The following is a 139357-nucleotide window of genomic DNA, read 5'->3' as shown; positions in this document are numbered from 1 at the left end:
GGTCCTCTTTCCTAGTCTTACCTATGTTATTTGTCCCGACGTGGACCACAACAACTGGATCCTCCCCCTCCCTCTCCAATATCCTTTCAAGCCGGTCAGAGATGTCCCTCACCTGGCACCGGGCAGGCAACATACCATGCGGGACTTTCGATCCTGCTTACAAAGGATGCTATCAATTCCCCTAATTATAGAATCCCCTACAACTACCGCTTGTCTTTTTGCTCCCCCCTCTTGAATGGCCTCCTATGCCATGGTGCCGTGGTCAGCTGGCTCATCCTCCCTACAGCCCTGTTCCTCATCCACACAGGGAGCAAGTACCTCGTACCTGTTGGACAAGGTCAAGAGCTGAGGCTCCTCTGTTCCTGAATACAGGATCCCTCTACCTGCCTCACTCGCAGTCACACCCTGCTGACCCTGACCACTAACCGAATTTGAGGTACTTAATCTACCGGGTGTGACCGTCTCCTGAAACAAAGCGTCCAGGTAACTCTCCCCCTCCTGGATGTGCTGCAGCGTCCGGAGCTCGGACTCCAGCTCATCAATTCTGAGCCGGAGTTCCTCCAGCAACCAACACTTGCTGCAGATGTGGTCACTGCGGCTCGCAATGGGATCTGCCAGCTCCCACATCATACAGCTACAGCACATCACCTGCCCAGCCATCTCTACTTTGTTAATTAATTCATTAATTAGCTTTGCAGTCGTTTTTTTTTCAAATTTGGTGCAGATTTCCTACCAACCAATCAGGTCACAGCTTTCCTGTAACGTCACTTTTTCAGTTTTGGCTTCAGTTACTCTGTGCTCTGAGGTCACCGCTCCGGTGTTCCTCCCTCTGAGTCTGCTCCCTGGAGACAAGGCCACGAATCCCCGAGGTAAGCTAGATTTATACTCACCGCTCCGGTGCTCCTCCCTCTGAGGAAGGAGATAATGTTAACCATTGATCAAAAAGCATTAGATTTTAAGCGTTTTTGTGCAAAATTTTGTACCTGATCGCTGGCCATTTATTCACTTCTGCCTTCCATCTATGGCATCTTTCAGCAGGAAATTTACTGCCCATTATCTCCCCCCCGCCTCCCCCCCTCCCCCCCCCCCTCCCTCCCTCCCCCCCTCCCCCCCCCTCCCTCCCTCCCCCCCCCTCCCTCCCTACCCCCCCCCTCCCCCCTCCCCCCCCCCCCCCCTCCCTCCCTCCCCCCCCCCTCCCTCCCTCCCCCCCCCCTCCCTCCCCCCCCCCCCCTCCCTCCCTCCCTCCCTCCCCCTCCCCTCCCTCCCCCTCCCCCCCCCTCCCTCCCTCCCTCCCTCCCCCCTCCCTCCCTCCCTCCCCCCTCCCTCCCTCCCTCCCCCCTCCCTCCCTCCCCCCCTCCCTCCCTCCCTCCCTCCCTCCCCCCTCCCTCCCTCCCCCCCCTCCCCCCCTCCCTCCCTCCCCCCCCTCCCCCCCCTCCCTCCCCCCCCTCCCTCCCCCCCCCTCCCTCCCTCCCTCCCACCCCCCCCCCCTCCCTCCCTCCCACCCCCCCCCCTCCCTCCCTCCCTCCCACCCCCCCCCCTCCCTCCCTCCCCCCCCTCCCTCCCCACCCCCCCTCCCCCCCTCCCCTCCCCCCCCCCCCCCTCCCCCTCCCTCCCCCCCCCCTCCCCCCCCCCTCTCCCCCCCCTCTCCCCCCCCCTCCCCTCCCCCCCCTCCCCTCCCCCCCCCTCCCCCCCCCCTCCCCTCCCCCTCCCCCCTCCCCCCCTCCCCCTCCCCCCTCCCTCCCCCCTCCCCCCCCTCCCCCCTCCCCCCTCCCTCCCCCCCCCTCCCCCCCCCTCCCCCCTCCCCCCCCTCCCCCCTCCCCCCCCCTCCCCCCTCCCCCCCCTCCCCCCTCCCCCCCCTCCCCCCCCCTCCCCCCCTCCCCCCCCCTCCCCCCCCCTCCCCCCCCCTCTCCCTCCCCCCCCCTCTCCCTCCCCCCCCCTCTCCCCCCCCTCCCTCCCCCCCCTCCCTCCCCCCCTCCCTCCCCCCCCCTCTCCCCCCCCTCCCTCCCCCTCCCTCCCCCTCTCCCCCCCTCTCCCCCCCCTCCCTCTCCCCCCCCCTCTCCCCCCCTCCCCCTCCCCCCCTCCCCCTCCCCCTCCCCCTCCCCCCCTCCCCCTCCCCCCCTCCCCCTCCCCCCTCCTTATCTTCCTTTCTCCTATCTCCACTTTATTTCCTCTCTTATGTTGGAAACATGGGACTAGCTAGACAGGGTTGATGTGATTTACCTTCCAATCTGTTTCCCCAATTGCCTCAATTAGCTTGTTCCCCTGTGCCTGAAGTCTGAAACTTGAATGTATGCATGGGCAAAAATCTGGCAGATGGAGTATAATGTGGGAAAAAGGGAAGTTGTTCACTTTGGCAGGAAGAATAAAAAAAGTAGTGTCACTTAAACAGAGAATGACTGCAAAATTTCAAGGTGCGGAGGGATCTGGGTGTTCTAGTGCATGAGGCACAAAAAGTTAGTATGCAGATACAGCAAGTAATCAAGAAAGCTAATGGATTACTATCCTTTATTACCAACATAAAGGTAAGGATGCTACACTACAGTTGTACAGGACATTGGTGAGACCACATCTTGAATATTGTGTGCAGTTTTGGTCTCCTTATTTAAGGATGGATGTAAATGCATTGGAGGTGGTTCAGAGGAGGTTTACTAGATTGATATCTGGAATGAGCAGGTTGTCTTAATGTGGATAGGCTGGGCTTGTTTCCACTGGAGTTTAGAAGAGTGAGGGTTGACTTGATTGAAGTATATAAGATCCTAAATAGTCTTGCCAAGGTGGACATGGAAAGGATGTTTCCTCTTGTGGGTGACTCTAGAACTAGGGGGTGCTGTTTTGAAATTAGGGGTCACCCTCTTAGGACAGAGATGAGGAGAAATTTTTTGAGGGTTGTGAGACTTTGGAACTCACTGCCTCAGGAGGCAGTGTAAGTGGGGTCATTGAATATGTTTAAGGTAGAGGTAAATAGGTTCTTGTTAAACAAGTCATTCAAAGGCTATCGGGAGTAGATAGGAATGTGGAACTTGAAACATAAACCAATCAGCCATGATCTTATTGAATGGTGGAGCAAGCTCGAGGTGCCGAAGGGCCTACTTCTCCTCCTATTTCGTATGTTCACATTGGGCACTGGCTCAGGTTGTGTCAGTGAGTGAAGCTGTTCTATTTTTAACAGCCATTCAGACTGTGTACATATTAAAGCTGGAATTGGATTTCAACCTGTTAAACAAACCCACTTACAATATGAAGCACAACTGCAACTCAGATTTTGATAAAAGTAAATAAACAAAGCTATCAATCTCAGGCACAAAGTTGAATTAATTGCTGAATGTGCACAGCAGTTACATGTACAGAGTAAAGTTCAGAAAGTATATGGGTGTGTTTAAACTAAAGATACTCACAAATACAGTTAAATAATAGGAACATTGGAATTACTGGGTGATGAAAGACCAAAGTCGATTTAGTTCACCTTCTGCCATCCTGGTAGTGACATGATACAACAACAGTGGCATTGTTAACTAATAACAATGATCAATCTGTATCAATGAGTCTACAACGGAGCCAGACATGAGGTGAAGAAAACCCCAAATGGTGAAGAGTTTTGGGAAACTGGGGTCCAATTTTGCCTGTTCTTTCTAAGCCACACCACACTGACTGCACATCATTGCTCAGATTAATCATATACTGTATCCCAAACTCTTTTTAAACTGCATTTGAATGGATCAATATTAATTCCTTCCATTGTCTTCCCAGGCAGCCTGTTCCATAGACTGACCACTGACTCGTTGAAATGTTGTTTCCATTGTTTTGTATATTACACCGCACCCCCCCCCCCCCCCGCCATCCCCAACCCCTTCATGGCACAGACCATGTCCTCTGGTTCTACTGTAATAAAAACTGTCTGGCAGCATCTGTGGTAATAGAAGCAGTTAACATTTCGAGTCTGTATGATTCTGGGGAACTGAGGAGAGTTAGAAATGTGATGGGTTTTATGCTGATGAGAAAGTGGGGGTGGGGGTGGGGGCAAAGGGGCAGAGGGGGGAGGGGGGGCAGATGGAGCGAAAGTGAAGGTTAGGTATAGGTTAGAGGGTGGGGAGATTAAATGACAAAGATGTCAGGGAACCAAAGGGAAAGGGAGTGTTAATGATGGATTTAAAGGAACAAAGGATTGGTCCAAAGTTAGAAGCAGTTCAGAAAAGGTTTATGAGACTAATGCCAGGAATGGGTGGGTTGTTTTATGGGGAAAGCTTGGACAGGTTAGGCTTGTATCCACTGGAGTTTAGAAGGGTAAGAGGTGACTTGATCAAAACCTTTAAGATCTGAGGGGCCTTGACTGAGTGAATGTGGAGAGGATGTTTCCTCTTGTGGGAGAATCTAGAACTAGGGGTCACTGTTTAAAAATAAGGGGTGGCTCATTTAAGACAGAAAGTAGAAGTTTTTTCTGAGGGCCGTGAGTCTTTGGAACTCCCTTCCTCAAAAGCAGGGTCTTTGAATATTTTTAAGGCAGAGCTAGATAAATATTTGATTAACAAGGGGGTGAAAGGTGGGAGGTTACAATCAGATCAGCCATGATCTTACTGAATGGCGGAGCAGGCTTGAAGGGCCTACTCCTCCTCCCAGTTTGTATGTTTGTAGTAGGTGTGAATAGCAGAATAAAGGTCAGCGCTGCCTGGAAGCAAAAACATGAGAACAAGATACAGACAGGCACTCTGCTTTTACTGTTCTGTACAAGATGAAACAGACTGTTGTGGTTGACATTACTTGGCCTTTCTTAGAATCCTAATAACAGTAATGTTCCACCTGTCAGTCATCTCTTCCTGCAAGAACATGCCCAGTTCAAATGATCATTCAAAGATCTGCTGATAGACAAAAAGCAAGTTAATTCATGCAGTAAAAACAAGCTGCCCTCTGATAGGAATGAATCCTGGCACCTTGCAGTGTTGTACTCGAACACCCAGCCAAGAAACTACCAGGTGTGGCTCCTGCTTTGTGTCAATGATGGACTTTAGCAAGAGTAGCAACCATCAGCCTCAGCGCTTCTGGATAAGGGAGGGGAAGGGTTGGATTATTTTCCACTCTTTATTGCTGCCCGCTGTTCTAAAGGAACAATAATGCAATTGAGCTCGATTGGAATGCACTACAGGGTCCAGTAGCAGGTAAACCCTCTCTACCCAGATGATGAATCAGCACCTGAATGAGGTACTGTGAAAAGCCAAGGGGCAGTGCCCCAAACTGAGTCAGTAGCTTAAAGAGAGTTGGGAACAGGGTTGAGAAAAGGCAATTGGAGTATGTTGTATAAGCCTGTCGAAATCTCTGAACTAAAGATCATCGATACTTCAATGCTGAACTAGGCTGTGTGCCCTTTGAGTCATGTATGATGCTATATAGAAATACTACTCGAAAAATAATTTGTCAAAAAGGTTTTATAATTTTTAGGAGAAAACGAACTTGCATTAGGTCTTAGCATGTCCTTAGGGCATTTGTGAGAGAGGATAGGAGTGATTCAGTAACAGGGAATGATGGCACAAGGCAAAAGGAGCTGATATTGGGAGAAGTAAAGAAACAAAAGAGAGTGCAGAGGAGGTGTGAATGGTTGCACAATGCCCAAATAAAGTTGAAGCATTGAGTAAAATCTAAAGTTGTTGAACTCAGTGTTGAGCCTGGAAGGCTATAAAGTGTCCATTAGCATGATGAGGTGCTGTTCCTTGGGCTTCTTTGGAACAATGTAGAAGGCTGAAGGCCGAGAACTCAGAACAGGAGTGTGATAGAATTACGCTGAAACTGAACAGAAACTCAGGTCATGCTTGCAATCATCCAACCTGTGCACGTGAACCCACTCTTGGCAGTTATTAAAGAAGGAATTCAAACAACAAAATACCGAACAAACAATTGTTTATTAATCTTAGGATCATGGCGAGCAGCACTTAAAACAAATACAACTCATCCTGTGGAGTGATTGTGATTTCTGAACTAACTGCCTTAAATCTCACCCTTAGTCTCATAAAAGCTTGTACAGTGGCACTTGGATTTCCCTAATTTATGAAATGCTCTCTCTCTCTTTGTCAGAGACACACTCTCTGCTTTTGTTAGAAAGATCCTTTTGCAGTTCTTGTTTAATTGATATTAAAAAGCACAGCACCGAAGAAAGAGCTAAAAGCCGAAGATTGAACTTCAGTATCAAAAACAGTCTTATAAATTCTTAATTTTCAAAGAAGGCTCCTCATTCCGTTGATTATCACATGCGTTAGAAGAGTTGAGTCCTTGACGTACCAGCCACCCCCCTCAACCATGTTGCCCTCCACATCAAACCAGTCATGCTCGTTCAGTTTATTTACTCCCATAGCTTCAGTCTGTCATCAAAGGGCCTCACACAAGTCTAGACAAGGCAGGGCATTACTTAGTAAGCCTGTGATCTTTGAGAACTAGCTTTCTGTTCTTGGCAAGCAATTTTTAGTTTGTAAAAGCCTTCAAGATTTAATTAGTACCAATTCTTTCCTCTCTTTCAGTCTGTTGATATTTTGAGGCTATACTTAAGGCAGTCATCTCAGTTCTGGAACTTAAAGATGGCAGTGCTTGTGTGGGGAGGATGGACTTTATCTAGTGCACATTAGGTCCCCCTTTGTCTTTGGCTGTTAAGTAAGTTCAAAAATTAGCAGCTCAGTTAGTCTCCCATCTTGCACCCTCCATAAATTTAAATTTGTTGTACATATCTTTACGCATGCCAAGTCCCATACCCATCACTCCTGTGTTCACTGCCCTACATTGATTAACCAATACCTTGATTTTAAAATTCTCACCTTGTTTTCAAATCCCAAATGGCTTTGCCCCTCCTGTCTCTGTAATCTCCTCCAGCCCCACAACCCTCCAAGATACCTGCACTCCTCTAATTCTGGCCTCCTCTACATCCCCAATTTTATTCACCCCACCAGTGGTGACCATGCCTTCAGCTGCCTGGGGGTATGCCATCTGATTTAAAAAAATACTTCCCTGGTGCTGACCTGAGCTCTAACTTGGTCCTCAGTCACTCACACCACTCAAGATGACAAATGAATTTAAACTGTATTGCCTAATGACCTGTGAGAGCCTGCAATGCAGAAAAATAACTTCCAAGAATAATGTAAGAAGACTCAAACTTCCTGAGCGAGTATCCTGTTTGCCTATTCTGATGATTGCATAGACCCAAGTGAGACAGGGGAATATTGTTTCTCTAATAAAATTTGACTACCGCGAGCTGCCCTCTGAGCGTCACTGGTGAATGTTGGTGATGGTAATGTATGTCATGAAACCACTTGTATTATCTTCTCTGTGCCCCATGTAAGGTCAACTGTTGCATCGTTATGGTTTCAAGTTCTACTTTGTTTGAACTTCTAAGAAACAAAGTTGTTGAATATTTAATTGTGGTTGTGCGATGCACCATCGCAGCAAAGCATTGTTTCTGGAAGATTTTGGAGTTTTTCGGTTTTCTTATTTTCTCCTGAGAACGCTGCTTCATGCAGAAATGTGACACCTCATCGCTCAGTACCTTGCTGCTCTATCTCGATTTGCGAGCCTTAGAAGCCAGCCAATCAGCTAGAGATCGTCATATTGAATCCCATCTTATCTGCACTTTTCCCCCAGGGATTCCTGGATCGTGACAGAAAGAAGCATTTATATAGCGCTTTTCACAACTCGGGATGCTCCATAGCGCTCTGAAGCCAGCAGATGGAATCCCAGCAAATTCTATTAAGATTTGTTGATGACCTGTGTTGATGCTATCATTTGAGTCTGTCTTGTACTTAATTACTCACAGGGACCCTTATCTTGTATATAGTATTGTATGTTCTTGTATCTCTTTCAGGTGATTTGGGGGTTCTGTACGTGGGTCCCTTGCTGTGCCAGAATGCAGTGTTTGAAGCATCTACCCACCAGATCAAAATGCACTTTGATAAAACACCAGACATTGAACACTGTTGTGCGTCCTTTCACTGGTAATTGATGAATCACTGACAAAATTGTGCACTATCCAACGATGATAGTGTTCCTTTACTGCCTTAGAGCAAACTGGAGTCTTTACGTATGGTTGAACAGAAAATCTTGTGCTGCACGTGCTAAAATGTTTAACAAATGTCTTTTCAAGGAATTGGATTGTATTGTCTGGCGTCATTCCTATCACTGAGGGCTGAAACTCTCATCCCACCTCCACCATCTTCGAGTTCAATTCTCCAACACATGCCTTCCTGAGCTGCACCCAATGCCGACAATAGTTTGTTCAAACCTCCATAATCCACATCCTATTGTTCGCTAACCTCATCCTGTATCACAAATTCCTCCCCACTGCCCATCCCAGTTGACCTCCAGGGGCTTTCCAACTCTCCATCTGCCCCATTATTTACAAATTCCTCCATGGCTCTGCTTTGCAATCTCCCTCAGTCCTGTGTCCCACCCCAACTCTTTCACTCTCTAACTCTGACCTACTGTGCTACCAGTTACCAAATCCACATGGGATTCCAGAATTCTGTCTCAGTGCCTCCAACTATGTCTGTCCATCTTCAAAAACTCCTAAAATCTTCCTCTGTGACCATGCTTCAGTCACATCACCTAACTCCTCTAGTGTTGATCAGTAGCCTTGAGGACATAGAGATACGTTTTAAAGGTTCTTTGTATGTCACTTGGTGACACTGTCCCTTCACCTGTGGGACCCTGATCCATACCTGGCACAGCTAAAGTGGTTAAAATCTCTACTTTGTCAGATATAAAGGCCCTAAGTGTTGGGAGAAAATCTCATCCAGTTGTCAATGGACAGAAAAGGAACTACTCAGGATTCACAAGAACAGAAAATTCTGGAAATGCTCAGCAGGCTAGGCAGCAGCTGTGTAGAGAGAAATGGGGTTAGAGTTTTTGGTTGATGATGACCCTTCATCAAAACTGAGGAATTATATAAATGTAATAGGTTTTGAGCAATTGGAAAAAGGAGAACAGAAAGGAAAAACACAATAGCAGGTCTGTTATAGGGTGGAGGGCGGGGGAGGTTAAATGACAAAAGGTAATGGGTAAAGAAATGAAAGATGTGTCTAGAGGAGGTGTGAATGGCTGGATAACAGCTCTCTGAACACAAAGTGAACCAATAAAGGCTAAAATGAAGGCAGAGATTATGATTTAAAATTGTTGAACTCGATGTTGGGTCCAGAAGAGTGCCAAGTTGAAAGATGGGACATTGTTCCTCGAGCTTGCATTGACTCTGCATTAACTCTGTTTCTCTCCACAGGTTCTGCCAGATGTGCTGAGAATTTCCAGTATTTTCTGTTTTTATTTCCGATTTCCATCATCTGCAGTATTTTTGCCTTTTTTCTGCTCCGAATTCATCCCAGTTAACACCATTGGTATCTCAGTCAAAGATTTTGTAACTTTCATATTGTTCCATGGGATTTTACAGGATAGACATGGAGAAAGCGTTTCTGCTTGTGGGGAATCTAAAACTCGAAGCCATGACAATAAACTAATCACTAACAAAATCCAATAGGAAATTCAGGAGAAACTTCTTTCGCAGACAGTGGTTAGAATGTGGAACTGAATACCACAAGGAGTAGTTGAGGTGAATAGCATAGAAAGACTTGAGGGGAAGCTAGATAAACCCATGAGGGAGAAAGAAATAGACAGATATGCTGATGGGGTAGGATGAGGCTCATGTAGAGCATTGACACTGTGCAGTGAAACCGGCAGCTTTATTGTGGAGCCTTAAGTATTCACTGAAGGCAGGAGAGGCAGTGGAGGGGGGAAGCACAGATGGACTGGTAGTGAAGTAGAGGATTATCATGGGGCTGGAAGGAGCGTTCATGGAGCTCCCTGCTATCGCAGAAATCATTTTAAAAACTTGCTGGCAAGGTTTTCATTGTAGTCTTTACATTCAACTTTCCAATTTGTTTTCAACCTCCTGTTTTTGATATCCAGGTGATGGAAGGTGAAAGGTTCCCTTTTATTTAATTTGGTCTTTCTCCAGGTGCTGCTACAATGGCATCTGCCGGGATTCAGTGTCTCCAGCTCCAGAGCTCGAAGTGGCTGGTCATTGCAATGATCAGGAACATGTGAGTACAAATTTAGTTTTGACTCTAACTAGACACCTGCCCTCTTCCAATCATCTTTAAGTTAGGCAACAGTAGCACTGAGAAAAGGTTCTGAAAGTGTCTCCGTTTGGGATGGGGTAGATTTTAGTACCTGGAGGTGGAAAGCAATTCTCAGTTTCAAAGTAGCCTGTATTGGAAGTTTCAGCCAGGATCAATGATAGGTTTAATGGCTTTTTCTTTGGGTCACTCTCATTCAGCATAAGCTCAATGATGAACTCCCAGATGTTGAGCTCTGTGCCCCTCTCACAGCAGAGTGCAGTCAGTAATTTGCCGAGGGAGATGATTCCTTCTGCATGCTCAGTATAATTAAGCCTGTTTATAAAGAACTCTGTTATAATTTCACTATGGCTGTGGAAAAAGAGAAGAAAGACTTGTATTTCTATAGCATCTTTCGTGACCTCAGGACTTCCCAAAGCACTTTACAGTCAATAAAATACTATTGAAGTGTGGTGTCATAAGTCATAATTACAGCCAAATAACTTCCCTGATCCTGAAAATTTAACTTTACAAGTGTGGAATCTCAGTCCTTAAGAATTTAGTTGGAGATTTACCTTTTCTTTCTGTTGCTTATATCTCTCTTAATCCCATCTATCTTTTCCTGTCTTGGTTGAAAAGACATGATATTCCTTGTCCTGCTCTCTCATGCCACAGATCTCCTATGGAGGGCATCATGCTGGATTAGAAGCCTGATTACAGCAGGTTGCTACTCAAAAGCTCTCAAACGCTGTAGGCAGCTTTCAGCGAGCCCACAGACTGCAAAATACAGGCAAATCTGTTTTTACTGTTGTTCATTGAGAGATGAATATTAGCCAAGGCACTGGGAGAAACCTCCCCTGCTCTTCAAAATTGTTCTTTAACATCCACCTGAGAAGGCAGGCATAGGAATAGGAGTAGGCCATTCAGCCCCTTGAACCTGCTCTGCCATTCAAGTAAATCATGAAGGGCCCTTGGTTTGACATCTTATCTGAAAGATGACAACTCTGACAGTGCAGCACTCCCTCAGTAATGCATATTGTGCTAAACTCTTAGAGTGGGACTTGAACTAACAACCTCTTGATTTAGAGGCAAGTGTGCTATCCACTGAAACATGGCTGACAAATGGGGCACATTAGGGAGAAGCTCCCACTGTAGCACACTTAGGCATGTCAGCCAGTATGTTCTGCTCCCAAGCACTTTACTCGGGACCTGCTTGCTGTTTTGTATTGAAGCAGCTATTTAACAATAGCATAATTTGCTGAAGAGAAAAAATCATCTTTTCACTTCCATTTTCTTTCAGAAGTCTGACTCGCTTTGGGAGGTCTGAATTCTTATGGTGTCCTCAGTACCTGGTCCACCAGTGCAAGTCACTGAGCACTAGCTCTAGTCAAGGTAAGTAAATGCTTTTCAATGTCTATACTGGTAATTTTTCCCCTTTTTGACAGGGGTTTTCAGAGAAAGCAGGTTACAGAGATGAGAGGAATAGCCAGCTAGGTACTATGGCAGAATTACTGGAATCTTACAAACACAGGAGAGAGAGGTTTTAGGTCTTCCTCTTTGCAGGCTAGGAGCTGTACTGCCAGCATTGTTAGCACTCTCAACCCTGGTCACCTGGTCAGGAGCCAATTAAAATGCTGTTGTCAGACAGTTCCCCTTAGTCCAGGATACCTTTCCGGCACCATCTGGTTCTTTTATGGCATACTCTGTTCCAGGATAGTAACATTGTAGATATTCCTCATCCTATTCCTGTGAACATGTCTTTCAGCTGCAGCCATGGTAGTGTTTAAAGCCACAGTCCAAGAAAAATAAAAATAGGTTCTTTACAATGTGCATTTGAGGACTTGGTGATAAATTATAACCTGTAGGATTGCTGGAATTCCTCCTGTGCTGAGGCAATTGTAAAAGACACTTGAACCCCTACAACAACAACTTGTATTTACCTTTACATTATTTGCCTTTAATGTAGTAAAACATCCCCCAGTGTTTCATAGGAGTATAATTAGATGAAAATTAATACTCTGCCACATAAGGAGACATTGAGACAGGTGGCCAAAAGCTTTCTCAAAGAATTAGGTTTTAAGGTGCGACTTAAAGAAGGAGAGAGAAGTGGAGCGGTTTAGGGAGGGAATTACAGAACTTAAGGCTGAGACAGGCACGGCTGTCAATAGTGGTAGCAAAAGAACAAGAAGCTGGAGTTGGCCATTTGGTCCTTCAAACCTGCTCCACCATTCAATACGATTGTAGCTGATCTTCTCCCTCAACTCCACCTTCCCAGACTATCCACATATCCCTTAGTTCCATTAGTACTAAAAACCCATCGACCTCTGCCTTGAATATCTTCAATGGCTGAGCATCTAAGTGCTCAGGAAGAGAACTTAATTCTTCTGGTGAAAAATGTTCAGCTTACCTCCAGTCCTAAATAGCCAACCCCTTATTCTGGAACTGTGACCTTGTGTTCCAGATTCCCCAGCCAGGGGGAATAACCTCCCAGCACCTAGCCTCCAAGCCCCTTGAAAATTTCATGTTTCAATGAGATCCCCTCCCATTCTTCTAAATTCTAGGGAATATCAATCGAGACTAATTCATCTCTCCTCGAAGGGGTGAGGGAGTGGGCAAGGGGTTAGTGTTGGAGGAGCACCGAGTGCTCAGTAGGTTGAAGGACTTGAGATCACAGATAGCGAGGGACAAAGATACAGTTAAACTGCAGTTAGAGCATTATGTACAATCTTAGGAATCCATTATAAGAAGAGAGCAGAAACAGATGTTATCAGGGCCAGGAGCTTACAATTATAAAACAGACCTGAAAAGTTAGTGGTGTCCTCACCAATAATTATCCTTTGAGCAACATCACTAAAATGGATTGTCAGGTATTTTCACATTGCTGTTTGTGGGAACTGGCAATGCATAAATTGGCTGCCAAGTTTCCCACATTACCACAATGGCTAAACTTAAAATTAGCTCCAAAGCACCATGGGACATCCCAAGGTTGTAAAAGGCGCCACAGAAATGCAAGTTTTTTTTACTCCATCCTTCTGCTAACGTGTTGCGTCACACGCTAATTTCATCATAGGCAAAAAGTAGTGATGGATCCTAGTACAGTGTAACCATTTCTTTCTATATTGTAGCAGATCCCATTGAGCAACACAGGAAGAGACTGAGATACTGGTTCAGTCACATGCCTAATGAGGAGATGCAGTTTGGCTCGTTCTCATTGGAAAACTGGCATATCGATCCAGTGATTGCTGAAAGCTCCCCCAATGAGAATAGGGAACTCACTGCAAGATTGGGAGTCTACAGTCACATCAAACCTAACAAATCCAAAATAATAACGATTGACAAAGTGTTCACGAATGTTTGCGATGAGTCCCCTGTGAAGAACGTGGTTTTGTATGGGATGGTGGGAATGGGGAAGAGTACGGTTATTAATAAACTTGTCTTGGATTGGTGTGATGGGAAGTTCAATCAATTTGATATAATCCTGCCCTTCTCCTGTGAAGATTTATCCTCGCAGAACCAACCCACATCTCTGAATAAATTAATCACTCGAAAGTATACCCAGCTGAAAACCATTGTGCCTCAGATTGGGTCGGGAAAACAAGGAAATGTCCTCTTCGTTTTCACTGGCCTGGAGCAACTTAAGCTTGACTTTCGCCTCTCGAAGACCGAGCTGTGCAGTGATCCAAATGAGCCTCTGCCACCCAACAGCCTGTTGGTCAACCTGCTCCGAAAATACCTGCTCCCAGACGCCAACATCCTGGTCACCACCCGGCCTTCAGCTGTGGATTCAATCCCGTCCAGGTATGTTGACAGGTATGCCCGTATCTGTGGCTTTACTGATCTGGAGCTGCAGTACCTATATTTCAAGAATCGACTGAACATGTCTGGGGATGATCAAGCCAACAAGAATTTGATGAAGATGCTGTTCAGGAACTTGCAGAGACAAAGCCAACTTACAGTTGACTGTTTCCTGCCATCTTATTGTTGGATCATCTGTGCAACGTTGCACTTCCTCCATTTTACCACTGCGAACATGCCCATTCAGACACTGACCGGCCTCTATACCAGCTTCCTGAGATTAAATTTTGGTGGTCAAATCCTACACACCAGCAGCCAGCAAAACATCTCAATCGTGCGTTACATTGCCAAAACAGTTGGCAAATTAGCCTGCGAGGGGATAGCAAAGAAGAAAATGCACTTTAGTGAAGAGGACTTGCAGCAATGCTTTGAATTGGACAATAAAACAGAGGAAGAGTTGAACCAGTTAACTGCCTTTCAGATTGACATGTTAGGGTTCTTTATGTCTCCCGTTGCTCAACATAACTCCGACCCACTTCTCAGATTTACTATACCTGCAATGCAAGAGTACTTGGCCGCCCTGTATGTTGTTTTGGGGGAGAAAAAAAGCATCTTGGAGAGAGTGGGAATTGTGGTGTCTGACACCATCGGAAAAGCCAGTGAAGACGTGGCAGCTATTTTGGCCATTGTATCGAAACTTGTGCCGTTCAGAATTCTGACGTTGGTGAGACTTGTAAACGTTTTCCCACGGATCTTCAGAAAGATTAACACCAAGAGCAAGAAGGGCATCGCAAACACCATGATCTTTGAAATGTTCAAACAAGATGATGAGTTCAACAGTGACGTATTAGAGCAAATAAATGTGAGTATCCTTGGTGAAGAGGTGGAGGTTAGCAGCACAGCAAGCAGTGAAAGAACAAGCACTCAGTCCTTTGAACTCTTCCCAACGTTCATGGCTGGATTGTTGGCACAGAATAATCGCCTCCTACTGGAGCAGCTTGGCTGTACCATAAAGAACATAACTGTGCGTGAAATAGCAAACAATTTGAAGGAACCTCTCAGCAACATCACTAACAAGCAGTTGCCTCCGTCCGAGTTCATGGACCTCCTGTTCTTCCTGTATGAGTTGCAGAATGATGCCTTTGCTGGGGAGATCTGCAAGTCTTTCCAAAGCTTGAATTTGTCCAAAGTTAAGATGACCCCTTTGAAGTGTTTTGTGATTGCTTCAATAATGAACACATCCAGCCACCCAACTGAGGAGATGAACCTCAGTTTGTGCGATTTAAATGAAGACTGCTTGAAAATCCTCCAACCACTTCTTCTCAGATGCAAGGATTTAAAGTAAGTTTTGTGACTTTTTTTTTCTCTTCCACCCCCTTTTTGTTCTTCTAGAGTTTGTCTCTGTGGGTCATGCAAATTTTTCTCTTAAGGTAATAATCCAGTTCTCTTTTGACAGCCACCATTGACTATGCCTCTGCTACACTCCAGGCAGTGCATTGCAGATCCTAACCACTCACCGTGTAAAGGAAGATTTTCCTCATGTCACTGTTGCTTTTTCTTTTGCCAATCACCTTAAATTGGTTTCCTCTGGTTCTCATCCTTCTGCAAACAGGAACAGTATCTGCATATCCGGTGCAATTCTTCAATAACTCAGGGAGAGAACGCACCTGCTATCGGGAGACAAATTCTCTGTGTCTCATTATTCCATTGTAACTGGGATGTAATCAGGACATTGGCTTGGCAGAGGAAGGATTGAACCATTTACCCACCATTTTGTAGAATTGGAACTGCAATTGCCAAATTTATGCATGGTGGTGGGTTTTGGATAATTCCTTCCTGATCCATTTAAATAGATTCATACAACTGCACACAGTAATGTGTTTGATAATTCATTTAATTTATTATCGACAACATCTTAAACACCCTTACCAACCATTCAGAATAGTGCACATTAGCCCTGCATACAAAACTTGCTGTATGCAGTTTGAATAAGAAATCCTGAAGGTGTCTTCTCCAAGCCTGTTAACACACAAAGAGATCAAATGCATATTTTTCTCCTTTCTAACTAAGTAAAACATGATATCTCTCTTAACTCCTTCTTGGTTTATGGTTCTGTTCCAGCTGAGTACAACCCTTACTCATATTTTACAACAACCCATTGGTTTCAGTAGTTTTCATTAGTTTAATGCATTGAATAAAATGAACCTATAAAGAATTTGGCAGAATGAGAGGTGATCTGATTTCTGAGAGAGCTAGACAGGGTAGATGCTGAGAGGCTGCTTCTCCTGGCGGGATAAGGGGTCAGCCATTCAGGACTGAGATGAGGAGAAATTTCTTCAATCAGAGGGTTGTGAATCTTGGCAATTCTCTACCCAAGAGAGCTGTGGATGCTCCGTTGCTGAGTATATTCAAGACTGAGATCGATGTATCGCTTAATTCCAAGAATTTGAGGAAAAGGGCAGGAAATTGGAGTTGATGTAGAAGATCATCCATGATATTGAATGGCAGAGCAGGTTTGAGGGTCCATATAGTCTACCCTTGTCCTATTTCTTATGTTTACCAAATAGTTGTGAGGTCCCTATTTATTGCTCCCTTAAAGTGTGGCCATGTTGTAAATCTTATACACTCATATAGCGCTTGACACCATGATTAAAATGTGTTTCATAAGCTTTTATCAGCAGTATTGGCTTAACCTTTTGAAGACACAACAGAGAACGTAATTTAAACAAATCTTTGCCCTATTACAGATTTGTTTCTATTGAAAACAAAAGCAACGTTAATAATATCTACTCTTATAGTGGAGCACATTTTTGGTGTGATTGTGATTTGCACTGATCAGACAGATGTTCGTGATTTCCTCAGCTCAATGAAAATGGATATGGTGCCTTTCACAACCCCAAGAAGTGGTCGCAAAGCATTTTCCATTCAATGAAGTACTTTTTTGAAGTGTAGTCATTATTGCAATGTGGGAAACACGGTGGCCAATTTGTGCACAGCAAGCTCCCACAAACAACAATGTGATAGTGACCAGAATATCTGTTTTGTGATGTTGATTGGTGGATGAATATTGATCAGGACACTGGAAGAACTCATTCAGTCTGCTTCAACATAGTGCCGTAAGATCTTTTACATCCACCTGAATGGGCATACAAGGCCTTGGTTTAACAACTCCTCCTCCAAAAGAAGGGACCCCCAACAGTGCAGCACTCCCTCAGTACTGCACTGGTGATGCCCAAGGGCTGGATTTTGAGGGGTCGTACTACTTGTCCCCCGGAAGAAAAGTTGGTTGTCTCTTTAAAAACAAGGTCACCCCACAGTGATGATACACAGCGGATGACCGGAACAAGTTAGGGGTTGTACTTCTGCCCCTCAGTGGAAGGAAGTCCTGCCCTTGAGAGGTGCCAACCAATCAGGCTGGCCAGCAGCTCTTGCAGTCCAAATCCAGATCTCAGTGATGGATGCTGCTGGGACAGCGGAGCTTGGAGGAGGGAGCACCACCTCGGGAAGGAGTGTCATGGATGCTGGTGATAGGTAAGTTTGGGCTTTTTGGGCAGAAGATAGGATGGATGGGGGGAGTGGGTTTTGGAGGTCAGACAGGAGGCATAAAGAGTGGGGGAGGGGTTATGATCTTAGGAGGGCAAATAATGTACACACACACCCCTCCCCCTTCCTTCCTTCCCACCTTTTCACCAACTCGGGTGAAAAAAACAGCCTTACCAATCTCTCCTGCCTTCCACTGCCCAGTGCATGGGCCTTAAGTTGGCAATAATTGGCACCTAAGGGCCTCAATAAGCCTAAGGACAGGCAGTATAGTGGGTGCTTTTACGCCCGCCCCCATATCTGGGTGGGCAGGAAGGCAGTGGGCTCCCTGCCCACCCACTGCCCACTCACTGCCCACTAAAAACATGCCCAGCTTGCGGGGAGGGGGGAGGCATAAAATCCAGCCCCTACTCTCTGGCCTGGGAATTGAACCCAGGACCTTCAGACTCCAGGAGTGTGTATGCTACCAGGTGAAATACTTTAAGGTACTGTACTTCAGTGTTGTGTAAACAGAAACAAGTCTTTCAACATTAAAGGCCAAGAAAGTAAAATTAACGAATTAATAATCATTTATCAATGCCTCTGTATTATTGGGGTCTCTTTATAGTATGCATTCATGTGCATTTTAATATCCTTGTAGTAGTAAGGATATTTCTAGACTGGTTGCAAGAAGCCTTTTTCTCCTCCATTTACAATTACATAGATGCTTATAAGGAAAAGCTAGGTAAGCAAATGAGGGGGAATGGAATATGCTGATAGGCTGAGATGAAAATTGGTGGTCAGAGGCTCACAAGCAGCCATAAGGGCCAGTTAGACCATTTGGGCTGAATGGCCTGAGTCCCCGAGGCAGTGTTGCACATTGACCCAGTCCTGTTGGGAGATTCTGGGTGGTCACTCGGTATCTGTCTCCTTGTGTTGACTGTTTAACAGGTAGATAGTCATATGCAGAATCAGGTAGCACTCTATGAATCGCAACTATAATTGTTAAACTATAGTTCAGTATAAATACCAGTGTCCACTCTTCCCTAATGGATTCTCTCCCTGTCCAGAAGCCAATCTCCTACTGAGGAAAAACCCAGCCCTTAAGTACAGGCTTCAACGATCATCACCTGCTGTCAATTCACTCTGAAGCTTGCCCTGGTTTATCCTTAAAGGGACCTGCATTATTAACATTGTCACTGACCACCTCTGCTGAGTCCTCTACCAATTCTGACTCTCTACATTCCCCTTGGCCATTTGGGTGAGCAACAGGGGATGGATGAGACCAGTAGGCCCTGTACCCCACCCAACAAGAGTCAACTGGACAAAAGAGGGGGAAATTGGAAAGGAAAAACACAAGTTACAGGAACTGTGGTACTCTCTCAATCTGGAATGTTTTCACTCATTTGGTTCCGCTAATTTGGAAATGTCACTGCTGTTGCCAGGCAACACTTTCAATTTTCTTGAGCTTGAGGTTCCACATTTGCAAAATTAAAACTTTCTGTTCTCTTTTTTTTTACAGTTTACAGTTTAATAATCTAGGACTTGGTGCCTGGCAAGAAGTCAGTAATCTGTTAATGGATCCGAACTGTGCAGTTCAGAACTTGTGGTAAGGCAAAATCTTTGTTCAAGGCAAACTCACGTGTTTTCCTCTGTGACATGAATTATTTTTTTAAAAGCTACTGCCAAAACCGAAAAGCTTCTAACATTATTGCGCAGTTCACGTGATCAACACGGCATCCACCACTTTAAACATTCACTCCCTCCACCACTGACGTACAGTAACAGCAGTGTGTACTGTCTATAAAGATGCGCTGCAGCAACTCACCAAGACTCCTTTGACAGTACCTTCCAAACCTGTAAACTCTTAACACCTAGAAGGACAAGGGCAGCAGACGCATGGGAACACCACCACCTGCAAGCACCCCTCCTAGCCACACATCATCCTGGCTTGGAAATATATCGCAGTTCCTTCATTGTTGCTGGGTCAAGATCCTGGAACTCCCTCCCTAACAACACCGTATATGCACCTACACCACATGAATTGCAGTGGTTCAAGAAGGTTGACTCACCACCAGCATCTTATGGGCTATAAATACTGGCCTAGCCAGCGATGCCTACAGCCCAAGAATAAATAACGTAAGCGTGATGATGTTGCTGTTGTGATCATTTGGTTCTTTTCCCTTTAAGGCCTCAAATTTCAGACGATGAAGTAAAAATGAAGTCCTCAGTGTCTGTCCCTGGGTGCACTGAGTTATCTGATAGTTAATTTATTTATTATTACTCATTTTTGGGCAACACCTGGTCCTTTTGAACTCCCACACTGGATCCCATTGTCTGAGGTGATTGGAGAGGATTTTTCCCTTATTGGCTCCGGGGTTTTTATCTCTTTTTATTGCCTCTCCTATGGCTGAGAGGTGGTTGGAGTGGGGTGGAGGGTGAGAAGAGAGGAAGGAGGAGTGAGAGAGAGGGGGAAAGCGTTTAGCTCTGATGCTCCAGCTGTCATGAATGTGCGGAGGGCTTGTTGGACCGTCTAGTCTTTCTTTTGACCATGAGTTTTGTATCTTTTTTATATAACTAGCATCACAATTAGTAACCAATGAAGCTCAGTCAGGTTTACCAGTCCTGATTGTCCCCTAAGAAACTCGGGTCCGTTTTACGAATATGCGGACCCTCTCAGTAAGACCCTCGAGCTCCCGGAACACATGTTGAGAAATCACGGGGAGAGCACCTGTGGCTTCTTTAAATGCTTGCCCCTGGTGAGTGAGACTCCATGTGGACAGCATGCATTTGGAAAATGTACCTGCACACGAGGAGAGTGTTGGGTTTGGCTGTGATGCCTTCCATGGTCAAATAGTGAGCTGACTGTTTTCTAGAATCTCGTATGAGGAGGGGGCCAAGTACCTCATTGAGGATGTTCCCCAACCTCCCTCTTTCCTCAAGTCTTTTTTGCAGTGTGATAAACTTGCAATTTTTGATGCTTCGTTCCCAGGCTTTGTGATAACGCTTTGTCGGAGGCTGCAATTAATTGCATCGGACCCGCCATCGCTCACAACCGCTCTGTCACCCAGTTATCACTGCAGCACACATCCCTGGGAGACAAGGGCGTGAAGGTGCTTACACCTTACATCAGAGGTAACACGCATCTGAAAGAAATCAACCTGGCCAGTAATCTCATCAGGGAGGATGCTGCCATGGCCCTCGTGGAGATGATCAAGAAACATCCAACATTAGAAAAAGTCCAGTGAGTAAACATCAGTGTTTTCAGATGGAATGAATCATCAGCCATTGTTGAATCTTCTGGGAGAGCATTAAAAGTAGCAGCTGGAGTAGACCAAATGGCCCCTCTGCTGTTTTAAATGTGGAGAGAGGCGGTGAGATTCAGGGAGAGAATTAGAAAGATTAGGGCCCAGGCAGCTGAAGGCATGGCCGTTAACGATGGAGCGATTAAACTCTGGGATGCTGAAGAGGCCAGAAATGGGGGAATGCAGAGATCTCAAATGGGTGAATAATCCATAGTTGTTTGTGACGAATGTGAAGGAGGAGGGGAATAAAACAAACTCTTTGCCAGTTGACAGCAGACTCGAGGTCAAAATTATTTACCCTTGGGTGAAATGCACTATAGAAATGCGAGTACGTTTTTTTTGTTCCTTTTTCAAACTGGTTCAGCGAAAAAATTGAGATGTGCCTTTACATTGTTGAAAGTTGAAAGATAAGCCCTTAATTACTGGGTACGGTGTTTAAAATCTCAGCATGTGTTCTTATTGCCCACATCCAGCCCTCTGCATCTTAATTAAAGGAATTGTTGGCCATGTGTTTACTGCCTTGGCATCAGTGTGTGGCGTTTGTTTGGCCCTGTGCACCATACCAAGGTATTACTGTTCACAGAATAATGAATAATGAGTTGTTAATGAGAGGGTGACTGCACTAATCTCATCTAACCTCAGTGATGGTGTGTTACAGCTCACTCAGAGTCTGAACTGCTGTAGCAACATGCATGTAAAAATGTGCATGTTACTGCCTAGAACTATGGATAGTGACGGTAGAGGCTCCAACATTCTTTCCATCACTTGGCTGACCAGGAGTCTCTCTCCCCACCTGCCATTGGTACGTGTTGGAAGGATTTGCAGGTTGATACTCTACCTGTTTGGCCACATTATGAATTCACCATCCTTGGTCATCAAGTCCTGGACTGAGTCTCAAACTTCAGCTTCTGACTCGGAGGTAGGGACACTCCCCACTGTTCCACAGGACCTCTCTAGCCTCAGTTGTAACTCAGGTAAATGCTGACATGCACCTTGAATAAAAAATGAAAATGCTGGAAAAACTCAGCAGGTCTGGCAGCATCTCTGGAGAGAGAAACAGAGTTAACGTTTCGAGTCCATATGCCTCTTCAGAGCTAAAGAGAAATAGAAATGGGATGGATTTTATACTGTTTAAGAGGGGGTGGAGCAAAATAGAAGGTCAGGGATAGGTGGGAGCTCAGGAGAGATTGACAAAAATGTCATGAACACAAGGCAAAGGGAGTGTTAAAGACTAAAGAAGGTACTGATAGTGGCATAAAGGTACAATAACAATGTGTTATTAGCAGATGCACCTGGAAACTGCTTTTTGTTTCTGTTATTTTAATGCTATACTCACTAAGAGATTTTCTTTGTTTATCAGGTTAATCTCTAACAAGGAACAAAGTGCTCTATTGTGGGTTTTTTCCCATAAGCATCAGCTCTATCATGTTAGCTTCCAGCTCGGGTGTAGCATGGCTAGCTGCTGTGTTCCGCTTCCTTTAACTTTCCTGAAAAACTTGTCTATGTCATAACTTCAGAATCTCAGCCAGCTGGTTTCACACTGCGATACGCCCAGATAACAAACTATTCGGAATGTTTGCAGTCCGCACGCACAGGTTATTGGGTCCAACAAATCTATCCTTTATCAGAGATTAGTCATGTTCTCTCCCCATTGCTCAGCCCCACGTTTTCTCCCTCTTCATCCACGTTCTCATAATTTATCTCGATCATTTTCCCCTGTAGAAATATACACAAACATCTCTCGAACCTATTCAAGCTGACTCTTCCAATGGTTACACTGAATAATAGAAACATAGAAACTCGGAGCAGGAGTAGGCCATTCGGCCCTTCGAGCCTGCTCCACCATTCATTATGATCATGGCTGATCATCCAACTCAATAGCCTGCTCCCGCTTTCTCCCCATATCCTTTGATCCCTTTCACCCCAAGAGCTATATCTAACTCCTTCTTGAAAACATACAATGTTTTGGTCTCAACTACTTTCTGTGGTAACGAATTCTACAGGCTCACCACTCTCTGGGTGAAGAAATTTCTCCTCATCTCAGTCCTAAATGGTCTACCCCATATCCTCAGACTGTGACCCCTGGTTCTGGACTGCCCCACCATCAGGAACATCCTTCCTGCATCTACCCTGTCTAGTCCTGTTAGAATTTTATAGGTTTCTATGGGATTTCGCGCCCCCCCCCCCACCGCCCCCTCATTCTTCTTAATTCCAGCGAATATAATCCTAATCGACTCAATCTCTCCTCATATGTCAGTCCCACCATTCCAGGAATCAGTCGGGCAAACCTTCGCTGCACTCCCTCTATAGCAAGAACACCCTTCCTCAGATAAGGAGACCAGAACTGCACACAATATTCCAGGTGTGGTCTTACCAAGGCCCTGTACAATTGCAGCAAGACATCCCTGTTCCTGTACTCGAATCCTCTGGGTATGAAGGCTAACATACCATTTGCCTTCTTTACCGCCTGCTGCACCTGCATGCTTACCTTCAGCGACTGGTGTACGAGGACACCCAGGTCTCGTTGCACATTCCCCTCTCTCAATTTATAGCCATTCAGATAATAATCTGCCTTCCTGTTTTTGCTACCAACGTGGATAACCTCACATTTATCTACATTATACTGCATCTGCCATGCATTTGCCCACTCACTCCGCTTGTCCAAATTAACGTTTGTGCATTTTGTTTTCAGCCTGTATTTAAATGAGATCAGTGACAGTGGAAAGCAGAAATTGCAAGCGCTGAGATGGGAGCAGGACGGAGTGAATGTTCTGGTTTCAATCTCCGAAGAGTCAAACATCTCACCCTACTGGACGCTGATCCTAAAGAACCTCGCACAAAATGCAGTGAACGGGGATAAGGAACTTGTGGCTGACTACCTGACACTGTTCCAGAATGAGGTGAAGTTCAGCCGACGGCAGACCCACAACCCCTGGAAAAAAATAAAACTTCTGCAGATGGAGAATCAGACTGAAAAGTTGTTGAAACAGATTCAACAGGAGATGAATTAAATCTGGGGTCTCACTAGCACAGTGCGATTTTATTTTTAAGGAGACAGCATTTGCACCGGTCGCTCTTTTGGTGCCATTACACTGATGACATACTATCTGCCACACTTGTTATCTGATTATGGAAGGGGAGCACAGTTCTTGCTTCCTAATGTTTAGGCTCTGAATTCTGTTGGGGTTTTGGTTGCACATAATGTTCCTATCTCTCCTCCAAGTATTGCACTGGTGGTTGTTGGAGGGTGGGCAGGAGGAGAGATCGGAGACACAGGCCAGTTACTGGTCATAGACCCTCACTGGCCACTTCCCATTGCCCTAACCTATAGTGTAAAATAAACCCTCCAATATTGTAGTGAACCCTCCCCAAGGACTGGGGATAGATTTTCAACTTGACACTTGGTCATATAACTGATGATAAATTTCAGCTGCCCCTTCTAGAAGTCAGGGCTTTCTAAAAATGATTCACAACATACTGGCAGAAAGTTGAAAATCTCCCCTAAACCTCCAGCATTGCCTGGAATTTTCCAGGATTTAAAAATTTATCTCCAGGTCACTGCAGCAAGCAGAAAAATTATAGTGCGTGTTGAAAATAATCTTTATTCCCCTTTTATTTCAAGCACTTATTTAAAAATTTTTAAAACTTTATTGAGATAAAAGCAAAATACTGCTGATGCTGGAAATCTGAAACAAAAACAGAAAATGCTGAAAAAACTCAGGTCTAGAAGCATCTATGGGGAGATAGAAACAGTTAACGTTTCGAGTCCCTAAGACTCTGAAGAAGGGTCATATGGACTCGAAACATTAACTCTGTTGTTTCTCTCCACAGATGCTTCTAGACCTGCTGAGTTTTTTCAGCATTTTCTGTTTTTGTTAGTGATAAAAGTTTTACAGTTGGGGGTGAGAGGAAGCTGTTTGACTGGGACAAAATGGTTGGAGGCTGGCAGTCATGTGACGAAGCCTCCAGGATTAAGCTGAACCACAGTTGGCAACCCCTCAACCCCATATCTGTCCAGTTCAGGATGATTAAAAAAAGAAATACTTGCATTTAAATGATGCTTTTCACAATCGTCGGATGTCTCAAAGCGCTTTACAGCCACTTTAAGCACTTTTTTGCAAATACTGTTGTAATGTAGGAAACTCAGCAGCCAATTTGCGCTCAGCAAGATCCCACAAACATCAATGACCAGATAATGTTGTTTTGTTTTTTTCCTTTTGTTACGTTAATTAAGGGACAAGTTATTGGCCAGGACACCGGGGATAACTCCCCTGCTCTTCTTTGCAGTAGTGCCATGGGAGGCAGACAGGCAGGTGGGGCCTCGGTTTAATGTCTGACCTGAAAGATTGGACCTTACTGACAGCGCAGCACTTCCTCAGTGCTGCATTGGAGGGGTCAGCCTTGATCTTTGCGCTCATGCCCTGATGCAGGGCTAGAAAGTTTCACTGTCAGCTGGGAGCCTCGACAGACTTGAGAGCAGGACAGGAGTTGGTCTCCAGTATTATAGACAGTTCTCTGACCCACGCTCTTGTCTTCCAAGATCCTGTGGCAACAGGTGACCCCATCAAATTCAACTGCTATAGGATTCCCCACCAGCATCTCCCGCACCTGCCTGACTCCAATTACGCTAAGGCTACTGTGAAACGCCTTGGGATGTTTTGCTACTTCAAAAGGCGCTATATAAATACAAGGTTGTTGTTTTAAAATGAATCCACAGCAAACGAGAGAATAATGATTGCTGATTGATTGTGTTAGAGAACTCATAGAAATAGCCAATACTCCCTCTAGAGTCAGAAACTAGAAAATCACACGCAGCTGTGAGGAGATTTTGGCATTTGAAAGCATCAGTGCATTTTATTACAAATCTTTGCTCATTATTCCTTTCAGTGAGCACTTCTGCAAAAAAACAAAGCTGAACTATTCAGCAAAACAGGAGCACCTTTTAAAAGATAATAAAATTCATTCCGAGTGAGGGGTCTTGATAGAGTAAATAAGGCGAAACTGTTTCCAGTGGTAGGAGGGTCAGTAACCAGAGGACCACAGTTAAGGTGATTGGTAAAAGAACCAAAGACAAGATGAGAAGTTTTTTTTTTTTACACAGCGAGTTACAACGATCTGGAATGCAATGCCTGGGAGGGCGGTGAAAGCAGATTCAACAATAACTCTCCAAAAGGGAATTGGATAAATACTTGATGGAGAAAAATTGCAGGACTATGGGGAAAAGCGCAGGGGGAGTGGGGCTAATTGCATGGCTCTTTCAAAAGGCCAGCACAGGCATGATGGGCCGAGTGGCCTCTTTCTGTGCTGTATCATTCTCCATCTTAACTTTTGACTTTGCTAGTTTTGCACCACGAGATGTGAATTGTTTAAAGAAGCAAACTTATTTTTAGTGCTTGTGCAATGCCACAGGCGTGGATAGTATGTGAACTGAGGGAACACTTCATATTGGGCTGTTTTCCCGCTTTGCAATTGGTGTATTAACCATTTTCCAAATCTAGTTGCCCACACTCATTAGTATCAAGTATTTTACCATGCTTTATGATATGCACTAGAATTCCTCGAAGGTCTCAGGGACTTTTTTTTATTGATTTTTGGATGTTCCTACTTACTCTCGAGCAGGACAGAGTTGATTTTCGAGTACAGCGTGTAGCTAGAAGCATTAGCCATTTATAACAGAGCTTTGAATGTTCTTGTTTGCTGCAGAATTTTTTTCCTAAGGATGTAGTTGGGTGTCTGCAGCAGTTATTCCAGTCAAGGGAAAGAACATTTAGTAGTTACTGCACTCATCAGCTTTCTCCCCTTTTACCTCTCCTCTCCTAAAGGCACCGACATCTGCTCAGGTAGAATCTCTCCTCCCCAGGGTTAGCTAACCAGGCAGTATCTCACCGAGTTATTCATGTGTGAGTTGAGACAGTGAATGTCGGAAGTTGTTTGTTTGTTGCCATCCCTAGTTGCTCTTGAGAAGTTGGTGTTGAGCTGCCTTCTTGAACCACTGCGTTCCATATGGTGCAGGTACACCCATGGTGTAGTAGTGGGGGGTGCCATTCCAGGATTTTGACCCAGCAACGACAGGAGCAATGATATAGTCGGGATAACGTGCGACTTGGAGGCGGTGGTGCTCCCATACACCTGCTGCCCTTGTCTTTCTAGGTTGGAAGATGCTGAATGAGCCTTGTGCTGCCCTAAACCAACAGAGGGTGCCAAATAACAATCATGGACAATTGATTCCCCTTCCAGGTTAGAATTCACAATCCCAAATTGAAACTAAGGGTCATTCATTTCATGATGGCAGTGAGCTCTTTGTAGTGTAATAAAGAAACTGCATTTGTATAGAACCTTTCATAATCTCAGGACATCACAAAGCACTTTACAGACAATGAAGTATATTTTGGAGGTGTGGTCACCGCTATGATGTGGGAAACACTGCAACCAATTTGTTCACAGCAAGCTCCCACACCAGCAATATGATAAGTGATCAGAGTTCTTTTATTGATGTTGATTGAGGAATAAATATTGGCCAGGAAATCTGGGTGAGCTTTCCTGCTCTGCTGGTGCCATGGGGTTTTTACAATCTATTAGCGAGGGCAGATACCTCGATTGAAAGGTGGAGTGTCTAGCAACGTAGCACTCTGTGAGCACCGAAGTGAGAATGTCAGCCTAGATGTTCAAGTCTCAGCTCACTTCCTGATTGGCTATAGGGAGGCAGGATGATTGTGTTGGGGAGCCAATGGCAGAAGGTTTGGGGATACATGGTTGGAGACCAAAGGTCGTGTTTTGAAACATCTCGGATTACATCCAGATTGGCCACTCTACGTCTGTCAATGTCGTACTGACATGGAGTCAAAATTCAGCCCAACATAGCTACTAGCTCTTTGAAAGAGCTATTGAATAGTTCTACTCCTGCTCTTGCCCCATATCCCTGTAACTTTTCCTTTTCAAGTATATATCTAATTCCCTGTTGAAAGTTCCAGGCAGATGAGATTTCTTGTATCTCTTTCCCCCAACAAACCTCAAAGACACCCTTAAGCGACATCAATTTGTATTTATATAGCACCTCTAAGCTAATAAAACACTTCACAGGAGCATTATAAAACATGACACTTCATGGTGGTTTTACATAAGAAATAGGATTGGATGATTCTTCACTGTCAGTCAAACAGCTTTATTTTGCTGCATTGTCAATATTTTCATACCTGACGAACGAAGATTTTCAAAGAGAAGAAAACAAACATGGATGGTTGTTCTCCTGGGTTCCTGACAGATTAACCTTTGAACCTTGGAGAGTCCAGGATAGTCCTGGTAACTCTGCATTCTCCTGCAGAGTGTCTGAACTGTGAGGTAGGGATACCAAGTTCTTGATTTGAAAGGGGTTCTCTTTGTTCTGGTTGTGCTGGTAAACTTGAGAGTTTAGATTTTTTAGAATTACTTTTTGCTGCAGAAATAGTTTCTGTTTCACTTGTGGTCTCGCATTTGGACCTTGAGTTTTAGCCTTGTTGCACTTGAAATCTGCGGAATAAATTTAGTCCGAGTTCCAGGCTTGATTTACTAAACAGGGCTCCTCGCGTTGACCTCTGGAAATCCGGGTTCAGGGGTCAGTGACCTCCAGGATTTTACTTTTATTTATTTCAGGGAAATCTTGAGGGATTCACAGAACTTCCTCACCTGACTTCGGGATAGATGGTCTCAGGGTCGTGTATTTGAAAAATGCAAACTTTATAGTCTGAATTTTTAAAATTTTGACTTTGAGGGATTGTGTAAAATGGACAATATCAAATTTCCCTCCCCCTTAACATATCTCTCCTCAATTTTCATTTCAATTTGACTTCAGTAAACGTCCAATAGGGAATTCAGAAGAAAATTAATTTACCTGGAGCGTAGTGAGAATGTAGAACCCACTATCACATGAAGTAGTTGAGGTGAATAGTGTAGGTGCATGGAGGTCTTGTGGTGCAGTGTGAGCGTCCCTACCTGCTGGGCCAGAAGGTCCAGGTTCAAGTCTCACTTCAGGAGGTGAGTCCAAAATATGGCCAAACGGATTGATCATCAGCCTGTAAATCCTTCCAATATGCCTGATGGCAGGTGGTAAAGAGCAGGAGGGTTTCCTGGTCAGCCATACTGCAGAAGGCATTGGCAAACCACTGCAGTACTTTGCCAAGCATCATCATGGACCAATCCAATGGAAGTCCATTATTGCCAATGCCTTTTTAGGGGATAGTACCTGTAGGTCAGAGATGTAGATGGATCTGGGTGTCCTGGTGCATGAATCACAAAAGGCTAGTATGCAGGTACAGCCAGTAATTAGGAAAGCTAATAGGATTTTAGCATGTATTGTGAGGGGAATTGAATGCAAAAGTAGGGAGGTTATGCTTCAGTTATACAGGGCACTAATGAGACCACATCAGGAGTACTGTGTACAGTACTGGTCTCCCTATTTAAGGAATGCATTATCAGCAGTTCAGAGAAGGTTTACTTGACTAATACCAGGAATGGGCGGGTTGTCTTATGAGGAAAGGTTGGACTAGGCTTGTATCCACGAGTTTAGAAGAGTAAGATGTGACTTGATTGAAACCTTTAAGATCCTGAGGGGTCTTGACAGGGTAGATGTGGAGAGGATGTTTCCTCTTGTGTGAGAATCTAGAACTAGGGGGTCACTGTTTTTAAAAAAAAAATAAGGGGTTGCTCTTTAAAGACCGAGGCGAGGAGAATTTTTTCTCAGGGTCGTAAGTCTTTGGAACTCTCTTCCTCAAAAGGCAGTGGAAGCAAAGTTGTTTGAATATTTTTAAGGCAGAGGTAGATAAGCAAGGGTGTGAAAGGTTATTGGTGATAGGTGGGAGGTTACAGACAGATCAGTCATAATCTTATTGAATGGCGGAGCAGGCTCGAGGGGCTGAGTGGCCTACTCCTCATAATTTGTATGTTCGTACCTGATGGATATAAGGGTATAGATGCATTTAAGGGGAAGCTAGATAAACACAAGAGGCAGAAAGGAACAGAAGGATATGTTGATGATCATAGATGAAGAGGGGTAAGAGGAGGCTTGTGCAGAGCATAAATACTGGAATGGGCCAAGTGGCCTGTTTCTTGAAATTCTATGTAAATAAGAATTAGAAAAGATGTATAATGGGCAGCTTTTTTTTTAATTCTTTCATGGGATGTGGGCATCACTGGCAAGTCCAGCATTTATTGCCCATCCCTAATTGCCCTTGAACTGAGTTTCTTGCTAGGGCATTTCAGATGGCAGTTAAGGGTCAAGAGCGTGGGTCTGGAGACGCATGTAGGCCAGACCAGGTAAGAATGGCAGATTTCCGCCCCTACAGAGCATTAGTGAACCAGATGAGTTTTTGTGACAATTTGATAGTTTCATGGTCACCATTACCGAGACTAGCTTTCAATTCGAGATTTTTTTTAATCAATTGAATTTAAATTCCACCAGCTATTATGGTGGGATATGAACCCATGTCCACAGAGCATTAACCTGGGCCTCTAGATTACTGGTCCAGTGACATATTCACCAGCACCTTCCCCATATCCAGTATTGGCTGTTGTGCACAATCACACAAGGTCACAATTACCCCTTTAGTCTCCCAAGTTTTCCTAATAAATTTGGGGCGATCCCAAAGAGGAACAGTGTTCCCAGTGAATTGTGGCAGGATATGACGTGTGGATTCTGGTGGTTTTACATCCCTTAAAATCAATTGAGTGCAAAATCGCAGCTGACATCAGGATCCCCTGCTTGGAAATCCTTCTCGCAACGCTCCCTGTCATCATCACCCCTTGAAATCTAATTTTGATCTTACTCAGCAATATAATTCTAGTCGTCAGTAGTAATCATCCCCTGGTTTTTGACCTACTAAGACAAATATCAATAGGGATGAAAGCAAAATACTGTGGATGCTGAAAATCTGAAATAAAAAGAGAAAATGTGGAGAGAGAAACAGAGTTGATGTTTCAGTTCAACGATCTTTCATCCCAGTTCTAATGAATGGCCGCTAACCTGAAACTTTTTAACTCTTGTTTATCCCTAACCAAAAGAGACACCATTACCTAAAAATTACAGGTGCCACTTTTGAGTTTGCCAAACTCATTGAGGTAAGGAAACATTAACAGTTTTTAAAATAATAATTGAGGAATAAAAGGACAAATAGCTCTGGGATACAGGTATGCAATTTGTTTTTTAACATGTTTTTGGAAAACCCAGAAATTAGTTGTCACAATAATCTAAAGGGCTGGAACCATATGTATAGACCTGAGCTGATTGTATTCAGTTTGGGATTTAATGACATAACAAGACTTTGGAATTGAGACAATATTGTGTAATTGACGAGAGAGAAAATTAAAACAAAATAAAATTCTGTTTCTGTGTCAGGTTGTTTTTTCTCTAATTTTGTCTCCTTGCCAGTACTTCCCAATATAATCCACCCAAGTGGGTACTTGTCCTTTGTGGGTGGAGACTATTCCAGTCAAACTAACCCCGTTCCCAAACGCGCGCGCGCACACACACACACACTGCTTTCCAGTAGGGATTACCACAAGCCATACTCCTGCAAATGCTTTTTTTTTTCACACCAGGTGATAAATGCCCCCTCTACATTGGGGAAACCATATGTAGATTGGGTGACCATTTTGTGAACATCTCAATTCAGTCCACCAGTGTGACCCTGAGTTTCCTGTCATCTGGAGTTTTAATTCCTCTTCCCACTCACACTCTGACCTCTGTATCCTTGGTCTCCTACACTGTTCCAAGGAAGCTCAACATGAACTAGCACCTCACCTTGCAACCTGAACTCAACACTGAGTTCAACAGTTTCCAATCTTAACCTCTGCTCCCATTTTTTTCACACCCTAGTTATTGGTGGTGATTCCTTTTTCCCATTTACAACCCTATATACTCATCTCTTGTTTCTTTGCTTGTCCCATTACCATCTCCTTTTGCCTTGCACCATCATCAGTTTTGTCATGTAGTCTCGAGTAAAATACTGCAAGTGCTGGAAATCAGAAATAAAACCAGAAAATGTTGGAAATACTCAGCAGATGAGGCAGCATCTGTAGCGAGGAAAACAGAGTCAACCCTTCATTGAAACGGAGAGTACCTGGCAATGTAGACAAACAGAAATTCCATGGAGGGGAGAGAGAGAGGAGCAAAACCCCTCCAATGTGAGCATTCCTGGAAGAGAAGTTGCCATAAATTAAATACTAATACAACAGCAAAGATACCAGTGATGCCAATGTCACCAGAATGAATTGTAAAGTAACAGCTACCATATGTGGCATGAATGATGACTTCCCTTCCTGGGTGAGATAAGGGAGATAAAGAAAAGGTGTTCCCATTAGATGATGGGACAAGGCACAAGGAAAACCGATTCAGGTTTTTGGCAAGAGATGTAGGGGGAATGTGAGGAACTTTTTTCACGCAGCGAATGGTAATGACCTAGAACCCTGTGCCTATGAGGGTAGTGGAAGAGGAGATGATCAGTGATTTCAAAAGGAAATTGAATGAGCACTTGAGGGAAATCAACTGGGAGAGATGAAGGATAGAGCGGGTGAATGGGAAGGATTGGATTACTCTATAGTGAACTGGCAGGGACTTGATGGTCAGAATGGCCTCCGTCTGCACAGTAATGACTCTATAACCCTCCCTGGTTTGGTTTTTTTGTTCTTTCAGATATGCTTCTGTGCCTCCAATGATATTCTTAAATTTGGGAGAACATTGCTTGGGAAGACAAAGGCATCAAAGCATGTTCTGGTGCTCTGTGATGTTAGCATGTTGGTGTGCCATGTCTCTGCTCCCTGATACTTTAAACAAGGGCCTAAGGATGAAGAAGAGAGTGTGTGCAATGCACAGGAATTCGTTTGACCTGCTATCCTCTACCCCTAACCCCATATCCCTCTGCCTTCGCCATGTTATGCTGGAGGAACAGGTTCGAGGTCTCCAAATAGATCAGTGTTGTCAAACTGAAATCATTGACTAGCCACGCGTGTGTTCATTGGGACACTCTTTTAGCCACATTCACTCATTCTGCACCAACCAGGACAAAGCACCCCATCAACCACCTTCAACATTCTCTCCCTCCACCATTGACACACACTGGCAGTAGTATGTAGCATCTACAAACTACTGCAGCAACTCACCAAGCCTCCTTCAACAGCATCTTCCAAACCTGTGACCTCCACCAGCTGGAAGGACAAAGGCAGCAGATAGATGGGAACACCACCACCTGCAAGTTCCGCCCCAAGCCACGCACCATCCTGTCTTGGAAATATGTCACTGTTCCTTCACTGTTGCAGGGTCAAAAAAAACATCTCCATGAAATGGGAGGTGGCTACGCAGATGCAAATTGGCAGCCATTTTAAGGCAGTGTCTTTGTTTTTTTTAATGCAATGTCCCTTTTTTAAAACAGTGTCCCCTGCCAACGCAAGATGGCTGCCGATATCAGTCGAGGCATGCGCACTGATCTGCCCGTGCGCAGAAACCCAATAACGTCACTCAGCTGTGCCCGGCCTGCCATGAAGCTTTTCTTGACGAGGGATAAAAAGCTCCCAAGCTCAACCTCAGTCAATAAGTTGTCCCGAACCAAGGTTTTTCTTTTTGAAAGAGCGCCGAGGCGTGCGGGCGACTTCATCCAGTGCTCATGGGGTGGGTGGCCAGGGGTGTGTGTGTTTGTGTGTGAGATGCAGCCTCCCCCCCCACCGCCCCTGTTAACAGATTTGTTTGAGGTTCTCAGGTGAACTTCACTCTGGGACGGTTGGCCTTGGGGGGGGTGGGGAGGGGAGGCAGAGGATTCTCCACAAAGGGGATGAAGAGAGGAGGAACATTCCAGTATCCTGACCTTTTGTTTCCCTAAGTAAGCCCAGTAAAAGCACCGCCTTGTTGCTCGTCGTTTATTTATGGGCACTGCCTGCTCTCGCTCGCAATGACTTAACTGAGTGAAACACTAGAACTGCGCATGCACGGCGTTGGCAACAAGTGCAGCCTTTTTATAAAGTTTAATATGTGAAAGCAGCCAACGAGACATCAAATTAATTCCACACAGCACATCTCTGCGACAAAAGGATGCAAGAAAGTCAGAAACCAGGAGGGAGGAAGTAAAATAAAAGCAGCAGAAGAAAGAAGGTAGTCATGGAGAGATTCCCTCCCTAAACCTTTCCATCTCTCTCCGCTCCTTTAAGATGCTCCTTAAAACTTCCTTCTGTGACTAAGCTTTTGGTCACTTGTTATGCTATCTCCTCATGTTAAGCCAAACTTTTAAAACGAGGCCCCATCTGCCCTTTCAGATGGATGCAAAAAATCCCAAGTGGCACTATTTCAAAGAAGAGCAGGGCAAATATCCCCCCACCACATCCTGACTAGTAGTTATCCCTCAAGCAACATCACTAAAACAGAATAGCTAATCAGTATCAAATTGCTGTTCGTGGGAGCTTGCTGTGCGCAAATTGGCTGTTGCATTTCTTTCATTACAACGGTGACCACAAATTTGGAGAAGTACTTAATGGGCTGTAAAGTGCTTTGCGATATCCTGAGGTCATGAAAGGCGCTAAATAAATTCAAGTCATTACATGGCTTGGCATCAAATGTTTGTCTGATGAGACTCCTGTGAAGTGCCTTGGGACAATTGACTAGGTTAAAGTTGCTATGTAAATGCAAATTGTTGTTGTTGTTGTAAGGAGATTGTATGTGCGTCTCCCTTTCTCTCTCCCTCCCTTCTCTAGGTCAGTTGTGCTGTTGAGCTTATGAACTAAATTTCAAAAAGAGCATAAGATGCCCCTTCATCCCCTGTCGCACAATGTGAAAAGCTTTTAACCTGACTCCATTGCTGAATTAAAAACAATTAAAAAGATTCATTTTATTTGATGTTGCAGCAGATGGCCGGTGTCCTGGGACATGAATGTGCAGTTGTGACCTCCTTGTTACTAATTTGTAGCAGTGGTAGAATGTTTCCACTGGCAGGAGGGTCAGTAACTGGAGGACACAGATTTAAAGTAATTAGCAAATGAGCCAGACGGGGGGAATGAGAAGTATTTTACGCAGCAAGTTATGATCTGGAGTGCACTGCCTGAATAGGTGGTGGAAGCAGATTCAATAGTAACTTTCAAAAGAGAGTTATTGGATAAAGGGGAAAAAAAATAGCAGGGCTATAGAGAAAGTGCAGGGGTGTGGGATTAATTGGATAGTTCTTTCAAAGAGCTAGCACAGACAGAATGGGCTGAATGGCCTCATTTTGTGCTTTAAGCTTCTATGATTCACTGGAAATGAAAATGGAGAAAAATGCACAACAAGCAGCTGAATCATAGGATCAATATCACCTGCTTTACATCAAAAATTATTTGCATACTGTTTAATTCAATATAAATGAACACAGAATCTATTCTCCTCAAGGGGAGAGATGTCAGTGCTGGGTAATAGCACATTATCGCATCTGAGTCAGCACCAGGTCCGACTTAACATAAAATCAGCAATTTACAGCACAGGAACAGGCCATTCTGCCCCATAGGTCTATTCTGGTGATCTTCAAGGCTCCCTCGTCAGGCACGTTAAATTCACATACACTGAGGTAATCGCATAGTTACACGTATCTGTATCTTTAAATAAAACACACAAGACAAGTTTTGCAATTAACTGCTATAATGCAATCAATCTGCATTTTTTTGCAAATTCCTGCTGCTCTTGTGCAGGGGAGCAGTTCAAATGCTGGAGGTGGTACAAGGTACAGCTCGCACATCCTGACTCTTCACCCTTCTACCTCACTTCCTGCAACTTGTACACTTACCTATGGTCAGAAGCCATGGACAATGACAGCTTGCAATCAAACAGGCAGAAGCATAAAGGACACCAGAGGCCTAGGAATCCAAACCTTGTACAGGTGAGTGTATGGCAGCTTGTGTCTGAGTTGTTTATATGTGACACCAAGCCATACATATCAGGAAGAATTTTGGATTTCACAGGCTAATCTGAGCTGTGTTGGCCTGTATCACCCATAGATGAACAACAAGGACAATTTTGTACAGTTTTCACATGTACACTGGCAACACCCAGCTCTCTTTCACCACCCACCTCTCTCGGCTGTCTATAAATCATCAGACTGCTTGTCTGACATCTAGAACTGGAGGGGCAGAAATTTCCTCCTACTAAATATGAGGAGGACCGAAGCCATTGTCTTCAGTCCCTGCCACAAACTCCATTCCCTAGAAACCAACTCCATTCCCTAGAAACCAACTCTATTCCCTAGAAACCAACTCTATTCCCTAGAAACCAACTCCATTCCCTAGAAACCAACTCTATTCCCTAGAAACCAACTCCATTCCCTAGAAACCAACTCTATTCCCTAGAAACCAACTCTATTCCCTAGAAACCAACTCCATTCCCTAGCTACCAACTCCATTCCCTAGAAACCAACTCCATTCCCTAGAAACCAACTCCATTCTCTAGCTACCAACTCCATTCCCTAGAAACCAACTCCATTCCCTAGCTACCAACTCCATCCCTCTCCCTGGCAACTATCTGAACCAGACTGTTCGCAGCCCTGGTGAATAATTGACCCTGAGTTGAGCCTCTGATCCCATATCCACCGCATCACTAAAACAGACTATTTCCATTTCAGTAACATTGCCTATCTCTACCCATGCCTCAGCTGTTGAAACCTTCATCCATGCCTTTATACTTCTAGATTTGACAATTCCAATGTTCCCTTCCGGCCTGAAAGGGAATCTCATTCAAAACTCTTTTGCTGTGTCCTAACTTGCACCAAGCTCTGGGATCTTTCCTTCTTGGCTGCTGCAAGCAGTAGATCAAGCAAATCAGTAACAATAGCTTGCATTGCTATAGCGCAATTAACATAATAAAACAGCTCAAAACTCTTCACAGGAACATTATGAAACAAGAATTTAACATGGAACCACATAAGGGGTTATTAGGACGGGTGACCTAAAGCTTGGATACTAAACAAGGCTCCTTCAACAGCACCTACCAAACCCGTGACCTCTACCACCTTGAAGGACAAGGGCAGCAGGCACATGGGAACACCACCACCTGCAAGTTCCCATCCAAGCCACATACCATCCTGACTTGGAAATATATCACCGTTCCTTCACTGACTCTGGGTCAAAATCCTGGAACTCCCTCCCTAACAGCACTGTGGGTGTACCTACGCCACAGGGACTGCAGCGGTTCTGGAAGGTTCACCACCACCTTCTCAAGGGCAATGAATGCTGGCCTAGCCAGCGACGCCCACGTCCCGTGAGTTTAAAAAAAAGGTAGGTTTTAAGGAGCATTTTAGAGTAAGAGAGGTTTAGGGAAGAATTCCAGAGCATGGGGCCCAAGCAGCTGAAGGCACGGCCGTCTATGGTGAAATGAAGGCAGTCAGGGTGCATAAGAGGCCAGAATAACTGAATGGTCTGCTAGTATCACTGTCTAGGGTTATCCATTAAAGAGATGCTACAGTGCTCCTGTCTATGAATTCGTATCCAAGAGACAGTGGCTTCATGAGAGATGGGGAGTAAACTAGAAAGAAAAAAAATCAATGTGCACTTGTTAAGGGTAATGTGTCTTTCATTATTTGTTACTGTTTGCACTAATCAAGACAATTCAATCTCTGCACTGTCTGCACGAACATTGTCTGCTTCTGATGACTGAATAAGTCAAATTCTCTTCTGATGACTTGGGACCCTGAGATTTTTTCTAGTGCCTGCAGGTGAACTTACTGGTAGAGTGGCGAACTCATGTGCCTGCTGTCTTTATTCTCCTAGGTGGTCGGGGTCACGGGTTTGGAAGATGCTATTGAAGGAGCCTTGATGAGTTTCTGCCGTGCACCTTGGAGATTACACATAGCAGTCGTGGTGGAAGGAGTGAATGTTTAAGGGTAATGTGTGCATTGCAATAAGAGTAATCATGTGATGTTAATAGCCACAGTTTAAATATTTTGTGGAGTCTCTCCATAACACGGAGTTATCTCCATTTTAAATTCTAGTATTTGAAGTACATTTAGATACACAGGCCAAGCAACACTATAATCCTATTTTTGTCACCCTTAGAGATTCTGATAAACTTGGTAAACAGGAAGTGGCCACTAATGTAACAGGAAATGTAGAACTCTTGAGCATTGACAGGAAATGGTTGCTTCGATAAGAGTTCACTGAGGCACAATCAGTCCAAACAGAGCTTGCAAACTCAGTGCAAAACTTGCACACTAATCCAATATTTTGGGACACACTTTGCAATTCATTGCACACCACCACCCTGATTTCAACAAATGACAGCCATTTGTTCATCATCATTGGGTTAAAATCCTGGAAGTCCCCACCTAACAGCGCTGTGGGTACACCTATACCACCTAGACTGCAGCCGTTCAAGAGACGTTGTCAAGGTCAAGAGACGTTGTCAAGGTTAACTAGAGAATAGGTAATAAATGCCAGCCTTGCCAATGACAATTTTTTAAAAAACGGCTTGCACTCTGATGGAGTAACCATCTACATAGGATTACATAGGATATACTGTACAGAACCAAGCCATTCGGCCCAACCTGTCTATACTTGTGTTTATGCTCTACTCGAGCCTCCTCCTATCTTTTCTCACCTAAATCTACATTGTAACCATCTATTCCATCATAAGCTTGTCTAGTTAATGCATGTTGAATACCAATTGGAAGAAGCACTGAGAGTGGCCAGGGCACAGAATGTACTCTGGGTAGGGACTTTAATGACCATCACCAAGAGTGGCTCGGTAGCACCAGCAAAGACCGAGCTGGCCGAGTCCTAAAGGACTTGGTGCTAGCCTGTGTCTGCAGCAGGTGGTGAGGGAACCAACAAGAGGGAAAAATCTATTTGACCTCATCCTCACCAATCTACATGTCACAGATGCATCTGCCCACGACAGTGTCGGTAGGAGTGACCACTAGTCCTTGTGGAGACAAAATCCTGTGTGGCACCACATCCGTGCTAAATGGGATAGATTTGAAACAGATCTAGCAACTCAAAACTGTTCATCCATCTGCAGCAGCAGCAGCATTGTATACAACCACAATCTGTAACCTCATGGCCTCGCATATTCCCCGCTCTACCATTACCAACAAACAAGGGAATCAACCCTGGTTCAATGAAGAATGCAGGAGGGCATACCAGGAGCAGCACCAGGTATACCTAAAAATGAGGTGTCAACCTAGTGAAGCTACAACATAGGCCTGCTTGTATGCCAAACGGTGCAACCAGCATGCAGTAGACAGAGCTAAGCAATCCCACAACCAACAGATCAGATCTAAGTTCTGCAGTCCTGCCACATCCAGTCATGGCAGTGGATAATTAAACAACTAACAGAAGGAAGAGGTTCCACAAATATCCCCATCCTCAATGATGGGGAAGCTCAGCACATCAGCGCAAAAGACAAGGCTGAACTACTTGCAACCATCATTAGCCAGAAGTGCTGAATGGATGATCCGTCTTAGCACACCACCACCCCCACCACCCCCCACCACCACCCACCGAGGTCCCCACCATCACAGATGCCAGGCTTCAGCCAATTTGATACACTCCATGTGATATCAAAAAACAGCTGAAGGCACTGGATACTGCAAAGGCTACTGACCCTTACAACATTCCGGCAATAGTACTGAAGCTTGTGCTCCAGAACTAGCCACGCAACTAGCCAAGCTGTTCCAGTACAGCTACAACACTGGCATCTATCCAGCAATGTGGAAAATTGCTTAAGTATGTCCTGTCCATAAAAAAGCAGGACAAAGCCAGCCCAGCCAATTACCAACCACCTCGTCAGTCTACCCTTGATCATTAGCAAAGTGATGGAAGGTGTTGTCGACATAGTGCTATCAAATGGCACTTACACAGCAATAACCTGCTCACTGATGCTCAGTTTTGCTTCTGCAAGGGCCACTCAGATCTTGACATCATTCCAGTCTTGGTTCAAACATGGACAAAAAAGCTGAACTCAAGAGTTGAGGCGAGAGAGACTGCCCTTGACATCAAGGCAGCATTTGACCAAGTGTGGCGTCAAGGAGCCCTAGCAAAACTCAAGTCAAAGAGAATCAGGAGGAAAACTCTCCACTACCACAAAGGAAGATGATTATGGTGGTTGGAGGTCTAAGGAGCCTTGGTGAGTTGCTGCAATGCATCTCGTCAATGGTACACAATGCTGCTACTGTGCGTCGGTGGTGGAGTCCCAAGATATTGCTGCAGGAGTTCCTCAGGGTAGCGTCCTAGGCCCAACCATCTTCAAATGCATCATCAATGACCTTCCCTCCATCATAAGGTCACAAGTGGCGATGTGCAATCATCAGCGAATAATGTTCAGCACTATTTGCAACCCCTCAGGTACTGTGTCCATATGCAGCAAAGCCTGGACAATATTAAAGCTTGGGCTGATAAGTGCCAAGTAACATATGAACCACACAAATGCGAGGCAATGACCATCTCCAACAAGAGAAAATCTAACCATCTCCCCTTGATGTTCAATGGCATTACCATCACTGAATCCCCCATTTTCAACATCCTGGGGGTTACCATTGACCAGAAACTGAAGTGGACCAGCTATAAAAATACTGTGACTATAAGAGCAGGTCAGATACTGTGAATCCTGTGGTAAGTAACTCACCTCCTGACTCCCCAAAGCCTTTCCACCATCCAAAAGGCAGCAATATGATGGAATACTCTCCACTTGCCTGGTTGAGTACAGCTCCAACAACACTCAACCACACAATCCAGGACAAAGTAGCCCGCTTGATTGGCACTCCATCCACCACTTTAAACATTTACTCTCTCCACCACCGACGCACAGTGGCAGCAGTGTGTACCATTGATAAGATGCACTGCAGCAACTCACCAAGGCTCCTTAGGATAGCACTTTCCAAACCCCTACCTCTACCACATAGAAGGACAAGGGCAACAGATGCATGGAACATCACCACCTGCATGTTCCCCTTCAAGTCACTCACCATCCTGACTTGGAACTACACCGCCATTGCTTCATTGTCACTGAGTCTTAATCCTGGAACACCCTTCCTAACAGCACAATGGGTGTACCCACACCAGATGGACTACAACGGTTCAGGAAGGCGGCTCACCACCACCTTCTCAAGAGAAATTAGGGATGAGCAACAAATGCTGGACTTGTCAGTAATGCCCACATCTCATGAACGAATAAATAAAAAAACACTCCCTGAGGTAGTGAGTTCCACATTCTCACCACACTTCAAGTCAAGAAGTTTCTTCTGAATTCCCTATTGGATTTCTTGGGGCAGAATTCTGCCCTCGTCGGGCGGGCTCGGTGGGGGTGGGCGGGGCAATCGGGGTGCATGGGGTGTCCACCCACACAGTCGGAGCTGATCTCAGGCCGATCATCTGGCAAATGGAGGTCACAGTCTCCCTTGAGAGGCAGACCCTCCTTCGGAATTGCAACTCAGACATACTGAGGTAGCTGCATCGCCGCCTGTAAACCCTGGCAGCGTCTTCTGTGGCCCCTTCCACCTTGGACTTCCTGCTGGCCCTGTGCCTGCACCTCTCTTCCCACAGGGCACTCCCCTGGAAGTTGCATTGGGACACCTGGCCTCCCCTCCCTTCTGCCACTCTGTTCCTCCTCAGAAGAGGTGCCTCCAGTGGAGACTACAACCCCCATTACCAGGGTAAGGGAAGGCTGTCTGATACCTGGAAAGGTCCACACAGTCCAAATCCTCAGGGGGCCTGGAAGACACCAATGAGCCCAGAAATGAAGCCTGGAAATGCTAAGAACGAAGCCCCGATCAGAGAATAAGCTGCCAAGTCTCAATAAGCCACCAGCAGCAAACTATCTCCTCACTACTCATATTGACAACGGTGACCCTTCTTATTCCGCCCTGGATGAGGTTTTGCAAATTGTGGCCTGCCCACCTGCCCATGTGATGAGTGAAAACTCGCATGGGCAATGTTAAGTCGCTGTCAGTTGGGTTGTTAAGGGCCTTAACTGGTCTGTTCATTAATGGCGAGTGCGGCTCTGGTGCGCGCCTGCCGAGCAAAATATCGCGTGAATGCGTGATGACTTCAGGACCCGCATCCAACGTCATCGCGCGTTATTTTATACTCGAGCAGGTTGGGCATGTGCCTGCCCGCCCAGTGAAAAATTCTGCCCTTGGTGACTACCTTATATTGTTATGCTCTTCCCCACAAGAGGAAACATTCTCTCTGTATCCATTCTATCAAAGCCTTTGTAATTTTAAAGATCTTTATTAGGTCACCCCCTCAGCTTTCTTTTTATGAGAAAGAAGACCGAGCCTGTCAATCCTTTGCTGTTAAGTATATTCACGTGTTTCTGGTATCATAATTGTAAATCTCACCTGCGCCCTCTCCAGTGCTCCTATATCCTTTTTATAATATTGGTGCAGTTCTCTAAGTGTGGCCTGACAAAGTTTCGAGACAGGTTCTGCATAAATTCCCTTCTTTTCAATTCTACCCTCTGGAAATGAAACCTCGTGCTTAGTTTGCTTTTTTTTATGGCCTTGCTAACCTGTGGCACAGCGTTTAGTGATTGGCGTATTTGTATTCCGAGATCCCTCTATTCCTCAACCCCACCTAGACTTGCATCTTCCAAGTGTTAAGTGACCTCCCTATTCCTCCTACCAAAATGTACTACTGTACATTTATCTGCATTGAACTTCATTTGTCAGTTATTTGCCCATTCTGCATGCTTATTAATGTCCTCCTGTAACTTGCTGCAGTCCTCTCTATCGATTATTTATCCCAAATTGGTGTCATCGCCAAATTTAAAAATTGTGTTTTTGATTCCAAGTCCAAATCGTTAATGTCAATTATGAACAGCAGTAGTCCCAGCACTGATTTTTGTGGAACACCATTTTCTACCTTCTACCATTCTCTCTCTTCTCCCATTGTAATCTTCCTGTCTTCTTCTATTTCATTAACACTCCCTAAACTTTACACAGTCTTGTTCCTTCTAATCTCTACAAACATCCTACATCTTTACTAATTTGAAATTAAGATTCATTGATAAGGTAGCAGTTGAAAGCAGCAGGGACTGGTTAGGTGAATGTCATGGGATTGAGGAGATATAATAGTGGGAATCCCTCCATGGATCAGTTCTAGAACACCAAGTGATTTTCATCTTCACAAATGATTTGGATTCAGGAACTATATTAAAGCAGTTGCAGAGTGGGAAGAGTTTATTCTGATAAAGTGGTGAAGGAACCCAGCAGGTGGAGAGAAACCGAATACAGATAAGCAACAACAAAAGCAACAACCTGCATTTACATAACGCTTTAACTTTGAATAACATCCCAAGGTGCTTCACAGGAGCATTATCAAACAAAAGCGAGACACATAAGGACACACTAGGACGGGTGACCAAACACCTAGTCAAAGGGGTAGGTTTTAAGGAGCAACTTAGAGGAGGAGGGAGTGGTAGAGAGGCACAGAGGTATAGGAAGGGAATTCCAGGGACTAGGGGCTCAGCAGCTGAAGGCACGGCAACCAATGGTGAGGCAATTAAAATCAAATATGTTTCCTCAGCCCATCCAAAATGAGGCAATTTGTGAACACTATGGGTGTGCAGGAGCAGACCAAAGGTCTGGAACCCTCAAAGACAACAGGTTTGGTAAGAGACTGAATGCTTTAAAATGGGTGTAAAAATTGTATCCATAAATGTGCGTAGCATTAAATCTACTAAATGGACTACCTTGCCAAGGTCAAAGCTGACCTGTTGTTTGTGCAGGAATGTGCGATACCGCACCTCAGCTCCTACAGGCAATGGTCACGATGGTTGCCCCATGGGCCATCGATCTGGTCGGGAGGAAACGACTCTCGTTCCTCCGGCCTGGGTATTCTGCTGCGGGGAGGCAACTTCACCGTCTCCAAGGTTAAGGAGGTGGTGGGCGGGCGCCTCCTCGTAGCAGACGTAATGTACAAGAATGCTCCACTCTGGTTAATTAACGTGAACACCCCGGCATAAAAGGGTGAGTGGCTGGTAGTCTTTCAGCAGCTCCCACTGCTGCTGGTGACCTCCAGGCCGATCATCCTGGGCGGTGACTCCAACTGCAGCATCGATGCGGCTGGACGATCCAGCAGGGCCGACAGCAGATTGGGCGGTACGTCCAGATCTCTGATGGAAACAGTTAAGGATGCCAAACTGCACGATGTCTACAGCAACCCTGCAGACAGAGCGCAGCGTAAATACACCTGGTCGCGGCCAGACGGGTCCATCTGTTCCAGGATAGACTTCCTGTTTGTGTCCCGTGCGTTCGCAGTCAGATCCACCGACGTCAAGCCGGTGTTTTTCTCTGAGCACTGCCTCCTACTGGCTGAGTGCCACTGAGAGGAAGACCAGAGGGTGGGCAGGGGGGCATGGAAGCTAAACGTGCAACTGCTGACCCCAGAGAACATTGAGGAGCTCAAGAGGGATTACAAAGGTTGGAGAACCGTGAAACGCCTCTTTGAGTCCCTAACACACTGGTGGGAAGCGATCAAGGGAAACATCAAGAGGTTTTTCATCCTCAAAGGTGCCCAGAAAGCTAGAAAGGAACAGAGGGAAATGTCCCAACTCCAGAAAAACATGCAGAACCTGCTGTGGCTGCAGTCGATGAGGGTCGATGTCAAGGAGGAACTCCAAGAGGTGAAGTGCCAGCAAGCCTTGCTCTTTGCCTCGGAGGCTTCCAAGATCATCTTCCATTCCAGAGTCTGCTCCGTGGAGCAGGATGAGACGTGCTCACGTTTCTTCTTCCAAAAGGTACACAGAAAGAGCTCTGTGATCAGCAGCCTGAAGGAAGAAGACGGCTCAGTAAAGTCATCGCAGTCCAACATTTTGAGGATCAGCAAATCTTTTTATGCTGGATTGTATGACATGAAGCCCACAGACAGCACGGCCTCCCTGTCCTTCCTGTCCTCTATCACGGAGGTCTTAGACGACAGTACATGGGAGAGCCTGGACAAACCGCTAACTCCTGACGAACTGACTAAGGCCCTTGAGTCCTTCGAGAAGACTAAAACTCCCGGAAGCGATGGCTTGCCAGCGGGGTTCTATTCGGCTCTGTGGGACTGGATCGGCCCAGACCTGCTAGAAGTGTACGAGGGTATGCTTCTGGCCGGTAGCATGTCAGAATCCATGAGGAAAGGCATCATCACCCTCATCTACAAGCACAAGGGGGAAAGGGAGGAAATTAGAAATTGGCGACCCATTTCACTGTTGAATGTGGACTATAAGATTCCGTCCAAGGTCATCGCCAATTGGGTTAAGTCCGCTCTGGAATTGGTGATCCACCCTGACCAGACCTGCACTGTGCCGGGCAGGAAGATCTCTGACAGCCTCGCACTGCTCAGGGATACGATTGCCTATGTGTAGGACAGGGGTGTGGACACCTGCCTCATCAGCCTGGATTAGGAGAAGGCCTTTGACAGAATATCGCACACCTACATGGTGGATGTGCTTTCCAAAATGGGGTTTGGGGAGGGAATTCGCAATTGGATCCAACTGCTCTACACTAATATCAGTAGCACAGTCTCAATCAATGGGTGGGAATCAGATAGCTTTCCTATTAAATATGGAGTTAGGCAGGGCTGCCCTCTCTCCCCTGTCCTGTTCGTGTGTTGCAAAGAACCCTTTGCTGAGTCCATCAGGAAGGATCCGGGCATAAGAGGAGTGACGATCCCAGGCAGTGGAGGCACTCAGGTCAAAGCCTCCCTGTCCATGGACGATGTCGCCATCTTCTGCTCGGATCCGCTGTTGGTGTGCAGACTGATCCACATCTGCGACGTTTGAACTGGCCTCAGGAGCCAAGGTAAATCATGGGAAGAGCGAGGCCATGTTCTTTGGGAACTGGGCTGACCGATCCTTTGTCCCCTTCAGCGTCAGGGCTGACAGCCTGAAGGTGCTGGGGATATGGTTCGGAGGGACCGGGGCATGTGTTAGAAACTGCGAGTGTCTACGGTGAAAAGAAAACTGGGCATGTGGGAGCGACGCTCCATCTCCATTGCGGGTAAGAACCTGGTCATCAGGTGTGAGGCACTCTCGCTGTTGCTGTACGTGGCGCAGGTCTTGCCCATTCCAGACTCCTGCGCGATGGCGATCACCCGAGCCATCTTTCGCTTTATCTGAGGTCGAAAATGGATCGTGTCCACAGGGACAATCCTCTAGATAAAAGGGGAGGGGAAAAAACGTGCCCAACATCGCCTTCATACTGATGGCCACCTTTGTGTGCGGCTGCATCAAGCTGTGCGTAGACCCTCGATAGGCAAACACCAAGTGTCACTATGTGCTGAGGTTCTACCTGTCCCCAGTGTTGCGAAGGCTGGGTCTGGCCACGCTGCCGCGGAACGCTCCAAGTAGTTGGACCTTGCCGTACCACCTGTCCCTCGTGGAAAATTTATGCAGAGAAACCGCTTTGACCACAAGTCCATCAGGCAGTGGTTGGCATGTAATGTCCTAGAGGCCCTGCGGGAAAAGGAGAGGGTGGATCCTGTGGGATGGTTCCCTGAGCAGACTGTCAAAATCATTTGGCAGAATGCCTCATCGCCAGAACTTTCCAACAAGCACCAAGATGTAGCTTGGCTGGTGGTGAGAAAGGCCCTCCCAGTCAGATCCTTCCAACACGCCAGGAGTCTCACCCCCTTCGCACGCTGCCCTCGAGGTGGCTGTGGTGGGGAAGAGACTGTTATTCACCTCCTTGTGGATTGTGCCTTTGCAAAGAAGGTCTGGAGAGAGATGCAGTGGTTTCTGTCGAGGTTCATCCCGAGCAGTTCTGTGACACAGGACTCTGTGCTCTATGGGCTGTTCCCAGGGACACACACCGAGACAAACATCAACTGCAGCTGGAGGATCATCAACTCGGTGAAAGACGCTCCTTGGTCTGCCCGAAAATTGTTGGTCTTCCAGTGCAAAGAGTTGTCACCGACCGAGTGTTGCCGACTGGCACATTCCAAGGTCCAGGACTACGTGCTGAGGGACGCACTAAAGCTTGGGGCAGCTGCCGCAAAGGCTCAATGGGGAAAGGTCGCTGTCTAAGACCTTTCTGCCACAGTGCACAGAGGGGCTGGGAACTGTTGAGAGCCCCTCGGGCTGTACAGCTCAAAATGAATGTAAGCAGTGAATACTAATTGTATTATAATTATATTGAAGCACCTCAGAGTGCAACATGATGCATGTTGATAACTTCAATACCATTGTCTGATTGTCTGCATTGACCATATTGAAATGATTGTAATATTCATTGACTGTATTGATGCACCTTGTGATCCATGTGTAAAAGTTGAATCTGATTGTGCTTTTGTGACGGTGATTTTGAAATGTTTTGGAATGTTCTTCCAGATATTTTATGAATAAAGTATATTTTTCAAAAAAAAAATTAAAATCAAATATGTTAAAGAGGTCAGAATTAGAGGAGCACAGAGATCTCGTAGGGTTGTGGGGTTGAAGTGACTTGAACTTCTGACTGAGAGGTGAAAGTGCTATTCACGGACTCACAACCAAAATGACTTACAGCTCCACAGTATTTCCTCTTTATCCTAAAGCTGTGCACTTATTAAAAGATGTTTGTGACACATTCAGCAACAAACTCTCTGGCAAATATTTTTATTTCCAGAAAGTTAAAAATTAACAGCAGCATGGGCAGCTAGAAAGGGAGGAATTCCATCACTTTTATCTGATCAGGTAGGCTGTTGCGGTCTGACCCTGGCCTTTAGCCAATACAGGCACCAGTGAGTGCTCCTATTCATCAAACCCGGGACAACAGAAACAGTGGGAATATGTGAGTATTTGAACAAGCATCTAATGCTGGAAGAAAAGCATTTCAAAAGCATTACAAAAGGCTTTGAAAGCCAATTCAGGTGGGATGTCATGCCTCATCTATTCAAATGAGACCCAAGAGATAAAATGGCCCAGACTTCACGTCGGTGAACTGGTGTGAGCCTGACACTCGCCCTTCACCCTTTCCCCTAAACACATCCCTCCTCAACCCTGACCCCGTCCCTTGTCCCCTTGAAATACAGATCCATAATATATAAATATGAGCTATCCACTAGTAAATCCTATTAAGAATTCAGGAGAAACTTCTCTACCCAGAGCTTGGTGCGAATGTGGACATCATGACGTTAAGGGGTGGTTGAAATGATTAACATAACATCCGTTCGGATGACATTTTAAACCAAGGCCCCATTCGCCTACCTGGGTGGATGTAAAAATTCCATGGCATTATTTCAAAGAAAGGCAGGGGAGTTCTCCCTGGTGCCCTGGTTAATCCTCGATCAACATCACACAAAAAAGAGCAGATTATCCAGTCATTGTCACATTGCTGTCTGTGGGACTTTGCTGTGCTTAACTGTGTGTAAATTAGCTGCTACGTTTGCTTTATCACAACGGAGACTACACTTCAAAGGTAATTCCTTGGCTGTAAAGTACTTTCAGACATCTGGTGGTTGTGAAAAGTACTACATAAATGCAAGTCTTGCATGTGTTTAAGGGGAAGCTGCATAAACACTTGAGAAAGAAAGGAATAGGAATAACAGGATAAAAGCAAAAAAACTGCGGATGCTGGAAATCCAAAACAAAAACAAAAATACCTGAGAAAAACTCAGCAGGTCTGGCAGCATCTGCGGAGAGGGACACAGTTAACGTTTCGAGTCCGAATGACCCTTCAACAGAACTAAGCAAAAATAGTAAAAAGGTGAAATATAAGCTGGTTTAAGGGGGGTGGGATAGGTAGAGCTGGGTAGAGATAAAAGCAAAGAACTGCGGATGCTGGAAATCCAAAAAAGAAACAGAAATACCTGGAAAAACTCAGCAGGTCTGGCAGCATCAGTGGAGAAGAGCACAGTTAACATTTCGACCCTTCAACAGAACTAAGTAAAAATAGGAAAGGGGTGAAATATAAGTTGGTTTAAGGGGGGGGGCGGTGGAGGTTGTTGGGACAAGAAGCCAATGATAGGTGGAGATAACCAAAAGATGTCACAGACAAAAGGATAAAGAGGTGTTGAAGGTGGTGATATTATCTAAAGGAATGTTCTAATTAAGGGTAGAAAGCAGGACAAGCAAGGTACAGATAGCTCTAGTGGGGGTGGGGTGGGGTGAAGGAATACTAAAAAGGCTAAATGGTACAGATAAAACAATGGGTGGAAATACATTTAAAAATAATGGAAATAGGTGGGAAAAGAAAAATCTATATTAATTATTGGAAAAAACAAAAAGGAGGGGGAAGAAACGGAAAGGGGGTGGGGATGGAGGAGAGAGTTCATGATCTAAAAGTGTTGAACTCAATATTCAGTCCGGAAGGCTGTAAAGTGCCTAGTCGGAAGATGAGGTGCTGTTCCTCCATTTTGCGTTGAAAAACTGGATAGAGGACCAGTGTTAGGTGGAGATAACCAAAAGATGTCACAGACAAAGGACAAAGAGGTGTTGAAAGTGGTGATATTATCTAAGGAATGTGCTAATTAAGGGTAGAAAGCAGGACAAGCAAGGTACAGATAGCCCTCGTGGGGGTGGGGTGGGGTGAAGGAATCAAAAAAGGCTAAAAGGTAGAGATAAAACAATGGATGGAAATACATTTAAAAATAATGGAAGTAGGTGGGGAAAGAAAAATCTATATGAATTATTGGAAAAAAAGGGAGGGAAATCGGAAAAGGGGTGGGGATGGAGGAGAGAGTTCATGATCTAAAATTGTTGAACTCAATATTCAGTCCAGAAGGCTGTGAAGTGCCTAGTCGGAAGATGAGGTGCTGTTCCTCCAGTTTGCGTTGAGCTTCACTGGAACAATGCAGCAAGCCAAGGACGGACATGTGGGCATGAGAGCAGGGTGGAGTGTTGAAATGGCAATGACAGGGAGGTCTGGGTAATGCTTGCGGACAGACCGAAGGTGTTCTGCAAAGCGGTCACCCAGTCTGCGTTTGGTCTCTCCAATGTAGAGCAAACCGCATTGGGAGCAGCGAATGCAGTAGACTAAATTGAGGGAAGTGCAAGTGAAATGCTGCTTCACTTGAAAGAAGTGTTTGGGCCCTTGGATGGTGAGGAGAGGGAAAGTAAAGGGGCAGGTGTTGCACCTTCTGCGGTTGCATGGGAAGGTGCCGTGGGAGGGGGTTGAGGTGTAGGGGGTGATGGAGGAGTGGACCAGGGTGTCACGGAGGGAACGATCCCTGCGGAATGCCGCCAGGGGGGTGAAAGGAAGATGTGTTTGGTGGTGGCATCATGCTGGAGTTGGCAGAAATGGCGGAGGATGATACTTTGAATGCGGAGGCTGGTGGGGTGATAAGTGAGGACAAGGGGGACCCTATCATGTTTCTGGGAGGGAGAAGAAGGTGTGAGGGTGGATGCGCGGGAGATGGGCCGGACACGGTTGATGGCCCTGTCTGGACTGAATATTGAGTTCAACAATTTTAGATCATGAACTCTCTCCTCCATCCCCACCCTCTTTCCGATTTCAACCCCCCCCTTTTTTTTCCCAATAATTTATATAGATTTTTCTTTCCCCACCTACTTCCATTATTTTTAAATGTATTTCCATCCATTGTTTTATCTCTACCTTTTAGCCTTTTTTGATTCCTTCCCCCCACCCCACCCCCACTAGGGCTATCTGTACCTTGCTTGTCCTGCTTTCTACCCTTAATTAGCACATTCCTTAGATAATATCACCACTTTCAACACCTCTTTGTCCTTTTGTCTGTGACATCTTTTGGTTATCGCCACCTATCACTGGCCCTCTAACCAGCTCTACCTGTCCCACCCGCCTCTTAAACCAGCTTATATTTCACCTCTTTTCTATTTTTAGTTAGTTCTGTTGAAGGGTCATTTGGACTCGAAACGTTAACCGTGCTCCTCTTCGCAGATACTCCACCTGGAGTTTTTCCAGGTATTTTTGTTTTTGTTATAGGAATAACAGGAATAGGAAGAATAGGAATAATCACATGAGGAAGAAAGAAATGGTAACGAATCAGCAAGTCATTAGGAAAGCTAATAGAATGTTATAATTTATTGCAAAATTTTAATGCAAAAATAGGGAAGTTATGCTTCAGTTATACAGGGCATTGGTGAGACCACATCTGGAGTACTATGTGCAGTATTGGTCACCTTATTTAAGGAAGGATGTAAATGCTTTGGAAGCAGTTTAGACGTTTACTAGGCTAATGCCTGGATTGGACAGGTTGTCTTATTAGGAAAGGTTGGACAGGATAGACTCGTATCAGCTGGAATTTAGAAGAGTAAGAGGTGACTTTGTTGAAACATATAAGATCCAGAGGGTACTCGAGAGGGTCGATGTGGAGAGGATGTTTCCTCTTGTGGGAGAATCTAATACCAGGGGTCACGGTTTAAAAATAAGGGGTCACCCATTTGAAACAGAGATGAGGAGAAATTTTTTCTCTCAGGAGGTGGAGTCTTTGGAACTCTTCCTCAAAGACGGTAGAAGCAGAGTCTTTCAATATTTTAAGGCAGAGTTAGATAGATTCTTGATTAACAAGGAGGTGAAAGGTTATCAGGGGTAGATGAGAATGTGGAGTTGAGGTTACAATCAGATTTCCCATGATCTTATTGAATGGTGGAGCAGGCTCGAAGGGCTGAGTGGCCTACTCTTGCTCCTAATTCATATGTTCGTATGTAATATTGCTCTAAAGAGCGATGTGTTGCCAAAGTTTTCTGTCTTGCACTCATCAGGACAAATGCAAGAATGGAAAACTTCAAACAAACACAACAATTTATGTTACAAAACAAAAGGGTGCTGATTGGTTGGCAAGTTGACTCTGATTGGCTGAAGTGTTGCCATGAGGAAAGCAATCGGCTCCCACGTAATTGAAAGAAAAATTCAAAACAATGGAACAGGAGGATATGTTAATAGGGTGAGATGAAGAGGGGTAGGAGGAGGCTCGTGAGGTGTTTAAACATTGGCATAGATATAGATCTGTTGGGCCGGATGGCCTGATTCTGTGCTGTAAATACACTGTAATGCTGTAACCTTACAAGATCACATTATTGGGAAGGACTGGGTTAATTAGTGACCTCAGGTGACCTGGGATACAGCATAGGAGCCTTCTCCCCTGCAACCTCCCATACATACCAGATGATTATGAAATGGACCTTTTTAAGCTCACTGTACTGATGAGGACCTCTGCAAGTTTTTTGTATGAATGTAGTTTCTGATTAGTTCTTCCATTTGATTCAATATTTTTGGCTTTGTCAATTTCACCTTTACCAGTCTATTATCATTGACATAAATTACAGAACACCTGATCCAGAAAGCATATCGATAACTCTTAACTACTGTGAAATAGCTGGTACTTAAAGCATCAACAGCCCCTTAGTCTGATGCCAACAACTGAGAAGGTGAAAAGAAAGGCTTGCATTTATATAGCCCCATTTATGACCCCAAAACGCTTTACAGCCAATGAGGTTCTTTTGAAGCGTAGTCATTGTTGTGGTGTAGGAAACACGGCAGCCAATTTTGTGCACAGCAAGATCCCACAAACAGCAATATGCCAATGACTAGATAAACTGTTTTTGTGATGTTGATTGAGGAATAAATATTGACCAGGACACCCGGGGGAGAACTCCCCTGTTCTTCAAACCAGTGCCCTGGAGTCTTTTACATCCACCTGCGAGGCATTTCATCCGAAAAAAACGGCATCTATGACAGCGCAGCACTCCCACAGTACTGCAAGTGTCAGCTAGGGTTTAGTGCCGGCCTCTCAGGAGTGGGACTGAAACCTTGAGATTCAGAGGTGAGAATGCTACTTTGCTGAGCCTTGGCTGACACCTGCTGATGGTAAAGCCAAACCTGTCTGATCTGGACTTGGCTTGGACAGGACAGGAGGCTGCAGCTGTATGGAGGGACAAAACTAGTGTCTGTGGCACCAGAGGGGAGGCAACCGTGCGCGTTAGCAGGGGTGCTAAACTCAACTCTTGTGTGGCATAACCGCTGCCCAATTAACCTTTGCGTGAAATGAAATGACAAAGAGAGTCAAAGACACGGTACTTTCCTAGTTCTTGGTGTGAGGAGGCAGCAGAGGAAGTGTTGTGCGAGACCCAGTGTAATCTAAAGGTGTTTAAATATTAAACATCCTGCATTCAGACGTTAAACTTCGCTCTATTCATGTGATAAGAGGCTGCTTTATAACTAAGCTGTTACCTTCACCCTTCCGTTCAGAAGCGTCTCAGAAAGCAAGGTCCAACATGAAGGAACACAACGGTATGTAACGAATCTTTCATTATAAAAAAAACATCAGCGACGCTTGTGAATGTATTTTTTTTTAAAAAAGATTTGTGAATACTTATCCTGCCGCAGTGTGTGTGTGTGCATGGTTAACAGGGTCAGGGAGACCTACAGTGAGGGAGGAGAGGGAGTGATTTTCTGTTTTCTTCCCAGAATGTTAGGCTACCCTCATTGCGCTCTATTCAATCCGAACAATTTTGTATTAATAATTAACAAAAGCGCAATAAAAAAAAAGCCGCACACTTACTTTTCTAAAGAGAGCACAAATATTATTCTTCTCCTCATCTGAAAATTGCTGAGAGGACAGTCACACATCACACAGTGTCACTGGATTCAATTCTGCAGACACACAGATAATTGCAGGAGCGGGATTGATTCCTGTAATTAGCAAGTCTCCGGTCCAAGTATGGACAATAACTGGATTGGGATATTTCCGTGTACACTGGGGCGTAGGTTAAAAAAACTCATGGATGTGTTATCTCCGACCTACTGTCACGGATAAAGATCCAAGCGTCGGGAACTTTAGACTCATATACCTCTCCTCATGAAGAATCCAAAGTTTAACATTGAGTCAAGTAGACTTGGTGCACCAGTGGGTTGAGGCTCTCATTTATTGACATTTTAATAAGTTTTTGAGGCTTCTGAGGATGTGAAGGCGTTAGGGAGGGAAAACAGAAAAGATTCACAAGAATGGTTCCAGGGATGAGGAACTTCAGTTAGGTAGATGGATTGGAGAGGTTAGGATTGTTTTTGTTGAAGAGAAGGCCCAGTAGAAATTTGATACAGGTATTCAGAATCATGAGGAGTCTGATTAAGTAGGTAGGGAGAAACTGTTCATGTTGGTGAAAGGATCAGACGAGAGGGCACAGATTTAAGGTAATTGGCAAAAGAAGCAACAGTGACATGAGGGAAAACTTTTTCATGCGGAGTGGTTAGGATCTGGAATGCACTGTCTGAGAGTGTGGTGAAGGTAGGATCAATTGAGGCTTTCAAAAGGGAATTGCTTCTTCTGAAAAGGCAGAGTGGCACCAGATAATTGCTTCTTCAGGGGGCCAGCACAGACACGATGGACCAAATGGTCTCCTTCCGTGCTGTAACCATTCTATTATTCTATGAGTTTTAAATTATTTTTACTTACTATATAGCACAACTTATGGAAAACATGAAGTACTAAGTAGCATTTCATGTTTAATACAGAGCCAAAAGCTGGGTGATTCAGTGAAAAATGTTTAAAGTTGTTTGTGGTTAAATCTTGGTGAGTTGAAGAGGCATGGAAGAGTCATCTGCTACCACTGTTCCAGACTCTGGATTGTCCTGTTAACCCCCACACACAACAGAAATGCTCACGCAACACAAGATACACACACAAACAACTTGCAAATGCAACACAACACATACACACAATGCACGCACACAAACAACACACACACAGACACAAATACACACAAACACAACACATGCACACAACACATATAAATTCACAACGCACACACAAGCATACGCACACACAACATGCACATACAGGCAAACACAACATAAACACAGAGATAAAAACAAAAAACTACTGCGGATGCTGGAATTCCAAAACAAAAACAGAATTACCTGGAAAAACTCAGCAGGTCTGGCAGCATCAGCGGAGAAGAAAAGAGTTGACGTTTCGAGTCCTCATGACCCTTCAGCAGAACTGAGTAAAGTTAGGAGAGGGGTGAAATATAAGCTGGTTTAAGGTGTGGGGGGGGGGGGAGAGAGAGAAGTTGTGGGGGGGGGTGGTTGTAGGGACAAGCAAGCAGGGATAGGAGCATATAATCAAAAGATGTCACAGACAAAAGGAACAAAGAGGTGTTGAAGGTGGTGATCTTATCTAAGAAAATGTGCTAATTAAGAATGGATGGCAGGACACTCAAGGTACAGCTCTAGTGGGTGTGGGGTGGAAAGACTGACAGGGTATTACAGTTATAGGTTTAAAAATAATGGAAATAGGTGGGAAAAGAAAAATCTATATAAATTATTGGAAAAAAACAAAAGGGAGGGGGAAAGAAACGGAAAGGGGGTGGGGATGGGGGAGGGAGTTTAAGATCTAAAGTTGTTGAATTCAATATTCAGTCCGGAAGGCTGTAAAGTGCCTAGTCGGAAGATGAGGTGCTGTTCCTCCAGTTTGCATTGGGCTTCACTGGAACAATGCAGCAAGCCAAGGACAGACGTGTGGGCAAGAGAGCAGGGTGGAGTGTTAAAATGGCAAGCAACAGGGAGGTTTGGGTCTTTCTTGCGGACAGACCGCAGGTGTTCTGCAAAGCGGTCGCCCAATTTGCGTTTGGTCTCTCCAATGTAGAGGAGACCGCATTGGGAGCAACGAATGCAGTAGACTAAGTTAGGGGAAATGCAAGTGAAATGCTGCTTCACTTGAAAGGAGTGTTTGGGCCCTTGGACGGTGAGGAGAGGGAAAGTAAAAGGGCAGGTGTTGCATCTTCTGCGTGGGCATGGGGAGGTGCCATAGGTGGGGGTTGAGGAGTAGGGGGTGATGGAGGAGTGGAACAGGGTGTCCCGGAGGGAACAATCCCTGCGGAATGCCGCCGGGGGGGTGAAGGGAAGATGTGTTTGGTGGTGGCATCATGTTGGAGTTGGCGGAAATGGCGGAGGATGATACTTTGAATGCGGAGGCTGGTGGGGTGATAAGTGAGGACAAGGGGGACACTATCATGTTTCTGGGAGGGAGAAGAAGGTGTGAGGGTGGATGCGCGGGAGATGGGCCGGACACGGTTGATGGCCCTGTCAACCACGTGGGTGGAAAACCTCGGTTAAGGAAGAAGGAGGACATGTCAGAGGAACTGTTTTGGAAAGTGGCATCATCAGAACAGATGCGACGGAGGCGAAGGAACTGAGAGAATGGGATGGAGTCCTGACAGGAAGCGGGGTGTGAGGAGCTGTAGTCGAGGTAGCTGTGGGAGTCGGTAGGCTTGTAATGGATATTGGTGGACAGTCTATCACCAGAAATTGAGACAGAGAGATCAAGGAAGGAAAGGGAAGTGTCAGAGATGGACCATGTGAAAATGATGGAGGGGTGGAGATTGGAAGCAAAATTAATAAATTTTTCCAGATCCCGACGAGAGCATGAAGCAGCACCGAAGTAATCATCGATGTACCGGAGAAAGAGTTGTGGGAGGGGGCCGGAGTAGGACTGGAACAAGGAATGTTCCACATACCCCATAAAGAGACAGGCATAGCTGGGGCCCATGTGGGTACCCATACCCACACCTTTTATTTGGTGGAAGTGAGAAGAGTTAAAGGAGAAATTGTTCAGTGTGAGAACAAGTTCAGCCAGATGGAGGAGAGTAGTGGTGGATGGGGATTGTTCGGGCCTCTGTTCAAGGAAGAAGCTAAGATAAACACATATGCTTTCACAAATATGAACATGCACACACAGAAACATACACACACATGCATACACATACATACAATAGCCAATTTTAGCTGCCTGTGTGTCCTTTTGTTTATTTTGAAATATATTGAATGGATTTAAATGTATTAAGGAGGGATGTTTAAGATCAATATCAGAAGCTTTATCTTCCAATTTTTAACATGACAGATAACATGAGTGGTATGGCACATCTCACAGGGAGACGGCTTAAAATATTAACAGATACATTAACTGCATTGGTACAGGGATTAATGGTATGGATAGAGAGATTAACAGCATTACTAGAGGATTAACAATGCTGGTAGAGGGATTAGATACACCATTAGAGACATTGGTGACACTGCTCACTTGTTTATAGTTCTCAGGAGAAGTAATTTAGTATTGTCAAAAACAGAAAACAACTAATGAGGGGAGTCCTGGATAAAATAATCAGCATAGTCTCTGGATGCAGTGTGGTTGATGGGTTGAATGGCCTCTTCTCCCTCTAGACTTCCTTCTAACAGTAGAATGAAATCTAAAAACAGAAGTAATGGTCACTTTGGTGTTTTACACTTTGTTGTAAACAAAATGTTAACCATCACAGGATGGAAGGAAATGAACAATACAGAGGCTAAAGAGGATCTAATTCAACCATCTTATTTGGACGCAACAGGTCATCCATCATATAAGGCAATGGTTGTCAGGAAGGGGGAATGTACATTGCTAAGGAGATCATCGAGGCATCTTGCACCAGTTTTGTAAACCCAGGTGTGGCACAATCTCTTAATACTACTCCTGTTTCTTCTCTGACAGGTGTTGTTGTATATGAAAGGTGATTGACACCTTTTAACTCCCCAGGGATCCAGTATGGACTTGATGGGCTGAATGGCCTCCTTCTGTGCCATAAATGATTCTATGACCATGACACTTCTATAGGTGTGTTGACAGACTCCGAGGGGATAAAACAAAATTGTCCATGCCCAAAATCAGGCACCACATGCCATCGCATTTCCAACTCATCACACCTGAGGTTCGACATTATTCCAATACCCGCTGAAACCAATAACTTTTAGAAAGATATTCACATTTCCAGCGGCTGACTGGAAGGATCACACAACAGGATTTCAAGTTTTAAAACATTTACTGCAAACAAACTAAACAAATTGTCTAAATACTATTCAGTAGGCAATTTGTGCTCTAAACTGCAAAAAAGATAACTTTTAAAATGAGAGAAAATCCCCCATGGTTATACTTTACTGTGTCTCTGAAGTGGACACTTCATCCTCCAGGAATCAGTACAAAGCTATTTTCAGATCCTCCTTTCCTCCTTTTTCCTTTTTCAGCCAGTTAACTTCTAATCCCCAGAAGCTACTTTCAGGGTGAGGGACAAATTAGAGATTCTTTCCTCTAGCCAGGCTAGGTGAATCATTTAAATCTTCACGAACTCGGTCTCTTCAATCTGAGCATGAGCTCCCAAATGTGTTTCATGTGGTGGCCGACAGGACCAGCATTTTCTCTGCTTAAGGTGCAGGACTAGCTGCTTCTGTCTTTCTGCTCTCTTTCTCTCTCTCCCAGATTCTTGCAGACTGACTCATCATTGGGGTTCAGGGATATCTTTAGAAAGCCCTGCAAGCCGATACTACAATGGCTTTCTATGGCCTCTCAAAGTCCATCTCCATGGCAATGTGAATCACAGGTAGAATTGATGATTAGCTATTTTCTTTACGTCGGGATTAGATAGATTACAGTATAACCATTTATGAAACCTGACATTCCTAACATCTCCCTGTGACTTGGAGACTAACAATCCATCCACCATCAGCATACCTGCCCTGGTCATTGTCCACGGGTGTGAATATCTTGCACACTACTTCCAGTAAGACAACCTTGCCTCCATCTCCCCTCCCCTCCCCTCCCACCCTTAACCTTTAACAATCAAGCCACTCAAGCTTGTTGTCGGGCAGAATTCAGAACAGGTCACATGACCACTTCACTAATCCATTTTACCTTAAACAGGCAGATCAAAAACATAACAACCTTCTAAACTTTGTATTTGTAGCAACATGTTTTTTTCCCCACAGTGCAGCAGATTATGAGCAGACTTTCCTCCCCTGAACTTCACTTGCCCTCAAAAACTCAGTTTTTCTAATAAAGCTGATCAGTATTCAAAATTAAATGATGATACTAGGGGTGTTTCAAATGCTGATTCACAACTTGCATTTATATAGAACCTTTAACATAATAAAATGTCTCAATGCTCTTCATGGGAGCATTATTTGCTGCAATTTGGCAGTGGAATGATGTCAGAACCGAGGGGTTATACCTAGCAGGAAAGACTGAGCAGGATGGGACTCTTTTCTCTAGAAAAGAGAAAGCTTAGAGACGACATGATAGGGCTTTATAAAATTATGAAAGAGTTTGATAGGGAAGACTTAGAGAAGACGTTTCCACTTGTCAGGTGACCAGGACAAGGGGTTTTTAATACAAGATAGGATTTATTCATGACTATTAGAAATTCAAGAGAAACTTCTTTACTAAGACAGTGATGAGAATGTGGAATTTTGAGTTGAATAGCATAGATGCATTTAAGGGGAAGCTAAATATGCACATGAGGGAGAAAGAATAGAACATGCTGACAGGATGAGATGAAGTAGGGTAGGAGGAGGCTCATGTGGAGCATAAACATCATCCTGGACCAGTTGGGCTGAATGGCCTCTTTCTGTGCAGTGAATTCTACGTACTTCTATGAGGTGGTACAATTGCTGTTTTTAGGAATCTAAAGGGACTAAACAGTTTAAACCATGATGATCTGTTTCACCTGGTCTAGAAAAGTAGAACCAGAGGGCATGACCTGTGCTTGAAGGGAGTAAATTCAAAACTAATCTGCGGAAACGATGGGCTGAAGTTTTCCACCAGGGATGAAGTCCCACCGAAAGCGAAACCAAACGAAACTGGAGCCAACCCACTCCAGCAGGTGGCAAGACCCTGGAGCGGCATTTTACTAGTGGGGGGCCAATTAAGAGGTCGCCACTAGGGTCACTGTCCAATTAAAGATGGTTCCCAGAGCTACCAGCACAATGAGAGGGCTGGGAGCTCGATCTTTAGAGGCGCTCACTGCTGATGCTGTGGGAAGGAGAGGGTGCTTCCAAGTTGAGGTAAAGCTCAAATAAGCTTTTAATTTAACCGTGCCAGGGCCAGGCAGACAGGTCCTGGCAATCAGGGGGGAAATTGTTCTTCCATCGGTGTTTCTTGGTTGTGGGGCGGCTGTTGCTGCTGGGGGAGCAACGATAAAGGAGGGTCCCTCCTCCCCACCTCTCTCCCCTCAGAATCCGCTGGGTGGCTGCCAGTCTGCCCATGGTAAAGTGCCAAAGGAGGCGGGAGGCGGCCTATAAATGGACTCTTAACCGCTGAGGTTCCCAGTTCCCGCTGCTGAAAAATGCTATGGTGGCAGGAATACGTCGGGCTCCCCTCCCGCCACCGTTTTAACAGCCCTCCCACTTCCCAGCCTGTCTCCATAGGCCTGGTAAAATTCAACCCAATATTTCAGGGAGTGAGTCATCAATCTATGGAACAGGGTTCCTTGGGAGATGGTAGAATTTGTTAGTATTGATTCATTCAACTTCAGATTAGAGAGATTTATTTTAGAAAAAAACATCTTGGAATCCAGGATATGAGTAATTTGAGACATGACGTGCGGTGAGTGTAGCATGACAAAGTGACTTTGGACCAATGGTTCTCTACCATTGCAAGTTTTCCTCACCTCATGACTGTTGTAGGCTCAGTGATAGAGATTAATTGCTATGGTTAGTCAACAACTCCATTAGCATTGTATTGACTGCAGGATGATAGAGAGCGAACTAGATGGACCTTGGTCTTTTTCTGTAGCAATTCCTATGTTCCTATGAAATCAAGCCCCAACTAACACTTGACACCTTCAGGGAAGGAGAAAGACATGACAAGAAAAATGCAAACAGCCCTAACAGTTTGTTCCAATACATGGTGATAGTTAGTGGGCACCATGCCTTATTAGTCCTTGGTTTCTATGGTATATGCTACTCTATCTCTGTTTACTTTTAGATTTGTTTTGTACCCTTCCATTTCAGTGTCTTGCTCTGCAGGGAGAGCATTGATAAGTCAATTGTCATCTTTCTCTTTACTCTCTGACTACCTTAACCACATAGTGGTGCTGCTGATGGCAAAACAACTTGGGCAGCATTGTTGTGAAGTACCTGTCCCAGCACCCCTGCTCATAGAAGCTGTGTAATTCGCCTGACAATGGTCATATGCTCCCTTTGAATGACAAGTATAAGGGGTGCCTCCTGAGATAGAGATACCTTTTTTTTTTCGGGCCAGTGAAATGTGTGCCCAGGCTGCCTGTAGTGAGGGAGATGGGTGCTCATTCCACTGGCAAAGAGAGAGGTAGGTGATTTTTGCTTCTAAGTCAGAAAGTTGTAGGTACAAGTCCCACCCAAAAGACTTGAGCGCAGAATCCAGGCTGACATTGATTAGCACTGAGGGAGTGCTGCACTGTCAGGGATGCCGCCTGTCAAATGAGATGTTAAACCGAGTCCCCATCTGCCCTCAGTTGGATGTAAAAGATCCCGCAACACTATTTCAAAGAAGAACCGAGGAGTTCTCCCTGGCAACCAATAGTCATCCCTCAACACTTCGGAAGTTGACTATGAAGTACTCTAGGGTGCCCTGAGGACATGAAAGGCACTATAGAAATGGCAGCTCTTTCTTAAGTTTTAGTCTTTCCCCATAACTAAGTTCTCTAAGGCCAGGGATCAAACCTGCGTTCTTCCTTACACTGGCTCCAGTGTTTCAATATCCCCCTCATAACCTTGTGACTGACACTGAATGCACTATTCAAGGAGCACTGTGCAGATCAGATGTCAAGCCCCTGACTTGCTTTAAGATTTGATTTCTAGTCAACATGCTTGGCAACACACACACACATACACACACACACACACACACACACCTTATTGCTGTTGGTTCAGTAAATGTAAGTTCTAACATGAATATCCGGCTTGTTTTATGGGTACTGAGCACCTTTTGTACCTTGTACAGGGTCAGGAGCACAATTCATTTGACATTCATATTGGTGAATCTCAGCCAAGCTGTCAAGAATCAATGAGGCATGCAGCAGTCACTGCTACGCCAGAGAATTTCTATTATGTAAGTTATTTGGAGGGAACGGGTGTTCACAGAGAGGATTATCGTAATATAGGAACAGGAGGCCATTCAGCCCCTCAATGGTGTTCCATCAAAAAATGCATCTTAAAGAAGCAACCTTTGCAGGCAAGGTGCTGCAAAGCTTTCCTAATTTATTTTCTTTCTATTTGCAGGTATCGAGGACAGAGCAGCATTATCCCCGTAAGTATTGATTTCTCATTAGTGAGATGCCGGCTCAGAGCACTGGGCACCAAGGCTTGAGTCAATGACTTGCGTACGGTGTGAGGTCCAAAGGTCAGCCATCTCTCGCTGAGCATAGGCCCCTGCACAATCATCATACTATCTGGAGTTTAGAAGGATAAGAGGTCATCTCATTAAAATGTAGTTAAAATTCTTAGAGGGCTTGATGGGATAGACGTTCAGATGCTGTGTTCCCTGGTTGACAAGTCTAGAACTAGGGGTCATAGTCTCAGGATAAGGGGTCAGCCATTTTGGACTGAGATGAGGAGAAATTTGGAATTCTCTACTCCAAATGGTTGAGGATGCTGAGTCAATTTTGGACACTAAGGGAATTAAGGGGTATGGGGATAGGGATGGAAAGAGAAATGGAGGCAGAAGATCAGCCACAATCTTGTTGAATGGGGGAGCAGGTTCGTGGGGCTGAATGGCTTACTCCTGCTCCTATGTCTTACATTCTTGTCAGAAAGGACCATTGACCTGGCTGTTCCTGAAGTTCAAAAAATCCCACCTGCACTCTGTCGCATTATATCTCCTGTGCGTGATTTTCTTTATTAACAATGCTAGCTCTTGTATTTAAGAGATGTGTGTGCACACATTAGGCAAAGACAGAATTGGGTATGGCTGTGATGCCTCCTCACAATCAAAATGACTGTCAACATTCAGAATTCAGGCTCATGTCTGTTCAATGACTCGGCCACTAGGCATCTCAGGGTATGATTGTTTGTAAACCAAAGAATTGCTTCTCAGCTCATCTGCTCCTAGCAACCTTCATTACTTTTACACAGGATTATTCTAATGTTCTTCTGGTCAGCGTCCCATCTTCCACCCTCCATAAACTTGAGCTCATCCAAAACTCTGCTGTCCATGTCCTAACTCACATAACTCCCATTCACCCATCCCCACCCATTGTGCTCACTGACCTATATTGGCTCCCGATCCACCAATGCCTCAATTTTAAAATTCTCATCATTTTAAATTTCTTCCATGTCCTCACCCCTCCCTATCTCTCTAACCTCCTCCAGCTCTATGACTCTCTGAGACCAATGTGCTCCTTCCATCTGGCCTCTTGCTCATCCCCAATTTTCATCGCTCCACTACAAAATGACTGAGCATCCACAGCCCTTTAGAGAATTCCAAATTTCTCCTCATCCCAGTCCCAGGTGGCTGACCCCTTAGCCTGAGACTATGACCCCCTAGCTCTAGACTCCTCAACCAGGAGAAACAGCATCTGAGAATCTATCCTGTCAAGCCCTCTAAGAATTTTATACATTCTAATAAGAACATCTCTTATTCTTCTAAACTCCAGATAGTATGATGATTGTGCAGGAGCCCACAGCATTCAGCTGCCTTGGTCCTAAGCTCTAGAATTTCCTCCCTAAACCGCTCCACCTATCTTTTTCTCCTTGCTTAAGATGTCCTTTGAAACCTACTTCAATGTCCAAGGTTTTGGTCACCATTCCTAATATCTCCTTGTGTGGCTCATTGTCAAACTGTATTTGATAACATTGCTGTGGGACCAATCTCCATAAGACCTTGGGATGTTTATTATGTTAAAGATGCTATATAAATGCAAGTTGTTGTTGGCTTACTTAACAACTATTGTGCATGAAAACCTATTACCTGATGCCCTCTCATTAGAAATGGTTTGTGTTGCTCTCTAAGCCTGGACTGAGCTGTGTTAGGGGATTCCACTATGGATGCAGTAACCTTTTCTCTCTGTACTTGCCACCCTGATCTTATGCAACTGAATCTGAGCTGAATCTAAACTAATTGAATATTATCAGCTGTTTACTCAGTTGAATGTAAACTGACCATGTAATTACATTATCCTTTTGGCTAACTGCACAGGAAAACACAAATCTGTAATTAAATCTGATAAAGGGGTTTCTGTTGGAGATGAGACAGATGTTGAAAACTGATGGGTTGATTTTTAATTTTGGGGCCACACAGGTTTAGGGGTGAAGATACATTCTTGGTCCTGACCTCACTCAAATGGAGCCAGTAAGTTGTGGGAGGGGGCGGTGGTGGAGGGCACATGGGTCTCACAGTAGAGCTAAAGGAATCTTGTGGAGATTCATTGGGACATTGGCATACTGTCCTTATACCGTCGGGACTCATGTGACCCTGAGTTAGCATAGTGTACCCAATGTCCATGAGACCCGTCCCACCCAGTGCCCATCAAACTCACTTCACCTAGCCAAAATCAAAATACTGCAGATGCTGGAAACCTGAAATGAAAACAGAAAATGCTGAAATGCCCAACAGGTCGAGCAGCAGCTGTGAAGTTAACGTTTCAGATCCGTGACCTTTCATCAGAACTGGGAAAAGTTAGAGATGTAATAAAAACAGAAATTGCTGGAAAAACTCGACAAGTCTGGCAGCATCTGTGGAGAGAGAAACAGAGTACTTTCTTTGGAACTAAAGAAAGGTAGAATGGGTTTTATGGTGTTGAAAAAGGAGGCAGGGTCAAGCGGAACATAAGGGAGGGGTTAGACGGCGGAGGGGGGGAGATAAAATACCTAAGATGTCATGGAACAAAATGCAAAGGGAGTGATAATAGTTGTAGTAAAGAAAGTTAGAAGTATATGGGTTTCGGGTGAAAGGTGGGAGGGTGGGAAGAACAAAAGGGAATGTTTGTGATAGGGTGGAGGACAGGAGACATTAAATGACAAAAAGTTTCATTGTTATGATCCCAGCTGATGTTACAACTAGACAAGCCTGATCCCAGTGTGGAACCCGGCTTGATAGATCACAACTTTTATTTGTTTGTTTAGCTATGTAGAGAGGGGCTACTGAACAGAGTCACCGGAGTCAGCTAATGAACTTTTAACAAAAGCATAAAACATTTATTAAACAAGAAAAGATGAACTATGTTACAATACTCCTTCACCCACAACTATACTTTGCAGTTATATACAGATTTGTAAGGGTAGCACAAGTTACAAAAACCATCTTATACTCTAATGTTCACAGTAAGTACAGGCCATGTAAAACAATTGGCAACCTGTGGTCAGGCACACCACACTCTGAAACCAAATGACAGATGCCACCCCAGACAGATGCTATGGATCTCCCCTCAACTCCCCCCAAAAGCTTATTACACCATGAGTCAACCAGTCTCACTGAACTCCATCTTTCACATGAGGGTTTCCAATCTTCGCTTTCCAAGAACTCACCTTGGAATCTTCTCCCAAACCAATGCTTTCTCTCAGATTCCTTCCGCAAAGGTTCACCTCCAGAGTTTCAAACTCTCCTTCTGATGTTCTTCTTCCCTGGGTCACCACATGCATTCAAGCTGTTTTCCATGCACTCTCACTCACCAACTCAGCCATCAACAGTACACCTCTGATTCATATGTCCATATGAAAGAGTTACAGACCTTCAGCCATTTCTGTGGACCTTCTGGCTTCTCACAAGCCTTTATATCGCTTTGACTCTGCTTCCTGCAGCTTGAACTTTAAACTTGAAACTTGGAGCCTTTCACTGCCCCTCACTCTTAACTTCACTTAACAGGATCTTTTCCAGGTTCCTCTCCTTTCTTTGACAAGAAGGTCTGCTTGGGACTTTCTCCTGTTCCATTCCCCTGCATTCTTGGGGACTTTCTTCTTTAGCTTGAGACTGCCAATCTGTCCTCTTTGTTCCAGTCTCCCTCTAGCAGCTACTTTCAATCAACTTTGGCTTGGACTGATTATCTTCCCCTTTTAGGCTGCTTCTGCTTGGCAGCTATCTTCAAAACCAACTGAACTCAAACAGCTTCCAAATCAAATTGCTGTTTCTAGTTTCTTCTGTGTGTGTCTGTGGGAGGGACCTGCTTCTCTGGACCCCTGTAGGCAACAGCCCAGTTTTTCTACTCTTGTGTTTGCTTGACTTCTCTTACAGTCGTAAACTCACGTTGGAAATGCAGGTACCTTTTAAAGTGAAACTAAAACTCAACTTGACCTTTTCTTAACACACGGATACAGAAATACAAATAAACTTAAACTTCAAAGCTAAAACTCATTCCTAACACCCACAAATACAAATATAACTTACTTAAACTATCTATATTTCCTAACATCACGATGCAGGGTTAAAGGGAGTGATGATGGGACAAGTAATGAAACAAAAGATGTTTCTAGAGGAGTAAATGGCAGGATCCTGAGTGGCTGCCATCCAAAAGCAAAGTGAAGAGAATAAGAGAGAAACGAGTGAAAAAAATAACAAACCAACAACGAAGCAAGAGACATAATGGGGGTAGAGTTTATGATCTAAAATGGTTGAACTCACTGTCGAGTCCAGAAGGTTGTAAAGTGCCCACACCAGAGTCCATCAGTCCCACTCAGTCCCCACTTCCCAATGAGCCTGTTTTTGGCTATTCCCTCACCTCTCTCCATCTGTTAATCCCATAAACACTTAAAGGGAACACTTTCAGATGGGGTGAAGTGGAATTTCTTCTCCCAGAGGGTCGTTAGGGTTTGTAATTCTCTTCCCTGGTGAGCAGGGGAGGTTGAATCATTGAATAGATTCAAGGCCGAGTTAGGCAGATTTTTGATCAACAAAGGGGTCAAGGGTTATGAGGGACAGGCAAAAAAGTGGAGTTAAGGCCACAATCAGATCAGCCATTATCTTATTGAATGGTGGAACAGGCTCGAGGGGCTGAATGGCCCACTCCTGCTCCTATTTCTCATGTTCTTATGACGCATTTCTGGTGTGGAGCCTCACCTGCTGGGAGCTAGTATTGAGGAACTGTTCATATGAGCAACCCACAATGCTTGTCCCTGGTATCCATCAATCTGGGTACAGCGCAATCCTCATTGTTACTACATCTCACTCATCTATTACTCAGTCAGGGAAGGTCTGAATTATGAGGGGTTTTAATGGAGTAATTAAGGAGAAACCATTTCAACTGGTAGGAGAATCAGTAAGCAGAGGACACGGACTTAAGGAAATTAGCAAAAGAGCCAGAGGATAGATGAGAACTTTTTTTTTTAACGCAGTGAGTTTTTATGATCTGGATGCATTGTCTGAGAGGGCAGTGGAACAGATTCGGTTGTAACTTTCAAAAGGGAACGGGATAGATACTTGTAAAGGAAAATTTTGCAGGGGAAAGAGCAGGGGAGTGGGGGCTAATTGGAGAGCTCTCCCTAAGAGCCAGCACAGGCACGATCGGCCAAATGCCTTCTATGCTATAAGGTTGGATGATCCAAGGACTGTCAAAAGAATAAAACTGATGTCTTCTTTTAATATTCTGATTTGTTTTTCAGGAAGTTTACTTTTAATCCAAAGGAAGGAATTGATAATCCCGCTTTGGTCATATGTGACGACCTCGGTAAATTAAGCTCAATGCATTTTATTGAGAACATTTTATGAGGTGCTGTAAATGGCAGATAAGAACTAAATATTAACTTTTCCCATCACCGTATCTGAATGGAGCACTTAGTGTCCCCCCCAAAGCAAAGGAACACTGTCCTGGGTGATGAGATAAGTTCTGTCACTAAGGCAGAGGCCACATTAATAGATTTGCAAACAAACAAAAAAAAAAATCTAAGGAGGCTCCTGGTCAAAGTTAATATTTCCATAGTGATCAGGGAATCAGAGCCATACTATGTGCTGTCCCTATTTATTACCATCAGGATTCACTGAAGAGGGATGGGAAGAAGCTGGTTCAGGGCATCGACACCAGCAGAGGCCAGTTGGGCTGAATGGCCTGTTTCTGTGCTGTTAGGGGAAGATGGGGGGGCGTAGTGGTAATGTCACTAGACTAGTAATCCAGAGGCCTAGGCTAATGCTCTGGGGAAGTGGTTTCAAATCTATTTGAATTCAATAAAATCTGGAATTGAAAGTTAGTCTCAGTCATGGTGACCATGAAACTGTGGTCGATTGTAAAAATCCATCTTGTTCACTACTGTCCTGTAGGGAAGGAAATCTGCCACTCTTACCCTATCTGGCCCACATGTGACTCCAGGCCCACAGCAATGTGATTGACTCTTAACTGCCCCCTCAAATGGCCTAGCAAGCCACTCTGTTCAAGGGAAATTGGGGATGAGCAACAAACGCTGGCCTCGGCAGCGATGCTCACATCCCATCAAAGAATTTAAAAAAATACTATTTAATGCAGTGTAACTGTGGAAGGATACCAGGAGCACCCAGTTTGCAGTTTTCATTGGAAATTTGAGGGAATCACAGAATGTAATCCTCAAAACACCAACTTGGATTCTAATGCATTTTATAAGAACATAAGAGCATAAGAAATAGGAACTGGAGTAGACTATTTGGCTCTTTGAGCCTGCTTCACCATTTAATAAGATCATGGCCGGAATTTTACGGCCCATCGCGGCAGTGACTGGGTCGTAGAATGCAGCGAGCCGTTGTAAACTCCATTGACTTCGGCGGCACCGTAAAATCCCGCTGGCGTAAAAATTCTGTCCCATGGCTAACCTTCTACTTCCATTCTCCTTCCTGCACTGTCTCCATATCCCTTAATTCTCTGTGTCCAAAAATCTACCGAACGCTGTCTTGAATATACTCAATGACTGAGTATCCAGAGTTCTCTGGGATAGAGCATTCCAAATCTTTAAGTGAAGAATTTTCTCCTAATCTCAGCCCCAATGGTCGACCCCTTATTCTGAGATTGTGACCCTTGTTTCTAGACTCTCCAGTCAGCATCTACCTTGTCAAGCCCCTTAAGAATTTTGATGTAATTCAATTAGATCAACTTCATATTTCCAGCATCCTTAGTTTTTGTTATCATCATTTACCTACTCTGAATCAAAGTGCAAATCTGAAGTAGGCGCATCAATGATGTATGTTAATTTCTTCAGAACTGCCAATCTCCCTCAAGCCCAGAATCTGTGTCTTGACTAAGAAGGATAATGAGGTGTTTGGCTTCCACTTGCGAGCAGAGAAGGGAAGGCCAGGACATATCATCAGACATGTGGAGCCAGGGAGTTGTGCTCAGTATGCTGGGCTCTCTGACGCTGACAGGGTATTGGAGGTAAATGGAGAGTACGTGGATAACATTGAACATTTCAAGGTGAGACTTGGTTTATTATTTTGGTCATTTTGTTGCCCCTGATCTGCTAAAGATTGGAGTACAAGCCCTACTACAGAGAGTTGAGCACACGATCTTAGCTACTATATCAATAGAAAACTGAGGGAGTGCTGCACTGGTCGGAGGTGCCATCTCTTAGATGAGACATTAAACCGAGGTTCCATCTGCCCTCTCGTGTAGATGTAAAAGATACCGCAGTACTATCTGAAGAGCAGGAGCGTTCTCCCCAGTATCCTGACTATCCCTCAACTAACTCCTAAAACAGATTACCTGATCATTTATTTTATTTCTGTTTCTGGGAGCTTGCTGTGAGCAATTTGTCTGCCACTTTTCCTACATTCCATCTGTAGCTACAATTTAAAAGTACTTCATTGGCTGTAAAGCACTTTGGACAGTCCTGATATTGCAAAAGCCAAAGTATAAATAACATTTATTTCGTTTGACTGCTAGCTGATCAACACAGAGATGGCAAATACCTCATTTCCCTGGAAGGGTTTTAATGATAACTGAATCTGCCTTGTCGTGTTACCTGTTCCTGAGAGCTTGGGTTTGAACCATTCTTAAGCCATGGTGTGAATAAAATTGGTGTTTAGGCACAATCCACAACATCGTGTTCTTGCCCACCTGCCTGACGCTATTTTAATGACTAGGTGTTTAGCAGGTTACCATCTGTTCTGTTGAAGCCACATTAATATTTAGATATTGGCATCCAGTCATGTCATTCATCAATCAAACCCATGGAGATTCAATGTAGGTCATTGTGTTAATTTTTTGAAAATTGCATTCTGTTCTGGACAGGTTCTTAAGGAGCTTAAGGGGCCGTTAATTGGCAGTGAGTGGGTTTCCCATTGCCCCCCTCCTGCTAGCCCTTTGAAAATTTAAAATGGTCCTGGAGGTGTCAGGATCCTGAGATAACCTCTGGGACCATAATTTTCAAAGCCTGCTGCACTGGGTCCCAAACCCATGGCCCTTTGAAATTCCTAGCCAAAAATTCTGTCGATCTCAGCCTTAAGTATATTCAACAATGGAGCATGCACAATAGGTGCTAATCACTGTAGCACAAAGCTGATTTAGCAATTGCAACTTAGATGCAAGTCATCAGTTCTTTATAAATGTAGACAGTCTTTGCTACTGCAGTGGAAGATGAGTTTGGAGAATGCCTTCGTGACAGTTTCCTGGAGCAATATGTTGTGGAACTAACGAGGGATAAAGTTATTTTAGATCTAGTATTGTGCGCTGAGGCAAGGTTAATTTCCTAGTGGAAAAAGTGATCATAATTCAATAGATTTCCACCTTGCAGTATGTAGTTTTCAAACTCAGTCACAAATAAGAATCATAAACTTTAGCAAAGTCAAATACAAAGGTACAAGGGGAGAGCTGGCTATGGCTGATTCAGAACCCCAGAGGGTTGTGGATGAATACATTTAAGGTTGAGATAGATTGATTTTTGGTCTCTCAGGGAATCAAAGGATATGGGGAGCGGGTGGGAAAATGGAGTTGAAGCCAAAGATTGGCTATGATCATATTGAATGGAGGAGCAGGCTCGATGGGCTGTATGGTCCCCTCCTGCTCCTATTTCTTATGTTCTTAACCCCTTTGGGTTAGAGAATTCCAATGATTCACAACCCTCTGAATGAAGAAATTTCTCCAGACTATAAAAAGAACAAAAAAAGCAGGAAAAACTGAAAGAACATCTGATGAAAGATCTTCGACCTGAAACAGTGTTAATTTTTTTTTATTCATTCTCGAGATGTGGGCTTTGCTGACTGGGCCAGCATTTATTGCCCATCCCTAATTGTCCTTGAGAAGATGGTGGTGAGCTGTCTTCTGCAGCGGTTCAATAAGGCAGCTCACCACCACCTTCTCAAGGGCAACTAGGGATGGGCAATAAATGCTGGCCCAGTCAGTGAAAGCCACACCCCGTGAATTAATTTTTAAAACATTAACACAGTTTCTCTCCACAAATGCTGCCTGACCTGCTGAGTTATTCCAGCTTTTTTTGTTCTTATTTCAGATTTCCAGCATAAGCAGTATTTTGCTTTTAAATTTCTTCTCAGCTTAGTTTTAAGTAATTGCCCCCTTATCCTGAGACTGTGCCCCATGTTCTAGATTCCCTAGCCAGGGGAAACAATCTCTCAGTGTCTACCTTGTCAAGCCCCATCAGAAATTTTTATGTTTCAATGAGATATCCTCTCCTTCTAAACTCCATAGGATATAGGCCCAATTTACTCAGCCTATCATAGGACAACCCCTCTCCTCCCAGGCACCAATCTCGTGAACCTTTGCTGCACTGCCTCTAATGCAAGTACATCCTTCCTTATATGTGGAGACCAAAATGGCACACAATAGCTAGGTGGGGAAGCTGGGAAGGCAGGGCATATGGAGGTCCTTTTGATATTAATGGCAGGACTGTAGCATAAAGGGTTAACAGGTGGGATATGCTAATGTATGATGTAGATGATGATGTATAACCACTGATGTCAGTACATCTTGTGTTAGACTCTCTTGAGAGAGAGAGTTTGAAATCATGCCTAGGAGCAATGTGTCCACTCTGCAACCTGCTTAGATGTAGTACTAACTGTTATGACATGGCAGATGATGTGTGCCAGGCAGACCAAATCCACAAGGGAAACTTGGTCGTGCTATCACAACAGTCTTGTAATTTGTATTTATTACGAGAAGATGTGTGCAGTGAATTCAGAAACAATAAGTCCACCAAGACCTTTAGAGATGTAAAAAAATAAATTAAAATATTTATTAACAAAGTAAAATATTTCAAGCACATACATAAGCCTTCTATAATAACTCCTAAAATTCCTAATTAACCTGACTCCCAGTTACACCTCCTTTAAGGCAACAGTCCAAAATAGATTTTATATTTAAAACAGAACCAGTAAATTAACACAATAACCACTTGACATTGGAATTCCAAATGGCTTTTCCCCAACTTCAGTTTCGTTATATAACAGACTTATGCACACATGACTGGAGGCTTCATTAAGGCTGTTTCACACACTCCTGTTAGACCTTACATGGCCTTCTGCTACATAGCATAGTGAGGCAAAAGACGGGAAATTACAGGCCGATTAGCCTGACCTCGGTCGTTGGTAAGATTTTAGAGTCCATTATTAAGGATGAAATTTCAGAATACTTGAAAGTGCATGGTAAAATCGGGCAAAGTCAGCATGGTTTCATCAAGGGGAGGTCATGCCTGACAAATCTGTTACAATTCTTTGAGGAGGTAACAAGTAGGTTAGACAAAGGAGAGCCAATGGATGTTATCTACTTGGACTTCCAGAAGGCCTTTGACAAGGTGCCGCACAGGAGGCTGCTCAGTAAGATAAGAGCCCATGGCGTTAGAGGCAAGGTATTAGCATGGATAGAAGATTGGCTGTCTGGCAGGAGGCAGAGAGTGGGGATAAGGGGGTCCTTCTCAGGATGGCAGCCGGTGACTACTGGAGTTCCGCAGGGGTCAGTGTTGGGACCACAACTTTTCACTTTATACATTAATGATCTAGATGAAGGAACTGAGGGCATCCTGGCTAAGTCTGCAGATGATACAAAGATATGTGGAGGGACAGGTAGTATTGAGGAGGCGGGGAGGCTGCAGAAGGATTTGGACAGGTTAGGAGAATGGGCAAAGAAGTGGCAGATGGAATACAACGTGGGGAAGTGTGAGGTCATGCACTTTGGTAGGAAGAATAGAGGCATGGACTATTTTCTAGATGGGGAGAGAATTCAGAAGTCTGGAGTGCAAAGGGACTTGGGAGTCCTAGTGCAGGATTCTCTTAAGGTTAACTTGTAGGTTGAGTCGGTAGTTAGGAAGGCAAATGCAATGTTGGCATTTATTTCGAGAGGACTAGAATATAAAAGCAGGGATGTGCTGCTGAGGTTTTATAAGGCTCTGGTCAGACCACATTTAGAATATTGTGAGCAATTTTGGGCCCTGTATCTCAGGAAGGATGTGCTGGCCCTGGAGAGGGTCCAGAGGAAGTTCATGAGAACGATCCCAGGAATGAAAGGCTTAACATATGAGGAATGTTTGAGGACTCTGGGTCTATACTCGATGGAGTTTAGAAGGATGAGGGGGGATCTGATTGAAACTTACAGAATACTGAAAGGCCTGGATAGAGTGGATGTGGGGAAGATGTTTCCATTAGTAGGAGAGACTAGGACCCGAGGGCACAGCCTCAGAGTAAACGGAAGACCTTTTAGAACAGAGATGAGGAGAAACTTCTTTAGCCAGAGAGTGGTGAATCTATGGAATTCATTGCCACGGAAGGCTGTGGAGGCCAGGTCATTGAGTGTATTTAAGACCGAGATAGATAGGTTCCTGATTGGTAAGGGGATCAAAGGTTACGGGGAGAAGGCGGGAGAATGGGGTTGAGAAACTTATCAGCCATGATTGAATGGCGAAGCAGACTCGATGGGCCGAATGGCCTAATTTCTGCTCCTATGTCTTATGGTCTTATAGCTTTGCATTCTCCTTTATATGTATGTTTCTCTCTTTTTAATATGTAAATTCTATTGTCCATATGTCTTTGAAACTGTATCTTCCTCATAATATAAAAACTTTCATGTTGCCAATATTGTCAAAAACCGTTGAGAAAAATAAACACACTCCTTAGCCTTGCTTATATGGCTATTTGTAAACAGACTAAGATCCCTTTGAAATCTAAATATTCCCTTCATTTATCTAAAAATACAAATTCCTTTCACAACTTACATACTAAGGCAGCATCCATGTTTATTCATTAACATGACAAGCACCTAGCTTCTTTTCACGATTTTAAGCTTGCAGTCTACTTGGCTCCAAACATAATGAAATCATATAGACAGACCCAACTATACTTACCCCAAAAAAACCTACTTCACAATAAACCAGAAGAATATTATGAAAATTATTATATTTTTGTCACACTAATAAAGAAGTGTTAAGTAGATACCAGAGTATATCTACAGTCTGTCTACGAACCAAGTCCCACACCTAGAGTCCAAGATAGAAGAGCACATCTCAGAACATGATGGCAATGGTGGAGACATCAATCTAAAAAAAGTGTTATCGAAGGAACCACAGAGTGAAGGAACCTTTGAAAGCAGTTTGCAAAAACAAAAAATTGGCGGAAGAAAAAGGCGCATTGGAGAGAGGTAATGATGACCATACTTGCCGAGCAGTCCCTGCCCTTGCCCCCATTTGATTGCCTCAAGGACCAGCAGAGAGGTCAGCAGTGGGAGTTATGGAAATACCATTTTCTCCGGTACCAAGCAGTATCGTGCCTTCACGAAAAGGAGCAAAAGCTTCAAGTTAGTTCCTTTATGTGGTAGATCCAGTAGCAGATGACGTTCTCCTCAGGAAGGATGTGCAGTAGTCCACCATGGACTTTGAATCTATTCTTAAAGCCTTTGACACTTATTTTAGGCCGAAGCAAAACTTAGTAATAAACGAGCACATTTTAACCAGCGGTCGCAATGACCTGGAGAATCGATTGAATTATTCCTAACTGACTTATATTGCCTAGCTAGTTCTTGCGGATACAGGGTACTGAATCCGCGATCACATATTTGTGGGTGTCTGGTATGAAAAGCTCTGACTTTCTACAGACCAAAGATGATCTTACATCGGATCAAGCAGCCCAGTGAGATAGGCCGTGTCTAGAGCATTTAACCAGGCTATAATTCGGCGTGACTCTGAGGCTTTTACATGACTCCTTTGATTGAGTAGGCCCGCGGACAGCAGCCCCACCCACAAGAAAGCCAGCCAAACCAGGTGAAAGCTCAGGAAACTCCACACCGGTAGCCATTTGGAGATGCTTGCATTGTGGTGTGAAACACAGCATAGACACCAGGACTGTCCAGCAGAAGGTGCGGAATGCATCCAGTGCGGCAAAACTGGACATTTCAAGTGTTTCGACAAATCCTGCAATTTTAATTGAAGTCGACAACAAGAAAGTATTTACGAAACACATTCCTTCCAAGAAATGAGAAGTCAAGAAAAAATGAAATTACAGAGTTCCTAGTCTAATCCAGAATTAATCCAGACTATTGGTCAGTTACAGTCCAAGTTCAAGGCTTTGATGCTTCTTTTAAAGTTGATACTGGAACTGCTGTTAACATATTAGCAGATGACCTCGACTGGCATCAGCTAATGATCTTTCATTCATAAAACATCAAGTTACAAGGTCCAGGCGACATAGACCTTCCAATTAAAGGCAGGATTATTGTTCCTCTTCATTACCAGGGGCGACAGATTGTTGATTCTCTCTATGTTCTTCACAATCAATGTACATCCCTATTGAGTGGCAATGTTGGCATACTTCTAGAAATCCTAGACAAACCAGGTGATGCCCACCATTTTAACAGCTCACTGTCTTCCATGCAACAATCTTCAACCTTTTATTTAGAAGCAGTGGAAATTCAGCCTTCAGAAACTGAGGAAGTTTATACGATCAACAGTAAGTTCCTTTCTTTCACAGGGCCACCATCCACTAGGTCCAGGGCAGACATGGAAATTATGAATCTCTTGTTCTTCACCAGAGGTGGCAGATACAGATGGCACTGCAGCAGAAGGTGACCATCCCCATGAAGACCTGCTGGACTTGAATTGGCTCTTCCTAAAAAGTGATGAGGTAGAATCCCTTGCAGCACTGACTGATCTTCTGGAGGTTGAGATCCTAGAGGATGATTCGTCCTTCCCGTTGATGGATGCACCTTATAAGTCTCTGTTGACTTTTTATCCCCAGTTGTCCTTGAAGAGTCTTCCACACAGAATGCCTTGCCTGAGTCCAGGTCAGAATTCACAGAGGATCATACTGTTAAAGAGCTGGTACCTTCCAGGATTGAAAGTCAATTGCTACCCATTCTTCAGTCCCAATTGAAAGTCAACTTCCCTCCAGAGTTGGAGGTCAGCACAGAAGCTGCGCCAGAATCTTTAGTACTTCTGAAGCTGGAGAATTCTGTACAGCAATCTTGTCCCTGAGCTGATTGCCTACAGGATATTTGTCTCATTACAGAAGATGAGGCTGTCTTGTCTCCATATGCTCAGTAATTCTTCCCATTGACCATAGTGGAGCAACCTCATACAGAAAGAAGTGTGGCTATCTTACCACTGCCTACAGAAAATAAACGGTCCTTCCGAAATAACATTGGGAAATCAACTCGTCTTCTTTCCTGACAGTCTTGCAGGAATTTGGTAGTTTTTTTTCTTTCATCGTCTAAGTTCATTGAAATCTGAGATCTTCAACGCCTTTTCTGTCATCGATACAGCAGTGGATAACACAGCTGTCACAGTCTTCCCTGGAGTTGAAGATCATTCGTTTTCTGAAGCTCTTTCCTTGAGTGCTTCGAGGGAGCAATAAGTTCCTCAGAGTGTCTGGAGTTATTCTCTTCCAATCTCAGAAGGTCCAAAGGTCTATTCTCTTCAGTCTTCTCTCTTGAATCAGTCTTTCATTGAAAACTCTCTGTTGTCCTTGCAATTCAGTCATCCTGCAACCTACACAGCTTCCTAGCAATGCTGCTAAAGTGCTGTCCTATTCTGCAGATGATGATGTCCTACCAGATGAAGAAGAAAACCCTCATGTCTCCAAGACATCTTTCCTAAGGGCCGAGAATACTGTGGGAGATTGAATTCCTCAGGGCTGTGACATGGGGAGGGAAAGAGTAGGAGTTGGATAAAATCTGTAGTTGTAAAAAAGGAGTTACAGAAATGCAACGTAAATAACTAAAGAGATAGTTTCATGTTGTTGTTGAGGGTAGGATTATAAACTTAGGGGGAGGTGCAATATAAAGGGTTAGCAGATGGGATGTGCTAATGTATGATGTAGAAGATGATGTACCACTGACACCAGTCAATCGTGATTTAGACTCTCAACAGAGACAGGTTGGAACCATGCCTAGGAGCAACGTGCCTATTCTGTAACCTGTTTAGATGTAGTACTAATAAACAAGTGTTAAGCAGATACCAGAGTATGACTATAGTCTGTCTACTAACCAAGTCCCACGCCTAGAGTCCAAGATAGAACAACACATCTCAGAACAAGGAACTCATTTAACTAATTTTGTGCAGGCTTCTCTCCAACAGGCAACCATCTTCAGGTCATGGACAGCTAGTGGGAGCAGATATTATAGGCAGGGAGCTACAGACGGAGACGTGTGGTAGCAGCTTCCAGCTAACAGCATGGAGCAGGGGATAATGTGCAGGGGGTGGAGTGAATAAGGTGATAGACAGCATGAGGCAGGGACAAATGGACAGTGTGAGGAGATGGTAGCACAGGGGGACAGACAGCACAGGATGGGGACAGCATGGGGAGGGGATTGACAGCATGAGGTAGAGACAATGCAAGGAGACAGAAAGTGCAGAGTATGGATAGCGCGAGGAGGGAACAGCACAGGGAGACAGACAGCATGGGACTGCCCCTGTAGTTGTTTGTGCAGCGAGTTCCAAACATAATCCAACCGCCAACCTACAACAACTTGAAGCCAACCATGCATTGCATCATTGCACTCAATAGTTTTCAATGGGGTGAGTTTGAGTCCATTACATGCTCATTTGATGGATTTTTGGATACTTAGGGAATCAAGGATATGGGGGGGCTAGTGCAGGAAAGTGAAGTTGCAGTAGAAGGTCAGCCATGATCTTATTGAATGGTGGAGCAGGCTTGAGGGCCAAGTTGCCTCCTACTCCTCCTCCTCCTTTGCCTTATGGTCTCAGGTTCTGAAGGAAAAGTCTTTGAGCCAAGCAGATGGTGTAAGCATGGTATTCATAATGCATTTCTTATCCTCCCCACGGAAGGTTGTGGAGAAAATAAGGCTGAGTGGGAGCAAGATCACCTTTCTGGTTATCGATGGGGCTGCCTATGAAGATGCAAAAATGAAGAATTTAAATATTGCAGAGCTCATACAGTCTGATATCCAGACCCTGTGTGGTAAACCACGACTGTGTTATGTGGAAAAAGGCCCAAACGGATTTGGCTTTGAGTTTTCTTCTAAAGGTAATTTTCTCCCAAGTTTTTCTCTTTGCATCTGACTGACTTTTTCCTTTCTCTTGACGAGGGACTTACACAATGCTGGATTCATTAGCTAACTCAGCAGTGATCAGCGGGTTTACTTACCCAACCCTTACGTGGGCCCTCGGTGGGATTCCACGGAAATATTGGCAGGGTACCAGGGCCAGAATCCTGACTTTGTGCTCTGCTGGCTGGTGTTTTGGGCATTTCCCTAAGACTGGAGGCTGACAGTTAGTGATAATAACTGGCACTAGAAGGAAAAGGGGGGCTATTTTAATTTAAGGCAAGGGTGTAAGTTGGGCAACATGGAACTGGATGTTCATCAACTGTACTGCCCAGGTTTCATTCATTGACTTCAATGGAAAGAACATTTGAAAAAATAAATAAGGTAGTAATTTATAGCGTTTAAATAATGAAAAAGGTAAAAGGAGTGGGCTGATTAGGGACCATTAAGGGGATTTACACATGGAGACAGAGGTCATGGCTGAGGTACTAAATGAGTACTTTGCATCAATCTTTAACCAAGGAGGAAGATGCTGCCAAAGTCATAGTGAAAGATGAGGCAGTTGAGACAATGGATGAGCTAAAGAGGTATTAGAAAGATTTACCTATTGGGACTTAGCTGAGTAACGCTTAGAGATATAACAGGGACGGGATGGGCTGAATGGCCTCCTTTTCTGCTGTAACCATTTTATGATTCTATGGGCATCCAATTTAATATTGTCCACTTCATGCCATTGCCCAATGTTAAAATAAACTACTTCGAGATTATGAACTTGTATTCACTTTCGGATGAATTAAGGTGCCAAGGCTCCGTTTACATTGAGCATCCAATCTGAGGGGCCTGCGGAAAAAAGCGGAGTGCAGTCAAATGACAAACTCATTGAAATTAATGGAGTCAATGTGGAGGATTGTACCTATCTACAAGTCAAAAAAGAGGTAAGGAGCCTTGACAGACCCCTCGCATTCATTTGTCTCATGAGTCGCCAATAATTGTTTGATGCGCCAAACATACTGCAGCCATTATGGGAAATGGAGGGCCTCTTCAAAAAACCACTATGGGATTCAAATTTCTAGTCATCACTTCGATGATGGCACTCTCACCTCTTAGTCAGAGGGTCATGGGCTTAAGACCCACTTTCAAGACTTGAGCATCTAATCTAAACTGACACTGCAGTGCAGTACTGAGGGAGTACTCTCTTTCAGAGGTGCAGTCATCTGAATGAAACTTTAAACCGAGGCTCTGTCTGCCCTCTCAGGTGGATGCCAAAGATCTCACGGGATTATCCAAAGAAAAGCAGGGGAATTAAATTGAGGCGTAAGGCATTAGTTAAACCCCATAGTGAGAACTGTGCACTGTTATTGATCACCATTGGGGAAACTTTCTACTTCTGTGATTGTCTTGTGTATCTGAGTACAAATTTGGAAATTGTAAACCCCTCCCCTCCCTCCCAATTCATAATTCTCACCAATCAAAATTAATGGTTCAGCATTAATGGCTCCAGTTGCACGATGTCCTGGATAGTCTCCCCACCTATTGTTTCTGAGGCTATGGAGGCAAGGAATGATGGTGATTCCAGATATCAGGAACCTAAGTTGTGAGAAAGGTGGAGGAAATCAAGCTTGTTCTTTGGATAAAGGGAGATTTCAAACAACCTAATTGAATTTTTCAAGGATATAAAGTGGTGTCACATTGTCAGCAATCACTGTTTACTAACTGGTTCACTCATGTCCTTTAGTGGAGGTCCTGTGACCCAGTGGGTAGCGTCCCTGCCTCTGGGCCAGAAGCTCCAGGTTCAAGTCCCACTCCAGGACTTCATGACCATGGAAGGTGCATTCATAACGTGGCCAAATAGGTTGAATATCAGCCTGTAAATCCTTCCAATATGCTTGATGGCAGGCAGTAAGTGTGGGAAGAGTTTCCTGGTCAGTCATCCTACAGAAGGCAACGGCAAACCACTGCAGTACTTTGCCAAGCATAACCATGGACCAATCCAATAGAAGTCCATGGTTACCAGCACACTCTTAGAGCATGATATGAGGAGAAGGAATGCTCTTTAGGGAAGGAAGTCTGCTGTTCTTACCCAGTTTGGCCTACATATGGCTCTAAGCCCATGGCAATGTAATTAGCTCTTAACTGACCTCTTGGTTGTATTCAAGAAGTTGGCCCACCATCACCTTCTCAAGGGCAATTTAGGGATAGGTAGTAAATGCAACAGCTACATCCATGAATGAATGAAAAAAAAATGTGGATGTGTGAGTCTAAAAAGTTAGGTCATAGAAGTGAAGTCAGACACTGCTTTTGCATCCACTTTTGTACTTCTGTGGCATAGGTTACCAGAGAAAGCACTGAATGGACAATATAAACAGGTTCAAGGAACACTTAGTCACATCTCTTGAGAGAGAAGGAGTTGAGGGATATGAAGTGGATAAATGGGATTGAAATCAATCAAAAATGGTTGAGTTTGTTGGGTTTTGTGGCTTTTTACTCCTCCTAAGAAATATTGTTAAGGCCAGCCACATCGAAACTGAAGTAGTTTTGTAACTAAATGGAATAAACCTGCTCATAAGTACTAATTAGTAAATTATTACGGATACAGTATTTGATGTCATGAAGGTCACTGATTTTACTTTCTTGTTTTAACCTTGAAAAAGCAACCAGTCTCTATAAAGCAGCTAACTGAGTTAAGTGCTAGATTTACTTAAAGAAACTATGCAGGCTCCCAAAAGCAAGTGAGAAAATTGGTAAACAAACACATTAAAATGAACACATAGAAGCCATGATAAAGAAAGTACTGGAAGATACTTAACTTGGATTGTACCGACTAATATAGGCAATGCTCATGTTTGCTGATAGATTAAAGAAACTGGAGACTCAGTAACTTTACTGGTGACTGATCAGAAGACAGATGCTTACTATAGAGACAAAGGAATCAGGATCGTTCCAGCCATGGCCTGCTTCAAGCATTTGCCCTTCAAGCCAAGAAAACTTTACTTGGTGAAAGGCAGTTGTGGCTACGGATTCCTGTTGAAAACCGAGAAAACAACTTCAGGGACATATGGTAAGGTGCTGATTCCAGACAGGAAACTATTAATGAAGCAACAAGTTTCACAGGGTTTAGCAGTAATCAGATTAAGTTGAATTTCACCAACTTCTCTCTCTGCTTCATACTCTCCCTTCTTTTGGTTTTACCCATATTCCCAATCATTCATCCGCCAATCCTCGTGTGAGGAGTTATCTTACTCCCCGGCAGTACTGTTCCATAAGCAAATGCTAAAGGGGGCACTCCAGCATCAATCCAGAATCAGAGCACAAGTTTAAAATTAGAGCTGGACTATTCAGGAATGAAATCAGGAAATACTTCTTTTAGACAAGGGGTAGTGGAGATCTGGAACTGGGGGGGTTCAATTGAAATTGATAGATTATTGCTGGGTAAGAGCAAATCTCCTTCTGTACTTTGACGTCAAACACTCTCAGGGTGGGTACTGCACAGGTTAAATATAGAGTAAAACTGTCTCAATATAGTTCTGTTGAAGAGTCATACGGACTCGAAACGTTAACTGTGTTCCTCTCCGCAGATGCTGCCAGACCTGCTGAGTTTTTCCAGGTATTTTTATTTTTGTCTCAACATTACCTCATGAACAACCCCCTAATAATAGTGTTCAGGTTAAAAAAAATTTAAAAAATATAGTTGAACAGATACTTGGTTTTTCAAATTATTTGCATGCATTGTATAGTAAATTGATAATTACAAACATTGTGGCTTTTTTAACTGACACTGATAGATTGGAGTCACGTTGTTCGAAATTCCTGTCACTTTCCATTCAATGCTCTATAGAAACAGAGCGAGAAGTACTGGTCTGATCCTAAACTTAGAACAGTATCCCCAACAGCAGAGATGTGAACCTTCCATTTTTACAGTGGCCATTCTGCATGGTCTCTCCAATTAATGTTCGCAGTTTAGCAGCTGCCATATAAAATGGAAGCAATCCCTGGCAAATGGCTCGCAACTCTCTCCATCACTGGGGGTTTTCCTCACCTCATATCCGGGTCTGTTATAGACTCATTAATAGAGATTGATCGCTATGATTAGTCAACAATTATATTATCATTGTATCATTCAGGGGGAAATGATGGCATAGTAGTAATGCCACTAGACTAGTAACCCAGGGGCCCAGGCCTTTGCCCTCGAGATAAGAGTTCAAATCTCAGCACTGCAGCTGGTGGAATTTGAATTCAATTAATAAAAAAATCTGGAATTGAAAGCCAATCTCAGTAATGGTGAACAAGCAACTATCATTGATTATCATAAAAATCAACCTGGTTCACTAATGTCCTTTATTGAAGGAAATCTGCCATCTTTACCTGGTTTGTCCTACATGTGAGTCCAGATCCACAGCAATGTGGTTGACTCTTAACTGCATTCTGAAATGGCCTAGCAAGCCATTCAGTACTAGGGAAATTAGGGTTGGGCAACAAATGCTGGCCTTGTCAGTGACATCCACATCCCATGAAAGAGTACATTTTTTAAAATGCCACCACCAGGAAGGTAGAAGGTGAACCATATGGACCTTGGTCTTTTTGCATCTAGCAATTCCTATGTTCCTACTTGTGAGTAATTTTTGTGAGTAAAATGATTGGAAATTGGTCAAAGCCATTGTTGCAGACCCTTAACCATCACTTAGTCATGGTAACCACACCTATTTTCCAGGTCAGTATTTGCGGGAAGTGGATGCTGGAAGTCCGGCAGAGAAATGTGGGATGAAGGAAGGAGACCATTTGCTGGCTGTAAACAGAGACAACATTGAGGGACTGCAGCATGATATTGTGGTGAGGAAGATCAGGGAGAGTGGGAATCAAACCACCTTCACCGTCATCAGCTCTGAAGGAGAAAAATATTTCACATCTGTGAGCATTTCTCTTCTTTAGTTTGTTTTCAAGCCTTTCATCACTCAGTTTTTATCTACTGACAGAGAGAGGTGTCACTTCTTATGCTCTTCTGTATATAAAAGGAACACTTTAAAGCAAAGATGAGAGAACTAGGTCTTCTATCTTGATAATACATGGTCTATGGCTATACTGCAGATAGAGAGATACCAGCCTGGCAAGACTGTTGTTGGGAAATGTTGAAGAAGCTTCACTCATCTAAGCAACACTGTACCTGCCCTGGGAGAGTTCGATGGGGACGGTGCAGAGGGAGCTTTACTACACCCCATGATGTAATTGGGAGAGTGCATTTTAAGCCAAAACAACCCACCCCATTAAAATTTTAAATTTTGAAAGAATAAAATGACTATGAAAGAATGGCAGCGTTGGATTGCAAATCTGACTAAAATGTTTTCCCCCTTTAGTCCAGACAAATTAAGAAAAGTGTCCAGTTAGCACTGCACAAAGAGGAAGCCTCATGGATTTGGAGGACATGAATGGTCACCTGGTGAGGGCTGAACTCAGCCCTGTCAGCAAAGTGAAACGTCAAGTGAAAGCCAAGATGCTTCACATTGAGAAACAGAGAAAATGAAGAGGAGAAAGTAGCTGAATAAGTATAAGAACAAGAGGAGGCCATTCAGCCCCTCAATCTTGTTCCACCATTCAATGAGATGATGGCTGAACTGCACACAGGCAAAAAAGTTCTTTCCCAGCTGGAAAATGTTAAATATTTTTGGATCACAGGCAGAAAAAGAAGGTACAAGATTTCCAGGCAGGAAGAGACCAGCTGATCCTTCAGGCCTACTCCATACCATGGTAGCTAGAGTATTGTGATTAAACACTAACTACGTTCCCCAACCCCTTCTCCTTCCTCTCCCCAACCCCCCTCTCTCCCCCTTCTCCCCTCCTCTCTCCCCCACCCCTCTCTTTCACTCTCCCACCCCTTTAGGATGTACTCAGTTACTTTACCAATAGCTACACCGAACATGCTGCCCATTTGACAAACAAAATCTTTTTAAAACATGTAGAAATCAGAATTCTAATGAAATGAATGTGAGTACTGGGCAACTGGAGAGCACCAAATGAGCTGACAGACCTTTTAATTTGTTCAACGCAGTTGGGTTTGTCCCCTTTAATTTGTATGGAAGATGATGATGTTGAAGAACAAATGGAATTGAAAGAGACAGCTGAGAGATGTCTGTCACCTCAGCAAGCTCGCCCTCCTCTGTGCTGCCCTACAGCCCAACAAGCAACTGGACCCAAACCCAGGCTTTGCCATTTGGTAAAGGGCTCCTCAGGGTACGGATTTCAAATTTACAGCATCACGGATGAGCCAGGAATCTATATCCAAGAGGTTAGTTCTCTTTTTGCAAATGAAAGAGGACTGAAGTTTAAACTTAAATGCAAAATACCGCGGATGCCGGAAATCTGAAGTAAAAATGGAAAATATTGGAAAAACTTAGCAGGTCTGGCAGCATCTGTGGAGAGAGAAACAGAGTTAACATTTCAAGTCCGTATGACTCTTCTTCAAAGCCAGAGTTATGTTGGAGTTTTTAACAACCCTTTACCGTTGTTGAATCAAAATCTTGATACTTCCTAACAAGCAAGGGAACATCTTTACCACATGGACTACAGTGGTTCAAGAGGGCAGCTCACCACCACCTTCACAAAGGACAATTAGGGATAGGCAATAAATGCCAGCCTTGCATTTACATTGACATTTACACCCCAAGGATAGCTTAAAATTTTTTTAATGTTATCTTAGTCATTTCTGTTGACAAGTGTTTTTGTGAACATGGCACTCAACAACTCTTTTCACCAGTAAAGTTAAAACTCCAACATTACTCTAGCTTTGAAGGACAGTCATACAGGCTTTTTTTTCTGAAGCATTCGCAACAATCTTCAACCAGAAGTGCCGAGTGGATGATCCATCTCGGCCTCCTGTGGAGGTCCCCAGCATCACTGATACCAGTCTTCAGCCAAGCCGAGTCACTCCACGTGATATCAAAAAACGGTTGAAGGCACTGGATACTGCAAAGGCTATGGGCCCTGACAACATTCCGGCAATAGTACTGAAGACGTGCTCCAGAACTTGCCACACCCCTAGCCAAACTGTTCCAGTACAGCTGCGACACTGGCATTTACCAGGCTATGTGGAAAATTGCCCAGGTATGTCCTGTACACAAAAAGCAAGACAAATCCAACCCGGCTAATTACCGCCCCATCAGTCTACTCTCCATCATCAGTAAAGTAATGGAAGGGGTCATCAACAGTGCTATCAAGCGGCACTTGCTTCGCAATACCCTGCTCACTGATGCCCAGTTTGGGTTCCGACAGGGCCACTCAGCTCCTGACCTCATTACAGCCTTGGTTCAAACATGGACAAGAGAGCTGAACTCCAGAGGTGAAGTGAGAGTGACTGCCCTTGACATCAAGGCAGCATTTGACAGAGTGTGGCATCAAGCAGCCCTAGCAAAACTGGAGTCAATGAGAATCAGGGGGAAAACTCTCCGCTAGTTGGAGTCATACCTAGCACAAAGGAAGATGGTTGTGGTTGTTGGAGGTCAGTCATCTCAGCTCCAGGACACCACTGCAGGAGTTCCTCAGGGTAGTGTCCTAGGCCCAACCATCTTCAGCTGCTTCATCAATGACCTTCCTTCCATCATAAGGTCAGAAGTGGGGATATTCGCTGATGATTGCACAATGTTCAACATCATTTGCAACTCATCAGATACTGAAGCAGTCCACGTCCAAATGCAGCAAGTCCTGGACAATATCCAGGCTTGGGCTGACAAGTGGCAAGTAACATTCATGCCACACAAGTGTCTGGCAATGACCATCTCCAACAAGAGAGAATCCTACCATCGCCCCTTGATGTTCAATAGCATTACCATCACTGAATCCCCCGCTATCAACATCCTGGGGGTTACCATTGACCAGAAACTGAAATGAACTAGCCATATAAATACTGTGGCTACAAGAGCAGGTCAGAGGCTAGGAATCGTGCAACGAGTAACTTACCTCCTGACTCCTCAAAGCCTGTCCACCATCTACATGGCACAAGTCAGGAGTTTGATGGAATACTCTCCACTTGCCTGGATGAGTGCAGCTCCCACAACACTGAAGAAGCTTGACACCATCCAGGACAAAGCAGCACGCTTAATTAGCACCACATCCACAAACATTCACTCCCTCCACCACCGACGCACAGTAGCAGCAGTGTGTACCATCTACAAGATGCACTGCAGGAATTTGCCAAGGCTCCTTAGACAGCACCTTCCAAACCCACAACCACTACCACCTTGAAGGACAAGGGCAGCAGATGGATGGGAACACCACCACTTGGAAGTTCCCCTCCAAGTCACTCACCATCCTGACTTGGAAATACATCGCCGTTCCTTCACTGTCGCTGGGTCAAATCCTGGAACTCCCTTCCTTACAGCACTGTGGGTGTACCTACATCACATGGACTGCAGCGGTTCAAGAAGGCGGCTCACCACCACCTTCTCAAGGGCAACTAGGGATGGGTAATAAATGCTGGCCCAGCCAGCAAAGCCCACATCCCGTGAATGAATTAAAAAAAAGACCGTATGGCTCTTCTTCAAAGCTAGAGTTATGTTGGAGTTTTAACTTTACTGGTGAAAAGAGTTGTTGAGTGCCATGTTTACAAAAACATTTGTCAATAGAAATGACTAAGATAGCATTAGAATTTTTTAAAGCTATCCTTGGGGTGTAAATGTCACTGGCAAGGCCGGCGTTTATTGCCCACCCCTAATTGTCCTTTGTGAAGGTGGTGGTGAGCTGCCCTCTTGAACTGCTGCAGTCCATGTGGTAAAGATGTTCCCTTGCTTGTTAGGAAGTATCAGGATTTGGATTCAGCAACGGTAAAGGAATGGAGATATGTGTCCAAAATTCTGCTACCCGTGTCCTAACTCGCATCAAGTTCTATCTTCCAGTGCTCACTCACCCACATTGGCTCCTAGCCCAGCAACATGTAAATTTTAAAATTGTCATCCTTATTTTCAAATCCCAATATGGCCTCGATCCTCCCTACCTCTGTAAACTCCTTCAGCCCTACATCTCTCTGAGATTTCTGCTCTCCTCCAATTTAGGCCTCTTGCGTATCCCTGATTTGCTTCAGTCCACTATTGGCAGCACTGCCATCAGCTGCCGAGGCCTTGAGATTTGGAATTACCCCTGTCTTACTCCTCCTTTATGAGGCTCCTTAAAATCTACTAACTCAGCCAAACCTTTGGTCAACTATTCCTAATATCTTGATAGGTAGCTCAGTGTCAAAATTCTGCTTGATAATCACTCCTGTGAAGCACTTTGGGACATTTTACCATGTTAAATGTGCTATATTAATACAAGTTTTTGTTGTTATGTTGATTTCTCATTCTGTGGTGATCCTTGCAGGTTGTGCCTGAAGATGTTGGATACAAAGCAGGAATCAGGGATGGTGACATGGTAATTGAGGTAAATGGAATAAACATAGAGAAGGTCAGCTACGAGGATGTTCTCTTGAAGATAAAAGAAAAAAAATCTGAGGTGACTCTTCTCGTCATGAATAAAAAGGAATATTGGCACTGTAAAGATAACGATATCCCAATTAGCAGAGAATCAGCCAGCGAAGACAATAAAACTTGCAAAACTGGGAGCACAGAGAAAGGGCTCCAGCACTGACAGCAGTAAAAAGACAAATAAAACCACTGAAAAAGACAGCAATGCTCATCTTGTTAATAAGGTAACTTCAACAGGACCACTTCCATCTGAAAACCTGTTTTAGTGAATAATTATTGATCAGAATCCTGGGGAGAACGCCACTGCTCTCCTTCAAAATAGTGCCAAGGAATCTTCTACATCCATCTCAACTTTCCCTCCTTGCCAATCTGTTTACTAAATTATTTTTATTTTCATTTCTGCTGCCAGGGCTCCAAGTTGGAGGACAGAAATTCATTTTGCTGAAGCTATGTGTATTGATATGACTATTCCAAGCAATTCTCTCCTCCTATTCTAAAACAGCCAGAGACGCTGGAAAGGGTATGGGAGAGCTCACTGCACTTTATTAATCCCTGGGATTATTGAGATGGAAGGATGCTGGATGATGCCGACCAGCCAGCATTCACACAATGAAAATCATTTTGCTTCTTGAAATTTCTAAAAGGCCCTCTTTCAATCGACCATACATCATCACACTTCAAACTCCAAGGTTTTATTTTCCTTTTTTAAAAAAATTGTCCAGAGTCAGTCTGGAAGAAAAATTTGCAACACATTTCTTAAGAGTGTTTGTGCACCTGCAGAATGATTGTTGAGAACGAAATGTGCTGATTGGCATCTGAAAGAGCAGACAGGTGTTCAGTGTTCAGGCTCCTGTTACTCCGCTCGTTGCCTGGTTGTTTGGGAGTGAGCAGTGCCGTGGTGCCCTCTGATTTTCTTCTCTCTGGTGGGAGATCCCTAGTGCCTGTTTGGCGTCGCTCCTGATAGCACTGTCCAAATTATCATGCGGGGGAACAGCACTGTGTGGATCAACACTCTTTGACACCAGGTACTCCAAATACAAGTTGTAAATAATTCAACAACACATATTAATCATTTTATATCAATCTTGTAACATTGTGCTGGCCAGTATTTGACAAACCAGCATTAAAATGTGGGAGACGGAATGTTAAATTGCTGGTCCCTGGTGTTTTTATTATTAAGGAGGTTTACAAAACAGATGAAGGCCATTCTGCTCATCAAGTCTATGCTGGTTCTTTACAAGAGTTATACAAACTAATCCCACAGCCCCACTCTATCCAACCCTCATTGACTGTCCCTCGACAAAACAGAGATGACAAAACATTTCCTTGTGAAACTAACACACTGCACTAGAGTTGTTAAAGGCACAGCACAACAAACATGTCTCACAAAAGATGGTATCCGAGCTCGGGCTGAAGCCACAAGAAAGAAGGACCATTATCTACAGAACTGATCCTGAAGCCTTGTCACTTTGAGAACTGCTGTTACTAAGAAATTGTACAATATTCCAATAAAAGGTTTAAAGTTTTAAAGGATACTTTGGACCAAGCTCATTTGTATGTTAAAATTATGAGGAATACTTACCAACATTGGTATCCGTTGTTTAGCTATTTTCGAGAGCTGTATTGAGTAATTACAAGACTAATCTATGGTATAGTTCAGGCTTTTCCCAAACACCTTTTATTTCATTTTACAGCTGGATGTAAGTTTGCAGAAGTCTCTATTGGACCAATTCTGAAAACGTATACACTTCTGTTTATGAGTTAGGACAGCCTGACCTAACAGTTGGTCCTGAATTACAGAAAATCTTTACTTAAAAATAAGCGGTATGTCCACTTGTATCCCTCTATCATTTTAGTAGGTAGGAACATACCGCCATTTGACCATTATGCACAGGTTAAATTTGTTGTCTAGGTGTTTTTACAGATAAAAAGTACACAGAAGCAGAAAGATTCAGTGCAATGATCAAACATATTTTATACAAGTTGGATATGTTGAAAAACAAGTGTCTATAACTAGTACAACTTCTCTCAGCAGGTTCTGAGAAGCAGGCTTTGTTTGTATGGTAGCACAGTGATTATGTTTCTGGACTAGTAATCCAGGCGGCTGGACTAATGATCCAGAGACATGAGTTCAAATACCATCAGGGCAGTAGGGGGCAAATTAAATTCAATTAATTAAGCAAAATCTAGAATAAAAAGCTAATATCAGTTATGGTGATCATGGAACAACCAGGTTGCCATAAAAACACATCTGGTTCACTAATATCCTTTAGGGAAGAAAATTTGCTGTCCTTACCTGGTCTGGCATACATGTGACTCCAGATTCATAACAATATGGTTGACTCTTATCTGCCTCAGAAATGGCCTAGCAAACCATATGATAGCATTTAAGAGGGTGGCTCACCATCACCCACTCAAGGGCAATTAGGGATGAGCAATAAATATTGGCCTTGCCCACATCCTGTGAATGAATAATGAAAAAAAAGGTTAATTTTTAGGGACTCCAATTGCCCCTCTCACATGGAGAAGCTAAACTAGAAGACTGAAGTTCACAAAAATGTTTCTGCGTATAAATAAAATTTTCTTTGATCTAGAAGCAAGCAAATGACTTGCATTTATATAGTATTTGATCAACTCTCTTCCAAGGTATCTCACAATTACTTTTCAAGATGTGGTTTTCTTGGTGCTGATTGAAGGTGAAATGTTGGCCACAACACCAGCAGATTTCTTTGCCCTTCATTTGTATCTTTCATTCCACCTGATTGGGGGCCTTGGTTTAATGTCTCATCCAAAAGATAGCCCCTTTGACAATACAATACTGCACTGATGAAACCTTAATAGAGATTGTCTTCAACAACCTGGATCTGGACAGACCCACAACAGTGCCAATTATGTGATAATAGTTCAGGAGAAGTGTCTCCATGTTTACAACTTTTCAGACAGCCCCCTTCTAACACCTAACATCAGTTGGTAATTAAATTTTCAATCATCAAGAGGAATTCACACAAGATGACTTCTCCATTACACAACCAATAGGGCATTAATTTGGCCAGACAGATGGAAATTGAGGCAATAAATAAAATGGTTGCAACTAATTTACATAATTGCAATAAGGAGACAATAAACGCCCAAGGCATTTAATTAAATAAGAGAATTATTCTGTGTGTCGAGAACAATACACTCCATTCCCTGCGGTGCCCATTGCTTGTGGAAGGCCTCCGGAATACTTTAGGACATTCCATACTTCATCACCAGGGTGACCAGGCCGTGACTGAGTAAGAGATACAGTAAGCCAGAGAGATCCCAAATCATTCAAGGACAAATTTTAACTTTGAGTAAGTTGATGAGCTCCGATTGCCATTGAGCCTGTTGCATGAATTGGACACCCATATAATAACTGCCACAGAACTAAGGAAACCTCATATAGACCTCCTCATAATTGAGATAGTGCAAGAAACCTAATTAAAAATTGCACTGTCCCATTAAACCATTGTCAGCATGTTCACTGACTTACAGTGCTTCCTGATGTTATCCTCCTGTTTTTCCCTCCATGCCCTTGCCCCTCCCTATTTCTGAATTTCTCCAACTCTGGCTTCTTATTTATCTCCCAGCACTCCTTCACCCCACAATTCCTTCACTCCACCAGATGGCTGTTCTTTCAACCATCTAGGCGCCAAGTTCTAGAATTCCTTTCACAAACCTCTTCACTTCTCTTTTAAGACACATCCAGTCATGAATGGTGGTGGACAATTAAACAACTCACTGGAGGAGGAGGCTCCACAAATATCCCCATCCTTAATGATGGGGGAGCCCAGCACATCAGTGCAAAAGATGAGGCTGAAGTATTTGCAACAATCTTCAGCCTACAGTGCTGAGTGGATGATCCATTTCAACCTCCTCCGGAGGTCCCCAGTGTCACAGGTGCCAGTCTTCAGCCAAGCCGATTCACTCCATGTGAGATCAAGAAACAGCTGAAGGCACTGGATGCTGCAAAGGCTATGGGCCCTAACTATATTCCGGCAATAGTGCTGAAGACTTGTGCTCCAGAACATGCTGGGCCCCTAGCCAAGTTGTTCCAGTACAGCTACAACACTGGCATCTACCTGGTAATGTGGAAAATTGCCCAGGTATGCCCTGTGCACAAAAAACAGGACAGATCCAACCCAGCCAATTACCGCCCCATCAGTCTACTCTCCATCATCAGTAAAGTGACGGAAGGGGTCATCAACATTGCAATCAAGCGGCTCTTGCTTCGCAATACCCTGCTCACTGACATTCAGTTTGGGTTCCGTCAGGATCACCTAGATCCTGACCTCATTACAGCCTTGGTTCAAACATGGACAAAAGAGCTGAACTCCAGAGGTGAGATGAGACTGACTGCCCTTGACATCAAGGCAGCATTTGACCGAGTGTGGCATCAAGGAGCCCTAGCAAAACTGGAGTCAATGGGAATCAGGTGGAAAACTCTTCGCTGGTTGGAGTCATACCCAACACAAAGGAAGATTGTTGTGGTTGTTGGAGGTCAATCATCTCAGTTCCTGGACATCACTGCAGGAGTTCCTCAGGGTAGCGTCCTCAGCCCAACCATCTTCAGCTGCTTCATCAATGACCTTCCTTCCAACATAAGGTCAGAAGTGGGGATGTTTGCTGATGATTGCACAATGTTCAGCACCATTCGAGACTCTTTAGATATTGAAGCAGTCCATGTCCAAATGTAGCAAGATCTGGACAATATCCAGGCTTGGGCTGACAAGTGGCAAGGAACATTCCTGCCACACAAGTGCCAGGCAATGACCATCTCCAACAAGAAAGAATCTAATCATCGTCCTCTGGCATTCAATGGCATTACCATCGCTGGATACCCCATGATTAACAACCTGGAGGTTACCATTGACCAGAAACTGAACTGGACTAGCCATATACTGTGGCTACAAGAGCAGGTCAGAGGCTAGGAATCCTGTGGCGAGTAACCCACCTCCTGACTCCCCAAAGCCTGTCCACCATCTACAAGGCACAAGTCAGGAGTGTGATGAATACTCTCTACTTGCCTAGATGAGTGCAGCTCCAAAAACACTCAAAAAGCTTGACACCATCCAGGACAAAGCAGCTTGTTTGATTGGCACCGCATCCACAAACATTCACTCTCTCCACTACCGACACACAATGGCTGCAATATGTACCATCTACAAGATGCACTGCAGGAACTCACCAACCCTTCCAAACCCACGAATGGTATGATCTATAAGGACAAGTGCAGCAGATGCATGGGAACACCACCAACTGGAAGTTCTGCTCCAAGCCACTCACCACCCTGACTTGGAAATATATCGCTGTTCCTTCACTGTCACTGGGTCAAAATCCTGGAACTCCTTCCCTAACAGCACTGTGGGTGTACCTACACCTCATGGACTGCAGCAGTTCAAGAAGGCAGCTCACCACCACCTTCTGAAGGGCAATTAGGGATGGACAATGAATGTTGGCCTTGCCAGAGATGCCTACATCCCATGAATGAATTTTTAAAAAATCCTTAAAACCTGGCACTTTGATCAATCATTTGAGATGCTTGTTCTGAGACTGTGCCCTTGTGTTCTAGATTCTCCAGCTAAGGGAAACAATCTCTCTGTCTATCCTGTCAAGCCCCTTCAGAATTTTGTATGGTTCAATGATGTCACCTCTCATTCTTCTGAACATCAGAGAATATAGAGGTGATCTCATTGAAGCATACAAGATTCTCATCTTCTGATTAGGCACTTTACAGCTTTCTGGACTCAACAGTGAGTTCAACATCAGACTATTAACTCTGTCCTCTTTCCCCCCCCCCACGTGCCAGTTTGTATCTTGTTTACATGGTTTTGCTTTCAGGCAGAGCTGACCTTTATTTTCCAATAACACCTACTCGGGCTCAATGCTTTGTTTCTTTACTACTACCATTACTACTCCCTTTGCCTTTCGTTCCATGGCATCTTTGGTGTTTAATTTCCCCCCTCCTCTAACCCATCCTTGACCTTCCCTTTTGTTCCGCCTGACCCCTCACCCCTTTTTCAACGGAATGGGATGATCTGATTGTGGGCCTCAGCGCCACTTTCCTGCCTACCCTGATACCCTTTGACTCCCTTGTTAATCAAGAATCTATCTACATCTGTATTGAAAATGTCCAATGAACCAGCCTCTACCATTCTCTGAGGAAGAGAGTTCCATAGACACATGACCCTCTGAGAGAAAAAAATTCTCCTCATCTCCATCTTGAATGGGAGACCCCTCCCGCCCCTTATTTTTGTTCTGGTCTCTTTTGGGGGGGGGTGGGTAACATCCTTTCAGCATCCAACCTATCAAGTACCCTCAGGATCCTATATGTTTCGATAAGGTCACTTCTCATTCTTCTAAACTGCAATGGATGCAGGACCAACCTGTCCTGATAAGATAAGCCTTTCTTCCCAAGGATCAGCCGAACGAACCTTCTCTGAACTCTTCACAGATGCTGCCAGGCAGAAGGAGGCCATTCGGCCCATCATGTCTGCACCAGCTCTTGGAATTTAGTGTCATTCTCCTGTAACCCGTATTCTTCCTTTTGAGATAACGGTCTAATTCCCATTTGCACCTGCCTCCACTACACTCAGGCAGTGCATTCCAGTCACTCCATGCATGAGAAAGCTTTTCCTCATGAGGCTTTGGCTTCTTGTACCAACTACTTTCAATCTGTGCCCTCTTGTTCTCCATCCTTTCACAGGTGGGGGAACCGCCTCTCCCTATCTGCTCTGTCCGAGCTCCTCATGATTTTGAATACCCCGTTCATTCCACTCTATCTTTAGACCTGCAGTGTTTTTCTGGCACTTTCTGATTTTTGATGTCAAGGTAGGTTGTTGTTGTAACCCTGACGCGGGCCTCTTTGAGATGACGTTCTGGGAGGGGAAGGAGCTGCGCGCGGGGCGGCGGTTGGGGGGGGCGGGGCTCGGGAAAGGGGCGGGGCGCGGCGGGGCGTATGGGGCGGGGCTCAGTGGGGTGGGGGGGAGGGGTAGGTGGTGCGCGGGGTTGGGGGGGGGAGGGGGGTTGGGGGGGGGGAGGGGGGGGTGGGGCGATGGGCGGCGCGTACTCGCGGCCGGTCTGACGCAAGGCGGGGGCGCGCGCGGGTGCGTGCGCGCGCGTACTGACGCACGCCGGTGGGGATTGCGCGCACGCAGGGAGCCCAGGCCTCCCGCACGGACGGACAGTCGGAGCCCAGGTAAGGGTGGCTCGAGCGGGGGCCGTTTCCCCCCGGCAACCCCCAGAACAATCAATATAAATCAATAGATCCCAAATAATAATCGGTACAAAGCCATTCCCCCCCCCCTTCAGTTTCCCCCTCCCCTCAGTGACCGGGGAAATACCCCCTTGTCCTTCTAGCTGACTGACTGGGCTTTATTCGCCCATGCCTGGGCCTGCTTTTTAAATTTAATGCTCTAATTAATTAATTGATTTAATCATTTACACTTTCTGGGTGTTGTTATGTGTGTGTGTCCCCCCCACATTCTGAGGTTACAGTTGGTCCTTGTTTATTGTGATTGTCTTTGTTTTAACCGAGTGGCTGTTTAATGTGCATGTTTATTGTAAAATGTTAATTTTTAAAGAGTTTTTTTCTCTCCCTCTGCTGCTTGTTGCTGTGTGTTGTGTAGGCCCTAGGTTTTCAGGCAGCTTTATTTCTCTCTCTCTCTCTCTCAGCCATTTGGCTTGACACCAGGGTTCTTGCTGCTATTTTTTTTGCATTAGATAGAGAGGAAAATATATGTTTTGCTGAAGATCTCCCTCTAATCCCATCATCTCCTTCCCTCTAATCCCATCATCTCCTTCCCTCTAATCCCATCACCGCCCCTCTAATCCCATCACCTTCCCTCTAATCCCATCACCTTCCCTCTAATCCCATTACCTCCTTCCCTCTAATCCCATCCCTCCTTCCCTCTAATCCCATCACCTCCTTCCCTCTAATCCCATCACCTCCTTCCCTCTAATCTCATCACCTCCTTCCCTCAAATCCCATCACCTCCTTCCCTCTCAACTGTTTGTCAGGTTGGCTTCTGGTGCCTCAGAACTGAAGGAGAACAGCTCACTGACCTCTTGGCGTGTGTTTCTGCTAATGGGCTGAACTAAAACCAATAATATTTTTATCGCCAGTCCTTTGCACTAAGTTTTGAAGACCTTTGTGGTCATTGTTACTATGATTGAGAATTTTTACTGCATGGTAGAGTTTTCTTTCCCTGCCCATTTCTAAGAATCCTGCTTTGTTTAACTGCCCTTGCTCACAGTGAACCAGAACATGTTGAACCAGACTTGTTATTATTTCTGTTTGCCCATCAATTGGTGAGGGTGAGTTGTGGGGTGTGGGTGGGGGAGGGTGGTGGTTGTTACTGGATTGTGAGGGGGAGATTGTAAATTGGGCATGTGTTCCCACTGGAAAAGAGAAGGTTGAGAGGTGAGATTATTGCTGTTTTTAGGATTCTAAAGGGCCTAGAACAGCAGGATTACAGAGCATGCGCAGTGCTTGAAAGGAGGGTAAACTTAGAATTAATCTGCAGGAACATTTTATTTCACTGATCAAGTGGTTAGTCTATAAAACAGAATGCTTGGGAGATGACGAAGCAGTTAGTGTTGATTCATTCAAATACAAATTAGGTAGATTTAATTCAGAAAATAACATTTTGGGGCATGGTATAAGAGAAATTTGAGATGTGTGGTAAATGTAGCATGCTTGGGAGGAACAGGTGACTTTGGACCTCTGGGTAGCAGTCTTGCCTAAACCAGAAGTTTATAGGTTCATGCCTCACTGACTTGAACACAAAATTTAGGCTGAAACTCGAGTACAGTGATGAAGGAATGCTGGACTGTCGGAGGTGCCATCTTTTGGATGAAACATTAAACCAATGCTCAGTCTGCCCCGTCAGGATGAAATAAAAGATCTTATGGCACTATTTTGAAGAAGAGTAGGGGCCATCTGTCACTTGCTCATCCTGCTTTCTACCCTTAATGCCACCATTAGCACATCCTTTAGCTAATATCACCACCGTCAACACCCCTTTGACCTTTTGTTTATGACATCTTTGGCAATCCCTTCTTTGTCTCCACCTATCACTGACCCCCTATCCAGCTCCACCTGTCCCAACCCCCTTAAACAGCTTATATTTCACCATATTTCTATTTCTCTTTAGTTCTGATGAAGAGTCATACGGACTCGAAATGTTAAACTGTATTCCTCTCCGCAGATGCTGTCAGACCTGCTGAGTTTTTCCAGCAATTTTTGTTTTTGTTTCAAATTTCCAGCATCTGCAGTATTTTGCTTTTATATGAATGCTACAGTTGGTATCAATACTCCAGGAAGGAGAACGTATATGGAGTACCTGGTGCAGATCATTAACTAGCTCTGTTGAAAGTGCCTGTGTACATTGGGTGATCAGGATCAAGTTATCTGTGATTCCTTTATGGTTCAATAGTCTGACATTGTCAGTACTCAGACTTAAAGTAACCCCTGCATGTCACATATCAACCTGTCTTGGAACTATGTCATTGTTCCTTCATCATTGCTGGGTCAAAACCCTAGAATTCCCACCATGTCAGCACTGAGTATCCTCAGTGACACCCATGTCCCATGAACAAATAAAAACAAAAGTAATAAGGACTTTAAGTCAGCATTGGGTCTGACATTTGGAAAACTATCACTGTTTGAGTATCCAAGTAAAGCTACTGAGAGATTGCCATCCACCAGTACTGTTTTTGTTTGCTGAATATGGATTGCACACTTTCTCTTTAGGAATGTATCTCACTTACCTAAAACCAGTAAGCTTAATTATAAGTTGATAGAGTAAAAATATAGGGAGTACATTACCACCGTTCTCTTGCTCATTGCACTAGCATACACTATAACCAATACAGCAGTGTTCTAGTCTGAGTCTATATTCCCCCTCCCTCCACACCCTGCAGTTTATATATTACAGAAATTTCTGGCATATGCAACCTGTTTTTGATGCGATAACCTTTGAATTATCCTCTTAGTCTGTTTACACCAGTGTAATTTCCACTGTACCTGAGGTATTGATGTTAAGATATAGAATGATCTTTCTGAAAAACTGTTACCTTTAAACCTGCAATGAGGCGGCAACACCACCTGAAGCAGCAAGTAATCTTAGAAGTCAATACATAGCCCATAATAGTCAGAAATGGCTTGCAAGCAATTGATCTGAATATTGGACAGCATGTTTATATTTTGTTTTGTTAGCTTCTTTGGTAGCTTGTGATTCATTCCTTGATGTTGGATATTTATGCACATTACAGATCTCTAGAAACTTTTAAATGGAGGCCTTCCCACCTCCTTCATTGAAAAGTCTTCCCTATAACCGTACTTCCTTTCCTACTCGCTGTCCACAATTTTCTTTGTTTTTTTCTTCTTTTGTTTTTCTTTACGTGAGCAGCTCAGTAGAAATGCACGTTGTTGAAGGGGCTAGAACCTTGGATCTGCAATGGCTTCTTCACAAAAAGACTGAAGCAAATAATAAAAATGGGTTTATGTATCCTGGAGCCTCCAAGCAAAGGATGACAGGTTCAGATAAACAGATTTGAATAACTGGAACATTGCTTGCTGTGCTAATGGTATGCAGTGTAATAGTTGCTCCCAAACTCACTTCGCTGCCTTGCGTTGTCACACTAAATTATTGAGTTCACGTGGCAGCATAGCTTCGGTTCCTAGCTGCATCCTTCCATATTGTAGTAATAATGCAGCTTGGTTAGAAGCACTATAGTTCAGATTTGATAGTTCAGATTTCAGATAAACCAGATTTATACAGAAGCTAAGTTTGGAATGGATGTGCTTCTAATATTAGATATATCTTCCAACCCTGGCTATAAGTGATTAATGTAAAATTAACCTGAAGATGTTTAAAACTTTACTGATGTGGATTTCTTGAACTTCTGTTTGTATCTGATTGTGTCAGGTTTCAACATCCCATAAGCACAGTTAACATCTGAATATCATTATAAACTGTTCACTACAAGCACAGAGCTTCCATCTTCGAGTGAATCTTTTCATCACTCCACTTTTTAAAAAAAACTGAGGTTATCAAGAATTAATTTACTTGGCTAACATGTACGCTGTCACTGAGCCAGTACACATTGGGCAGTCAGGTGTCAGGTTCAATTCCTGGATTGATGTCTTGGCTTAAAAAGGTGAAAATCAGCCAGAGTTCTTGCTTGTGATACACTGTGCAGTCACATTTGCTAATAAAAGTGTTGAAGTTAACAGAGAACTGCAGGTGATCTTGGAAGTACTCTAGTATTTGTTCGCACCCTTAGTGGCAGAGGTGAGAAAGTTGCATTTTTTTAAAAATCCAGTTAATCATTCTTTGTGAAATTAAACTGTTTTATCTCTTACCATGTCTTTATGTTCTTCTTAACTTCTAGAAAGCTTTTTTACATATAGAAGTATTGTTCGAAGGTTGAGGAAACCAGTATAGAACATCACAAACAGATTTTATTTGGGGGATGGGGTTCAGATTGACACATGGGAATACATTAAAGGAGGTCCTTATTACATGCTACTGTATTTATATAACAATGGTATTCTTGATTTTCTTTTATATTGGAATGAAAGTCTTGCATTCCTATGATGACTTTCGTGACTTCAGAATGTTCCAGAGCACTTTGTAGAGAATTTCGGCGTGTAGCCATTTTTGTAATGTAGGAAACAATGTGGGCTATAGTGCTGAAAACCTGTGCTCCGGAACTGGCCATGCACCTAGCCAAGCTGTTCCAATACAGCCACAATACTGGCATCCACCCAACAAAATAGAAAATTGCCCAACTATGTTCTATCCACAAAATGCAGGACAAATGCAATCTGGCCAATCACTCTCAAATCACCAGCAGAATGATGGAAGGTATCATCGTCAGCGCTCTCAAGCCGAACTTGCTCAGCAATAACTTGCTCACTAGTGCTCAGTTTGAATTCAGCCAGGACCACTCTGCTCCATTACAGCCTTGGCCCAAACATAGACAAAAGAGCTGAATTCCAGAGGTGAAGTGAGGGTGACTGTCCTTTACACAAAGGCAGTATTTGACAGAGTGTGACATCAAGGAACCGTAGTGAAATTAAAAGGAAGAAAAAGAAAGACTTGTATTAAATAGCACTTTTCACGACCATTGGATGTCTCAAAGTGCTTTACAGCCAATGAAGTACTTCTTTGAAGTGTATTCTGTATAGTTTCTTAGAGTAATTTGAGTTATTTAAAATTGTTACCTACAGGTGATGGGCTAGATTGGAAATGCATTTTTTGTGTTAAATGCATTTTCTGCTCTATCAATAAAACCACTGAATTACCACTTTTCAATAGATTATAACATTTTTTACATGAAAAATATTCCTTAGAAGAAGGATTACTTCCTAAAACACTGCCCAACTGCACTGGTTCATGGCAGATTTTATGTTCCGTGTGCCAATTAGTGAGGGAACCTGAGGGAGTGGGGGGAAACACTTCTGAAAACTAGCACAATTTGCAGCCAAATTGCTGATAGGCCAAGAATTTCCTACCTTTTCCAAAATCTTCCCTTTGTCTCCCTGTTGTCTATAGGCAGAGGTGGTTGTGGATTAGCTGGAAAAAGGTTACTTAAGCACAAACTTGTTTATGCAAAAAGAGAAGTGTGATGATTGTCTGTAATGAGTTATCACTTAGCGTCGGAATCTCTCTGGTGAAAGAGCGCATTTGTCCAATTTAGCGTTTTACCTTGCAATTGTGTATACATACTGTGACATGCAGAAATAGTTTTGAGTGTCAGCATGTCTAGCAGGAGTGGATGATTTATCTGTATTATGTATTGTTTTCCTCCCAGCCTACTTTGGAGCTGAATGGAGTGGGCTTTGAAGAGAAATGACTGACCAGGAGAACAATAATAACATATCCAGCAACCCCTTTGCAGCTCTCTTCAGTTCTGTGGCCGATGCGAAACAATTTGCTTCTGTCCAGAAACAGCAGCTTCCTACAGGACCACCAGGTAAGCATAGTTCAGAGCTTCCAAGGCTGTCTATTTCCCAGTAACGAGCATTGACAGCAAGCCTTGCAAACAAAAGGGTCTTCCTAGTGAGCCTCTGTGCAGTATATTAATAAAGTAGGAATAGAGCAGCAGACTCGAATAATGCAGGAAGAAAGTAGGTTGCATAGCAGCTTACTTTTTCAGATAAGCGCTGTGCAAGTGTTTCATGTGAGTTCCAGCATGTTCCATATAGGACTGCAGGGCATCTTGTTGAGGTTTAAATTTTGCTAATCTGTTTTTAGCCTAAAATCTAAACAGTGATTTTTCAGAGATCATCTCTTTTTCGCAAACAAAGTTGCTTTCATAGAATCATAGACAAGTACAAAACCAAAGAAGGCTATTCGCCCTGTTGAATCTGTGCTGGCACTTGCAGGGAGCAATGCAGTTAGTACTCTTTTTTTTTCTCCATGTCCATGCAATTTGTTTTCTGCATGTACTTAACCAGTTCCCTTATGAAAACTATTATTGAATCTGTATCCACCATCCTATCAAGCGATGCATTCCAAATCCTAAATACTTATTATGTAAGAATATTTGTTTTAGGGATCTGGGAACCTGTGGTGAGGCAGTTTTCATGGTTACTTTTACTGATACCAGCCCAAAGATTACTAGTTTAAAAAAAATGTTTCGCTACTGGGATTTGAACTCATGCCCTCCGCATAACCACTACATTACTGTGTCTGTGGTGTAATTAATTGCCCTTTATCCGAACACTGTCAGGCTGCGGGTACTCTATTTACAACTGTTGGGAATGAAACTTTACATTTGAGAATGCTTTCAACAATGAGAAAAACATACATCAGCTTGGCTCTCTCAATATAAAATGAATAATAGAAGACATTAAATACCACTAAACCCACCCGCCCCACGTTAAGTGATTGTCATTTTTAATTGTTTTAATTTAACTTCCTAATGTTGACATTCTTGTTCACACATCTCCTATTGTCAACAGCATTCAATGTTCAAAAACACTGCTGTAACTCATCATTTTCTAATTCATCTTGAGATGTGAGCAACGCTGGCAAGGCCAGCATTTATTGACCATCCCTAATTGCCCTTGAGGTGAGATTAAGATTACAACTCTTGAATGAACCATCATGTGCTTTGAAATATCAAGATATTTACTCAGCGATTTACAACATAGTGATGAAGAATCTGTGCTTCAGATGGACCAAAATTAGGGGGAGATGATGGCATAATGGTAATCCAGGGGCCCAGCCTAATGTTCTGGGGACAAGGGTTCAAATCCCACCACGGCAGCTGGTGGAATTTAAATTCAGTTAATAATCTGGAATTGAAAAACTGGTCTCAGTAATGGTCACTATGAAACCATTGTCAATTGTTGTAAAAATCCATCTTGTTCACTAATGTCCTTTAGGGAAGGAAATCTAGCCTACATGCCACTCCAGACCCACAGCAATGTGGTTTACTCTTAACTGCCCTCTGAAGTGGTGTGGCATGCCACTCAATTCATGGGCAATTAGGGATGGTCAACAAATGCTGGCCTTGCCAGCGATGCCCACATCCTATGAAAGAAATTAAGAAAATGTGAATTTCTGACCTAGTCACTTGTTTACAACAGTTTAGCTCAGCCATTTAAAGCTGAAGTTATGTTTGTTGGAGAAATCCAAACATTTCTCCTAGCTTATTGACAGGTGAGGGTTTGTGACAGTCTAGCAAAATTGAAAGCTTGCATGCTGATGGCAGGTGGAATTTTAAATATCATTTGTGGAGTCAAAGATCTTAATATGAGGAATGTGACTGGAGTGAGAAGTATTTACACAATTGAGAAAGGGAGAGGGGCCCTCTTGCCTCTTATAAGGGTATTCATAAACAATTTTCCTGTGCCTAGTAGTGGTACAAGGACGTAAGAAAAGCTGTACCTGTCTCTTCAGCAAGCTATGATAAAGGAAAAAGACTTCCAGCTTTTGGAGAGCAGCAGGTAGATGTTGGAGTTGGTGATTTTCTACATTGTGGAAAATAAATTCTACGAGAGGCTGGAAGAGGTCTTAAGGAAATCAAGGGGTCGGATCATTATCTCTCCCCCTCCACCTCCCACCCTTCACTCCTGCCTCCGAAGTTCAGACTTTGTTAGGAGTTTGGTGTTATTCCTTGTCTTTTGTATTTGTTGAAGTATAATGGTGAAGAATAGTAGCTATTTGAGGAAGTGGTGAGGGATACCAATGCTAGAAAATTAAGGTTGCAGTTATTTGCTTAATTATTACCAGAGTTCAGGGCTGGTTAGATCCAGTTGGGATATTTGCCACAAAATCCCAAGATTCTGTGATATGTAGTGAAGTGCTTGTATTGTGATCTGACAAGAAATTGGATATATGGGACGTGACAGAGCAGTCAAGTGCAATACTCAGGGTGATTGCAAGAGCAGTTGCTGTTGGTACAGGAAATATGCGCAAATAAATTTTAGAAAGTAGAAGTAAATGATAGAAGTGAGAGAAGAAAGGATAAGGTGTATTGGAGGGGCTCAGATGTATTAGCAAAACACAGATAAGTTGGGATAAAAACAAAAAACTACTGCGGATGCTGTAAATCCAAAACAAAAACAGAATTACCTGGAAAAACTCAGCAGGTCTGGCAGCATCGGCGGAGAAGAAAAGAGTTGACCTTTCGAGTCCTCATGACCCTTCAACAGAACTGAGTAATATTAGGAGAGGGGTGAAATATAAGCTGGTTTAAGGTGGGGGGAGAGAAGTTGGGGGGTAGGGGGGGGGAGTTTGTAGGGATAAGCAAGCAGTGTCTTTCCACCCCACTCCCACTAGAGCTGTACCTTGAGTGTCCTGCCATCCATTCTTAATTAGCACATTCTCTTAGATAATATCACCACCTTCAATACCTCTTTGTTCCTTTGTCTGTGACATCTTTTGATTATCTGCTCCTATCACTTGCTTGCTTGTCCCTACAACCACACACACACCCCTTCCGCCCCCCCCAACACCTTAAACCAGCTTATATTTCACCCCTCTCCTAATATTACTCAGTTCTGTTGAAGGGTCATGAGGACTCGAAATGTCAACTCTTTTCTTCTCTGACGATGCTGCCAGACCTGCTGAGTTTTTCCAGGTAATTCTGTTTTTGTTACAGATAAGTTGGGATTGGGAGAGGATCAAATTGAGATTTCATGGTTAGCCATGAATACCTGAGGTGAGTTAGCTCAAATTTCTGCCATGTTTTACATAAAATGTGCGAGCTGTATATGCGAACCTATCCATGTGGGACAGAGTAATTATAGTTGAGACTTCTCTGACTGCAGGAGGCCACTCAGCCACATTTTGAGTGCGTGCTCCGTCTCTGTACAATGGTGTCATTCCCTTAGGCAGAATTAAGGTTTGAATATAGTAACTGGTAGCCAGGAAGTGTAACATTTCTATAAAGGGAAACAAATTTGTATTTGGAGGCGGGAAAAGGATGTAACCTTCTGGGCTGAGGCTACAACTAAGTATGATCCTATGATTGCCAGGCATCTGCATGCACATTTTCCAGAAGGGATCACTGAGTAGCAGTTGAGAGCAGGAATCTGGCTGATTTTTCCCTCCACAACCCAGAGTGCCAAGACTTAAAAATCTGCCCAGGCTTAAGTCAGCTAGCCCAGCACAGGAACAAACTTAGAAAAGGCGTTAACCGTTATTTGAACCCCCCCCCCCCACATTTATCTTGCAGTGTATAATGAGTCTTTGTGTGATTGCATATGTTGTTCTTTGTGTGTTACTCTCCAGAATGTCCATTATCTGCAGAAGAAGTTTATGACAGTGAAGATTCAGACATCAGTAGTATTGAGAGCATTGATAATGACTCTATTACAGACGCCAATCGTGCATTTCGCTCTCAAAAGGAAATATGTGAACAACTCAACATCAATCACATGCTTCAGCGCATCTTCCTTATTACACTTGACAACAGTGAGTATCTAGCATGTGGATTATTTTTCTTGTGAATTTTATACTCCTCAAAGTGAGGGATGTTAGTCCTGAAGAAGAATGGAATAATTTCACACACCAGAGACAATAACGAAGGTTATTAGGCTAGGCATATTGTGGGCTAAATGCAGGGTAAAGCCCGCAATGCGCCTCATTCCAACCGTCTGAAGAGCATCCATTACCACATCGGCATTATACTTTCTATTTCCCACACTCATCATTTTGAGCACTTGCTGAATGAGACTACTACTTTAGTGCTGAATTAGGGACACTTTTGTGCTGTGGAATTAAGACCAATAGGACCAGTGTGCTTTGAAGATTGAGGTTCACGAGCCTAAAGCCCTACATAAAAGTTGTTCCAAATGAACAAAAGAGATGCTTTCCACTTCTGCTTCTTTTTTGATCCTGCTAATGCTCATTTATATCATTTTGCTGCAAAGTTTCACAATCTGTTCCTGCTACGCATTGCTTCCTACTTCTTGCCTTTACTCGATTTGCACTTAAACTGTAGCACTCGTGTTCACCTAAGATCTGAGATCTGCCGCTGAGCTCAGACTTTTGATGAATTTATGTTGAGATATTTTGGATGGTGTGTTTTTAGGTGACCCCAGTCTGAAGGGAGGGAATGGGATTCCACCACGCTGTGTTTTCTTGGACGATATGGCCACTGACATGGACGGACAGGACTGGCTTGACATGAACAATGTGGAACAGGTATCAATGTTTTCAAATAGTTAACATTCTTTTCATTGCCTGGGAGGCATGTTTTTAATTTCTGTGTTAAAGTTATTCTCTCAGTACCGCAATGCCCTGAACACTTGCAACTCTGTGTAATGTGGTATTAAGCCATACAATCCAGAAGAGCACAGGCTTGTAACCTAAACATCTGGACTTAGCTAACTGATATTGGCAGCAGGGAGAATGAAGTGTTTATCCATGGTGGTCCGACTGTTGTGGTGTAGGCTTGGCAGACCAGCTGGCCATTTCTTGCCCATCATTTTGTTATGTCCATATCTGTTAGTCCAGCAGGAACACTGTAATTTGCCTTTGTGCCCCTTGGTTAGAGGCGCTTGTCCAGTGCCCTTTGAAAACCAGCTGAGCACAGGATCTAGTTTAGCTTTGAAGTTTTCCATGGGCAAATAGCCTGCTAATAATCACTCACATGACAATTGGCATCTCACTGAGTATTAGAGGGTACCCATTGCTTGTGGAACCCTGCAAGAAATAAGCCCTTGGGGAGGAAATTCAGCCAAATAAAAACCACTTGAGTATCACCCTTGCATTATGTGAATCCTTCAACTGGACAAAATGTTGGCAACAGGAAAGTAGAGGTTATTGCTCATATACTGATTCACTGTCTCATAATTATTTACTGGCCATGGGGCTATTAAATCTGTTTTAATGAATTTTGGTAATGATTCAGTGATGTGTTATTTTCCTTTTAGTGGCAATTGTTTTTCATAAGGGAAAATGAAAAGTTGGCTCATCCTGTGTCCTGATGGTTCACATCCATCCTGTGCTTGTTGAACTAGCCATAATTACACCAAGATGATTACTTATTGCTGGGAACATTTGGCGGGAAGATATAGGTTATTGTCAGGGTTGAGAGATTCCTACGTTCGGTTAAATCCGTTTCAGTGTGGGAAATCCCCATGTAAACTATGCAGTGTAGTATACCAATAAACCACAGAGAGCAGTATTAAGTGTTGTATTTTTAGAAACAGACCAGAAAGTCCCTAGTTTGATTCTTGGCCTGTACTTGGCCTCTGTTAGGGTAGCAATTACTAAATAAAATGTGGCAATATTTTGCAAAAGTTTATTCTCCCACTTAGCCTACCCTTCCATACTTTCCACTAGGTTCCTTACTGTGATGCTGGAACAAATACACGGTATCCCCTTATCAACGGGAGTCCCTTTGTATTTTTTTTTTAACTTGCCATGGTTTTCTATTTTACCATTCCTGCTGGCAATCTTTTCTACAGTTTTATCACCCTCTTAGCGTTTAAAAAAAAGTTGTGTACATTTCCTATTTTGTTTTGATTCCTGTATTTTTAAACTCCATTAGTTAGTCACTGTACTCTGCCTGACAGAAAAATTTCCCTGGTTCCAATTTATGGAATCCTAGAGAAGAAAAGATTGAGGATATTTGATGGAGGTGCTTAAATTCATGAGGGTTCGGACAGAGTAGATAAGGAAAAACTGTTCCCACTGGCAGAAGGATCGAAAACCAGAGGACACCAATTTAAGGTGATTGGCAAAAGAAGCAATTGCGACAAGAAGAAAATCTTTTTTGCAGCATGTAGTTAGGATCAGGAATACACTGCCTGAGATTGTGATGGAGGCAGATTCAATAGAGCAGATTCAATTCAGACCTTCAAAAGAGAATTGGGTAATTACCTGATGAGAAACAATTTGCAGGGTCACGGGGGAAGAGCAGGGGAGTTGACTAGGTGAGTCCTTGTAGAGAGCTGACACAGGCACATCAGGCTGAATGGCCTTTTCCTGTGCTGTAACCTTTCTCTGATTCTATGTCCAGCCGAGCCTGTGTTTCTCCCAAGTAAGTAGTGCTAATTCTTGGAATGTCTTCCCATAACTAAGCTCTTAGGCCTCCCTCACGCCTTCTCCTCCTTCCCAGAAACATGATAGGGTCCCCCTTGTCCTCACTTATCACCCCACCAGCCTCCGCATTCAAAGGATCATCCTCCGCCATTTCCGCCAACTCCAGCATGATGCCACCACCAAACACATCTTCCCTTCACCCCCCTTGACGGCATTCCGTAGGGATCGTTCCCTCCGGGACACCCTGGTCCACTCCTCCATCACCCCCTACTCCTCAACCCCCACTTATGGCACCTCCCCATGCCCACGCAGAAGATGCAACACCTGCCCCTTCACTTCCTCTCTCCTCACCGTCCAAGGGCCCAAACACTCCTTTCAAGTGAAGCAGCATTTCACTTGCATTTCCCCTAACTTAGTCTACTGCATTCGTTGCTCCCAATGCGGTCTCCTCTACATTGGAGAGACCAAACGCAAACTGGGCGACCGTTTTGCAGAACACCTGCGGTCTGTCCGCAAGAAAGACCCAAACCTCCCTGTCGCTTGCCATTTTAACACTCCACCCTGCTCTCTTGCCCACATGTTTGTCCTTGGCTTGCTGCATTGTTCCAGTGAAGCCCAACGCAAACTGGAGGAACAGCACCTCATCTTCCGACTAGGCACTTTACAGCCTTCTGGGCTGAATATTGAATTCAACAACTTTAGATCTTAAACTCCCCCTCCCCCCATCCCCACCCAGTTTCTTTTCCCCCCCCCCACCCGCCTTTTTTTTTAATAATTTATATAGATTCTTCTTTCCCCACCTATTTCCATTATTTTTAAATCTAAAACTAAAACCTTTAGTCTTTCCACCCCACCCCCACTAGAGCTGTACTTTGAATATCCTGTTTTCCATTCTTAATTAGCACTTTTCTCAGACAAAGACCACCACCTTCAACACCTCTTTGACCCTTTTGTCTCTGACATCTTTTGATTATCTGCTCACACCACACCCTCAATGTGTCTCTTCCCCCCCACCCACCTTAAACCAATTTATATTTCTCCCTTGTTGAAACTATGCTTCAGTTCTGCCGAAGAGCCATGAGGGCTCGAAACGTTGACTGATTTCTTCTCCGCCGATGCTGCCAGACTTGCTGAGTTTTTCCAGGTAATTCTGTTTTTATTTTGTTTTGGATTTCCAGCATCCGCAGTAGCTTTTAGCTTTTTGTTTTTATCTCTTAGGCTAGATATCATTCTGGCCTTCTCCAAAGCATTGATCTCCTTTATCAAGTATGGAGGCCAAAGATGGACCCAATACACTTAAGTGCTGATGAGGTAAAAAGTCTTGTATCTCCTGAATCTGGGCTTGATTCTCTCCTTGTTCTCAGAGGTAGATGGTTAGTGACAATTCATTTGCCCGCCACATTTTTTTAAGTCACAGCTAGTTACCAGATAAGCATCTTCTACTTCTTCATAACTCTGTCTCAGTCAGAAGAATTTCCCTGGTTCCAGTTTATGGAATCCTAGAGAAAACTTATTGTAACGTGGATTTACAGTTGCCATAAATGTGTCTTCCATAACTCTGTTCTGTTAATTTATGTTTCCACATCTGTAATTTGACAATTGGCAGCCATCCTTTGTCTTTAAGTACAATGCCGCCTCTCAAAATTGAATTCCTTTTAGAAAAAACTGCTTGAAATGCATTTTCTGCTTGTATTGATCAACCATTATATCTCAAAAACACGTTTAGATCTTGAATCTAGAAATTCACAAATTGCAATTCAAAAATGGAACAATTCAGTACTCTGAACAGGACCCAATGCATTTATCTGAAACCAATGATGATGAATTCTGTTCTGATTAATTTTTAACAGGTTTGTTCCACTGTAAGCTGTTTCAGGAACCTTATGACCCATTTGAGTTTTGTTCTGAAATGCTTTGAGAGCTGAGAAGGCACTATGTAAAAGCAAGTCTTTTGTTTTAAAAGCTTTTTATTTATTCAAGGTATATGGGCATTGCTGGCAAGGCAAGCATTTATTGCCCATTCCTAATTGCCTTTGAGAAGCTTAAAATGGAAGAACAAAGTTATGTTTTATGCTTGGTTTCAAATTGTACTCTTCATTTTTAATTGGACTAGATAAAAGGTTAACTAGACCCTGGTGTAGAGACTTGCAAGTTTGCTTTTTTTAAAAGCTACAACTTGTAGAGCCCTTGTTAGAGCATAAAATGTTCTCTAGCTAGCATTTAGTACAGTTCAGCTGTCTGTCTACTGGCCGTGTGTTCTATAGTGACAGCACCTTTTCAGACTATGTTTGACATATTGAGTATTGAGCAATACCATGAGCTTGGACAGCATTTTACCTTTAACTATGGTCAGGGAATTCAAAACAATGGGAGTGAATGAGAAATGATTTTGTACATGGAATTGTGTACTTAGATTGGGGCCTGAATGCATCTGAAGTCACTGATGATGAGTGTTAAGTTATTTTAATAGGCTTTGTTCACTCGGATGCTGCTACCGGAACCTGGGACTCGCTTGATCTGCATGACATCAGGGAACGTTATTAATATGTCAGCCGATCGAGATGCTGGAGAGAAGGACGTTATTAGATACCTATTTGCTTGTTTTCGAAGAGTGAAAGGAGAGGTATGTACGTCTGATGGCCCTGTCGTTGCCCAGATAGTTCTTGTGTTTTTTTTGTCTGTTCTCTCCTTTCATCCTCTCCTGCCTATGAAAGCATGACTTTCTTCTATAGCTTCTGAAATATATTTTGTCAACAGATTACGAAGGTCCCAGAAAACCTGTTGACTTATGCACTTCGTTGTAAGGTCCTGACTGTGTCTAACACCTGTACAGTCCTCCTCACACCTGAGATCTACGTCAATCAGAATATCTATGAACAAGTGGTTGATTTGCTTCTTGAAGGAGTAAGTGGACCACGTAAGTAAATATTCCATTATTTCTCTGTACTTGTATATTTGTATGCAAGATGCTGAATAGGCCTGAATTATATGGCATGTATCAAGGGAAAAAAGGCTGTGTTTGTGCATTTTGAAATAAGAATAGCTTGCAGTTCAGTGCCTTTCACAGCCTTAGAACAATATCCCAAGATGTTTCACTGCCAATGAAGTACTTTTGAAGTGATCAGCGGTTAGGAGTCACAATCTAGTGATTGAATGATGTACTCGAAGATTGGTCATTTTATTACTTGAATCATTATCTTTAGTTAGTAAGTAAGTAATACATTACTTTATGCAGCAGATTGTTGGATAACAGAATACTTTGCCACAGTGAATGGTTGATAAAGCAGCCATTGCAACCTCAAAGGGAACATTACATAGATATTTAAGGCTGAGGAAAGTGCAGGACTGTGGACGTGGCAGTGATTTAGTTTTGGCTAGCTCTAAAAGGAGTTTGCATTCTGCTGTAAGCTTCTTTGTTTCTAAGTGAGAATATCTGGGCAACCTGGACTTTGCATGGGCCTAAATAATGGTAGTGTTTACATGAAATTAGTTCTAGGCAGAATTCAGATTGCCAAAGAGAGCAAGTAGATTCCTCTTTAAGCCCTATACTAACGTTATAATTTAAAATTCTCCAAAGGAATGGCCGTTACATCGGCAATATGGTGCCATTTAAACCTGGCCAAGTAACACTTTAAAGACTACAATAGACATGGATGAGGAAGACCATTCAGCTCATCTCGTCTCATCATCCAAAATGAAGCAACAATTTCTCCCAGCTCCCCCCATGACAATTTCCTATTATTCTATAAATAATTCCAGAGCTTTTGCCTCTACTAAGCTTCCCCAAGTTATTCTATGTGCTAATCACTCCTCGTATGAAGAAGGTTTTGCTATCAATGCCCTGAATACCAGTAAAAAAACAAATTGTGGTTTATGTCCTGCTCACCTGGATTCATCATTTTACTTTTCTTTATCATTTACTATCTTTTATATCTTCTAAGAGGTGTTATCTCTCTGTTACTTACTGTTACAGATTTTGAAGATGTTACCGAGTTTATGGATGATGTGATAGCTACCTTAAAGGCAGATGAAGAGGTCCGGACATTCAGCGAAGTCATGTTTCCAGTGTTGGACATTTTATTGCGGCGCATCAAGGAGTTGGACCTTTGCCACATAATGTTGTATAGTTACCTGGACATTCTCCTTTATGTCACCAGACAGCCTGATCTGGCACAAGTAAGACATTTCTAAATACTTCTCTGATTTATATGGTCAGCTGCTGGGTATTTCTTCTTGATTGGCTTGGTATCTGCCTCGTGTGGTAATCCATCCAAACCAAGCTTGTAGAGTTTCTGATAGTATGGTATGGAATTGTGTGTGTCACTCTACTTGGCAAAGCCCATAAAACTTAAACAGGTTACCAAGTTTGGGGACTGTTAAGTGTTTGTAAGAATACCGCTTGACTTCATATAACAAAACTCCGCAAATGTTCTGTACTAATAAAGGTAAGCTTTCTGATACACCCCCTTCCCATTTAGGCATTTGCTTGAAGATGATCAGGAACTGAATGGGATTGGCCCTCTGAATGATCTACACTCTCAAATCTCATTGCTGATCAGTGATGTCCTGTGTAATGAGGACCAGCTTGGATCAGGTATCAGATCAACTGAGGGTCAACTTGCTTTCAATCTCCTATCACCAAGTGTATCACCTTGGAGCCAGCTGTACTCCAGAGGGACACTTCCTCAGTTCCCTCATCTCTTCACCTCCCTCCTTGCCGAGAAGGATAGCCACAAGATACTGGGAGCCATGTGTTGTGGTGCGAGGTCTTCATCTCTGCAAAAAAATTCTTAATTTGTTCTGCCAATGTAATATGCTGCGTGTAGTGCCATTGGACACTCCTACCTGGTGGTGTAGGTAAAATCTTCTGACATAAGCTGATTGAAGTTAACGAGATGACAATGGGTTTCTAACCTAAACTCAAAATCTGAGCACAACCAATGAGTGGCTGCTCTTGTGTTTTAAAATTATGTTTAATCCTGATACACTGAGACATTTTGGACCTGGAGTTAAATCCATCTCTAGTGAGTATAGAAAATGTTCCCTCTGTACTGCTGTCAATGGTCAATAAATGACTCTTAACAGCTGACGTAAGGCATAATTTTATTTTGTTATTGGTGGGAGCCTGGTCCATTGGGAGTGCAGATCAGAAAGTTGGACACAAGCTGTGCACTGTTTTCTGATGATTAGCTTTAATGAATGGAAATGTGCTCAGCGCACACACCCAAATGTCTGATTTGCAGCACTGTAGGCTCCCATACCTGCAGCATAAAGTTTGAAAATGAACCCATAGTGTGTTAACCATTCATCAGTGCCTCACAATTAAAACAAACCAGTGGGCTGTGGGGAGGAAGGCTGCCCTCTGGAAATGTAACTGAGTTGGCTTTTCTCTTATTTTCTTCCCTCTCTTGACCCACCTGAAATGCCTGATTTGTATTGGAGAATGTTCTTCCTGGTTGCCAGTTGCCCTCTGGTATTTTGTTCAGGCCATATGTGAAGCTGTGTACTCGGGAGTGCATCATCATTGGTCATGATCTTACACTCTCTCAAGATTTTGCATGTGCACTTTCCAGCAGGTTCACCGGTTGGTAGCCAGGAGCAGAAACCTGATTTTTTTTTAAAAAGACTAGGGTATGGGAATAATTTGAGGTAGAGGTTAAGGCCATTTGTCTGCACCCTGCACTTAGGAATTCCTGCTCTTAATGTATGTATTTTTCTGTGAAACTGCTAATTATTTTTAATGTGTAAAAATAAAATTTACATCACAAGGTTGAAGATTTAAATTCAGTACATATAATTGAAAATTTCAAAACATATTTATCACCCTCAACAGGTTTTCTTGAAGCATATTGAGCCAAAGGATCCAAAAAATGGTAACCTATATCAGCAGACGCTGCTGGGAACAGTCCTGAACATGTCTTGTTTGCTGAAAACTCCGGGACTGGTGGAGAATCACTTGTACTTTTTGAATCCTTCAAGGTCCAGTCCTCCGGAAATCAAGGTTCAAGAATCAAACATTCACCAGGTGGGCCTTGGACAGGTTGGGTTCTTGACGGGCTGTGGTGTTGCGTAATATTCCTCCCCATCCAGTCTGTCTAGTTGTACACTGTCTCATGCTGAATATGTGGGTTGTACCCATGACCTCTACCAATATCAAACTTGTTCCAGCTGGCGGGAGGCTCCAAATAGTTATAATGCACAATACAAAATGCTCAGAACCACCCCATCAGTAAAAGAATGTTGCCTCCAATTTCCTTCCTCTTATTGCCTTTCTCCCTCCCCCCCCCCCACCGACCAACCCCAACTTGCTGAAGTCGTAGTATGGCAATCAGGTGCTGGAACCCTAACGGAATTTTATGTTCCTTTCCACTCTTGACCCAACCCAGGGGTTCTGAGGTCAATTCTAATGCAACTGGCATTGCTGAGATTGGATAACTCACAAAAGACTGGCTTTGAACATAAGGCCTTCTTGCTTTGTAATAATTGGGTTCCCTAACTGGATGCATATCAATGCATCACTTGAGCATTTCTTCAATTTGATTCAGTTTTATTTCCTCTTGGGCAGGCTTCCTCTTGGTTCTACCCGTGTACTGATGGATGGCCTCTGATTATTCTGTATCATTTATTTCACTACATTTCTCTGTCCCACACGCTGAGAATTTCTGCAGCTGCTTTGAACGCTTTAAATCTGCTTATTTGGTGTTAACTTTCCCTTGGGAGTCAGCTGTGGCTAGTTGGTAGCATTTTTGCCTACAAGTCTGATGATAGCGGGTCCGAATCCCACTATGTGCTTGAGCTTCTAACCTGGGCTAAGACTTCAGTACGGAGGGGCTGCTACATTGCTGAAGGTTAAATTGAGGCTCCCGTCCACCAGCTCAGATGGGCAAAAGGCTTTTTGAAGAAGAGCAGTAGTTCTCACAGTTTCCTATTCAGCATCACTGCCTCTCTTTCGTTAGCTCTTTGTGGTGCTTTGCTGTGTACAAGTTCACTGCCACATTTGCCCATGTAACAGCAATAAGTAACCCAATGGTTGGTTGTAAAGTCCTTTGGGACATCTTGAGGATATGATAAGGCTCTGAGTAACTTTCTTCTTTATTGCAGTAACTTTATCAAGAACATGCAGTTGGTGATGGCTCAACGTGTATAGTTATATACATGTCATGCTTGTTAAGTACATGACTTGAATATCCATATGCACTTATAGTTCTGAATCTTTGTCTCCAATCTTTTTGTTGTCACTCTGTTCACATAAGAATTGGCAGTTAACTGGGAGAGGAAATTGAGCAAAGGCAGCTTCCCCACCAATCATGTGTTGGCTTTCCTACAGGTTACTTCAGGTGTATTTTTTTTACACAATCTCATCTTTGGGAAGGATGTTCAGAATGTTCTTGCTTTCATTTTGCAGTTCATGGCGCAATTGCATGACAAAATCCATCAGATTCTACGGAACCTCATCCAGCTTTCCCCGGATACCAAACATTGTATCCTTTCCTGGCTCGGAAACTGCCTCCATGCCAACTCAGGACGGACGAAAATCTGGGCCAACCAGATGCCCGAACTCTTCTTCCAAATGTATGCGTCGGACGCCTTCTTCCTGAACCTTGCTGCTGCTTTGCTAAAACTCTGTCAACCCTTCTGCAAACCAAAGTCTCCTAAGCTGCTGACCTTCAACCCTACTTATTGTAGCTTGAAAGATTTGAATGAAGAGGAACGGAAAAGCAGAAACGTGCATATCAAAGGTGTGGGCTGAGCAGTAAATGGATGACTTTTGTTTTTAGCTGTCCAGCAGTATTTCAGGGCAATGGTTGACATCAATATCTGTCACCATGCTCAAACTCTTGGTGCACCGCGCTACTTCTGTTGTTAAAATATCTCTGGCTGCCTCTGAAATCAAACAGACTATGTACTTGCAACAAATAGCACGGAAGTGAAAACTAAACCCAACACTGATAAACGGGTTACCTAGTGGAGTTGCGCTCCTGATGCTCATAGTTCACACTGTGCCCTTTGCCAGAGGCACGAGTGAATTTTGATTTAAAAAAACGCAGCCCTATGTTTCAGTGGTTTTCAGACTTTTCCCAATTTGGGAAAGCCTCTACGAGCATTGTCATACTCCCTCAGACCCCTTGCAAGCATTGGTACACTCCTGGGATCCTCCAGTGTTGACATCTGAAAGATTGTACGAGCGACCCAAAAGAAAACAGTGCCATTATTGCAAGAAATTTGTATTTAACATTTGAATGTAGCAACAGAAATGAGGTGGGTGATAGATCAGCATACACAATTCTGATCTAAACTCGAGTTCTCTGTGTGCTGGCCAGTTCTCCCTTCAACCAACGTCACCAAACATGCATTATATCTGCTCATGCATTTCACCGGAGGGTCATGTGTGTGAATAGTTGCTGTATTCATCAGCATCACTTTCTGCACTTAGTTAAGAGTGCACTGGTGACAGAGAGGGGTTGAGTGAGTGATTGGAAAGGGGAGGGGAAACCAAGAGACTGGTAGAGATAGTGATTTATGGAGGTTGGTAGGGGGAGGTGGATTAAGCCAGTGATCGGGTGGAGAGAATGGGGGCAGGCAGCTCCCTGTGATTTTAATGTGGAACCAAGAGGCAAAGAAAACACCTGCTGTTCTGGCTCCACACTCTGATAAGGATCAAACACTGTTCAGGGAAACCTGGTTAGATAAAGGGTGAATCAGAGGCATTAGGCCCCTTATTTGCATCTAATAACTCTTCGAGATGTGACTTCTGGGCACCTCATTTGACACCCATACCAATATGGTGAGCTGTGTGCTATTGGCTCAATGCATGCACGCACATTTACTGCCATATTGGACTCTTCAGTGCCAGTTTTAATATTTGTAAAACGGGCGTAGCCTCATTGAAATCCTAGGCCATGATATCTTAACCAGCAGAACCCATTGTGCAAATGCTGTTGTATCCCTGCAAAGGGTTGCATTTTAGTAGGATTTTTTAAAAAGGAAAATTTATTTTTATGAAGGTTTTTTGTTCTTTGCCTTAGGTTTAGACAAGGAGACCTGTTTGATTCCAATACCTCAGGGACTGGAACCATCTTTCGCTCAAACGTACAACCTGGTCACGGAGAATTTAATCCTGACTCAGTTCGCCTTACACCTGGGTTTTCACAGGTACTGAGAGTGCATATATAGGACTGGACAATAAGAAATTGTAGACCAGAAAGTGCATCAAAAGTGAAACTGGGTTATGTCTCCAGGCTTTTGTGTTTTTTCCTCTCCTGGGGACATGGGAAAACGCTTTCCTGGCAATGCATTGGTTCCCTCCAAAGGGGGGGGTCGAAGTGCCTCTTGGGGACAAAATGATGAGTGAAAGAGTTTTTTTAACCAACTGTGGGGGTGGTGTGAGGGCATGAACCTCATTGGCTGATAATAATTAAGGTAGAAGTGAAGAAGGCTTCTTCAGTCATTTCCCTGACTCCTATGTTTCTCTTCCCTTCCCAATGTTTAAAATTAAGGAAAATCTCTTTTAACACATCTTTTAAAATGGACATTGATATTTTAATGAACTTTCAGATACATGTATGATATTTGAGTCACCAGCTTATAAGACCATAGGAGCAGAAATAGGTCATTCGACCCATCGAGTCTGCTTCGCCATTCAGTGAGACCATGGCTGATCTGATAATCCTCAACTCCACTTTCCTGTCCTTTCCTCATAACCCTTGATCCCCTTGTTGATTAAAAATCTGTCTATCTCAGCCTTGAATATACTTAATGGCCCAGCCTCTAGAGCCCTCTGTGGTAAAGAATTCCACAGATTCACTACCCTCTGAGAGAAGAAATTCCTCCTCAACTCTGCCTTAAATGGGCAACCCTTACTCTGAGATTATGCCTAGTCCAGTCTAGGACAAGGGTAAACAACCTCTCAGCATCTACCCTGTCAAACCCCCTAAGAATCTTGTATGTTTCAATGAGGTCATGTCTCATTCTTCTAAACTGCAATAAGTGCAACAAGCAGAAGTGCAGGTGCTGATGCATTGTGTGAAATCTTGCTATTATTTTTCCTTGTGTCTTCAAAGAAATTTCAAGTTCAATTTCAGTTTTTTCCCCTCTCCAGGAGACATGGGAAAAGGCTTTCCCGTCAATCCAATGGTTAACTCCTTAGTTAAGTATCTTGGGGAGAAGGAGATTAAGTGAAAAAGATTTTTTAAACAAGTGTATGGAGGAAGGGAAATGTTTAATTTCAAGGACTGGAAAAATAGCCTTGCCTTCTCAAACTGTCCTGCCAACACAGAGCCACTCTTGACATCCTGCTTTTGTGGATTCGCTTTGTAAACACCCTACCTTTGCGGGGCTAGTCTTTCGATGCTAAAGCTGTGTTCTTTGCTTTCATAGGTTACACGATCAGATGATAAAGATGAACCAGAGCCTGCACCGGCTGCAGGTTGCCTGGAGGGAGGCACAGCAGTCCTCCAGCCCAGCTGCAGAAAACCTCCGTGAGCAATTCGAACGACTAATGACGGTCTATTTATCCACTAAAGCGGCTGCCACAGAGCCGCAGATGCTCCAGAACTGTATGAACTTGCAGATTTCCACCACAACGATATTGGTGCAATTTTCTCTAGGAAATCGAGGAACAGACTACATGGAGGTGACCTTCCCTCTTCTGGACTTGGAATACTGCATGCTTTCTCATGTCCCAGGTATATAGCATGCCATTAATAGAGATTTGGTAATCTTGGTGATGATAGCTGTGGATGCTGGGTCAATTGAAATTTTCAAGACTGAGACCCATTAAATTTTTGTTGGTAAGAGTATTCACAGGTGTGGATTAAGGCAGATATATGGAGTTCAGGTAGAGATCAAAGTCCTGGGCAATAGTTATCCTTCGGCCAACATCACTAAAACAGATTATCTGATGGTTGTCATGTTTCTGTTTGTGGAACCTTGCTGTTTGCAGATTGACTGCTGTGTTTCCTACAGCAGTGACTACACTTCAAAAGTATTTCATTGGTTGCAATGTGCTTTGGAACGACTTGAGTTTATGAAAGGCTCTAGAAATGCAAGACTTTATGACCGAGTTGAATGATGGAACATGCTAAATGGGCCAAATGTCCTCATGCTTTTCCTATGATTATAGAGTGAGAGTTCACCTTTTGACAATGTATTACAATGGAACTATTTGTGGTTTTGTTAACTGTTATGATCCAAGCTGAGGTTACCCCTGGACAAGCCTGATCCCAGAGTGGAACCCAGCTTGATAGATCCTAACTTTTATTTTTGTTTGTTTAGGTACATGGAGGGTAGCTACTGAACAGAGGCATAGGAGTCAGCTGATGAACTTTTAACAAAAAAATAAAACTTTTATTCAACACGAAAAGATGAACTATATTACAATACTCCTTCACCCACAGCTATAACTTTATAGATATATACAGATTTGTAAGGATAACACAAGTTACAAAAGCTATCTTATACTCTAATGTTCACAGTAAGTACACAGTCCATGTAAACCTATGGCATCCTGTGGTCAGACACACCACACTCTGAAACCAAGTGACAGATGCCACCTCAAACAGATGCTATGGATCTGTACTCAACTCCCCCCAGACGCTTGTCACACCATGAGCCAACCAGTCTCACAGAATTCCGTCCTTCACATGAGGGATTCCAATCTCCATCCTCCAGGACCTCGCCTTGGAATCTTCTCCCAAACTGACGTTTTCACTCAGACATCTTTCACAAGAGTTCACCTCCAAGGGTTTCAATCTCTCCTTCTGATGTACCTCTTCCCTGGGTCACCACATGCACTCAAGCTGTCTTCCATGTACTCTCTCTCACCAACTCAGCCTTAACAGTACACCACTGCTTTGCATGCCCATAGCAAAGAATTACAGACCTTCAATTGTCTCTGAACCTTCTTGCTTCTTGCAAGCTGTTCTCACTTGAAGCTTGGAACTTTTCTCTCTGCCCCTCACTCTTAACTTCACTTAACAGGACCTTTTCCCAGGTTCCTGTCCTTCCTTTAACTAGAAGGTCGTCTTTGGACTTTCTCTTTTTGCATTCCCCTGGACTTTTGGGGTTTTCCTTAGTTTGGGACTTGCTATCTGTCCCCTTTTAGGCTGTTTCTGCTTCACAGCTGCCTCCAAACCAACTGAACTCAAACAGCTTCCAAAACAAACTACTGTCTTTCTTCAAAGATAAAAGCAAAAAACTGCGAATGCTGGAAATCCAAAACAAAAACAAAAATACCTGGAAAAACTCAGCAGGTCTGGCAGCATCTGCGGATAGGAGCACAGTTAACGTTTCGAGTCCGTTTCGAAACGTTAACTGTGCTCCTATCCGCAGATGCTGCCAGACCTGAATTTTTCTAGGTGTTTTTGTTTTTGTACTGTCTTTCTTCTGTGTGTCTGCCTATGGGAGGAACCTGCCTATTTGACGCACCCCCCCCCCCCCCCCCGTTGCTAGGCAACTGCACTGTTCTTCCTACTCTTGTTTACTTTCACTTTATAGGAGTCGTAAACATCTCATTAGAAATGCAAAAAGCCTTTTAAAGTGAAACTAAAACTCTATTTGACCTTTCTTAACACACACATACAGAAATACAAATAAACCTTTAAGTTAAAACTCATTCCAAACACCCACAAATACAAGTATAACTTACTTAAACTATCTCTATTTCTTAACATAACCATCCGTTTGTATTATTGTTAAATAATCTGTCAATGCATGTCTCACTAAAGGGAGTCTTTGTTGCTCTCATGTCTGTTAAGAATGTGGCATCTTGGACCATATTCACGTTAACATACAAGTGCATTTTTTTTTGCATTTCCCACTTTTTTTGTCTGTTTCTTGTTATTTTTGCCCTTTATGTGCCCTCCTTCATCACAGGCTTTCCTCTCTAATGCTTCCAATTCTATTTCACTAAATACTTGTGAGCGCTGCCATGGGAAGTCAACTAAAAATATTTTGTTTAGAAATAAATGCTGTTTTTTTCACTGCAAGTAGGATCATCTGGAATTACAAGTAGCTGTCGATCATTTATGAGCCATCTGATACTGTCCGGTGTCTTGCTGCTGTGAGGGAAGAGTTCGTGCCTTATGTTCATCCTCCAACCACTTTTTGCAATCTTGTCATGCATGTCAGATTACTTGCTCCCTTCTTCTAAAGTTGTTGCCTTGAGGTACTGGCTCGTTGTTAACGTCTGGCCCCACTCCCCAGCCACTGCTTATCAGTCATTGAAGTGTGCCTTCCCCGAGTTGTAATGGACCCTGTAGTCTCTGAGCTGGTGAATGCTTGCTTTCCAAAGTTTATAGGTTCAGTTTTAGTGGGCTGCTTCACTAAATAGTGTGCCTCAGCAAGGGTGGTGGGGGGAAACGACTGTTTACTGTACTTCATTTCACAGTCAGTTTCATTGTCACTTGCAATGATGTTCTTTGGTGAATAGTTTATTTTATGCACTGAAAATGGACAAGGCTCTCTTGTCCTCTGGATGAATTGTTGCACTGAGATCTGCACCCACTCAAGGAAGTGGACATTAAAAGCACTAGCAGAATGCTGGTAGCTTTGACATACTGAAAGGGTGAAGTCTAATAGGGAGAAGGGTCTTCAACCCAACCTAATTTAGTGAGAGATTGTGATCTATTTTCATACTAGTAATGTGCACTGGTCCCTTTTGATTCATTGACTTATTTTGTTTCTTTGTCACAGAGTTCTTTGCTGACAATCTTGGAGATTTTTTCATCTTCCTACGGAGATTTGCAGATGACATTCTGGAAACTGCAGGCGATTCTCTAGAGCAGCCTCTACACTTTGTCACGGTGTTCATGGGTAACGTAGAGAGGTAACAACTAGGAACTTGCGACAAAATTCACTGGCAAGTCTTGTACCCCCCAGCACCGTGTGCAGGTGTTTGATATTGCTGCAGTTTTTACATTGGGAGTTTTATTGATGTAAGTTAAGTTGTTGGTGCTGATGCACTTTCCCATTTAGTGGTGTCAGCAACTAGCAGGATCAGAGAAGTTATAGCATAGATAGAAGCTAAGCCATGCTTCTTCTACTCTGCCTCAAAAATGTATTTCCCCATCATTGTAAGAAGAGCACCCCCTATTACATCACATAGACATTATTACATTATATGCAGCACTCATCCTTCAGTTTTAGTGGATGAGTTTGCCATTTAGCTCTAAAGTAAGATCCTTTTAACCAGTTAGACTTGGATTGAGACTGCCCAAATTCATTTTAACTAATACTGTTAAACCTAGCAGACAGAGCAAACTTTAATTTATGATCTCCATAGAGCCCAATAACTTTTAAAAAGATTTGAATTCGCAGTGACAACTCAAAGGATCGCACAAGATTTCATGTTTTTAAGATTTTTTACTGTAACAAACAAACTAAAATCAACAGTGACTAAACATTACTTAGCAGGCAATTAATACACTAAACTAAGAAAATATATCCCTGTTTTTTTTTTAACCCTGTGATAACCCCATGCCACGTTTATACATTACATTGCACTCTCAACAGAAATGTAATCTTGTTTTTAAAATCCTGAATCTGACCTTGTTCTCTTCTCCCTGTTACGCTGACTCCCAGAATCCTTTTAAAAGTCCCTTCACTCAATCCTCCTGAGCATTATCGAATTGACTTCCAGCAACAAGGCACTCAAATTTCTGCAAGGTTCATCTCTACAAATGGAGAATTTGATCTCACAGCCATAGCTTCACTGTTTTTCAATAATCCACCAGCATATCTCTCTCCAGAGCCTCTGAATATGATTGCCTGAGAGTCTGTAAGTCTACCCATGATAAAGCCAGCTGCTCTGTCCTTTGTGTTGAGGTGTTAAACCTGGCACTTGACTTTCAGTAAGGTTTGACCTGGGCCCCCTGTCCCCATGGTAACCAGGCCACACAGGCTTATTGTCAGGCAGAACTAGGAGAACATCACATGACCCTTTTCATGACTCCATTTTATCTAGATTAAAGACACAGTTTAAAACATGATCATCTTATAAATCTCTGTACTCACAATTCCATTGACCTTCATCCAGTTCCTGGGTGAAAGGCTGGTGTCTTCGCCTGAGCAAAGTTAATTATTAACATAACTTTCCGTAGGTTTCTTGGCAGCTACAGATGGTAACTTTGCATCCTAATGTCAGTTCTCAATCTAGATTCTTGCTTGGGCTTCCCCTAAATTGACAAGTTTCTTGATGTAAATAGACTGTCAAGAATTAAACGGAAACCTTTCCAAGAGGTAAACCTTTTCAATTGCACCTCCTTGAGTATCAGTTAAGGAATACTATTGGTGCAATTGCGTGTGAGCTCTGTTAACTAATTATTTTTCTATAAAATCTGCAGGGCTATGGGGAAAGGTCAGGGGATTTGGACTAATTGGATAGCTCTACCAAGGAGCAGGCACTGTCACAATATGCCATATAGCCACCTCCTGAGTTGTATCATTGTGTTATTCTGTGTACTAAGATTCAGCATGCAGAGTGAATTAAGTTTCAGACCCCTTCCACTAGAGGAAGCCGTAGTTTTCAGTTCACTTAAAGTTCAGCAGCCTCTGTTCTGCTACATTCCAATAACACAGACTCCCATGAAGTCACCAACAACTCGCATGTTGGCGTGCTGTCTCTGGCCAGTGAGTGTACCTTCTTCCCCAAACTTCTGAGACACACCTAGTAAAGGCAGTGAGATAGAGGAAGCTATGCTCTGAAATTGAGAACAGTGAATGCCCATCCATTTGAAATAATCATTTATATTTCTCCTAGAAATTCTACGAGTTCACTTAAGTTTTTGCATTTTATGTTGACCATTATGGGAACTCTAACCTTATTTACTCCTCACACCTGAGGATTTTTTTTTGAGGGGGTATATTTTGCACTTACACATTCTCTTGCTATGTGATGATTAAAACAGTGCAGATTTTACCCTCTCTTATCTAGTCCCTCTGGCTCTGTATATGCCATGATCAGAAGACATTCCTGTAAATATGTTTCTGCAGATATAATTTATTCTGCTATGGTGTATTTGGTTTTGACAGATTTGTTTCAGTGACACAAAAAGAGACAATTACCACCCCACCTCCTCCCCAACCCCAAGATGACTTTTCACTGCTGCAGGTGATCTGTTGGGAGCAGCATTGCTGCTCTCTGAGGAACCAGAGACTACTGGCATTATAGATCAGGTCTCCCAACTGGAAACCTATGCACCGACTCTTATCTTCCAGGTTACATGAACATCATTTTGAAATGATTGGAAAATGTTGCACTGCACTAAGAAGCTGACTGAAAGATATTGGTGTAAATAATTATGCCTGTGCAAATAACATCAACTGATATTGACTGCTTTAAGTGAGGGAAATGGCCAAAAAGGAATGGGTATTAATGCTCTGTGTAGGCCCATTTTCCTAGAAAACATGGGAGCAAAAACATCACACAAGATCATAACATTCTTTACAGTAAAGTTTGGAACATTGAGAATTACACATGATCCTTTTATCTGGAAGTGTGGTCAGCGATGTCATCAGGCTTTCAGTAAAGTGTAAGGTTGGACTTTTGAAATCTTGAAAACTGGAGGGAAGTTGGAGAAAGGTAAAAAACACAGGAATTACAGGCTTAAGGAGTTTTAACAACTTGAAGTGAAAAATTAAGCATATTACACAAAAGCACATGGGCTGAAGTAAAATATTTTTCAGTAGTCAATTGATCGCACTGTGCCAAATAAGTCCAGTGACAAGGTTGAGTGATTATTTTGAGAGTTTTGTTCAGTTTCACTTGTCTATGCAGTCTGAGTCTGAATAGCTGGATTATGCTGAAAGATGTTTGTTGACTGACCAGAAAGCCTCTTTCTTCCTCCCGTGATGCCTCTTAGGATGAAGAACCCTCACTTGCGAGCAAAACTGGCTGAAGTCCTTGAGGCTGTGATGCCTCACATGGAGCAAGTTCAGAACCCAATGATTAGCAGCATGTTCCACCGGCAGCGAGTCTTCAGCTCGTACCAGCATGCACACTATCTCGCTGAAGCACTTATCAAAGTGTTTGTGGACATTGAATTCACAGGTATGTTTGGAAGGTAGCAGCAGTCTCAGGTAAATACCAGAATTACAGCAGTGACTACACTTCTAAAGTTCCTCTTTGGCTGTAAAGCACTTTTGGGACATCCTGAGGTTGCAAAAGGTATGCAATTTAAATCAAATCCTTTCATTATTATAAAATGGCACGCATAATGTTACACCTCAACTTTCCAACAAAGCTGCCATAAAAAAAGTTACACTCCCATCAATGCGATTGATTTCCCAGGGAGAATGAAATTTGATTTTGATGCACACAGACTATTCCATGCGCTGTTCACTGCTGCATGCAAACAGAACAAAAGGGCAGAAGAGGGAGCACGCAGGACAACTAACAGAGCCAAGTGCAAGATGAGCATTCACAGGGGAGTGGTGTTGAAGTGTTCAGAATGTAGATGGCAGAGCGGGCAGTGCTGTAGGTCATGAGTAAGTGAGTGCAGAGTAAGCTACTGTATTGTAGATTGCCGAATATGACACTTGTAGATTTGCTTTGATTCTTCATGGACATAGATATTTTTCTTTCTCCCACACAACCCTAAGTTCCCTCCCCTTCACCCGACCAAGGAAGAAAACAAAATACTGTAGATGCTGGAAATCTGAAACAAAAACAAAAAATGCTGGAAAATCTCAGCAGGTCTCCACAGACAGCATCTGTGGAGAGAAAGCTCTGAAGAAGAGTCATACGTACTCGAAATGTTAACTCTGTCTTCCTCACCACAGATGCTGAGTTTTTCTAAGAAAAATAGAACATTTCGCTCAACTTTTAAACCACCCCAACTTGTCAATATCTAGTATTGATAGGAAATACTTGGAAGTGTGACAGAACAGAACTGATTGTTAATTATTTTGATTCTGTTGCGCTGATGTTACAAAGCCAGGTGTGCTGCACATGGCTCATACTTTCGCTTTCATATTTTTGTTAGAGGAGGATGGGGGTTAAGGTAATGCTCTATGAATGTAGATTACTCAGAGACAGTATCTGTAGTACTGTGCTAAAGTTAACGTTTCTACATCTACATAGCCACAACTTCTTTTTGAAACTGAACCATGCAAACAGCAGAATCCTGGGTTCAAATCCTAGTTTGTGCTGAGAGAGTTGTTCTCAGCTGAGAGAGCAAGGGAATTAAAATTAGCTCAGCAACTTATCAATTGGGAGGGGTATAAAATCAGGTAGAATTGCTGCCAGCAAGTATCTGCATGGATCTTAGGTGAGAACAGGATTGGGCTTGATTGTGATGCAGGCCACATTTTCATAGCCCAAGAGTGCACCCTGTCTAGGTTACACTGGAGCCTATGGTACTGTACCAGCAGGAGCTTGTATCTTTCAGAAGAAGGCTGGGTTGATTGGCGAGAGATTTGCTTTTGAGATAAATTTTAAAACTGCGATGTTGTATTACTGCTGTAATCAGCATAATCCAGTTGCCTCTTTCAAAATATTGGATGTTTTGGGCTTGAAAATGATTTTCTTGGCTGTTGCTTCCTTTCTTAACTTGGCACACTTTTATTTTTAGTTCTATAAAATCACCTGTGTTCTTTTACTGTTTCCTATAACAGAAAAAGTAATTTTGGGGCCAGCTATTGAGCAATGTTCAGAAAGACAGGTACAAGAGTTCCTGTTGAAGTTTTCTTTTTTTGAAAAGCTGATGCCCAATTCTTTTGCTGGTTTGTCAAATGATGAAACTATTCACCATCTAATTTTAGCATAACTGAACCGCATAAATCACTATTTGCGGTGAAGTTCCTGTCTTTCCAGGCTAGATAAAACTTCATCCTGGTGGGTGATTGAGAGGCACAAGAGAAGTAAACATTACTGGAAGAGCACATTGTTACTTCAGATTGCACGTGGTTGACGGTAGGATGAAGTGACACAGTTCCAAATTTAGAGCTGATGTCACAAAGTATATAGTGTGAGCAACACTTGGAATGGATGCCTGGGTAGGATAATGGTGACAAACTCTGGAATCCAAGCCAGTTGGGTGCTGTAGGTTATTTCGGATAGGTGGGCTAAGATAACACAAATGGCCATCCATGTCTGTAACTAACTTGCAACCAATGACGAGTGTATAGAGAATGTGGTACTGGAATAAATTACGTGAGTCAGGATCTAATTTATTTTCTTTTTGCTGAAGTTTGAGGGACCAGTAAGGTATAAAACTAGATACTGAATTGTTTTATAGTTGGGGAATCTTGGGGTTGAATTTTACTCAAGTGACCAAATGAATGAAGGTGTTTCTTTGGCCTATTTTCATTCTCGTTATCCCCATCCTGGTATTTGGATTGTGTTGCCATGTTTTATTTAGTCACTGATTCTAGCATTCTTGGTGCTGTTACTTGCCTTGTGAGTTGGGCTGTCATTGAACTGGAATAGGTGTTTAAGGAATGAAACATTGAGAGTTTAAAAATACTCTTTTTGATGTTACCCATGAATCAATAGGTATGATTTATTTTTTTTTTTGTCCCTTGCCTTCTGAAAGCATTTATTCCTTGTTGGAGCACCGTTCCATAGCTAGTAGCTACCTGAATACAAGTAGCCATTCTTCTTGAACGAACCTATGCAGACAATGTCAGAAGTCTGTTTGAGCTGGGGCAAAATAACCATAGCCCAATCCCATTCTCACCCGATAGCCACACACTTGCACATGCAGGAAGGATTGCTGGGTAACTAGCAGGAGTGCATGCCATTTTCTGACCTTGATGCTGAGGCTAATTACACCACCTCTACTGTAACCTTGCTTTTCACTTTGAGCTGAATGATTTGAAACACTGAAGGTCAAACGTGGGGCTGTTCTGATCTGTATGGCTCAGCTGCTGAATCAATAAACTTGTTGAGACGGAGTGGGGAGGAGTTGGGAGGATGAAGGGGAGAGTGCTGGGACAAGTTGTTTGAATGTATCTGGCAGGCTAAAAACACCCAGTCTCAAAGTTCTGGTGAAAATTTCAGGTTGTTTCTGAAAATTAGTATAAATGATGAAGATGCAGCACATTGAGGCAGTGCCTTAAAAGGGTGTAGGTTTATGTCTGAGCTTCTCGATGTACTGAATTTGAGACTGGGGAATTGGTGAGCAGGAGTTGAGTGCATCCATAAAGGATAGTGGAAGGGGAAAACCCTCATTCAGCTATGCTCGAACATCTCGAAGCATTGGCAGAGGCCTGAGAGTGAGTGCCCATTTTTGTTTCTTTGCAGCTTCAGTTGATGAGGGGTAACGGGACACCAGGGAAACAGTGAAAATAACCTGGCAGGAAGATTATATTATATTATTAATAATTATATTATTAAAAATATTAGTGGGATCAGTGATTACTGTGTTCAGTTCTGTTCACTGAGGCATAGAGCATTCAAGATCAGGTGGTGGCGTGGTTTAGAGTCAGAAGACTGACCTGAGGATTGAGTAACTAAGAAAGATTAGAGGAAAGTTGGTTTGTCAGTCTTGAAAGGGAATGACTGAAAGAGGACCTCATTTTTATAAGGTACAATCATGGCACTTCCAACCAGGGCCCAGGAGAGGAGGTGCAGACGGGGGTAAAGGGGGCCCGGGTTCAGTGTTTTAAATGGAGTTCTCGTCATCACACTGAGCAGCCAGAGCTTAGGACCTGACAGACCGGTTTTAAAAAAAAGTCGGAACTTTCATGCTGAGTGTTCCAATTTTTTGAAGCCGATCTGTCAGAGCAGTTTCACTCATTGTTGCGCTGCTACTGGGGAGGCTGGGATGTGGGGAGAAGGGGGTGGTGGTTAGGGAGGTTGGGGGGAGGGGTAGGGAGGGGGTTGGGGTGGAGCCTGTGGTTGCGGGTGGGGTGGTTGTTGCAGGGAGGGATGAGAAAGGTTGATGGCAGTGGGGGCACTAATATTTTTCACTTAAAAGCATAGTTTGGCTGACTTATGGGGATTCTAATGATTAATACGTTAAAAAAAGCAAAGCATAAAAATAGGTTTAGAAATTATATGGCCAACACATTTTTTTACAGCTCAGGTACCTCAAAATTTGGCACTACGCCCCTGGGTACAATATGGTACAGAAAAGGTATATCCAGAGTACTATATGAACTACTCCAAGACAATAGAAGATGTGAATATGCAGGCAAGCTGGGGAAAGGCAAATGGAGAACTGAAGTTAAAATTCTTCCCATGTGATCATAATGTTGAATAGATTGGGGAGAAACAAAATAGCCTAGAATAATTTTAGAAAAGCTGGATACTCTGGGGTAGGGGAGAGATGAAGGTTTGTTCTGGATAGTGATCAAAGATGGGGAGAATCTCATCCCTTTCTGTGATACTTTGGTGAGTTGGCAGGAGTGTGAACATCAGAATTACCCTTGCTCCTGGTACCCAACACCACATGGAACATTTGAATGATGATGGCATGACTGTGTTCCAGCGATCTACCTTTTCCATCTGCCTGATATCCTAAGCAACTTAAACTCAAGTCAGCTAACTCCTAAACAATGATAAAGTAGATTTACTTCTGAAAGTGATCGCTGTTACTGTTTCATCTGCTACTAGGTGATCCACATCAGTTTGAGCAAAAGTTTAACTACAGGCGGCCCATGTATCCTATCCTAAAATACATGTGGGGATATGGTAACTACAGGCAAAGCATCAAGGTCTGTATTATTTTAATTTAGTGTGTTTAAATATATTGTCTTACCCACCCACCTTGTGTACTAAATATGTTTTTTAATTCAACCCGTTTAAAATATTTGAAACATAATACCCTGGGCAGAATTTAGCCCTTGGATGGCGGGTGGGCCCCACCGGCTTGGCGGTGGGCGGGCAGCCGACCCCCGCCACTGAAGCGGGCCCTGCCGCCATTTTAAGTGGGCGGGCCAGTTAAGGCCCACCCAGCGGCATCCCCGACGGAAGGCGCTATGCGCTTCCGGTGGGGAGGAGAGAATCCCGAGCTGTCAAAGTGCGCTCTTTCACACATGTGCGCGAAAGAGCACACTTTTCCCTGAGGCAAAGTCCTGTCTCAGGGAGAATACTGACAGTGTCAAAAACATTAAAAATAGAAACATTAAAAAATTATTAACATGTCCCCCTCATGTGACAATGTCACACGAGATGGGACACCTTAATAAAGACCAAATAAACTTTATTAATTTTTTACAATACGGACATGAAACTTCATCCCGCCAGTGGATGAAGTTTCATCAATAATCTGGAGCCCACTGGGGCTCCTGGCCAGCCCGCCAGCCTTAAGGTTGGACGGGCAGGACTTTAATTACTTTAAATAGCCTGTAAATGGCCTCAATTGGCCATTGACAGGTCGGCGGGCGGACAGCTGATTTTGCTGTCCGCCCGCCTTCCTAAAAATTTAAATGAACTGGGATGACGTCGGGGATTCCTCCCGATGTCATCTAGCGTCATTTTCCCCATGGCGACCGAGACCCGCCCCCAAATCGCCAAGGGGAAAATCCTGGCCCCTGACTTTTAGGAACTACTTCAAGAATGTTTTTTTTGTATTGTCAATGTTGAAGTGAAGTGTAGTTATAAACTTTATGTCCAGAACACTAATTAATGAGCGTAGTTGAATAAATCGTATTTAGCTTATCTAAAACACGTTAACCTCTTTGCTCACATTTCATAGGGTTCATAGTCGAGCTGTAGCAGGTATAAAATAAATGGCAGTGGGAAAGGAGGGAATCAAAAACATGTGGAAATTACGTGGGTCAGCTGTGGCAAGGGATAGTGTTTCACCACAATTTATTCTGGTTGCTGGCTTTTCAGATCAAAATCTATATGTTGAAGTGTGTGCAACTTTTAAATCACAGTAGTAACTGTTAGAAAACATTTATCGAGCCTTTTGCAATGGTTGTTGTACACGGGTAATGCAAAAAATGCTGCCTGTCAAGTTTAATTGACAAATAAAACAATCTGACTAAGGGTCTAACCAATTTGAAGTTTGACCCCACACTCTTGGTTTAGTGTCCCAGGGAGAGATTATATGGCCAGTGTGAGAAATAGCAAATATCACATTGATGCAGTAGGTGGTCCTTTCTAATCTTGGGATGAAGGGATAATGTTGAGTAGAGTAGAATGAACATTACTCTGCTCTTAATTATGCTGTTGCTAACCTTGGAGAGCTAGATGCAGCCACATGGTGCCTGACATGAAAAGTGTTGCATTCACCAGCACAAATATCCCTCATCTTGGTAAAAGATATACAGTTAGATTAATGGAGATGCTCTATAACCTTGATGTGAAGTTCAGATCTACAACCTAACATCTCAACAACTTTAATGATGGAATGGCCTAAATTGTTCTCGGACATGCAACTTTGAATTATTTCTCCTGTTTGTGTTTGCCTTTACAGACTTTAGCTGACTATGCGTTTGACAACTTGGAGGCAATGAACCCTCCTCTTTTTCTCCGATTTCTCAATCTACTCATTAATGATGCCATCTTTCTATTGGATGAAGCTATCCAGGTAGCTAATGCAAACCACTTGCTTTTATTACTGTATTTACATGTCTGGTGCACACTCTTCTCTCCTCCCCTCTTCAAAAAACAAGGTGGATGTGCAGGATGATGAGTTTAATTGCTTGCATATTGTTTTCCACCTTTCTTCCCTCCCCTTTTGACCTGTTACTGGAATACAGTTTCCTAGGGACCAGCAGCCTCTCTCAAATGGCAATTCTTCATTTACATGTTACCAGACTATTGGATTGTCAAGGGGGTACCATAGCTGAACCCAGTCCAATATCTGCACTTCCCAGCTGAGGACCCCAAATAGTGATCAGGCGCAGAAACCATGGCTGACTTTGTTTTTCTCTTTCCTCCTTGGCCTTGGGGCATTGAGAATGGTGGCAGTGCCTGAAGTGATGCCCTGGTTGAAATTTGCTAACAACACAGACTATAGATTTGCAGCTGGTACTTTTTGCCCCTGTAAAATTTAGTGCTGCATAACATGGTGTATTCCTCCAATGAACTATTGGGGCAAGTGAGGAGGCAATAAATACTTGCATTTCTGATTGGACTTTTTGAAAGGAAAGTCATTCAGTAGAAACTAGCAAGTGAGATAATTGCAGAAAAATGCCATGTGGTATTACAGACTGGAGATTAATGGATTCTTGTTTCTGTCTCTTTAAGCATTTTAAGTTGGAAAATTGTGTCGTGAGGCACTGCAGTTTATTTGAAAGGGTTTTTTTTTGTTAAACTTTGTAGTATTTGAGCAAGATTAAAATCCAACAGATTGAGAAGGACCGGGGGGACTGGGATAACTTGCCCCCTGAAGCTCGGAGGGAAAAGGAAGGCAACCTCCAGATGTTTGGGCAGCTGGCTCGCTTTCACAACATTATGTCTAACGAAACGATCGGCACCTTGGCATTCCTTACTTCAGGTCAGTGCGTTTGAAATGAAAGAAAAACAAGAATGATTGGAGCTTTGGGATCTGATGTGGCTCCAAAGGTCATGCCATTTGGGCTTTTGTAAACACCAGGTGGGTTTGAATCTCCTGTTGTCTACAGGCCCTGAGCCAGGTAAATCTGTAAAATGTTGCTTGTTTTTTTAAGCTATGGGGAAGAACAAAATATGATGTAATGGAGTTGGATTCTTTGGATTCGAGCTCCTTGCTTGAATAACAACTTGCAAGATGTTATGCTTTACAATGCCCTGCCTAAAAAATGTGGCGGAAGCGTATTCAATATTAGCTTTCTAAAGGGAATTAGATAAATGCTTGAAACTTGAAATATATGCAGGTTTTATGGTGAAAGAAGAGTGCTTCCCAAACTTTTAAACCGATTAATCCATTTTAATGCCTCAGACTTTGTGTGACCCCAGAATGAAAAGTGAAGGGGGGTGGGTGGTGGGACGGTAGGAGGGTTAAAGAGTTGCTGAGCGGAGGCCAGGGGAAGTTGCCGAGCAGGGAGGAGAGAGTTTTGATTGGGGTTGGAGTGGGGGGGGGTGTTGACCAGATGGCTTTTAAAACTGCTGGGTTTGCCCTGTAAAAAGCAAAGACACAACTTTTTACAGGCTGCGGTTGTAGCAGCAATGGAGCCTCAGAGAACAGACGGTTAAGCTACGCCTACCAACAGGCAAAAAAAATGAACATTTAAGGGGTCAAAACTGTCAAAACTCAGTCTGAGCTCCAAGCACGCCATTGCTGCTTCTAGCTCGCGACCCACAGTTTGGGAACCCTTGAAGTAGGAGACTGGGACTAACTGGATAGCTGTTTGAAAGAGCCAACAGGCACGATGGGCCAAATTACCACCACCTGTGCTTTATGATACTGTGAAATTGAAAAGCAAAATAACTTTACAATAAATAAGCCCTCTTCCAGCAGGAAAGAAATCTCTAAAATACTGATCTCAGTATGAATCATATATTTTAGCATTAAAAACTGTCATTGCTGAGAATCCCCAGGGAGCTGTGTAGTTTTAAATTACAGCACCTTTACACCGCCCGACCTCCTCTAAGCTGAGGTCGTGTTGTTTCCTGGGAAGTTTGGAAGAGAGTTGGCTCAGTGGTCACTGACAGGAACCTGGGAAGGGTTGTGCAGCATCCTTCCTCTGTTGCAAGTCTCAGGCCATAAGGATTAAAAGGGGGAAAATATGTAAAATAATGGAAAGATACCCATTTTTAAAAAAAAATAAAGTTTATATTAGCATTAACAACAAGAAGCTATAACTTAATCAATTTCAAGCCTTCCAGTGAACTGGGCAGATTAAGTGAAGCTGCGCTTCCTGAACAGAACCTTGCTCAATAGGAGCACAAATCAGCGATTGATGTGCTCCAGATTAGCTAACCCTTGCCCCTGCGCCACCCCCAATCCCTCCAAGTGCTGCCTCGCTGAATTTTCCCAATATTTCTGAATAGCTCTCCGTCTATCTGATTAATTTTTGATGCCCTAGATGTCAGGTCCCATTTTTTTTTTAAACAAGAAAATTCCCCCAAAATATGATTTTCTTTTAAGAGTATAAATTAACATTTTGAAATTTGGGACCGTTGCCTGACCTCTCATGCTATTTACCTGGCTTTCATAACCAAGCTAGCCGTTCTGGGCTGCTGAGACATCGCACCCCCAATACATCCAGCTCCCTATGTGCAGGGCAGGGAGAGAAAGTGAAGTTTGATTAGGAAACCAGTCATCATGCTAAAGCCAGTTATATGCTAAAGATGCCCTTGACCTCAAGTATTAGTCAACTCAAGACTGATGTAATTTTAAAACTTACAAATTTGCAGTTCAATTCCCTGGCTTTCTAATCTGAGCGCAGTGATTGTTTTGTTTCCAAAGCTTAGATATGAAAGGTCAAGACTGAATGCTTAATCCTTGGCTCTTGCTGTCTAATGCTGCTCACTGAATGCAGAGGAAAGCAAAGGCAGTGAGAGCAGAGTGTGTACTATGAGATATAATTTTGCACTAGATAAGCGTAGCAAAGGTGTTACTTACCCCTTAGTGAACCTAGAGGCTGCTCCAGATTTAAAGATGAAAAGTATTTTTGCATGTTAATGCTTAAGAATAAACTTTAATCCTGAAGTATTTTAATCGAGTTAAAAATCAGTGGGTTATAAAATGGGATTGTAGGATAATGGTCTTCCGGGGAGTATTCCATACCTGTTTCCCAGAGTGCACTGAGAGTTTGCCTTTTCCCCATGTTCCGAAGCAGTTGTCACTGAGGCAAGTTCATATTCCCGCTTTTACTGTGAATCACTCATGGTGCTGGGTCATTACTAATTACTATTACTGCTTTAGTATTTCGAACCACATCTATGCAATATTAAACCATCTTTTACACGGCATTAAACAACATAGGAACAGGAGGAGGCCATTCAGCCCCTCAAGCCTGCTCCACCATTCAATTTGATCATAGCTGATCTGTACCTTAACTCCATTTACCCACCTTAACTCCATACCCCTAGTTATTCTTACCCAGTAAAAATGCCCACAAACTAGAAGGTCCAAAATTTGATTCTTAAATTGTATTGAATGAGCTGAATTCAGCCAGGGCACCAGTTGGGATGTTACTGTTGGCCTCTGTACTCTGAGCTGGAATAGGAAAAATCCAGTAGTTTGTTCCTGGCCACAGTTCAGTGACTTGTGCCGTAGAGTGCCCTCTGTGTGTTGGATGGAAACAGGTCTGAGCTCAGTTGTGACGTTGTCCCCAGTCAGACCATCTACCAACAGTTGGGCAGACAGGTGAACTGTTATGGCACAGTCAATGGTAAATGCTGACTGGTTATCCAAATCCCAAAGGGAAACTTGAAACAACTGCCACAACTTGTTCTGCAATTTGTATAAATTTTTGAGATGCGTGCCTTGAATTCAGTAGTAATAAGACCAAGTCTTATAGGTTTTTACAAAACTAGATTAAACATTTATTAATAGGAGAAATGAATTTAACCACAGATCTAGAACTACAAATTACTACTATGATAACTTCTAAATCCTCTACTTAATCTGACTCCCAGTTACACTTTCGTTAAGGCAACAGTAAGGCACACAGATTTTAAAAGACCCAGGCAAAGTGAGACACAATACCCTGAACCAGTCGAATTCAAAGTGATTTTCTTAACTTCAGTTCTTTGAAAACAGCAGCTTGATGCATAGATGCTGAAGGCTTTTCACACTTGTTAGATCTTAAAAATGCCTACCCTTACACACAGCCTTTGCTCCTTTATACATATTTTCTCCTTTTGAATGCAAATTCCCATTGTTTCACAATATCTTTGGACTTTATCTTTCTGATAATAAAAATCTCTCGTAGCATGAGTTTTACCAGTAATCTTTGGGAAAAATAAATGCACTGTTTCTAAACTTTGCCTGGCTAGGTGACACATTTCACTCCTCCTTTGAAAACAATCTAGTCTGGTTTATTTAAAAATGCAAATATCCTTTTACACCTTACATTCTAAACCTCCTCCATGTTTACATCAAAACCTTCAGACCAGCTGCCTTTAATCCAATTAAGTCTCTCACACATTCATGCACACACATATAGACACACTGTTTTACAATAAATTCCAATAACATTATTATATCTTTCTGACATGAACAGTGGCCATTTCGGAGTTGTACTGGAGGATAGTCCTTGCCCTTGGAACTCTACCCCAGCAATAGTAAACATCTACAGGAGAGGAAGGAAAATTAAAGGTTATTTTTTGTATAAAAACTACCAACAAACTGTGATTGTTTTAATTATCTACTGTGATTCTCTCTGGCAGAAATCAAGGCTCTGTGTGTGCACCCCATCCTCGCTGAGCGGATCATCTCAATGTTGAACTATTTTCTTCAACACTTAGTTGGGCCTAAAATGGGTGCCCTCAAGGTCAAGGATTTCAGTGAATTTGACTTTAAGCCACAACAGTTGGTGTCTGACATTTGTACCATATATTTAAACCTGGGGTAAGTAACAACAGTTCAACAAAATATAATTTGTCCCTTGCAGCAAATAGCTGGAATCTAATTCTCTGAATTGGAATATGCCAAATTGGTGCTTGACTACTAATGACTGAAAGGAGGGTTCTGATAGCCGAAAAAGCCGCGAAATATACAATGAGTGGCCTGTTACATAATCCTTGGAACCATTTAGTCTACATCAGAGCTGTCACTGTAATTAGGATTCAAGACTGGAAAGAAGAACAAAATAATTCTCTCCCCTATCCCCTTTTTCAGTCTCTTTGTATAGATTCTTTGCCAATTGTTGGGTTTGATTTGTGCGCTATTTAAAATGATCAGGGCAGCAATTACTTTAAAATTGGGCAAACGAGAGTTTCTGTTCAAATGAAAATCCAGTGTATTTAAAAATAATACACAGAGGAAACTCAAAGCTATTGCGAGCAGGCAACTGATCTTCTCCCAAGTCTCTGCCAGTGCTTTCCCCAGCTAGTAGAAGACATGTAGGAACAAAGCAGAATGACTAACATCAAACAACAAGATCTTCATTGGAATAAAAGCAAAATGCTGCTGAAGCTGGAAATCTGAAATAAAAACAGAAAGTGCTGCAAATACTCAGCAGGCCTGGCAGCACTTATGGAGAGAGAAACAGAGTTAATGTTTCGAGTCGAATATGATTCTTTCGAACTGAAGAAGGGTCATATTCAACTCAACATTAAGATCTCCATTGGAATTGATTTCTTCGACATGAAGAATATTTTCTGCTACCTTCTTAATTCTGATTCCCCATTGTTTAGATGCACTAACTTGCATACCATAGCACATATCTGAATTTTTATTTTTAAATACTGGAGGAGAATGCAAATACAATGTGCTTTACCTGCCCTGTCCTTGATATTTGGGACTGAAGCCAAGCAAAACATTTAAAAGTTATTCTAAACTCTTCCCTCTTGTTCCTCCACCAGAGTGAAAGAGAATTTCTGTGCTACTGTGCCAAAAGATGGGCGCTCCTATTCTCCAATGCTGTTTGCACAGACTGTAAGGGTGCTGAAGAAGATTAATAAGCCAGGCAACATGATCATGGCTTTCAGTGAACTGGCTGATAAAGTAAAGGTATGTCACGAGTAATTCACTGGCATTATTGTCACCGAGCAGCAATGGCACAGAAATTTTCAGATGGTGCAGTGTCTTGTGAATGAAAGAGCCTTTCTCGGGCTTCATTAAGATTGGCATGACTACATTACCATCCATGACATCCTAAACTCGCATTTGTAGTCGGCCTCAATTTTTCACCCCACAAATGCATGTTTTACATATAACTGGGTACAAAGGATCAAGCAGGTGATATGGGCTGTATTGCGATGATGCAGGGGAGTCTAAAATGCACCCACTATTTGCATCGGATGCTGATGACATTTCAAAATAGTGACCACCCACACCCACACCAGTAGTTCACGTTCATACTCAACATGTATGTCTAACCCCGTTTTTGGAGGGATTTTTCATGGCTTCGAATGTTGACTTATATGCCAACATACAAGATAAGTCTTATCTCTGTGTCTCTAGAGTCTGAAGCTCCAAACAAAGCTATACTTGGACAGTGCACTAGTTTGGATGTGTTGCTTTCTCTTGCTATGATGCCATCCTTGACCACAGATAACATTGATACTCTGTCAATCAGTCTCTTGCAGACCTGCAACAGCAGGAAGAGGAAACATTCGTAGATGCACCAGATGAATTCCTGGATCCAATAATGAGCACAGTGATGACCGATCCCGTTATATTGCCCTCCTCCCGGGTGACAGTTGACAGGTCAACCATAGCTAGGCATCTCCTCAGGTAAGGAATTTGGGTAAAAGGAGGCAAATTAATTCTGGTGTATCACCGATGGTAGTATTTGAAGTCAGTGAATTTCATTTGCATTGTTTCCCCTCTTGTATCTTAAATCCACCTACAGCACTAATTCTTGTTTTTGTTCTGTTTTGCTTCAGTGACCAAACCGACCCATTCAACCGTAGTCCACTCACGATGGATCAGATCAAAGCAAACTCAGAAATGAGAGAGAAAATTCAGCAGTGGTTGGCAGAAAGGAAACGACAGAAGGAACAAAATGGGCAAACCTTAGAGTGAGAAACCAAAAATGACAAGCGCAAGAATGTTATCGGACATTCACTGCTGTCTAAATTTGCCTGCTGTACCAGGACTACGCAGGGACTGTACCTTAATGGCATATCTTAATCCATCATCGCAACCCCTGTTCATTACCAATCAATATAATGGAATGTTCTTGTCCTAACTGTGCAGGAGGTTGGTCCAACACAGTCCCATTTTTGCTCTCAAGCAACCAGCTCCCAACGTTAGCACCCCAAATTCAGTATTTTCTTATCAATGTAGCTGACTGAAAGTCTGAAATGTGAGGAGACCTGTAAAATCTACTGAGTGAGGAGTTCACAACCAACCATGTGCTTTTTTTAAAGTTGGTACATGTTTAGTGGCTTTGAAATTGTGTTGTGCAGTTAATAAGGTACAAGCACTTAATGTGCTTGTGTAAAATTCCATTTTCTGCTGTTTTAGCGGGCACCTTAACATTCTTATGTTAAACGGGTTGAGAACTCTACTTAAATAGCAGATAAAGGAAATTGGTAAGCTACTGTAGCGCAGCATTATTCCCAGGCGTGGGTGTTTTAGCCTGTTACTCATCAGAACCATCTTTTTGGAGGCACTGGATGGACGGGATGTTCATTTAGCTATCTGGCTGAAAGGGCTTCAGAGGTCCTGTGTAAAGTGGGAAGCAACTAATGGTTACGCAAATGCATTGGTGCGCTAGATCTCCATAATTATTATGCATGTGCCAAGACCAGTACCATTGTGTTGTTGCATTACTCTGCAATGAGTCCTGAACAGAAGAAAGGGTAACTTTTGTTGTGTCGCTTACTTGGTATTGAATCTTGCATGTCAGAATTTGCATGGAGGAGCTTCTGCAAAATCTGGTACACTAAGATTCCCTTTTGTGGTGCTATCCATGACACCAGTTGTGCGAGGGAGCCCCTGCAAACATTGATGTGCTCCAAGATATCTCATGCAAGAACTGCCACATCCTTGGGAACCCAAACCCCTTCTCCCACTTCTGACAGTGACCTAAAAGAAATCTGAATATTAGAGGAAAGGTATTTTTTCATTTTTACTATACAGCAACAGAATTGATGTCTGAGTAAGTCAACAATAGCTATAGAGTGGAAAATTCTTAACAATAGCAGCAAAAACCGTACTCTGCCCCAGACAGACAGACACACACAAACGCAATTACTTTCACAGACCCCCCTGGAACCCCCTTGCAAATCCTGGTTTGGAAATCTGTGTGCTGAAACAGAAAGCCTCATACACTTTTGTGTTGGCTGTGGCTGCCTTATATAATGTCTCTGTTGTAAGATGCTTTTTTCTGAAACTCCCAAAGACTGCACCACAAAGGGCAAAGGCTTAAAGTGTGTCTGTAATCTCAATGCAGTCGTCTTATAGAAAACACTGTCTGTGTGTGCAAGGGAACGATGTTTGCAGATCCTTGCTTTTTCTCTATCCTCCTCCAGCATACTGACCTAAAAGATTGTACTGTCAATGACCATTTCCAAGCGATAGGTTCACTCCTAACCTGCCTTTCCTGATGCAGATGAGAATGGATACTAGATATGCATTATGTAAGCTTGAACTGGGGTGAACAAATTATACTAAATTATACTGGGTTAATGCAAAATACTGTGTCAGGGATATGGATACCCAAGTTAATGGAAACGAGTAATGTGTAGCATTGCAAAGTATTTTAAGACTATGCGAGGATAAGCTGTTGAATTTATTTTTCAGATGCACATCAACTTAACTAATAACTCATGAGCAGTGAATCTTGAGGAATGGTGATGGTCATTTCATGTATTGTATGTTCTTCTTCTGAGATGTGCTATAGACTTTTAACTTGGCAGGAGTGCCACCAAATAGCACTCTCAACAATCGTTTCTTTTAATAAAATAAGTTTTTGAATGGACCGGTACTTGAGTGGTGTCCAGTAAAGTTTGGTGAGGCAGACGGAGAGTAATGTTACTGATTTTTGGCAGGTTTCAAAAGCCTTTGGCTCTGTCTTGTTCACTGAACCTTTGATTGAGGCCATTTGCGTCCAGTTTAATTTTGCCTCCTTTCGGAACTGTTCCTTTCTTGTACAAACTTGTGCTGGCATGTTTTCAATCCAGTGCCCCTACTATTGGCCTCATGTCCCATTGAGTTGGAACACACTGCCCTCCCCATGTATGGAC

At 43.4% G+C, this 139357-nt stretch overlaps 3 protein-coding genes and 1 long non-coding RNA gene across 4 annotated transcripts in view; all 4 read left to right on the top strand.

The window, feature by feature from the left end:
- The window catches only part of nlrx1 (NLR family member X1), a 34048-nt gene extending 10331 nt beyond the window's left edge, over window positions 1-23717 (top strand). Inside the window, exons 2-8 of the mRNA XM_078533058.1 lie at window positions 7832-7961; window positions 9971-10055; window positions 11371-11462; window positions 13196-15206; window positions 18907-18993; window positions 20377-20628; window positions 23382-23717. Coding sequence (XP_078389184.1) covers window positions 7874-7961; window positions 9971-10055; window positions 11371-11462; window positions 13196-15206; window positions 18907-18993; window positions 20377-20628; window positions 23382-23700 — 2934 coding nt within the window. The 5' untranslated portion in view covers window positions 7832-7873 and the 3' untranslated portion in view covers window positions 23701-23717. The remainder of the gene's footprint in view (window positions 1-7831; window positions 7962-9970; window positions 10056-11370; window positions 11463-13195; window positions 15207-18906; window positions 18994-20376; window positions 20629-23381) is intronic.
- LOC144671358 (uncharacterized) overlaps window positions 1-31041 on the top strand; it is a 399896-nt gene extending 368855 nt beyond the window's left edge. Inside the window, exon 2 of the long non-coding RNA XR_013573918.1 lies at window positions 29503-31041. This is a non-coding gene — a long non-coding RNA (uncharacterized LOC144671358). The remainder of the gene's footprint in view (window positions 1-29502) is intronic.
- A 21654-nt stretch (window positions 31042-52695) lies between these two features.
- Window positions 52696-88607, top strand: LOC144691029 (Na(+)/H(+) exchange regulatory cofactor NHE-RF3-like). Its single transcript, XM_078559034.1, has 10 exons — window positions 52696-52824; window positions 61594-61621; window positions 66904-66968; window positions 68461-68672; window positions 77479-77677; window positions 78495-78631; window positions 80550-80754; window positions 82405-82601; window positions 83737-83973; window positions 87036-88607. Exons 1-10 carry the CDS (start codon window positions 52809-52811, stop codon window positions 87300-87302), a joined length of 1563 nt encoding a protein of 520 aa, XP_078415160.1. The 5' UTR covers window positions 52696-52808; the 3' UTR covers window positions 87303-88607.
- Window positions 88608-94259: 5652 nt separating this feature from the next.
- ube4a (ubiquitination factor E4A (UFD2 homolog, yeast)) lies at window positions 94260-139092 on the top strand. The gene is made up of 20 exons (XM_078533056.1): window positions 94260-94358; window positions 99983-100144; window positions 103915-104097; window positions 104717-104829; window positions 109145-109297; window positions 109432-109591; window positions 110648-110850; window positions 112508-112699; window positions 114080-114413; window positions 115701-115827; window positions 117052-117359; window positions 120367-120499; window positions 123534-123721; window positions 128231-128331; window positions 130041-130154; window positions 130892-131066; window positions 134888-135068; window positions 136025-136172; window positions 136741-136898; window positions 137051-139092. Exons 2-20 carry the CDS (start codon window positions 100021-100023, stop codon window positions 137187-137189), a joined length of 3234 nt encoding a protein of 1077 aa, XP_078389182.1. The 5' UTR covers window positions 94260-94358; window positions 99983-100020; the 3' UTR covers window positions 137190-139092.
- The last annotated feature ends 265 nt before the right edge of the window (window positions 139093-139357 follow it).

This window comes from Cetorhinus maximus, chromosome 2, assembly GCF_964194155.1.
Source record: "Cetorhinus maximus chromosome 2, sCetMax3.hap1.1, whole genome shotgun sequence".
In the NCBI taxonomy this organism is placed as follows: domain Eukaryota; kingdom Metazoa; phylum Chordata; class Chondrichthyes; order Lamniformes; family Cetorhinidae; genus Cetorhinus; species Cetorhinus maximus.
The sequence above is the reverse complement of the archived record's forward strand: the minus strand, read 5'-3'. Positions and strand labels throughout refer to the sequence as shown.

Excerpts from the sequence above, each read along its gene's own strand:
- LOC144691029 (XM_078559034.1), top strand. Across the intron at positions 66,969-68,460 it reads GGTCATATGTGACGACCTCG|AACTGCCAATCTCCCTCAAG; the intron begins GTAAATTAAGCT and ends TAATTTCTTCAG. Across the intron at positions 83,974-87,035 it reads CAGGAATCTATATCCAAGAG|GTTGTGCCTGAAGATGTTGG; the intron begins GTTAGTTCTCTT and ends TGATCCTTGCAG.
- ube4a (XM_078533056.1), top strand. The coding sequence starts at position 100,021 with ATGACTGACCAGGAGAACAATAATAACATATCCAGCAACCCCTTTGCA. Across the intron at positions 120,500-123,533 it reads TTCATGGGTAACGTAGAGAG|GATGAAGAACCCTCACTTGC; the intron begins GTAACAACTAGG and ends GATGCCTCTTAG. Across the intron at positions 123,722-128,230 it reads TGTGGACATTGAATTCACAG|GTGATCCACATCAGTTTGAG; the intron begins GTATGTTTGGAA and ends ATCTGCTACTAG.